Genomic DNA, 117,150 nt, shown 5'->3' on the forward strand with positions numbered 1-117,150 from the left:
TGACACAGGTGCATTCATCTGCAGGTTGGACACTTTTATCCATTTGAAGAAACTTTAGCCATTACGGACACCAGGGACCTGACTGTCATTCCTCACAGTCAAAGGAAACAGCAGAGTCCACATCCCTCCAGATGGCTTTGCCTAAAAACAAATTTGGGTATAAAGTAGACCCTGTCACAAAGAGGGAGCAAAGGAAAGACTTGAAGAAGAAGAGAAAAAGCGACTGACGTTTTTTTTAAAACCACGCTAGAAGCAAATATTTTGTCCTTTGTATGAAATTTGCACAAATACATGGGACCAAACAGGACTCTGTGTAAACACAGTGACAGTTATTCAATTCAAGCAGCAGGAGGGAATTCACAAACCCACTTCTCTGATTTCACCCTGTCCAACTGAAACGATTAAAAATGAGATCTGAGAGAAACACGCCACTCAGCCATATGGAGGTCAAGAGAAATTGGAGCAAGAAATAGTCTACAAATAAAAAACAAAAAAAAAAAATCAGATGCAAAAGAATACTTGGCAGCTAAGTGACACGCACGAAGTAGGCTGGGTTCATCAACAAAGAATCACTGACATTTAAGAAATGCATGACTCTGCAGTGTAAACACCATCTCCAGCAGTGACATGTCTGTAGTTTAAGTTACCTGAAGACTGAGAGTTTTGCTTAGAAGACGGCACAGCTCCCTCTCCACATCCTTTCCAAAAGAAACTGACAGAACGATCTGAGAAACAGCCTTTGTTTTGTGGAAGGGATACAAAAAGTTAGTGAAAGTAACTCACATACTTCTGGTATACAGTAAAATACAGTGTATGGTTACATTATTTTGCATTGTATCATGGTTTTAACAGTACTGGAAATCATTACATGAATAAATAAACCATTGGTGCTTACTGTGTTGAAAGAAAGAGCATGCAAAGCTTCTAAATGTCATTATTCAGTGCAGCTTGCAGTGACTTTTATGTGTACTCTTTATTTCTCTCACCCAATTTTTCCTTTTCATTTGAGTATGTATGAAGTACTTCATTTAGCAGCTCTGCAGCATTCCTCTCAGAAAAGATTGCCTTTCTCCTCTTTGTGATATCTTGAAATTCTGGGGATTGACTTTACTATTCAGATTGTGGAAAGCCTCCCCAAGTTGCTCTGTTTTTGTACACACTGTTAGGAAGTATATTTCCACCTCTTTCGCACTCTCTGTTCTTGCATGTCTGTTTCAAACACCCCTCTCGCAGCTATCCCACTCCTGCAGTTTCTTCATGGATGGCAGAGCACTGTGTCAGCTACTGTCACACGTCTGAACGTTCAGGCGAAGGCTTCAGATGTTTTTACTGTACACTGATGGGAAAAAGAAACGGTTTTCTGGAATAAGGAAAGAACGAGTTGGTTACTTTTCCCAAAGCCTGGCGGTTACGCCTGTGCAATCTACAGCTTGCCTTTCAAATTAGACATTAGAAATCATCTGGGGCCTTAAAAAAGGCCATAAAGTTGGCACCTGACATCTGACCCATGTGACTGATAAGGAGGTAACTGAGAGTCACTGTTCTACTCTGTGAAGCTGTATTTGTGGTACTTTGAGCTAAATGTTAACATGCTCACAACGTCAATGCAAAAACACTGATGCTTAGCAGGTATAAGATTTACCATGCTTAGATTAGCCTGTTAGCATGCTAAATAGCACCAAGTACAGCTAAGGCTGAAATGTCATTATTTTTTTCTTCATAAAAAGACCTAATGATGAAACATTAAGGGATGACCAACGTTACTACAGTTCATCCTGGGGGTGACACATATCTGTGCTCTACAATTTCATGCCAATCAGTTCAATAGTTGTTGAGATATGTCATTCATAACCATAGATAAACCAGCATCAGCCAAAGGTTGTAGGTTAGGTAAGGTTAAGATAATCTGGGTGGGGGAAGTGTAAAAGCAGCAAGTAAAGCCCTTAACCCCAACTGCTCCATTGGAATGCTCAGTGGCCAGCAGCGCAGATTGTGGCTGTACTGGACAGTTCCCAGGTGTGAATGTGTAAAACTGTGTGAGTGGTGTCCCTGCAAAAAAAAAAAAAAAAAAGCTGGGCTTTCAGCGAAACGACCCCTAATAAAGTCAACCTCATGATGGCGCTGGAGGAACGGTGGTATAGGATTAATCGTGTCAGAACTGTGACTGTCTGTACAAAATGTTGCATAAGTTACAATTTGACCTACAGGTGGCACTAGAGGGAAAGTCAGAGGATCACAAAAATCATTAGGATTTGTCCCCTGGGCACCGTGAATGTCACTGACATTTCATGGCAATTCATTCCATAGCTGTTGAGCTATTTCACTCTCGACCAAACTGGTGGACCATCTGGAAATAAAAAACTAAACAGGCTCTTAAACTTATCACAATATCTTCATGAGTTGAGACAGTGCTCACTTTTATTTACTGATGCTGTTTAATATTTGGCTTTTAGGATGTCACATCATCATAACACTCTCCAACCTCCAAGGCTAAAGATGTCTGAAGACTGTCAGGACAAGGACCAGCGGGTGCTTTCAAATTTCTGATTGACTCAAGAACTTTTCGATGTTGCTAAAGAGATGCAAGGCCTTGGGGAGATCTGCTATAAGCCTCTTTTAGATGTAACGTCTGGCTTTAATGAGATCTGCCAAAAGCACTTTATCACAAGAAAGAGATAGAGATGGAGTCAATAAGGTCAATTTAAAAAGAGCAAGAAAGTGAGACTGTTCACAATCTCCCTGCAGACCTGGGAACAGAAACCACAGAGTGCAATTATCTCTTGCACAAAAGGTTGCGGGCATTCGTACATTCTGTACAAATCTGGATTTTCATTATTGTGTTTACACTGACTCCTCAGAAAAGTTCCAAAATCTAGGTTGTAATTTTTGATCTTCAGGACACGGAGGAATACTAAAACAACTGTGTTCTGTTCATTCTGTTATCGCTGAACTGATGCTTTGGCATTATTCCATCCAGGGATCCGCAGATCTGACATCAGGATTTTTAAAACTATGCTGGTTTGCTGCAGCCACAATTCTTTTATGGCTGCTTTAAACATTCACCAGGACAATTCAGGTATATGACGAAGTCTGCCAGATACCCAAAGAGTGTATCAGTGATACACATATCAGTGAGGAGGACCTGACGGAGGTGTTTGGTCAGAGTGTCTGAAGCGGAAGCAGAGGATAACAGTGTTTCTTGTGTAATGTGTGTGTCCTGTCAGCAGGCAGCCTCTGGGGTGCCTAAGTGTACCATCTGTGACCAGGTCTGCCATGCCATCATACCCTGTACCACTGCCACTGATGATGAGAACGTGTTGGAGCACATGACCTCTGCTTTCACTGCCAGAAAGCGGCAGAGAGGAGCCAACAGGAAGCAGGGTTTGTTTTTCTTACCACAGCTCTGTTTGATATAGACAGAAATGATAATTATATGAATATGTGTTATTTAACACAACTAGGACTCGCTTTTGACACCGCTAGGCTTGCATACCCTGCTTGCTAACACTTTTTGTGCAAAAGCAAAGCCAGACAAAGCACATCTTTGTACTGAGATGAGATTGTTATTGAACATCTCGTGTAAATCTGTTTAATACAGCAGACGGGCGTACTTCCCGAAATGTAATTCCTCTAATATCATCAGGTGTGATGTTCCCTCTCATCTTGCCGTGCGAGCATTTACAGATAATCCATGAATTTTCTCTTTTTTTAATGCTGCATAATTACTTATAAATAACTTTACTTAAAGCCCAATGCATTCATCTGTAGTGACATTAGTGGACGTGGCCACACAGAGGACGCTGCAAGCAGATCTGCTAAATAATCTGTGAAACTGCAGGAAGATGTGCTAAAAAAAAGGTAAATTTGTCAAATCACACCTGTTTATCAAAGTCTACATATTTAACATACTTATTCTTTCCTGTTTTATGGGGCTCCAGCTGCAGGTCATTGTGCAATTCTGTATTTTACTGTATAATGACAATAATGTACTTTAGCCTTTGACCTTGAAAGTGATGGCATACAACAGTCTAGTAATTTTCAAAGTTGATCTGATATGTACCACACCATGTGCATATCTCATTTGTTGGTGTTGTCTTTTTTTGAGTCTGCCACCAGGCCGTGATATTGATGAGGCAGTGCCAGGAGGTTCCCTAAGGACAAGAGAGCTAAAGCTCTGCCAAATGTTTTTAGATCTGCAATGCAGTGTGCAAAATGCAAGGCATAAGATGAGAGACATTAACAGTAAAATGACCATTTCCACCGGTATTTGTGCTATTAATGAATAGGTGAATGTAATGTTTTAAAAGCACGAAAAAAGGAGACATCAAGGCACTTAACCTTATAATACGTATAGGTTCATTAGCCAAAGTGGTTGCACTAATGAGGGATTCTCATCGAGCACAGGTGTAGCCAATAACACCAACCAGAGATGCAATACATCATAAACACAGCTATGTGTAGCAACTCTGGGGTGTCCGTTATTGTGTTCCAGTTTTTCTTTCATTTTTTTCCACAAGCTATACTGCAGGTGGGACAAATAAATCTACTGCACACAGGAGCACTGATGAATCCACTTTCTGATGTCTAATCTGCCGCCAGCTGTTGCGATTGGCAGGTCCTTGGGTGGGATGCTCAACATGGTCTTCCTTTCACTATTTTTGGACAACTGACATACGACACACCTTGGCGGACAGTAACTCTGTTGGGAAGGCGTTTTGTTACCTGAAGCTTGTTTGATCTAGGTTTGTACTTTGTGTGAATGCCTCTCCCTCCTCTCAGACAAACACACACGCCACTGCACACACACGTTTATCTGCCACCGAAAGGTCTTCAATGCTGCGAATCCTAAACTGGCTGGAAATTAGGGCAGACAGCTGGACAAGCAGCCACCACTCACCTGATCATGTCAAACCTTATTGCATTCATGCAGTTCTTCCCAGAGTGGAGACAGTGGCAGTGTGACTGTGTGTGTGCAGTTGTGTCTATCTGTGTAACTCGCTGTCAGTTTTGCTTCCCTCTCTTTGCTCTGATAGATGCACTGGGACTGTGGAATTTGAAATACTGCTAAACTATTTGTAATAGGCATCTCTTACAGCAGACATATCGACTTGTCAAACGCGGTGTAACTAATCATCATTGATAACGGCTGTGTTTCGTTTGGCTATGCCAGTTCTTACTGCTTACTGGCACACCTAAATGGAACAGAGCCATCCTTAATGTTATTTGTTGCACCTGTGCTTTTCCTGCTGGTGTGAGAATGTCTGTTACTACTGCATATATTTTTCTGGCCGCTATGATGTTTTCTAGGAAGTCTGGGAAGTTGTACTATGATAGGGAAAAAGATTTTTACAAATTCTTTTAAAAAAATGGACCATATTTATGTTATTTCAGGTGCTCGAGAAAATCCTTTTCAGTCTTTGTAGTCAACCTCTTAAAAAATTCAATAAATGAGTCTAGATATTAACATGTTTTGATGAACAAACATGAAACCATAAGGGATAAAATGCTGCTTGGTTTATTATTGGAAATTATTAATTGCCGGCCTATTGTTGGTCAAATATCTTGCTTAAATTTACACACTCTGCGGGGTATTTAGAATTTAATGAGAGCCAGGAAACATTCGAAATGAATAAAACAAAAAATGTCGCAGCAGTGAAGGGTGTCAGTATGGGCAAATATTCATGATGCTGTCAGAAAGCTCAGAAAATCAGAAAAGCATGTGGACTAAGCTCCCTGCAGCTCTCACATGGATCACGGCTGTCTATCACCACACACTTGATGACACGTTCCATCAGTTAAAAGCAAAGCATGACAAGGAGCTCCGCAGGAATAACTTAGTGTTTCTGCAGTATTCAGAAGGACAAAATTTGAGAAAACTGTGTCTGTTATGTGCATTTACTGGAAAAGTTGTTCCCTGGAAAAGTGTTTCATGAGAACACGGAGAATACTGGTGTGGTCAGAGCACAGCTTCCCTCCCAGGGCTGGATGTCCATCCACAAATCAAGCGACAGGTAATAATGGACCCCGGTTGTGCAGGTGACTAAGGACCAAGGACCTGCCTAACTAAACTACAGCGTTCCTTGGCCGCTACAAGAGAATCTTCTGGAAAGACAACAGTCAGTGCAGCACTTCACAAATCTGGACTGTGTGGGAGAGTGGCCAGATGGCAGAAGACAGCAGCCTGGAGTTTGCAAAAAGGCAACGAAAGATTCGAAGTGCATGATGCAAAAGACTGTAGTTTGATTAAATGAGTACTGACGGCTTGAACCGCAATGCAAGCTGGTATTTTTAGTGTAAAACGGGCACCTGCCTCACTTCAGGAGTGATGCTGTTCAGTTGCGGGGACAGGTGAACCTGCAAGGAAGCTCCCTCAGAGAACCACAAGTAGAGTTCTGCTGTGACAGGAAAAAGACTGCACGCATGTAAACAAATCAGTTAAGGGAATATTAATGTGGAGATTAAAGCAAGAACAAGATGTAAACTGACATACTATCACCCTGCAAAGTTTATATGGCAAACATGCTAGCAAACAGTCGCCTTTTTGCACGTTCATTAGACAGAAATCTACATTATCATTCATTTGGAGTCATGTTTCTGGCCACCTGGCGAATGTAAGACTCTCGTTTTAGCTCTGCTTTTTGTCTCCACCAACTCCTAAGGGAAATGTCAAGCTGCTAAATCTTCCTCTATGTTCACCAGCTAATCGTTCTGTCTGCTGTTTGGTGTTGGACAGGTAGCGTATCGCCACTGACCAGCTCCTTTAAGAGACCAGCAGGAGGTCCTGAGTCAATTCAAAGAAAAGTTTATGACCATTAGTTTCACCAATTTGTTATATTGTCAACAAAGTAAATATTCAACCCATTTTTCACAAGCCTTCTGAATAAGCTGGCATTAAAATGGTATTTTTCAGATCGACCAATCAGGAGAAAACCAGCTTTGTTTGAGACCTGTCTCTCTCTATCATCATCTCTACTACAATCCACAAGGTAAACGGTGAATGGACTGTATTTATATAGTGCTTGTCTAGTCTGACAACCACTCAAAGAGCTATTTACAACACAAGTCTGTACTCACCAATTCACACGATGGCAGTAAGGCCACCTGCTCATTATGAGCATTAACCATTCGCACAAACTCACGGCAGGGAATCGGCAGCAATTTGGGGTTCAGTATCTTGCCCGTGTGGACTACCGAGGCCAGGGATTGAACTACAGACTTTCTGAGCCATATGCTCTGGCCTTTCCAACACGTCCTCATCCACATCGTCAAATACTGACACTGCTTTCTCACGTTCTTCTGCGTCTCATACGGATGCACAACGCAGTGTCTACGTGCCCTCCTGCCAGAAAGCCTTCCTAACAAGTAATTAATGTTGTGAAACGGTTGCAGTTGTGAAAGAGCTGCACTTGGTTGAGTTTAGACAACAAAACTACTTGGTTAGGTTTAGAAAAAGATCACTGACGCTACGTCGGGTGGAGCAGTTGCTGTGAGCATCTAATATTGTTGCAGATACACTGGAGTTAATGGAAAGCTGAGTGTGTCTCATGCAGACTCTAAAGAGAACCATGTCCATCTGTCGGAGATGCACAAAGCGTCTGTATTTTTTAGCCCTGGGAATAAGACCAAGCTTGGCCATCTTGAGCCAACCTCAGCTGGTTTATTGGGCCTTTTAATCATTTTGAATTAACAAAGAAATTCTGAGGGTCACCTGCATAGATAGATGCTTTTACTGCTTCAGGAATCATTCAAATAAAGTGACAAGGGGTCCCGATTATTGCTGTGTCCTAAAGCCTGTCATTTAAACAAAAGCCATTTTACTGCATATCATAATCACTTTTGCATGAACAGAACCTGACAAAGCCAGCACAATCATGAGAAGCTATATAAGAGGAAACACCAACATCACCATGAAGACAGAGCAGAAGTACAAACAGGTGACAACACTCAGGAACATTAAGGAGGATCACAGGCTATTCATTCAGACTGTGAGGATTATGAAGATGAGGGAGTCCCAGGAACACCAGCAGCTCCTGGCTGGGATTCTGAGCCTGATCTCCTGCTGCTACAGGAGTGTTGAGTTCTAGTTGAGAAGAGTTGTTTAGTCAGTAACACAGGAAAACACACACCAAACAGGCACAAATACAGATTTAATTTTTTTTTTTAAAAGGTTGTTACACAAAGTAAAAGGAAAAAAAGACCAAGAGTCTGCAACAATGGGAGCTCGGTGATGGCCCAGTGGTGCTTTGAGATAATCAGCAAGCTTACATGCTCATAATGACTAACTGCTTATGTTTAGCAGGTACAGTGTTCATCAGATTCAACATCTTAGTTTAGCATGCTAATATTAGTTAGTGCTGAATACAAAGTACAGCTGAGGCTGATGGGAATGTTGTGAGTTTTTCAGGTATTTGGTCCATAAACCAAAATACTGAACAAAACTTAACGCTACATTCTACATTTATTCCAGTGGGGGACGTCTGTACCACATCTAATGGCAACACATCCAAATGTTGTGGAGACATTTCCCTAAAAATCAAGAAATGTCAATGTGCCAGCGGCGTTAGACGAAAAGTCAGGGGATCACCGGAGTCATTAGGATTCATCCTCTGGGGAACATAAATGTCTGTGCAAACTCTCACAGCCATCCGTCTCATAGCCGTTGAGATATTTCAGTCTGGACCAAAGTGGTGGACCGACCAGCTGGCTGACTGACAGACGAGCACTGCCATCCCTGCCAAACACCATCTATCTATGTGCATGCATAGTTTGTTTGTGGGAGAGGTTGAGGCAGCTTTGTTCATCAAAAGGGTCTTAAGTCTGTATTTATATTCATTGAGGGATTTAGATTCTTTTGCAGTATGAATGTAATAATTCCACAAATGTGATCCTTGACCTGAGAGGAAATTGATAAAAGATAGCTAGTGTAGGAAATGGGAAGCTGGGTGTTATTATCAGAGCAAGCAAAAGAACAGATAAAAACAAAAAACACAGAGAAACGCTCACTTCTGGGTACAAACTCTACTTTCCTGATCTGCCTTTTAAGGGGGATAATGTAAAATTCTAGTTTAGACTTTTTAACACCTTATTTTTGCACTGCGGCTGCTGTGGTAACCAGGAGGGGGTGCGGGGCAGCAAGCAAAAAGTCTGCTTGTGAAATGGAGAGGCATCAATGGAAAGAGGAGAGAGAAAGCTAAGAGATGGTGAAGAAATAAAAGGCGAGGTGGTGAAGGAAAGTGGCAGCCTGGGGCTACGGGGAGGCATGCGTGTGGTTGAAGAAAACAGCTGAAAAAGAATTGGAAAATGGGGAGAGAACAAGAAGGGACAAAAAAAAAGTGCCTGAGATGGAGGGAGTATCAGAAAAAAGGTTGACAGGACAGGAAGTACAACAGCCAAGCTCAAATTTCAGAGGATAGTTATTCACAAAGCAAATATAAATCACTGTTCACATTATAGCAAAGCAGCCTCTCTTACATTAAAGCTGTGATCCTTAAGACTTTAAAAAGGAATCAGACATCTCTGGTATGCATTTTCTTGCCAAACGCCATTCAACGCATTCTCATTCTGTAATTGCGTTGGTGGAGGGGTCTGCCATTTCTGCACTGGATTCAATATTACAAACTGCTTTTATTTTGGAAAATGACTCGTGCCGCATGCAGCATGGGAGCAGATCAGGTTTGCAGTTATTATTGACTGATTTATCATTAAAACACTGTGGGATTGTTTGGCTGCACTGTAAACACACTTGCAGTCAAAGTGGCCGTTTTATGAGTGTTTTCTGTTTTAAAGCACTCTTGCTGTCATAGTGCCGCCAAACCAAGGATTATGACTTTATCATCAGTGTGATATTTTAATCATGGAGTGGATGTGCAGTTGTGGAAAGCTGAGGCTCTCTTATGGACGTAAATAATTGCTGTATTCATTTGAATCTTAAAAGCATCTGAACCCATGAATACTTAAACCTGCAGTGCGGGACTTTTACATATAAATGAACGTCTGTTACGTTCAAGACTTCGCCGAACAAGTTCACACGATGCTGATTTAGCCTCTCAGGTAAATCCCTGCGTTTCACAGTTTACGAACGTCCATAATCTAAAAAGTTAAATTCAAGTTGTTCCAATGCTTTTATTCAAGTAAAGTCAAGAAATTAGTTAAATCAAACCTGTCAATTTGAGACACTTCAGGATGAAAAATTCTAACAAACATTCATTAGTGAGGAATTTTTTTATTATCTGCTGTATTTGAAATTTTGAAAGAAGGCAGTTAAAACCAAATGATTACATTGTAATAAATATTTTTTAACACTCTATAATGTAGTTTGAAAGTTTTTTAATGTGCAGAATTTGTAAACAATACTAACTTCTCTGATGAAGACATACTCTTAAATTACTTCAACAATGTTTTATTATATTGTCACTGATTATCAGTTTATACACCAGCCTCAGCTTATGGGTGCCCAGCAGTTAAAACTGTTGACAAATACATGAATACCATCTGCTTACAACTACATTACAGTGTGTTATTGTTTATTGTTTTTGCTGCTTATAAATGCCAAAGTCAAGGATACATTTCATAATTAGGCATTCAGCCGCGTCTGATATTCAAATACTGCGATCTGCATCCGTAGCCTCGCAGCTCACTGTGTCACTGAGGGGAAAAAGGGCTGCAAGGCACCAAAGAAATGCCCCCATTGCTGCGATTGTACCGCAGTGCAGGTTTCACCCCCATCTGCAGCGCCAGCGTCCAACTGGTCTTTCTTTGGGATGACATTCTGAGATGTGAAAGTGACTCATAAATTTGAGTACAATTTGTAGCAATTAGATCCACTCTGAAGCTGCGTGAGGCAGCCAGAAAGGGTTTCACAAAAGCAGGTGCACAGAAGCAGATGTTGAGGCTCACGGAAACAATGTTTGGCATAAATAGTGCCAGACCACAGCTTGAGAACTGTTTCAGGGTTGTGTTTGTTTGTTTTACCCTCTGCAATATTAAAATTAGTGCAACATGAGCTCCATATTGCGTAAAAATAGAAATACATGTTCACCAGTTGGCCCAGGATCAGGACTTACTGAAACTGTTCCCTTCATGGTTCTGTCTGTTCCTAAATAAAGACTGAAAGTTTTGGAGGTGAGAAGCCACAACTAAAAAAAAAAAAAACATCTCAGCAATCAAAGCTCTAAATCGTCTTGCAATTTTAGGCAAAGCCTGTCTGCTGTTATCATGACATGCAGTCACTCTTCTGAGGCGATAAGAAAAATTAATGGAGGTATGAGAGCACAAATGTTCTTATTCTAGGACAAAGATGAAAGCAGCCCTTAAAAATGCCCACGATAAGTACATGAATAACGGTTTGTGACATTAACTGGCTGATACTGCACAATAAACACATACAAATAAAAGTGCTATCACAATTTGACCCCTAATCATTTTTGTCCTTCACATAGATGTTTTGCCCTTGAACCAGCCCCTGTTACAAGAGAACTCGTACCTTCTGTGGAGGACTTCAGGTCAGTGTGTGTTGCCCCCAAGTGGAGAGAGAGCGGTAAAACAAAGAGAGACGACTGATGTTCAGGCAACACGAAGTTTTGACATTTACTTGAAATTATATTATAGTTAGAGTGAATAGAATTAATATTTATAAATCATAGATTTATGGTGGTGGAAAGTAACTAAGTACATTTACTAAAGCACTGTACTCACGTGGATTTGTGAGCTACCTGTGCTTTACTTGAGTATTTCCATTTTAAGTTACTTTATACTTCAAATCAACAACATTTTGGAAGGAAATATTGTAGTTTTTACTCTGCTACATTTATCCAGGTGCTTTAGTTCCTTCATTGATTGAAATCTTTCTCTATAATAAGCCTAAAACTTAATTTTCTCAATCCACCAGTGCAGTAAAAAATGTCCCAGCCTGTTTTCAATGCAAATCATTTTGTTTCAAGTATCTTCCGAGGTCGGGTTTCATCAGTTTGAGCTTAATCATCTTGAAATTACAGACAGGTTGAAATAAAGAAGTTAAAATGCCAAGATAAGATGGAATGTTAAGGCATCAGAAACAGTGATTCAGTAACTTAATCTGTATGCTAGTAATGTGATATTGTACAGTTCTTTAATTTTTAATATTATAAAATTAAGTACGTTTTGCTGATAATACTGATGTACTTTTAGTTTAAGTTTTTTACTTGTATCAGATCATTTTTATATTCATTTTAGGATCTGTATACTCAGATCAAATGACAGACTCACTGACATTAAATCTTTATTTGTAATCTGTAAGAATAACAGATTCACCTGCTGTAATAATAATGTTGCCAAACTGAGGCTAAATGTTTATCAGATGTGATATGATTGATGTATTTGATTGTAAAACTGAAAATTCTGAGAGTTGGTCTTAAAAGTGAGACTTTGTGAATATATACAGGTTCAGTTTTGCAGAATAAGGTGATGAATGAATAAACAACTTCTTCATGAACAACAATATTTTGTGAAAGTGAGTGGAAGTGAATATTGAGCTCTGCACTTTGTTGCCTGTCATGGCTGCCCAGCTTATTGAGACTGCTGTTTATTTACTATCAGGGCTTTGTGCCCCCGGTCCCACACATAAAGAAGGAGCTGCAGCCAGGCTAAACAGATCTGCTTGCTCAGGTGAAATGGGCAGAAGATATTTATGATGTTTCTCCTGAGCGTTGATAAAGAACAGGAATACCGTTGACACCTAAAATCTGTGCATTTTCCTGAGGATATAATGTAATTCCATGTTTCATCTCAGCTGATTTGAATTGGAGACAAATTACGTAGAAAGACAGATGTAACTAAAAGTTTATGTTTGCTAAAGAGGATGTGAAGCCTAAACCCAAAATCACTGCAAAGAGTTCAAAAGTTCAGTTTGCCTCTCACACACTTAATTTCTGATAATTATTGTTGTAATTATGTATTACTATTTTTATCTTACTTTTTACTCGTAAGTGACGAGTAAATGAGAGTCTACAACCATGCCAGCAGCACAGTGAGGCTGTGCTTTAAACTAAGTACTAATGTCGGCAGGCTAACATGCGCACAATGCTCACAACACAAAGTACAGCTGAGGGTAATGGGAATGTCAGTAGTTTTGCAGGTGTTTGGTCAAAAACAAAAGTATCGGACAAACTTGAATTTTAACCTGACGATGACACTAAATGAAAAGTTAAGGATCAGCAAAGTTGTTACAATTCATCCTGCGGGGACCAGGTTTTAGGATATTTTACTCAAAATCATGAACACCAACCTCATGGTGGCACTAGAGGAAAAGTCAGAGGATCAGCAAAGTCATCAGGATACATCAGCTGGGAACCATGAACGTCTGAACCATAGACTGTGTGAACTGTGGACGGAGCTTACGCCTCCACTGGTGGCAAAAATTAGTCTGATCGTATGGAAGTCTATGAGAAAATGACCCTACCTCTAACTTAATTTATTACCTCAGCTAACGGTTTCCTAATGAGTTTATGGCCTCAATCTCTAGTTTCAAGTCTTCGTCAACGAAGCATGAGGTTCATTTTGTAAGTTATGGTCCCGTTTAGAGTAAAATAAAAGATAAAGCAGGGTATGCTTTGGGCTTTGCCGGGCGCTACCATGGTGTATCCCCAAGGTTCTCAGCCAGATCTAATCAGGGTAGAGCTGTAGCAATGTGTATCCCCCCATTTCCACCCTCTCATCCAAATACAGTCACTTCAGTCTCCGATAAAAACACCATGGTGGAAACGGCCATAATGCCAAACTGAAGTCTTGAAAACGGTAGTCCACAAACCAGTCTGTGATGTCGTAGTGGGTCAATACATGATTTTTGTACCAAAATGTGAAGTTAAGATATTTCACAGAATAAATGGGAAATCTGACCTGCTGGTGGCGCTAGAGGAAAAGTCACAGGATTCATCCTCTAAGGGCCATGAATGTCTGTACAAACTTTCCCGGCATTAATCCAATAGCTGCTTAGATATTTCAGTCTGGGCTACAGTGGTGGACAGACCAACGCTGTCATCCTTACAGTCATGCTGCTAGCGTGGGGAAAATGCTTGGTTTCATATCATCTGACTGTGTTTTTGTGTCAAACTCAGGTGAGCAGTTTTGTTTTTGTTTGTTCTGCTCTTGTTTTCTGGGCTCCAGACTGCTCATGTTGTTGCCACCTGCAGTTTGTGAATCTGAGTACGGCAGGAATCTACTCGAGTGCAGACACGTTTCTTCAAAAAGTATAATTTACAGTCTGAGCAGGGGTCCATCAGCTGAAAATAAAGACGTCTACTGCCAGGACACCTGATGATTTCACCTTCTCAGCTGCAAACATGCTAATTAAATCAGTCTAGGGATGAAATAAAGAAAAGTGAAACAAAGCGAAGTTTATTTTTCACATCTTCTCAGAGCTCATAAAATTCAGTGAATCAGCAGACGCAGGGAGCTGGTTTCAGATTTTGGATCAGATTAAGACAATCATTTGGCTCGTGAACAACACTCATTTTACTCCCAAGAGATTAAAAATATGTCCACAGAGCCAAAAACAAACAAAGAAAAAAGGAGAAGAAATCAGAGCAGGGAAGGGAACATTTGTTAAAACATGGCCGTAGTTAAATTTAAGATCAGGCAGGTTTGTTTGTGGTATTTTGTGTTCTATCCAAGACACAAAAACAGAAATGTGAGGGCGGCAGTTTGGACGTGCCTTATGCCACCGCTCATGCATTCATTAAAACAATAGTGTTATCTGTACAAACACTTTGCATGTTTCAGTGGAGGAGATGGTGGCTGTTCAGCTGCTAATTATCTCAGACTCTTCAATGTTTCAAGACAAGTTGATATAAAACTCTGATCTTTGTCATTTATCTTTATACTAATTAAAGATCCACTTATTTTACTGTTCGATTCTTTGACGATGATTCTAAATTCATATTGTCCAGTGTAGATTTACCTGTGAACTCAACTAGTGTGTGAGACCCTGACAATACGTCAGTGTAATGATGACAGTGTGTGAAAAGGTGTGCAGTTTGGAGGGGCTGCAGAGCATAAATTTGCTTTATGCAGGAGGATGAAATCAGCACGTAAGATCCACAAACAAAACAAAACTAGAAAGTAGGCGGAAGTGTTCACATTTCATATTAACTATATATATATGTCCTAGATTTTTTTCCTCTCTTTTTTTTTTTTTTTTTTTTTGTATTTTGTTGATTGTGTGGGGAATCTTTTTAACGCCCTTGAGTCAACCTTAATCTTGCTTTTTAATACTGCTCCTAAAATGCAAATCTTACCTGTGGCCACTTCACTTGCCTGACCGAAACCTCATTCATAATAGAACTCTGATTCCAAACAAGTTGGGATGCTGCGTAAAATACAAATAAAAACAGAATGCAGTCATCTGCAAATGAACTGTGTTCGACAATGTGTTCCTAAGCCCATGTAGTAACATCCTTTATCCAATCACGTGTTCACAAAGTGATGAACCTCGCTCCATCCTCGCTTGTGAACGACTGAGCCTTTCCAGGATGCTCCTTTCATACCCAATCATGATACTATCACCTGTTACCAATCAACCTGTTTACCTGTGGAATGATCCAAACAGGTGTTTTTGGAGCGTTCCACAACTTTCCCAGTCTTTTGTTGCTTCTGTCCAAACTATTTTGAAACGTGTTGCTTAATCAAATTCAGAATAAGCAGATATTTACAAAAATCACTGAAGCTGATGAGCTCCACCAAACGGCAGAGGAGACCATAAATACAGCTCACAGAGGCTCACGTGCATGTTTGTGGTATGAGTTTAACATGTGATTAGTTCAAAACAAATCTGCGCTAATCCCATTACAGTCCTGCTGTAGATGTAAGATGGGCGCCATCTAGTGGTACTGGATCAACAGTGGCGCCACTGTGTGTAAAACATACAAACACATATACAGGAAGTACTTTTTGACAATGAGCATCTTTGGGAAAATATCTGAGTTGTTGCAGTCTTAGATTAGGAGTTTAATGGTGGAGATTCTGCAGTTAAAACAGCTACAAGTGAGTGTTTGAAGAGTCAACCATTACTGCAGAACATTTTAAATGTCTACATTCTTAATAAAATCCTCTTGAGGTGATAAGACCACCTTTAAATCTATCAAATTCTTATTTGTTTCACAGCATGACTCTGCACATGCATATACAGTAAAACTGATTTCCAAGCCTTACACAGTAAATTTCCCAACATTGGATTTAAGCAGCCCAAATTTGAACAAGTTCCATTTTCAAAGAGTGAACACACTCAAAGCTGCTGCTGATATCCTGTGAGATTACACTCTGAAACTCCTGCCAGTGTCTGCTGGCAGAAATGTGATTCGCCAGTCGGTAAAATCTGACAAAAATTCCAAATGAGAAATACAACTTCAGCGTTTATTGTAATAACTGAGGCAGTTGTCTTCAAAATAACATTTCAAGGACTCGAATCCAGGATTTGAGGCAGATTTGGCCGAGCTTTACAGGAGCTGAACCAAACCAGGGGAGTCAACAAATACAAATAACGAGTTGTTTGCTTCATTAAATAAATTCCCTCAAGATCTTTTACTTGATATGCATACTTTTCATCCAAAATGCCAGTTAAGCCCCTTTGATTCAAATCCACTGATTCGTGTTCGGATGGCACGAGCAACAGAATAACATGTCGCCATTTGTGGACTGTTTCTGCAACAAGAACGAACAGCTTGAACGAAAATTATCCGAGTATCATTTTTTGCTTGTTTAGGGCTTGTTGTTTCTTGGTTACATCTTAAAGTTAAAGCACAGAACTGTAAGTTACCAGAACACACATTTGTCGTTATCTGTCACTGCAGAACTAATGCAAAGCTAAAATGCTAAAATGCAAAGCTTGCCTGAGAAATAGCCAGCTTGGTCTGTAGCAACAGATTCACCTGGAACAAAGGATGCAAATAGCAAGCGCACTTTGGTGCAGTTACAGTTAGACAGCAGCTTGTTCATCAATCTGGGGGCTCTGTTTGATTAGTGAATTAATTTGTTCCCCAGGGAACATATTAAAGTGAACAACGTTAGACATGAGAACAATGTTCATCTCAAATTTAAAATGGCCTGTTGTTATTCTACAACTATAACCCTAACCAGGAATACTTTGACATCCCAAGCCTGTTTGAGGCTCTCAGCCCCGAGCCCATTGATCCTACTGAGGAAGTAAACCATTACAATTTTCACTTTTTAAAGATATCCACTTAATTTCATGAAACAGCTTGGCACTGTTGTTTTTCACTAACATTTCTCAAAAAAGAATGAAGAAGCGTCTTTGTCGGGGACTGCTGTCAACGGCGGAGTAATACAACACATCACTGAATGGTTTGATGAGAAAGAAAATGGCGTGAATCACGAGCTGCGGTCTTTGACTTCACCTGTAGTAAGCTCAGTTGAACATCTGTGGGAGACTTTGCCACCATCACCATAACAACAAATGTGGGAAAATATCTTGAAGAGAAAAATGGTGCTCAGCCCTCCGGCCGGGTTCCTGAGGCTTCTATACTCTGAATCTGAATAGAAACCTGTTAAAACAGCAATATTGTAACCATATAGATTATATTCAGATACATAATCATCATCAATGATGATGCTCCAGTCATATTTTGAATTAGGTGTTATTTATAAAGAGTTTAACTCTAAAAAACACAGCTAATCTGCAGCATGAGACCGTGTTTGCTGTGGTCTGATCAGACTGACAGTGGCCAAACAACCCACCAACTGTCATCAGACTTAGATTCAAATGTTCCTCGATCCTGATTGGTGCGTGGAGATATGTGACAACACCTTTTCACACCAGAGAGAAGAGCAGACACAAAAAAACACAAATGCAGGAATCTCTAAAGTAATCGAACTGCTCGAACTTTGGCAGAAAGTCATCATCTGATGTCGGGCCGCATTATTCTTAGCGAGAAGGGCGAGAAAATGTGTTTTCAGGGCCTTTAAGTTGGTGCATTTTAATCGTGTAGCAGGTCAAGGTGGTGCTAAACACAATCAACAAGGGTAACAATGAGATGATTTAAACTAATCTGACGGTATGTGGGAGCAAAAGACTGTCTGACAAATGGAGTAAAAGTCAGTCAAAATATACTTGATGCAGCACAAATGGAAACACATAAAAAAATAAAGTATTTACTTTCCTTTGTCTGACTGATTTATTCCTCTGTTCAAATGCAACGTGTCCAATGTTTCCTTACGCGCTTTCATGCTTTAATGTCAACACTTAATGTTTCAGAACATTTAAAAAAATATAATATTTACTTTGCGTCGCTCTACCTAATCAATCGATTCATTTTTGATTAATTTTAAAGGCGCACACGTCACAGCCGATTTAGTGCAGGCTGTGTTTGCTGTATTTGTTCAGTTCAGAGTAATTGTTCACTCACTGCTGTATCATCTCGTACATACATCACAAAACCTCCACCGTCATCTACTGTTCAGGACTTTTATATTTTAATTAGTTTTTCTGATATGTTCCATTTATTTCCACTAGTTACATATTTCACTCCATTAGAAACAAAACATTTTCAGACATTAAACAGTGATGAAGATGCAGACTGATATTGAGTTTTATAGTCAGTCATAGGCAAAATACTCCATCCCTTCTTCTCCTTACTTCTTCATCCCCACATCCCTCTCGGCTCTCCTCCATCCATAATAGTTATTAAACCACCACATCTTATTGGTGTGGTCTTTGTTAGTGAAATTGCAATAACCCGTGTCATCCAGTGGATGTCAGTCCTCCTATGTTTTAAATGTCAGTGGGCTTTGATACTATGGGACAGCTGTTGGAATTGAAGTTTGTATTATGTCCAAGCTGACAAAGGCCTGAACCTTTTATAATTGAGACAGTGTGAGAAGCCAGACTTAAACATCAGTATTGTCAGGCTCAGCTCAGTAAAGACATATCTGTGGGGGGAGGTGAACCATCACTGTGGTTCACATCCAAAAAAAAAGGTTTCTACAGAAGCGCTCAGGGCTCATCCAAACAGTGCGGGTCAGAGAAAATAGCTTCGAGGAACAGAAATAGGTCGAGGTTTTCAACATTTTTATCTAGGCTATGCCCGTTCCCGACGGGTGTTTGGGGATAGCCTGAGGTTAGACCTGAAAAGTGAATCAAAAATGGAATGGGTCGTTTAAATAGGGCAGATGTTTCTTCTGCGCTCGGCAAGTCGGGAGGATGGAAGAATTTTCTCAAGCAGCTCCGAGCAGTCACATCGGGGAATAGAGTGCAGAGAGAGACGTGCACGACGCTGCCTTCACAATACAAGCAGCTTGTTCATTGTTTGAGCTGAACAGAGGGCTATTTTTCATTTGTCACCTACACTAGCCCATATAGTCCCTAAATGCATACTGAAATGCTTCTGTTCCACAAGTGTTTGTCTTTTTGGAGAGAAAAGGACTGTGCATGTTCTGAGTATGACTGTTGCCACCCTCAGATTGTATATGTATCACACTGTGCACAAAGCATTACAAAACATATTATATTTAATGCAGTTTCTAGTAACAAGACAGCCTAAAGTTGCATGTTTTAAGCCATGCTAGCATCATGGCTTTATGGATGGCAATGTCCATCTGTCACTCATTCAGTCAACCCACTGCTTTGGTCCAGAAATAATAGCCTAGTTCCAAAAAAGACAATAAGTTTAATGATTCAGCTTCACTGATTTTTGTAAATATCTGCTTATTCTGAATTTGATGCCAACAACATGTTTCAAACAAGTTGGGACAGGAGCGACTAAAGACTGGGAAAATTGTGCAATGCTCCAAAAACACCTGTTTGGAACATTCCACAGGTAAATGGGTTGATTGGTAACAGGTGATAGTATCATGATTGGGTATGAAAGAAGCATCCTGGAAAGGCTTAGTGGTTCACCACTTTGTGAACACATGATTGGATAAAGGAGATTAATACATGAGCTCAAGAACACTTTGTAAAACCGTTATTATTGAATTCCGCTTTTGTTTTACACATGCATCCTTACTTTTTCGGAATCAGGGTTGCTCTGTTGGATGGATTGCAAAAGATCTGATCCCCGACTTCTATAGCGCTAACAACTTTGACATTTGTGGTTATGAGAGAAATATCTCTATGATGTTTGGATGAATTGTAGTGAAATTTTGTGTAGACACTCGTGCAGGGGGCGGTGTCAGGATGCAACTTAACTGCTCTTTTTACTTTGTCCAAAACTTTGCTTTAAGACCAAAATACCTGTGAAATAAATCACATTCCCATCAGCCTCAGTTTATCTTTGTGTTTAGTGCTGCTTAATGAACGTTAGCATATCGGCACAAAAAACTAAGACAGTGGACATGGTAAACATGTTTAGTGAGTTCACCACACTGATGTATGTTAGCATTGTCACTGTGTGCATATTAGCCTGCTGGTGTTAGCATTTTACTCAAAAAGTGCTTAACAATGTCAGTACAGGCTTGAGTATGATTGTTGGCTATTTCAAGTAGTATCATAATTAATGATGAAGACCTTTGAGTGAGACGTTACCTTAGAATGACATTTTTAACAGAGTGCATGTGTTTTTACTGTGATGTTGGCTTTTGATGTAGCATCTTATGGGATCCAAGACTATTTTATCCTGTAGGAGATAAAAAAGTAACCCAAAGCTAAATGCACAAAGTGTATCCTATGCATCAGTCAGCAGTTCCCAGTGGTACTATAGCATAGCATTTTTCTTAGCTCCGATGGCATCATTACAACATTTCTAAAGGTCTGTGATGTCTGTATAATATCTCTTACTATGTTATCATGGCTGGTGCCCTATGTAAGTCTTTTTATCAGTGCTTCTGTCACTACATTTTTTTTTCCCTCCTCAGTTTTGGAGTCGGTGAGGCATCATGACAAATAAACTGAGGCACTATGGCGGGATAACAGCCCAGCTGCCATCAAACACACTACACTGACTGATGCAGAGAGTAGAAGATTAGCAAATTGGTCCATCAAGTGTCACATTTGCTCAGCAGTGAACAGGCTACAAAGTAAAACGGCATGTTGAATACAAAAAAGACGCCAGTGTATTTCAAAGCATGGTACTTGAACAATCTCTTGTACATAAACACATTTTTATTCAGCCTGATATAGGTTACACATGAAAAAAAAAATCAAAGTCTAAGAGAACTACTTCCCTTTGTGGAGCTAATGATATGACAGTTTTAAATCAGCTTCAGATCCCCACTTGACAGCTATCAACATTAGCTGCCGTGGGCTGTGAGGAATTAAGCATAATCACATGCTACGACTGACCTGAGGCTTCTTTTTTTTTTTCCTCCTTTCTTCAAAAATAATACAAAAAGAAAACATATCCCCTCAGCAGTCATTATGTATGTTTTCTCACTAAATGATATGGAATGTTATCTTGGAAATGCAGGTAAAAAGAAAACTGTCCTCTGCAACAGCAGAAAACGAAATAAGAAGAAACTGAATGATTCCCAGAACTCTGTTCCCAGGCTGCTACTGTGTGTGAGGCATTAAGAAAAAGCCACCTCGGTCCAAAGTGTGTTCAACAACAAAAATAACTGAAACCTGCTGCTGCGATTCTGTCTCATAATCCTCAAATGTGGATATGAACAGGAAACACAGCCCCGATGCTCAATAGTACAGAAGGTACATTGAATTCACACTGCTTGCAGATCAGCTTTGGAGTCTAATATATTAGGACTGACAGTCATAGATACAAAGCAAAGACTGATGAGGGGAAAAAGGGGGGGGGGGTCTTAACATTTAACTAGTGTTAGTCTTTTTTTTTTACTTGTAAATTTCACAAAGTGCAAATTTTCATTTATATTACATCATAACCAATTCTTAGAAATTGTTCATTTTCTATTATATAATAATGAAAAATGGAAAACCTAGCCATAAACCAACCCCCCTCCCCACCCGTTCCCACCAGCTATCCATCAGAATATCTTAAAAAAAGGAATCACTAAATACATGCTGCAATGACACCCACCAATTTGTCTGAAACTTGACCAAAGCCTCCTTTTGGGCTCCTTGAATCTCTTACAGTACACTGTTACTGTCAGCGTGCGTTTATAGTTAAAATATATATATTAATCTATAATTAAATAGTATGCCTCTTGCACAGTCTTGCATGCACTGAAGAGCATTTTGGGCAAGCTGTACAAGAAGGAGAGGCGTGTGGACGGACTTGCTCAGGCTGTAGGCTCCGGGCCAGGTCCAGGCACTCTTTCGCCACCTGTAAACGGTTTTTGCCCTTTACTCCTTGCAACCACGTCAGTCCAGAAGATGGTTCTCCAGTGTGTTTTTGTCAAGTGAGCATTTGTCTATGTGTGTACGTGAGTGTGTGTGTGCTGTGTGTGTTTGCGTCTGTGTGGTCCTAAACTCAGTTTCACAAAAGAACTGTGTGGATCACTGAAGTTTTGTTCCAAGCTTTCGTTGTCTGTTCCTAGGAGAAAAAAAGAAAGAGAATGGAGTCTGGCATCAAATGCAACAGGCTCAACCAAAATGGAGAAAGCTAATGTAGCTTCTTAGCTGTTTTGTACTATTCGCTTTATTTTTTTAAGTATTAACTGCTCTCTAACTGAGGCAGATAGGAGTCAGTGGTGCAAATATTTGAATAAACTGTGTGCATGTCTCATTAGCAAATGAGCTAACATGCTTGCTAACTGACAGGAAGAAGGCTAGCTGGCATGGAGAGCTTTCCTCCACTTTTCGATTAACTAATGAATGAAATTATGTACAATCTTGAGAACAAAACACCACAGGGGAGTAAATCGCACAATCCAGAGAAAGCAGAAAGAAGCTCTGACAGCTATTGTGACTGACTTGTTAGCTTGCAAGCTACAGTAGCTCACCACTAGTCCTGCGAGTACTTAAAATGTGTCCTCTAGCATCGCTGACGTCAACAGGACACTTACGTTAACTTTGGTGTGCCACTTTCTGTTGTGGCCAAACCTTAATAGTAATATATGTGGTGCTGTGGTGATTCTGTAAAAGACAGTGACTTACCTCGCCTCTGATCTGGTCACTGTATACTCAAACCACAAGATGTTTGGGATCAGGCTCGTGTCTCGCACCAGGAAGTACTCTGATATTGGCCTATCATCGTGAAAGAGGAATTTGAGAGAACAAATTATTATAGAAGCCCTAAGAGAACAGTTTTATCCACTTATTCAGGCTAAGGATGAAATGTCTTCCCCTGTGACACAAGAAGGAAGCAGAGAAATGAGAGCACTACTTACCAGGCTGCTATTTTGGGGAATAATGGTGTCAGTACCTCCTGTGTGAAAAAGAACCAGATTATGCCAATCGTACTACCGGCAACTCCGCCATAGAAAACCTGGCTCCAGGAGTGATACAACAGGTAGACCCTGATAATGAGAGAGAAACAAAGTTAAAGAGCACACAAATTGAACATGGAGTCCCAAACTAAACAAAGTCGAGCAACATGCATTTCAAATTAGGGGAACCTTTGGGAATCTCACAAAAATCACTATTTTCAGTCTCTTGCCCCAGTATACTATATACCAAACCACTCACTAGTGTGCTTACTACACTGAAATACAGTATGAACCATAACTGGAAATTATAATAATATACAATAAATGATCCACACAAAGTTAACTAACATTTACAAAATTGATTTTTGATTTGATTCCAACTTGTAAGGTATAAGAATTAATATTCTTGTAAGAACCTTTGACATTTCACCCGCCCTTACACCCTTAGTATCACACATGGTGTGATCTCGCAGCCAAAAATAGTGTTTCACAGGAAGTAGCACAATTTGACTTCCTTTGCAAGTGTGAGCAGACGGGTCAGCCAAACAGTATTCAACAATCGGTCATTCCCTTACCTGCTGTATGAGACTGATAAGGCTATGCCCAACAGGATGATGGACAGAATGTGTCTCCACAGCAGGTCCACGCATCGAGCGTTGTTCGTCTGATGCATTCTGAAAAGAGAGATCGGTATGAGTTCAAACGCTGACAGCATCTAGTGAGTGATAATCAAATCAATCACTGATACATGCATGTATGCATGACACGACTACGCAGCACAGCTGGAGGATGTACAGAAAATGTTTAATCTGCTTTGCTATTTTCATATTCAAACACAGCCGTAAAACTAAACCTTAGCTGGTTGTTGAGCTTCTAAGAACTTCACAGCTGCTTGTTTCCACCCTTAAACCTCCACAAACACCAAGAAGATAGAATCTCACCTTAAATAAAGGAAAAGAAAGAAGTAAACAACAAAGAACCAGATAAACTGGGAATGACTGGAGGGCATCCCATACTCTGTCTGCAGGGTTGTGTGAGCCCCTGCAGAAAGACAACAGAACCTGACATGAAAATACATTTACAACACGAGTACACCTTCATATAAAAACAGAACAAATTACTCTGGTCAGGATAATAACCAAAGTTTACAACTAAAGTGAGCATACCTCATAACTCTTAACTATATATAAATATCTGGCAACACTTGGGTATAACATGATGTAATCCATTTGAAGAATATTTGTATATGTATCCCTCTTGGAATGGTTTTGAATGCCACTTTGATTATTTTCTTAAACGCAGAGCTAATTGCTTTATTGTGTATGTAAATTGTGTGTCTGTCTATGCTTTTATACTGTGTGTTTTCTATTGTTCACTGGCTCCTGTTAAAAAGAAATCATCTCATTGAGACAACCTATTTAAACAAAGGGTTGATAATATGCCTTTTATCTCTCTGTCTTATGGCAGGTTTAATCAAATTTTTGCATCAGTGTGATTATGGACATTGGTTTTTCAGGTGTTTAATTCAGACGATCTTAAGTGATAAGTCAATAATATATATATTAAAAAATAATCACCCATTATTTTGATTTCATTTCAGGCAAAAAAGACTAACATTTCTGGACCCAGCCTCTCAAATGTGAAGATTTTGTATCTTTTCCCTAATTTATATAAATGTAAATTAAATTCTGGACAGCGGATAGGACATCGCCTTACCTTGAGGAATTAGAATTATTATTGACTAAAAGGATGAATCAATAAAATAATTGACAAACTCAACAAAAACAAAAATAATCATTAGTGGCACTAGAGTTGCAACTGAAAACTATTGTCATTATCACAGGTGATTTTAGAGCTTGCTCTTAAATATGGATCTTTTGAGTATTAATGATTAAACGTAGAGTACATTACATAGAGAAAGAGAGAACGTATAATCAAGATGCTGTATTTACTATGCCGGGTCCAGGTGCCGTCTCGTTCCCTGTTCATCTCCTTCGAGATGACATGGTAGAGTAATAAATGCATCCCACAGGAACAACAATCGTGCATGTATTGAGGAGGTGGATCGGACGATTGCATGTGGGATGTTTTGTTTTCTTTTGTGATTTTTCTTAACATTGCTATGGTGGTCAGTTATGGTAAAACATTACTAGCAGAAACACTGTTGCTGGTGTTTCATATGATATGCAATGATGATTTTAACTGGGGGCATATTTGCAAGTCGCACCGGTGCTCCTAGTTATAAAATTTAGTTGCACTGTCTCCAAAAATGGTCACAGTCTGAAGCCTTGTCTTTTTATTTTGTTTGTTTTTACCTGTAGTACTGCATAAGACACTGTGATGAAGATAAATTGACAAAATGACAACTGGGCTAGCAATGATCAGCACCTGAACAGATAATGTGATTAACATCAGAAGATTTCCAGTTTTTGTGATGCTTTTGCAACATTGCCCAACCCTGCCAACTACATAAAAACAAAACAGCTTGTTGCTTCACTCACCTGCACATGGGCGCGGCTCTCTGAGAATGTGCTTCAGCAGCCAGTTCACCCCTTCATTCAGGATGAGCCCACCAAAGAAGGATATCTGTGTGAAAAAACAACACAAGAGCTCTTAAAAAAACTTCTGACCTGCCTGACAACACTGTTCAGGCTCATGTCAGGCAATTAACAGCATAACAGATTGACTTCAAAAGTGATGCTCTTTCTGAAAACACCACTAAAAGTGCATTTGCAGAACTCACCGTGTGCAGTTCCCGTTTAAACACCATGAGTGTAACAAAACCCACGAGGATTGCTATGGGGATGAGACTGATGTAGGCCAGTACCTGTCCCGTCAGATCACCTAAAACACAGCGACACAGTGCTTATGTTAAGGCATATTTTAAACCAGAGTAAAGTCACCTAACTGTGGTGGGAGTGACACTGTGAGGTCCTCGGTGAACCCGGATGGCTGAAATATTTACCCGAGTTCAGGTAGGAAGCTGCTGTGGTAGAGTAGCTAAGAAATCATCGAACTAACAGACCATATTATTTCAATTTGTTCATAAAGACAGCTCGGTGAAATGTGGTTTATGCTAGTTATAGCAATCATTATCAGGCCAAGGAGCTAGCCACTACGTTAGCCATAGCCCTGACTACAATCATATAAGGTTAAATAGCTAGCTATTTCCACCGCAGTCGTGAATCATATTTTGCTGTTCAGAATGAGTGAATTTTGTCGAATAATTTTGACAGCACGCGACACATTCGTTAATTCCTTAGAGAACACATCAAAACCGATATTAAAAAAGCTAACAGGCTAGCTAGCCTTCATTGTGACCATTGTCGCTAACTGCGCATGCGGCGTTGTCTCACAATTTTGCAGTCCGGGTTATATTCCCTGCTGTGCTCGAGGCTTTACAGCGTCTCACAATTTGGCAGTACCACCAACGGCCGTGTCCATTCAGTAGCGAGAAAACATGCACTCTTCGAAAATTACGAAGCGGCTGGTCGTTAGCAGAGCTTCGGCAGTTAGAGGAAGATGTTGAGTTTACGTACCCTCGGGGAACTCTACGTGTGTCAGAGATATGGACCGCCATCGAGGTGGTGCCGAGCACTGCTCTTCCAACGCCATCTTACCCGGACACAACCGGGCAGTCCCAGTGAAACGCCCCAGACACGTGTCTAACCAATGGCGAACGGAGCTCTGTGTTCGAGCGGGCCCCGGCAGCGGAGGAGCCGACCAATCCCAGCCGCGCACTGGAGATGAGATGTTTTACCCATAGAGAAGAATTATTGAATGGACAAAAAACACAAAAGTCCAGCTCTGCACATTAAACAGCGAACTGCATTCATTCAAAAAAGAAGAAAAAATCGATTAAAAATTACGATTCTTAAAGAGTGTAGGTTATTATTGCTTGCCACCTGGGTCTTCTATAATTTCCTAATCAGGTATTTGCCCAAATGTTTGTTTGTATGTGGAAATCTAAAATTCTAAGGTCAAATGATGAAATAGTTGTAATACTATACCACATTCTTCTACTATAATAAAAAATGTTTTAAAATCATTACTAATGCTTTTTAGATCAGTTATGAGCCATTGCCAACAGTAGGACTGCAGCTAACAATTATCTTCATTATTGATCAATCTTCCCATTCATTTTTTAGTCTACAAAATGTGTAAAAAAAATTGCGAAAAATATCCCAGTTAACCCAAAGAAATGTGCTGTCATGTACTTATATAAGACATATCAATGCTTTCATGTATGCAGACTAGTGTTTCTATAATTGTGTCCACCCATTTATATTTTAATGATGATAAGCTAAATAACAAAAATACCTCTTTTCATAATGCAATGCAGTTAAACAGCTCCACAAGCTGCAGCCTACAGTTGAATCAACACCTCTATGAAAATAGCTTCATCCAAAACTGAACATTATAACCTTCATGTTGGAAGGATTTGATGCAGGACTATTAGATTGCAGCAATATTAGCTAGGTGTACCTAAAAAACTGGCAGAGTGTGATTCAACTGCAAAGCAAATAACAAAAGCCACCCTAAGGTAAACATTATGCAACCATCAATATCTCAAAACAAGCAAAGACTCCATGTCTCAGAATTAGAGGAACAGAGCATCGTGACCTATTTGTGAGCTGGTATTGACACTGAATTCATGTTCAATACAGCCTGTTCCATCCACATGAATTACAAAAGATTATTGAGTATGGTGGATGTTTGGGAAGAACCATCAATGCAAATGCAGCAAATGCAACAGTATGAGTATTGATCAGCTGAATAAAACAAACACAAACACAAAGAAGCCGTCAATACAGAAAGTACCCTTAAAGCTGCTTTAAAGATGAAATAAAAGAATAAGTTAGTGGACAAATCAAGTTGCAGGACAGAGATATGTAGTATTTACATCCTCATACACTCAGCAGACAAACTGGCTTTTTTACAGCTCACATAAAGTCAGCCATGAATAACAGGTGCACACAGACTGGCAAAACAGGACACAGAGTAAACAGCAAAAACCTGAACGAGAGCAAACTAACTTTCCTTTCTCCATAATTACCACAGTCTATAAAGAGATGTGCTACCTCCAACTGTAAACTGTAAAGCAAGATGATAGAGAAGACAAAGACAGGACAGGCAGATGTTGGAGATATGTGTGACCTTTATGTCAGTGTGTGTGTAAACTTTTCAAAATGTATTCTAATGACACCACAAACCAGCCACCTATCTGCCATAAACCCATCTGCCAAATCCTGAATGTAATCCTAGTGTGTCTTCAGTTTTTACCTCTAACTTCAGGAGCGGCCATGGGATCAAAAATGTTGCCCAGCTTTGCCTCTTTGCATGTGGGATTCAAACAAAAACTGACCCTCAATCACCAAGCAAATCCAATTATTCATTATGTCTTGGACTGGAAGAGGCATCTAGACCGGACCGGAGACTCTGCTGCAGTCCACAGCTTCATAAACTCTGAAAAACAAATCTGCAACATCTGATGCAAATGAAAAGAACCTTTTAGACACACAGACAACAGTCTAAAAACTGTTGTCACATAAACCTGTGCATAGAAACTCGACCAATCACCCAATGTCTTTCAAAAAAACCTTCCTGTCTTCCAGTTCAACCGAGTCAGGGGGATCTGCAGCTCTAACGAGGACTTCTACACCCAAACTACAGAGCTCGAAACCGCTTCAGGCAAAGAGGATGTGAAGAGACTTGGATCAAAAGAGCCTCATCGTGTTTTCCCAGCCTGTCACAAACTGAATGCCTTGCCACTACTAACCCAGTGCTGTTCAGTATTTATTCCGAGGCCACAGACATGAAATCAAAGACCATATTGTTGATACGGATCCAGTGCTGAAGAGCTTTTTCCATGCCCCCTCTTGTGATTTACAAGAGAACTCCTAACCTACGTTACACGCTGGTGAAAGCAGACCTCCCCTCTCCATCACCTTTAACTTTCCTTAGCTCTGTCCCCTCTGGAAATTACCCATCAGCGCCATTTCACACACAAAACCGATTCATTCAACCACATGGGAAGGACATGCAACATTACAGGGGTCATTTCATGTTCATGTTTCACGATGTGGTGATGCAGTCCTGTGGCTGCACACTTCCACTCTCAGATATGTGGGACCTGAGTTGATAAAACATCATATATGACAGCTATTTAGCCTGAATCCTTTATTATGTACTAGGTATTGGGGGTACATGATTAGTATATAGTTTTTCTTCATGTACCTTATGTCTAAATGCAGTCTATATGTATGAATCTGTGTATATGTTTGATATGAAATTTATTTTTACTACTATTTGATAGTCATTTGCAACAGGGCTGCTATGTCACATGTGTTTGTGATATGGATTATGGGTATTTAAGGTGGCAACTCTGTATTTATCAGGAGTTAATAGCTATAAAAAATCTTTAAACAGAAGCTGCTTTGTGTGCAGATCTATCTGTTTCAACTCTGTTTTCAGATCAGTGCCTCCAGGCCAGATCAGTACTGACTCAATCTGAAACCTGATGCTTCTTATTCAGCAAAATTACAGTAAGTGTTGTGCACCCTCCTCTGGCCTAATGTTGAATTGCTACAGAGCTTTGTCTCATGTATCTCTCCACCTAACTCTACTTTCTCCATGTCTAAGTAGGTTTAAAAAGCCTGAAACAATAATTAATGAGGGTCCTGCTTCAAATTACACACTTTACTTACTGTTGCAGCCAACCTGACACTGCAACAGAGCAAACGCAAATTGACCTTTATGATTCTATGGTTTAAGGACGGTTAAACAGAAGGTGAAGACGCAGGAGAAGAAAGAGACAAAAAAAATTCTGTATGTACGAAGAAGCGAGTCTACAGCCACGCAAGCTGCTGTTAGGCTGTGCTTAACGAGGCTGTCAGCTAAATGTCAAAATTAGCATGCTAACATGCTGATGTTCAGCAGGTAAAATGTTAACCATGCTGTCTCTCTTAATTTAGCTTGTAAGCATGCTAACAATTGCTAATTAGCACTAAACACAAAGTACTGCTGAATCTGATTGGATCGTTTTTACATTTGACATTTTGTCATGATGGTGACAGTAGATGGAAATGACAGGGTCACCTAAATGATTACAATTCATTCTGAGGCAACCATAAAAATTTGTACCAGTTTTGACTGTAATCAATCCAACAGTGGTGGAGACATTTCACCAGTGAAGTGGTGTGTATTTAAAACTAGAAGAGTATAAAGAACTGGGAGTTATGTCTGCAGTGTTTTTGCCACCCTGAGAACAATCTCACATTACTGACTTATACTGTCTGCCCCCATTTCCGGTCAGCTTCTTCACTGGTCACTGTCAAATGAAGGTGACAATGCCCAAAAAAATAATAATTAAAAAAAGAAATAGAAAGGAGCCATCATCAGTTGGGAAAACCCGTAATAAACATACTGTTTAATAACAAAAAATAACATTTAATATGGAGAATCAAAATCAATTTACAGTTTGTGCTGGCGTTGTAATTTAACAATAGAAAAGACAAAAAGGCATGAATAGGACACTTGTACAGCAGTGACTTGCAAAAAAAAAAAAATTATAATAATGATTCTTTCCACATTTTGGCCATCTGAAATAATCTTCTGCATAGACGCTAAGTAGGAGAGTCCATGCCTGAATTTTCACTTTCAAATGATTCAAAGTTCCTAAACATTTTCTTAAGCTTAGCTCTAACTGGGATTTTCAAAACTAACAACAACAGGAGCTGCGCCTGGGTCTAAATGTTGCAGGGATACACTGACTGATGCATTTCACAGATTCTTCACTGCTAACATGCAAAGGCTGTCGGAGGAATTCGTCTCGGATCGTCTACTCTCAGCACACAGCAGAAGCAGGCCCACACGTGAACACAAGACTAAACATCTGCAGTTTTCCATAATTGCATTTATCTGCATGGTGCGTACTGCAAATATACTCGAGACTCTACAAATAGACTAAAACATGGGAGAACATTTCTTTTAAAGCAGCGCAACAGGGATTGGACCACACACGGTCAATAGTGAAAACTGGAGAATTTCTACATTTCAAAGATGGAGACTAAAACAAAAACTTTGGACAGTTACCAGAATATATTTCCATAATATAGTTTTCTGGGAAAGATAGTTTCTCTACTGTACAGCAGCATTTAAGCTCTATCTATAATATGTCAGTTCTATGATGCAATAAATAATTCAATATGTTTCTACAGTCTTAAACTGATTCTTCAGAAAGGGCTGTAGGACATTCCTGGATCTTTCTGCTTTTCTGATAAAGTGCAAAATGCTTCAAAACACAAAGCTGCACATCGGTCAAAACAAAGACCCAAATTGTCTGTGAAAGCTCTATTTACAGTCACGGTTCAGAAACAGAAATAATCCTACAATGCTAAAGACTCTTGACAGTACGGTTTAAGGAGAACACAATGTTATTGTATTGCAACACTGCGACAAACAACATTTCTGAGCTCTGAATCTCAGAGGCGTGTTGCAACAAGAGCAGGATTTGGATTATCAAGACCACAAAACACACACTTATATGATTAGGAATGACAAAAAGCTGACTTAATGTGTATGATTGACAGTCGAAATCCCCAAAGATCTATGAAACCTTAAATGATTTGACAGAAATGTCCCTTTTCTCGATCACACAGACAACCATACGCATACATTCTGTGCTTCATCTGCTGTTAACAATAAATAATCATGTCATCAAAATTCATTCAGATAATTTAGTATTTGACAGGTTCTTAAACAAACAAAAACCACAGTCTTTGTAACACAAATCTGCTTTAACAGTAGTGGAGTTGTCCGTCATTCGATCAGAGGAGAAATCTCAGTTTAACTCAGCATCTGTGTTCCCCTTCCACGTCTCAGTTTTGCACAGTATTGGGAAAACAAAGAGATCTCAGGGGTTTTCATCAATGCACTTGTTATGAAGGTTACAGTCTCACTGTACAATGCCTGGTTCTTCATTTCAGGTCTTCATGAAACCAGAAAAAAAAAACATGAATATCCTTGCTAAGACTAGTAGATGGCACTGTTTCATCTAGAGGTCGTGTCAGTGTGAAAATGTTCCGGGACGAAGCGAGCAGCACGCAGTAGGGTGTAAAGTGAAGGAAAATATCCATGTGTTTCTAATTATAACACTCAGACTGAGAGTTCTTCCACATAGATGTCAGATGGACTTTGTTGCAGTCATGAAGACACCAGTGGACATTTTGATGGGCCACAGTAAGGAAAGCACAGGTCTCAAAAAATAAAATCAACGATGTCTGAATTCCATTCAGCTGCTTCAGTTTCAGCCTCCTGTAACACAAATTCTGGCTAGAGAAATAAAATCTATTGCGTGAAAACAACAGATTTCTCTCAAATCCACTTAACCTACACTCATTTACAGCCAGTAACCTTTAAGATTATTATGAACCATATTCAGGAAGTATCATTGTTCCAAATTTTACATTGAAAACACTGATTTATATCTTTATATAACGTGTGTTTGGATACATTTCCTGAAAAAAAAAAGTCACCATTTCATTTGTATTTTTTATTCTGTGAATTAACTCTTAGCAAGTTGTACAATTTAAGCCTAAATATTTGGAAGCAATTCAAGTGGCTCAACCAATGAATAAATAATACGCATTATTTATTAGCAAGTAACATGTTCTCTAATATTGATTTCAAGTTATAGCGAACTTTTCACTCCCTGAGAGCACTGGCACTCATCCTCAGTGTGATGGTATTCAGACAGATGTTTTCACACCTGGTACTGCGTTATTTTATGCTCACTTTGACTGAGAAGACGACATGAGGAGAAACTGGTCTGGGGTCCAAATATAGCTCTGGGATAATTCAAGTTGTATATGATTAACATGCTAGCACCCTACACTAACTTTACATGATGTCATTTTGCATTTAACCAACTCTCTTGGATACCTGCCTGCTCGATTAAACCAAACTGGAATAAATACTTCTTAAGATTAAAGATGATTTAAGAACAATCAGCGAGGACACAAATCCATCACGTCCTTCAAGTCTTCAGTTGCCGAGCCAGTCAGGAATTATCACGGTTTTAACAAATGCCCCCCCCCCCTTAGTATAAAACATACAAATGCACAGTATCGACAGACTCTCGCACCATTTCTTTTCACATAATAATAATCATTACGGTATCCCACCAGACTCCACAACCCAAATGAATGAAAGGTGACGATGCAACCACTCGTTCTCCAAAGAGATGTGATCCATGTGGAGTACTTGTAAAGAAGGCCCAGTCTTCATGTGTTTGTCTGGTGTGTTTTTTTTTTAAGAAGTATCCATGTCACCCAACAAGGTAGAGACAAATCCATCTGAGATTGCATGACAACATTAGGCATTCTTGATACGCAGCAGGTGATAATATCATCCAACCGCTCTCTCTGACTAGCACAAGGACAGGTGATACTGTAGATCCGCTGAAAATATATCCTCTTAGTGGTTGTGTTTGATGAACACAGATGAATACACCAATAATGCTGGTTCTCAGTGCATCACAGGAGCATGATTCAATCCAGTCCTAATGGAGATACAGATTAAGTGATGAGCAGCGAGTCCTTGCCGCTCTCAGCCCACTGCGTTCGGCCTGTACAAGCCCAATGAAAGCCCTAGTCGTCTTAGTTTGGCCCGGAAGAGCCGTCTGTGTCTCTGGGGAGGGCACCATTGAGCTCCATGAGGCTATCGATTCCTAGATAGCCCAATAAAATCTCACTCCGGCGGTGGGAAAGGTTCAGGATGTCCTCAGCCAAGCTCTGACCAGAGGTGAAGCGGACCTTGTCATGATCAAACATATCCTTAAGGTACTGCACGATTTGTTGCTGCAGAGAAAAGAAGAGAATTTATGACAGAAATGGATGCAGAACATGGTGATTCTAACAGGGTATTTTACACATGAAGGTCTTACTTGTTATGATCAATTCTACTCAGCCTGTGAAAACTCTGGTATCATGTCTTCTCAGTAGGAGCTGTTCATCAAGGCTAAAAAAAAACATTCAAATTTGTAACAGAAAGCCTCTATAACCAACTGGGGGAATGTCTAACAAAAGATGCTCGTTAGTTGCATTGTGGGAAATGTGGGATCCAGCATTTCTGGAGCTTGACCCATACTAGGGATTAAAAGCCAGGATGCCTCAGCCTCTGCAGCTTCAACTGTGACTACTCTTTTTTAAGTGTGTCTGGCAAGCCTCCAAAGTCAAAGTCCAATGCTACATATAAAATTGGAAGGTTGTTAGAAAGTAATTTAAAACAAACAAACAAATGTAAAACACCACAATCATATACAACTTGATAGCATCTTTATTTAGAAACTCTTTGACTGATAAATGCTCACATCTTTCAAACTCAAATCCTAGTTTGTAACACAGACTTTCTGTTATAAATTTGAGGTCTCAGGCCAAAATTTAGTTAACCCTGATGGAAAGCACCTCCAGAATGACATGAGATATTATACAACTGGTTTGCAGGCTGTATAATCCTCCTCATGACACATCAAGTGAGGACCGTGTGTAAAATCACAGGAGTGCCCCATTAATTCTCATTTAAATTACACAACAGTCACTTGCTTTAAAACATTATGAAATAAAATAAAATAATAATTCACAGCCTCTTATTTGTGTTTGCTCTCACCTTGAAGATAGTGCACACCTCACTTAGGTGCTGCCTCGGCCCCAAAAACCCAAAAGCTAAAACTGGGCTCACGTGTTCGGATATGGCATAGAAGTGGGAGATAAAACCATCGGGGACCTACGGACAGTGGTAAGAGAACGAGCCCTCAGAATCAGTGTTATATAAGGCGGAACACTGAGGAACAGAGATGCAATAAAAAGCTAGAACTCACCATAAGAAGGCGCCTTTTTGCTTTAAGGACAGACCAGCAGGCAGTCGCCAGAGCCTAACAGAAAAACACAACTGTTAGAATAACTTGTAACTAATTTATCAGTGGCATAATCAAAGGATGTGTGTGTGTATAATTAACCGTCTCTTTAAAGCTGTCAGAGAGCCAGCGGTTCCTCAACACAGCTACCACTGACGAGGGAGGGCTCTCTAGGTCTTCAAATGCGTCCATGAGGATGAAGTCCAACACTATGTCGAAAAAGTTCATACACACCACCTGCAGGGATCACAACAGGAGAACAACAACACTGTGTTTAATATGACAGTCATTACATTTGCTCAATAAACAAAAACATTAACAAAAACAGACAAACAATTAAAACTAATATTTGTCAGTATCTCAGGTGATGTGATACACAGTCCTGATGATGGTATCATGCTATTCCACTAACTAACAGTAGGTGGTGGTAATAACCCACGAAATGTTGCAATCCACCAACAAAAGGCAAAGAAGATAATTATATTTTAAATGCCTTGATAAACTGACAATGAAATTAATAACTAAATCAAAAATATAATTGATAATATAAATTAAAAAAATAAGCAATTAATGTGTATCTATATAAATCAATATCCACTAAAACGAATAAATATGTTTATTATTATAAGACTCCATTCCAGTTTTATCCTATATGTTTTAATTAGTTGCGAATATTGATTTGAAGGCTGGCTTTTCTTATTTATTTCACTTTTTTTGTTTTTCTCTCGCAGAGGTATGTTTTATGCATTTCATGGTGTATTATTTTACAATGACATGTGTTAATCAACCTCTCTGCATCTCCCATCTTTTGGTCTGTTAAGTATTAAGCCAAGTGGATCATTTACATAGAGATTTATTGTTTTCCCGGTTACACAACCAATTACAGTATGTCCCTAAAAGTGAGCTTCACACTGAGTAAAGCACAGAGTAACCTGACTGTTGGCCAGACTCAAATTAAAGTTTAATTCAGGTTAGCCACAGAGTAGCTCAAGTTCATGTGAATGGCCTAAGTATCCCTGTTTCCATGAATAAACCAATAAACACATATGCTTGCAGTTAGACCAAACTGTAAGCACAAAAAAGTTCAAAGTTATTCAATCAAAGATTTAGTCTTCTCAAAGACTGACTATGTAATACAGCCTGACACACCACAGTAAACAGTATGCACAGGGTGTAACGTTGAGACGCATGCAGAAAAACAACATGGAGAGGAGATAACATGACATGAATGACACCATTACTCACCCCTCGGCCCTCCAGCTCCATCTTGGTGATGGGCCATGTTTCCTCTCTCTGAGTGTAGAGCAGCATGTCCTCATAGCTCTCCAGGAAGGCTTTGGGACTCTGTGATAAAAAAAAAAGTCAAAAAAACAGGACAGGAAGTGATGAGTTACAGCTGTCCAAATATGTTGACAGAAGCAGAAGCTTGTCCTTTTTATTCAAATAAGACAAGTTAATAAGGGAGGATCCAAATGAGTGACCTCTTACCTTGTTTGCCTTCACCATTAACCCTGTAATCATTTGCTTCCCGGTCTCCATGAAAAATGTGCGGTGAGTTTCATCTAACAACAGGATCTAAAACAAAAAAGCATTATCATACATATTTTTTATGGTATTTTTTTAAATAATGAGATCCATTTAAGTGAATCATCTTCTTCATAAGGAACAGGGAGGGACTGATCAGTGCAAAGCAAAGTACAGTGAGTTTAGTTTGGCTTAAACTCACTTAAGAGTTTTACAGGAGCAAAACCTAACCTAGCTCATGATGCTAATTTATAGCCAAAGTGATTTACCATTACAAGCTACCTAGTGGAGCTTCTGACCACTTGTAATGTTGCACTTGCAGTGTTTTCATGAGGATTGCTAGTTTCAAAACATTTTAAAAATGACTTTAAAAATGCAAAACAAACAAACAAAAATAATAATCCAAACAAAGAGAATGATCTATGCAATACGGATAAAGTGTATGAGCTGAAACATACCTGGAACGCTTGTCTCACACAATGGAGCTTGGCAAGGAAGTCTTGGTCACCAAAACATTCAAGTAATTCAGTCCTGGTAAAAAAAAAAAAAAAAAAAAAAAAGGAGAGGTGTGAGGTGCAATGAAGCCTTTTTCTTCTCTGAGCACACTTAAAGCAGTTTAAATTGATTTTTTTCGGCAACTTGGGGAAGCAGAACAAGCTATAAACACAACGCTTTATTGTCTTAGAAATATTGTTCATTTGGAGTTGTGTTTCTGGCCACTTGATGTTAACTCCAATGTTCTTTCCTTTCTAAGTATTTAGAACTTGATAGTTACCTCAGGGACCTATAGGCCACTTTGCTTTCCCGAACTAGAGACAAGGCCTCTTCATAAAGAGCTGCTGGCTTAAGCGGCTGGTAGACCTCTTCTAGAGACATGGCATCGAACAGCTGCACAGACAAAGCACACACGCCTCAGTGTACAGCCCACATACGAGTACGTGTACTCGATACAAATACCAGTGCTTCCTGGGAAATCAGTGACTGCCATCTTGTTGTCTGTCAGCCTTTAGAGAGCAGAGGAAAGGAACTAACCTCTGCAGCCGAGAAGAAGGATTCATCAGAGGTAACAGTAGTTGCATCATCATCTTGGAGTCTATGGAAACTCTCCACTTGAGGCAAGATAAGAGTTCCTTCACTCTCTGCCAAAGGAACAAAACACAGATGTATTTAACAGTAGTACAAAATGTGTGCCCCCTGTGAAAAAAACAGAAATTGATACAGACAAAGACTCTGCATCAATCCCACTCCTACCTTAAGGTCATAGACAAAATGCAACATGACACTTACCAAAGTCTGCCAGAACACTGTCTGTTGGGATACTGCTGCCAAAGTCCTCTTGTAGGTGGTATGCCCTGTGCAGTAGGGTCTCCAGTTTCTCAGCAAATGCTTTATTGTGGGTTTCAACCTGTAATAGATCGGGAAAAAAGCACAAAACAGGCCAAATGTTACTTTTATAGTAAAAAAGATCCTGGAACTATTTAATTCCTTCCAATTGTGCTACTTCAGTACTATGTCACCTAAGAGCAAACCAATGACATCACACACAGTAGGTGAAATTCCAACTGCACCATAAAACACAATAATGAACTCAAGACTGGAAAGTAATCCAACAATGTACAAGAAATTTCAGCAGCCTGTACTGGTAATGACTGATGATTACCAAAGGAAAGTCTCCACACGTTGCCCCCTGCAGAGCGAGGCTGTTGTTGCTGGAAGTTGAGTGGGTGTGATGACGGATATTCAGGGCCTGTTCCCACTTCTGCAGAGCTTCCTCGAACAGCTCCATCCCTAGCAGGAAATGGGCGATTAGACTCAACCAAAGTTTGAGCGAAAGGTGGCTAAAAGGCAGCAGAGTATCTGCTGGGGTAAATCTTACTTAAATCAAAAATATTGCTTAATGCTGGTTTAAGTGACCTGAGCCTGTACAGATCCAAAATGGCAGAGATAGTGCAAAGAATGACACAATTCTAATTGTTCATGCAGGATAACCCGAATGCAAAGAAACTGCACTCTGGGTGCAAGAGTCCCAAATTTACATGGTCATAGCCTAGAATAGTCTAGTAATAGTAACTACCTACCCATTAAATAGAGATTCTCTGCATTTGCATCCTCTACTGCCCCTGATTCTTCCACCACAGGCTCTGCTTCCCAGGGCGTGGATGGATTGGCCGACTGATTTGGAGAGCTTGGGACACGCATCTATTCCAGAAACACACATGCATGCACAAAAAGAGGCACATTGACAAAATGTGGAATAAGGGAAATGGTACGCAAAAATGACACATTAGTTTTAAATTGTAAAAACTAACAGATGCCAGGCTGTGTGAGGAACTTGAGTGTTTACTGGGGGCCAGGGAAGAAATTCCACTCATGGTGTCATTGCTCCGGGTGCTGGGACTCATCATCTGTCGGCCACTAAACGGACCTGTTCAGAGAAGAACATTCTCTTGTCTGCATACTTCTCAGTAGATGTTGATATACCTTTCACCACAAAGCAAAATTATGATTTCAAAATTTCCAAAGTGGAAAGGGTCACATTCCAAGCATTCAGTCATGCACACCTCGCTTTAATGACGAGGGTCTTCCCGTCTTCAACAGCGCTTCCGGTATTCCCACAGTCTTCTGGCCCTCCTTCCCTTGTGTAGCCTGTTTCTTTTTTCTTCCCCGCCTTTTCAGCTGATGAGCGGTGAGAGCCAGAGCTACACTGCCCAGTGCTGTGGCAAACAGCACTTTTTTCAAGCTTGGAGTAAGCTTCAGCTGAGAAAATATGGACTGAAAGCAGTAGAGGCAAATGTAAGCTGTCAGCATAAAAGACTCTGCTAAACATCTATTTAGCCAGTGTTACTTATCCTTTATTGAACGAGTCTACACAGGACAGCAAAGAGTGCTTGTCTATAGAGATGCAAACCCAACTGTATAAGCAAAGTCGTTTACCTGCCCAAATGTGGAATAGAGAAACACTGGGATCTCTGCCACTGTCATGGCCAAAGCCTGGGCGATTGACATCCCGTCTGCTTGTTTGACCGACATCTCTGGAGTCGAAATGCCTTCAGGCCGCAGCTCTCCAAAGCTCCCTCACATTCACCCTCAACAAGGTCTCCTCTCTGCTCTGAGACCAACCAGTTCAGGGCCTGCTGATGGACCGTCAGTCGTCATCCACTTCACATCCACGTCATCCTAGGCTTGTACTCCACACTGGTCCAGTGTCTGACTGCAGATTTATTACCCTACAATACATAAGACATTAGTTTTGGAAACTACCTGAGTGTGCCAGCTTCTGCATTACATTGCACAGGATATGACACCAATAGACATAATTATCACTACAACTACACTCCAGAGCAAAATCCCTCAATGAAAGGTTCGTGGTTTAAGCCAGGAAAAATCAAGCTCGCATTAACTGTTAAGCAGCAGAGCAACTTGGCATTCCTCCAGCTACTCACCAATCTACACTGTCTGGAATGCAGCTGTCTGGACCAGCCTGCCCTACACCGCACATGACAAACAGCAGGTGTAGCTTCAACGTGAGACTGGCCGCGTTTTTCTTTCTCTTTGGAGCTAACTTCAAAAAAGCATCGACTGTTACAAAACAAATCATTTTCCAGACAGACAGGACAAAGTACCGACAATGGAGAGGCTGCTAGCTGACAGAAACTTGACTAAATGGTACATAGCCAGCTAGGCAGTTAGCCCGTTCAGGTTGCTCAGACCAGGAATCAAATTAACAAAGTTTTACGTAAAATACATAGCAAATCTGAACTCTATCTTTGATAAATTTGTTAATGCCAGGCCAAAATCAGCACTAGCAAGCAGGCAACAGCCCTTACAAGCGAGCATGCTAATGTTAGCTAGCACACTTGGCTAGCCTGGTTCAGCTTCATGTGTCAGTTCGCATCACAGCATCATCAGGTCAACCGGACACTGACTGTAGGGCCTTGAACTGACACCTCGGAGGCATCAGCGGCACTGTGTACAGCTCACCAGTAGGACAACTAATAACATAATCCCTCACATACTGTAGGTACATACCGTGAGCATCCAAGGCGGAAGGGAAGGACATTCCTGTGTCACAGTCAGTGAAAGCCGCACACTAGCTTTTTGCTCGGGGGCGAGGGCTTTGGAAACGCAAGGAATACAGACGCAACCGCCAGCCAATAGGACGAGGAGTACAGACGGTTGCTTTTTTCTTGGCCAATCGGATGGGAGGTGAGAGGGGCAAGTGCTTTTACAATCCAATCAGGTCGTAGATCATAGAGCATCGTTCCCGCATGGACAAAAATCAAAAGATAAAAGCTGTCAGAAAGTTTCCTTTGGTGCATATATATGCAAACATGTCGTTAAAATAACATGGAAGACACACAAATGAGTTGTGCTTGCTATAATTTAAATTACTGCGTACTTAAATTATACTTAACAACTAAGTTAAAGCGGACTCTTTTCATGGTACTTCTGCATCTGGACATGAAATGACATTCTGGCCAAAATTTAACTAACAGACCGATCTTTGTCAGGTACAGACAACCGCCTTTGTTAATGTTTTTATCAACAAGCAGCCATTGTAAATTATTGTAAATAACGTTTTTAAACATAGGTGGCTCGCTATTCAAGCACAGCAATTTCTGCGACTTGGTATTATGGATTGGTTAATTTACGAGTGGCACCTAAAGGCGGCATTATAATGCTGCAGGCGTGTTGTTAAGGGTCGCCACAGTAATCCGAAATGACTGATTCCGGTTTTGGCGTCTACCTTTCAGAATAAAAGCGTGATACAGACACCCATGCCTTTAAAACATATCGTATGCAGAAAATCTAAAAACCTGTTGTGCGTGGTGTAGACTAAGATCGTGTAAATATAGATTTATTTGTTTTTTTCTGCCTGAGTATTTTTGAGTTGTATGTGTAGGGACATGTTTTAAGATGGTACCTTTGTTGCAGAAAAGTCGGACCGGAACTCCTTTTCTGGATAAAGGAACAGTGCGGAAAGCGTTTGTAGGCAACTGTGTCAACACACCGGGTAAGAAGACAGTACGGGTAAACAGATTTCAGATAATAGTGAATTCAGATATCCTATCCATTAGACAAGACTATGGAACTGTTGTCTACTAGGCGGTGACAAGCAGAGTTACACCGAAAAGGAAAGGATCCTGGATTTGAGAACACACATCAGAATTGACCGGGAGCAGCCATTAACATCTGTAAATATGAATCCTGTTGATAGTGATACGTCCATGGTTGGGCTTGTCTCCCTCGCTGCTTCTGCTTCAAGTTAAGCGGCTGGAAAATGAGTGCCGCCTGGCTCTCTGGAGCAGGGCTTTGCCAAAGGCCTTGATATGAAATCTCTGGTAAGAACGAGCCGGTTATTAAATGCAATGTGTGTACTCATATTTTAGACAACACATGTCCGTATGTGCATCCTTCAACTCTAAAACGCTCTGTTCCACTTTTCCCGGCCATGACAGACCCTCCGCTGGCTTTGCCCGCTCAGCGTGAGCCTCCCTCTGTTGTTTTGGTTTGGACATGTGATCAGACGGGACCTGCCGGCGCCTGCAGTGCAAAGCACCGGGCTCAGGGGCTATAGGAGGATCGGCCCCGACAAGGTGGACCAGGTGAGGGCAGGGCTGGGCTTTAAACAAAAGACAGCTTCCAGATGTCTGAGTCCAAGTCATTGTTCATTAGTTTCTGGTGACCCTGAAAACTGTTTAGAATCCAGAACAGTGTACATCAGAAATTGCGTCGTTAAAGTTTAATTTCTTGTCCAGAATTAGCATTGAAGTACTGACCCAACATTGGCCCTGTTTGATTCTGATCAGGATCATTGTTGGAAATAACAATTATTGTCTTTGCTGATTGATAAATTAACCAATTAACCATTAGAAAGTAGTGAAAATACCTGTCCCAGTTTATTAACACCTGCCTACAGGAAACCCACAGTGGGCCTACATGTTTGTTGGGCAAAATGAAATGGATAAACAGTTGAAATAGTCCACTTAGCCCACCCACTTTCTGCCATTCAAGTGATTAGCAAACCTAACCAAACAGAAAACAATGAGAAAATATTTTAACATGCACTATTGTATCCACTTTTGCATAATTAATAGAGATGAGCATTGGTTTGAATGCATTTATTGTATTTATGTGCATATATTGAAACCTAAAGCAACTTTCTTCTTCTGTCCTCTTTCTCAGCAAGTCCTGGGCTTGCACTGCAGCCAGTGTGCCTTGGTGTCCAGCTCAGGTCAGATGCTTGGAGCTGGCGCCGGTGAGGAGATAGACAAGATTGGATGCGTGATCCGGATGAACAATGCGCCCACAGAGGGGTATGAGAAAGACGTCGGGAGCCGCACCAGTGTTCGCGTTGTGTCTCACACCAGCGTCCCCCTGTTGGTGAAAAACGAGCTCTACTATTTCCAGCAATCAGCAGACACCACATATGTGTTCTGGGGTCCTGAAAGAAACATGAGGCAAGACGGAAAAGGACGTGTCTTCAACACGCTCCTGAAAATAGCAAAGAATTATCCAAACGTGAGAATCTATGCCGTGACCAGAGAGAAGATTGAGTACTGTGATAGTGTGTTTCAGAATGAAACTGGAAAAAACAGGTATGAGTTAAGCATACATTAATGTGCAATTAATTAATTTGCATTGACACTGAAGCTCAAAATAATTACATTAAAAGTCAGATAACATGCATACATATTATTGTATTATAGTTCTTTATGCATTAATGTGTTCATCGATTTAATGTTGCAGCTTGTACATCTGGTGCTAATTTGAACTATTTTTAATCTATAACAATACATCATAATTTTTTAGTTGATTTATATTTTGTATTAATTATCTGAATCTGTAAAGTAACTAGTAAGTAATGTTATCAGATGAATATAGTGTAGTAAAAGTACAATATTTACCTCTGAGATATGGAGTAGAAGTATAAAGTCGAAGAAAATTGAATTATTTGAGTAAAGAACAAGTACAAAAAAATTATACTTAAGTTTCGTACTTGAGTTAATGTATATTGGGGTCACAATGTGGGTACTGTAACGTAAAGAGTAACAATGTAATGTGAATTTCATGACTGCTCCCAGTTTCAGGCTTTAATTTAGTTTTTTTAATAGCAGATGTTTGGTGTTTCTCATTAAGAATGAAGACAGGGGCGTTTCTCAGTACCGGATTCTTCACAATGATTCTGGCCATAGACATGTGTGACAGCATCCATGTTTACGGAATGATCGATGATAACTACTGCAGGTCAGATCCAGTTTTGTGCTCAAGCTCCATCTTTTTTTGTATCGGCGAATATTATAATTAACCTCTTCCCAACCTCTTGCACCTCCTCCTGACAGTCGAGCCAATCACAGCGCTGTTCCTTACCATTACTATGAGAGGAACCGAATCGACGAGTGCAGGATGTACAAGGTCCACGAGCACACGCAACGCGGGGGTCACCGCTTCATCACTGAGAAGGCCATCTATGCCAAATGGGCAACACGGCACAAGATAGAGTTTAAACACCCCAGTTGGAGCCTCTAAAGAAGGAGAAGATAAAACCAGAAGATGTTCCTTGGCCGTACACTGGTGTTCACTTTTGCTGGCTTCTTCTTTGCTGAACATTTAGTGTCGCCTGAGCACTCTAATTAAGTACGTGGCACTGTTACCGGTGGACTCCAGCTTCCGTTAAACCTTTTTTTCTCCAACTCATCAGTTTTGGAGTTGAACCGGGCCCCATTTGATTCTGGCTCATAGTGGATAAAATGATCTACAGCCATAAAAACATAAGATCATGCATTTTGTTTTTATTCTTAAGATGCTGGTAACAAGTGGTAAAGTACTTCCCACAGTGTTACTGAATACTTCTGTTATGTATAGCCATATATCAGTATAGATAATGACAAAGAATATTAAGCCACTATACTAGACACTAAAACCAGTTTATACCAAAGCTTGCCATTTTTAATTTCTTTATATATGTGCCTCAACTTTTTATTCTGCACAGTGTTTTATTTTGTGCTGCAGTCTTGCATGCAGCTACAAACTGCACCTTTACTCCATGAAACAGGAAGTGTGTGGTTCAGGGCTACAACAAACAGTCCCTTTCATAAGCGTTTAATCTGGCATTTATTGTCTCAATTGGTTCATCTTGTGGTCAACAAATTGTCAAAAATAACTTCATCACAGTTTTCTCAGAACTAATTATTTGTTTTGTTCAACCATTGGTTTGAATTTCCAAAGTAAGTCAATTTACAATCATAGAAGACCAGCAAGTAATCACATTTGAGAACTGGGACCAGAGAAGTTTTGGCATTTTTTGTGTAAAGCATTGCTCAAACGATTAATCAGTTATCAACAAGTTGCTGCTAATGAATTCATTGACTAATCGTTTCAGCTTCAGTATTGTTTTCCCTGCTCTCCTCCCTGTAAGTTGGTCAGTATTTCGCCTCAGAGCACGACGCTCCTCTCGATGGCATGTCTGCCTTGAAGCAGAGCGACGTTCAAAGTAAACCTGCATCTATGAACAACTTGTTTTAATACAAAAAACCTTTCATTTCAGGCAAGTCTTGTTTGTGGCACATTTCATTTGAGGATCCTGTTTTCTTTCCTCCGTCGTGTTTGATGTGGCCTCTCTGTGCTGTGGCTTTGGGCCTCAGCTGTACAGCGAGTGATTCATGCTCATATACCAGAAAACAACAAATGAACTCAGCGGGTCATGCAGCTTCAGGCTTTACTCTTCATAACAGACATGCTGTTACTTCTGCAAAGCGTGATATTGAAACTTTAAGTTGATTACTTGCCCTGACTGCAACCAGTTACAGTGTTTAAAGGCTTGACGTAGAAAGCTTTTCATTTAATCGAAACATTCTTTGTTCATGCGTTTATGTGAACAGTGTGCAGATATTTCCACAGGGAGCTGAGTGCCATTTGATCCAAAGAGTGATCAGTTTGCATTTCTGCCACATCAGTGGTTTAACACGGGCGATGGAGCACAGCGTTGTATGTGTTGTGTACTGTACATGTGATGACGTGTGTCCACCATCCACCGAGCAGACAGTATTAAAATTTATTGCAGAGAGACTTCTTGTTCAACCACATCCAGTTTCCAGCCCACAGCTTCAACAAACAGTATTAAATACGATGAGAATGATAAGAGGATACAAAGAGAGCCTGCAGATCTTTGTGGTTAGCGTGTATCATCTGTGTTATCTGATGGGACATTTTGCACTGATGGCAGTTTCAACACTGTGTGTCATCCTAAGCCTCCAACAGAAATCTGCAGACAATTATGGTCAAAGAATAAGATTACTGGTGTCATGTGTTAACTTTGAATATAGTCCTGTGACCATACAAACAAAATGAGGTAGTTGTCTTCAGGCAGCTCCTTTAAAGTTGTGTACCCTTTGTATTTTGCTGCCTGTTCACAATGAAAAACATAGCGCTGCCTTTTCAGTTGCATAATGCTTATTTTGTGACTAATTCCAAAGACTGTGATAGTATTTGCACTACTGAGCAAACTACTGTGTCAAAGTGTTTTACTGTCTGTTTCAGACAGTTTGTTTGAATTAAAATGTGTTGTTATTGACTTTTTTGGGAACCATGATGTAGTGAGCTGTGCTAAGTGAAAACCTGAATGTAAAGTTTGCCCCCTGTCACCGCAGATGGGTGTCAACATGAATAAATCTGCTGAAAAGCCATCTGCTTGTGTGTGAGATTGACTTCATGTGAGGCTATAAACAAACTGACTTCACCTCTGTCCCTCTTAGACCACTTGACCTTTGTTTACACACGTGAGCTCAGTTAAAGGCTTGGCACAACCTTGATCATGCACATAAATGTGTTTTTACTGATAAGGCTTTGACAGTGTGGGCATGTATACTGCAATTAGCTGATAGTTTCACGTGCTCTAAGGGGGAGAGCACTTGTTTGGTTGTTTTTTCAAATACATTTCTATGTATAATGCATATACTCCAATGATTTTTACCTCAAAATTCCATTAAAACACCCATTAATAATTGTGTAATTAAGGTACTTATAATGGATTGTTTGCACTGGGGGATTTTTAAGGGGTAAAACTGCCTTAAAATGGACTGTCTGTTACCATCTTAAATTGAGCCTTAAATTTAGCCACAGGCTTTCAAGCTATTTGGTCAATTTCACGTTTTTACCCCTCAAAAGTCTTCCATGCAGACAACACGTTAAAAAGTTCTTCATTTATTATCCAATACATATTAATTAATCCCAGATTTAATCTGGGAAAAATGTAGGTCATGGCACAAATTTAGCGGTGCCTGTATTATTATTTGTACATCTCAAGGCTTTTTTCCCCTTAGACCAGCATTAATTCAAGCAAAAAAGCCCATTAATACATATACAAAGAGCCTCAGAATTTGTCTGAGGTTTTGCCAATTATTTAATTCCAGATTTGGCGTGAACCCATTAATTTGCTCATCAAGGCCTTTTTAGAGTACAAATTAATAGATACTTGTTATTTTTTGTGAATTTTAAGACTACTTTTCTCCTTAAAATCCCTTATCCCATGCAGAACATCCCTTAGAAAAGCCCTCATTTTATTATCCATTATTTGATGCATTATTTGAGCCCAGATATGGGGTAAACCTATTAAATTCTGAATAAGCATATCCTAAAATGTCATTGTTGTTGTTCTGTATTGGCTGGTGGAGGGAACTTGGTGGAGTGGGACGGCCCACAGCACCATCACCGTGCTGCAGTGGGAGACGCGCTGATGACGTCAGCCAGTGGTGCAGGAAGATGGGGGACGAAGCGCGAGGAAGGAGACGTCAAACAGCAGGACCGCAAAGGCCATGAAACGGTAAACCGGATCAACACTTTCACCTGTCGCGCTGGTTTTTACCTCAGTCTCAACTGTGCGGGTCTTGGCTTTTAAAAAACATCATCAGAAAGGGAGAAACCGTCGGACGGCGAAGAGCTGCGTAGGATGTTTGTGTGTTTTTTTAAATCAAAATAACAACATTGTATTTCCTTGTGTGTATATGGCGTTCGGTAAATAATTGATAAATGTAACTAGCTAGCAAGGCTTTGACACTGTAATTAGCATATTTCGCTATCTATTCATAGTGTGAATAAGTGTAAATACTTCAGGTATTGTTGAGACGTCGCTGTCATGTTGACATGTATAATACAACAATCTAATATTTTGATAGCAGCCGGGAAGACGCGCCAAAAACCATCAGAGCCGGATTTCAAGCGGCAGTAACTGTGAGCCATGTTTGTTTCTTCCTGTCAGGTATGATGACAGACGGTCGCAGCCGGTGTGTTGGTGCACAGCCTGATCAGAAAGCATGGGGCTCAAGCTCAGTGGCAAGGTAAGACCAGGGTGTGGCACTCAGACCTCTTGCCCTTCATCATCAGCATCATCATTGGTATTACTAGTGTTGAGAATATTGCAGGTGTTATCATTATCATTATTGTTTACAAGCAGTGAGAGAAGGATTCAGATTGTTTACATATGTAAACACACTAAAACCACTATGTAATTATGCAAGTCCTGCATTGAAAATGAATGTGAGCTGTTGCTGTGTGTTCTGTTTTGTGTATATTTAATGTTTGCGTTGCTGCTTGAAAGACTGTGACGCTGCTATCTTCCCTTGAAAAAGAGATTTTGTGATCTCAGTGGGATCCATCTGGTTAAACAAAGGTTTAATAATAACAACAACATGTTCAGTATCATCAGGAAAATGTACTTTAAGCATCAAAAGTAGCACGACTCACTCTGTGGGTGTTATCCTATTACTTGTAACATTGTTAGATTATTATTATGCATAGAGATACGATAGATGAGACAGAACTGTATGCATCCCGAGGGAAATTGTTGGACAGCAGCTGCAGCACAAAGTAGGAAAGACTGCAAATATTAATGATCAATGTCAATAAACTGATGTCCAAAATCCAAATTATACAGCATGCTAAAAAATATAAACAAGGCTAACGGTAAGGATCATGGCTCAAATGGTATATAGCTGTATGTACAACAACAAATCTCAGAATTGTTAGAAATGTATATAATTAATTCAGAATATTTAATGAATATGTCAATGATATTGGACATGTAGATTATACATGTATATTAATTTGATGTGATTTGTATTGCGTGTGCAGCATTTTACTGTTGCAGTTGGTAGAGGTGGAACTATATATTTTATATAGAGATACAACCAATTTTTCATTATTGATTAATCTTCTGATTATGATCTTGATTTTTCGATTGTTTTGTCTGTAAAATGTCAGAAAGTAGTGAGAAATGTCGTCACCATCAGCCAGAGGCCAAAATGACACCTTCAGGTTACTTGTTTTGTCCAACCTCAGAATTATTTCACTGTAATTTAAGACAAAGGAAGGCACAGGGGTGCAAGACGCACCACCCTGCATGCAGGTTTGGTTAATTTGTGACTAAATTGCCTGATGGTGTAAATGTGATAAGTGGTTATAATTAATGAATGAATAGATCATTCAGGACAAGGCATAGAGTGTTCTGACATTTTTGCATGAAAAGCGAGTTAAATGATAAATCAGTTACCAGACTGGTTGCAGATTCATTTTTTGTTGATCTAATGGTTTCAGATCTAATTTTTTATACTGTTGGATAGTTAATCTTTAACAATACATCATATCTTATCGGTCCTCATAGGTTTTTTGTGCACAGTTAAAATGTGCAAAGTAACTAATAACTACAACAGTTAAATAAAGTTTTGTTGTGATGTACAATGTAGTGGAGTACAACAATGCAGTTAAATGCACAGTAAATGTAAAGAGTAAATGCTTAGCTACATTTCACCACTGTCGTTAACACTGCAGGGACAACAGAGCCACAGGATGGTGATCTTGGCGGCCATCTTCGTCCTCATGACACTGCTGATCCTGTATGGCTCCAACAATGTCATCGATGACGTCTATGCTCCCTTCCATGTGGCTTCAACTCATGCACTCAGGAACACAGATCTGAAGAAGTGGGCAGGGAGAGACGGTTATGTGTCAGTTTATGGGAACAAGGTACTTCATACGTTGCACACGAACACAGAAATGGGGAACTGATTTCAGTGGGTCTGACTTTCATACTAGTTTGCATGTAATTTGATTTGTCACTATAAATATCAGTGGAGGGGTGATGAAGGGTGCAACAGAAGTGAAGTATATCCATTACTGCTGCATTGCGCAAATGTGTATGTTTGCAAGAACTGTGAACTTAACTTCAGGAGTCTAATATTAATAATAATAATAATGTTTTTATTTGTCCCCTTGAGGAAATTCTTCTTTTCACTCTGAGTAAATTTTTATACACAAGCAGAAAACTGTACACGTGTGACTAATGTGGAGAGATGTCACAGATGGTTCTGTTACAAAGCACAGCGCACCAAGTTGTTAAGGTTAAGGCTCAAGGGCGCCTCAGCAGTCCCCTGGAGGTGAACTGGCACCTCTCCTTCTCCACCCACTTCTGTGTCAGCTGCTACATGCTGGGCTTAAACCAGCCCCCGCTCTGGTCCCCAAGCCCAGTTCCCACAGACTGAGCCACTGCTGCCCGAAGAAGGAAAAACACACAATGAGAAACAGAACAGGGAGGTGTTGTCCTCAAGAAAGAGTTCACCTGTATTTTCACACTGTATTCTTAATTTTAATTAATGTCTTACATAACCTGAAGCTGCCTGCTGTTATGAGGGGGAGGTACATGCTTATTTAGTATCTAATGGTTTGCCACTTTCTTTTGGTATCTTTTTTTACACAGTGTGCACAATCCAGGATGTAAATGTTATGTGACAGGATGTCAGTAACCTGCACACAGCTCAGTCATGACTGCCAACCTGTTCTGTGAACACTGCATACAGAAAGATACCAAAAGGCAGTAGTAAACCAGTGGGAAGTCAATGTGTCAGGAACAGTGGGCGGCTGCAGCTTATGTAACATGTTATTTAAGATTAAGAATACAGTGTGAAAATGTAGGTGAGCTGTACATGAGGTTTCTCTCCAGATGAGCCAGATAAAAGTAGACTGTTAATGTTCTGTTTCTTTGTGTGCTTTTTTTCTTTCTGGCTGTTGCCACAGAATCCGCTTGTCGAGATCTTAAACTGAAAAGATAAATGATTGCAACTCATGATAAGCTTAACCACTTGTATATAGAATCTGATGCTGAAAGCAGCCGTCAAAAGACTACTCCACTGGTTCCCAACCTGAGGGTCCTGACCCCCACCAGGGGTCGCCAAAGCCTCACAGGGGGTGGGAAAGAGTTCTTGAGTTTAAGGGCTGTAAGAAAACCTTTTTTAAAAATATAAAGTTGGCCTACATCTCAGCATTTCATTCATCTCGGTGAAGAAACCTGAATGAAACTGTTATCTTTAAAGTTTAGATTATTATTAAGGATTTACAGAAATCTCAGAGATCATGACACGGTGGAGACCTGAACACAAGCTGCTATGTATTCATGGCATTCATTCTCTGCTTAATGTCCTCGTCCTGCGTCAGAAAGGTATGCAGTTAAAACAACCAGTGTTCCTAAAAATATCAGGAAAACTCATCTCTGATGCAATATTCACAGGAAATAATCTGCTCAAAATTCATCCAAATTGCTTGCTTTACACAGAATACATGCAGTTTAATTGTATCAATTGTATTCTGTACTGTTATTGTTATGTATTGAATATAATATCGATGAAATAAGTCACACAGTTTACTCAATGATAGACAAAGGGTCCCTGAAGGAAAAAGGTTGGGAACCACTGATTAAAAACTGTCATCCTCATGGTGGCCCTACAAGAAACGTCAAAGGGATCACCAGTTGGATTCATCCACTGGGAACCATGAATATCGGAATAAAATTGTGTGACAATCCATTCAGTTGACTTGGAGGTATTCCAGCAAAAAAGGAAGAATTTGACCTCCGGGTGACTAAATTAAAAGCCACCGAATCCTGAAAGTCATTAGCAGATATCCTCTGGGCACCATGTCTGCTCAAAATATCATGGCAATCCATCCAATAGTTGTCACCAAAAACAAAAATGTCAACTTCAGGGGATCCCTACAGTCGGTAGGATTCATCTTCCAGAAACCATAAATGTCTGTACAAAATGTTAGCTGAATCCACCAAATAGTATTGTTATGATATGATATTTCGGTCTGGAATAAATTGGTGGACAACATTGCCGTCTCTGGAGCCGCACTGCGGGTGTGGCTAAAAATGGATCATTTTAAATAATGATGGACCTACACCCATTTAAATGATGCTGAAAATAGCTATTTAAACATTACTCACTTTTCCCAGTAGTGTTAACTGGTTTCCACCCTCGGTAAACATTACATCAAATTAGAGCTCTTAAAATAAAAGAAAGAAAATAAATACACTGTAAGAATAGGTGAATACTCAGCCCCACTCACTGTATAATGATGGACTTTATTTCTAGCCCACTATTAATGATGGTTTTGCTTTTTAATACACTCACTTAAAAAGTTAAATTTTTCTTTTTATACCTTTGCAGAATATGACCCTACGCTGTCATAAGTGTGCGCTGGTGACGAGCTCCAGCCACGTCCTGGGTACTGGAGCAGGAAAAGAGATCGACCGCACAGAGTGTGTGATTCGGATGAATGACGCCCCCACGCTGGGGTACGAGACTGATGTAGGGAACCAGACCTCTCTGAGGGTCGTAGCCCACTCCAGTGTGTTCAGGGTGGTCCGGAGGCCAAATGAGTTCCTACACCGGGCAGACAGCAACCCTATGATCATCTTCTGGGGACCCCCAAACAAGATTGGAAAGGAAGCCAAAGGAACCTTGTACAGATTGATCCAGAGAGTCGGCATGACCTACAGCAACTTGTCTTGTTTCACTATCACAGCCAGCAAGATGCGCAGGTTTGACAACCTGTTTCAAAGGGAGACGGGACGAGATAGGTGAGTGTTAGCAAATTTAAAGACCTTTCAAGGCTGCCTTGAGTCCCTTCTTTACTTCATTCTAATGTCCTCTTACCATACCTGTGTTGAGGCAGATCTGCCCTGACTGTAAAGCACTTTGGGTCGACTCCTGTTGTCTCTAAATCTGCTATATTCAGAACCTGAGTCTACTTATTTGGGGAGATACTATAATGTGAAGCATATTTGATTTTTTATCAGCCCCATCTGGTCTGAATGTCTCTTTCACAAACTCTGATTCTCATTTGTTTTGCTGTTTTTTCTGCTCAGACAAAAATCTCACTCGTGGTTGAGCACAGGCTGGTTCACCATGGTCATAGCCATTGAGATATGTGATAATATCAAAGTATATGGGATGGTTCCACCGTCCCACTGTGGGTGAGTATAACGATGGTACTAATCAACCTGTGTAGACTCTTTAAAACACACTCAAACCTTCAGCTTATTACTAAAAATCACACATCAATTGGTTGTTAAACTAATTAATAACATTAAAACCTTCTTCCTCTAGAAAAAAAACTGGAGCCAAGAAGATGCCCTACCACTACTACAAGCCCAGGGGGTCTGATGAATGTGTCACGTACATACAGAACGAGGCGGGCCAAAGAGGGAACCACCATCGCTTTATCACAGAGAAACACGTGTTTGCACGCTGGGCAAAACAATACAACATCACCTTCGCTCATCCCGAATGGTGACAAGACTTTCGTGAAAACCGCAGAGAGATCCCACAGAGGCCTGAATGAAAAAAGCGCTTTGAGCTGGATTTTACTGTAATTTCCCCTGAATGATTCTTCAAAAAGCCACAAGCTGAATGACAGCTATGTTCAGGAATGGCCACGAGGGTGAAAAGCTTTGAAAAAGAAACTATTAATGGACCAAATGACTGCCCGGGCATGTTTTCTGTCACAGTAGATGGCCGAGTCTCATACATGTGGCGGCCGTCCGACAAGTGTTTTTGTAATCAGAAAAGATGAATTTTTACATGTTTATAATATTTTTGTTATGTACTGAAAATGCAATTCCATTTCCAGTGTTGCAGGATTACATCAACAAGCGATCTCATTAGATGTGATAAAGCATTATACTCTATTAGCTCTTCATTATACAGAGATTATACTTACAGTAATTAGTATTAATCATAGATCGCTTATTCACACACACATACAATGTATACTGGAGCCTAACAGTGAAGAATGTGAGCAATATGGCTGGGTACCGTTTCGCAATTCCTGAATCGATGTCATAACTGTACTTTTCAGCACTTTAGGATGAATTATATAAATATTTTTACGCATTTGTATACAAAAAAGCCCAAAAGTATCAGTGTTTAACATCTTAGCACAAAGATCCATATAACAACCAAGTAACAGTCTAAAATCAGCAAAATTGTGAATCAAGGGATTTATAAGTAAAGACAACTAATCTGACAAAGGATTCAGTAAAAGATTACAGCACTTGGTGCTACACACATTTTCATCTGTATTAAAAGAAACCTTCAATTTGAGGGATGTCATCAGCATCTGCAAAGTGATTTCAACTGCTCGTCTCACCCTGATGTATCCTCAATTTGAAGACACTTCATTGTAAGATTTTTGCTGCACTAGTTAATTTTAATGTTTTCATGAAAAGTAGACAATGAACTTGTTGAATGAACCGTTGCCTCATGAACGTAAACCTTTTCACCTCTGTGGCATTTCAGCGCATGCAGCTCAAGTTCAAATGGTTCACAGAATGCGTCATGGTCATGTTATGTACCAGTATTTTGCCCTAAGGGCTGCACGACTAAATTAAAACTGAAATTGCAGTTTTTACTGTAGAAGCATGAAGCAGAGGAGGGTGCGATTTCTTAAACTGTATTGCCTTTTGCAAAGAATTTCTCTGTAGACATATTTTGTAAGAATATTCATCCTCAGGAGAGGCCATTCCTCTTTTCTTAATAAGAAGAAAATATATGAACCACACTGACTGTTATGCTACTTCACCAATATTAAACTGCCTGCTAAATTTATTGAGCTATATGAGCCTGCAATAGTAACATTACAAGAGTTTTATGTGATACAAAGTGTAATAACTGTGAACTGAGTACCATAAAGAACAGTCAATATCTGCAATACAGACCGTGGCAGCTGAAACTCAAATTTTATGAATATGATGCAAACGCGCACTGCTGCAGAAATTTTATATCAATGAGGGGAGACTAAGTATTAGAAACAAGTGTGAATAAAACTAAAAACAAGTCAACAGCACCACAAACAGCAGGCTCCAAAAACAGCTCTCTAAAGCAGGTTCAACAGCTAAACAGTATGGCCCTCATAAATTATGGATTTATTGTGGGAATGTTGTATCAGGTTTTGCTCAGTGTAACTGTGTAAGAAGCCCTTCCACAAAAGCACAGTCATCCAGCAAATAATCCACAACAAAACTGCAGGCCACATATAAACCTGCCATTGAAATGAAAACTGTACCAGGCTATCATGTCTTGATGAAGGGAAAATAGTCAGGTCAGAACCACCGTAACACTGTAGGCTATAGAACCTTAAACTAGTTCTATAGACTATATACTACTTCTGTATAGTCCAAGTGTTGCTGGGATTTGACCTCTTTAAACTAGTTTTCCGTCTTCATGCACTTTGGAAGCCGGCGAGGTTCTGCCGGGAACCTCTACTCTGCTTGATGAGGGAAAATTAAATGCTAGATGCATGCAGCATGCGTGACAACTGGAAAGTGATCGCATCCACAACACAGTCTGAGCTGTAAAGGCCTCTCGTCTTGTACTACAAAATCATCCAGTTTTCATTTATTGCAAAGAGCACATGGGTCACTTTCTCTTAATGCAGGCATGCGTTTGACCCGACTCACTCAGAAACCTGAAGCTGACGGTGGTGTTTATCGATGGAAGTTTAACTCAGACGTTCAGTGCCATTTGTTTGTTCATGTTGTGCTGGTCTCAGCGCAGTGTTTCATGAAAAGCTCTGTACTGGTTATTGAAAAACAAATAATAAGCTTTGAAAAATACGAATCAGTTCAGTTCTGTGGATAGTATTTGTATTTAAATATGTACAATTTGTTGAGCATTTAGAAACAAAGACACACAGAGAGATGACTAAATGAAATGTGACAGGTGTCAAGCACTGACTGCACTCCGTGTGTGATGTGATGTTTGAGGAACAAGCTGTTTTAACAGTAAGCAATACTGTAAGGTGCAGTTATGGAAAATGATAACGCCATGGTGAACACCAGTCAGATGAAGTGTCTGCCAGCATGTCTTTGTTTACTTTCTTCCATCACTAACTCTTTAATAAACCATTGGACACATCTGAAAAGGCAGCTGTGATCTTCTGTCTCAGCGCCGCCATGGAAACTAAGATGGCCTCCTGTTGAGAAGAAAATAGAAAAAGCTAGATTAACACACTGTGAGTAGAACACACATGCTGAATCCATATTGCTTACAGAAGGTACAGCATGTGCTTATACAAAGAGTGGAAATACGCTTTGTGGTCAAACAAATGATGTCATAAAGTCATAAGCCGTCACCTCTGTGCGAATGGTCCTGCTGCCCTGACCAGGGCATGTGTTGAGGTAAAGGTCAAATAAAACACTGGGGTCAGTCACATCCAGGTTTTGGTCAGCATCTACGCTGGCCTCCAATCCCTGGAGACCTCCAAAAACTATCAAAAGATGCCTAAAAAGTGGAGAAAGGCAATGGTTAAATTAATAAAACTAAATAACAAAATACGATATACGATATATGATATAACAAGGCTAAGAGTGTACAGCCATGCAAGGAGCTCTAACTGTGCTCAGGTGTCTTGAGCTAAATGCTAACATGCTCACAATGACGATGCTAACATGTTAATGTTTAGAAGGTATTATGTTTACCATATTCACTTAATTTAGCGTGTTAGGATGGTAACATTTGCTAATTAGCACTAAACACAGTACAGCTGAGGCTGATGGGAAGGTTATTATTTTGCAGGTATTCAGCCATAAAACAAGGTATTGGACAATTGAACCTGATGATGGTGGAGATTTTAAGGCATCACCAGAGTTATTACAATTCGTCCGAAAGGCGACATGAATGTTTGTACCAGATTTCATGGCAACGTCACTGAGGCGCTAGAGGAAAAGTCAGAGAATCACCAAAGTCTGCATGATTCATCCGCTAGGCACCACAAATGTCTCTACAAACTTTCATGGCAATCCATCCTACAGTTGTTGAGATATTTCAGCCTGGGCCAAAGTGGACCAACCAGACAGACCAGCATTGCCATTCTGTTAGCGCGGCTTATAAAAAAGTTCTCCAACTTCCCTCCCATCTTATTGGCTCTGAACCTACTTGAATGGCGACAGCGCCGTTTGGTCGATGTTGCTGCCTCTCTCTGATGTGCCAACGGTCACATCGTATCCATTTTCATACGGACTTTCTGTGAAAACTGCACCTGCGTTACAAACAGAAAGCAATAAGGACAAAGCAGTCACAGAGGGACAAAGCCTGGATTCTTGCACAACTTAGTAGATGAAAATAAAAGCACTATTTGGCTCTTAATCATCCAAGATGTTCCTAATTGATTTGGAGCACATGTCTGAGTAATAAGACTGTATCATGAGCACAGGAAACCTACTGAGGCAAGACGCCAGGCGGACAGTGTAACCCCAGTAGAGACCTCCTTCAGTCCTGGGCACGTGAGGAGCCACCACCACACCTTTGTATAGCTTGCTCTCTGAGGATCATGGACAGACAGATGGACACACACACTAAACTAATGTGCAGAATCTGGAGCACTAATAGAACTTTTCATAGAGAAAATGTGTATAAAACATTAAAAGGTCACAGTCGAATGGACAAAATTACCTTGATTCTGTGTCTTATTGAGCTGAACCGTGACTCGAAGTCCAGACTGCAGCTGTTTATCGATCCGAACATCCTGCGGGAGCAGATGGATGTAGTTCAGTCATGTCGACAGAATAATAATCCTCAGATATTCTGATGAGTGATTAATTGTTTGGGTCATTTTTTGAGCGCAAATGGCAAAAACACTGGTTCCAGCCTCTTAATTGTGAATATTTTCTGGCTTTCTTTGTCTTCTATGATAGTAAACTGAATATATTTAGGTTGCACTGGGCTTTACAGACATTTTTCACTATTTTCTGTTATTTTATAATTGATTAAGCTAGAGAATACCTGGTAGATTGATCAGAATGAAAATAATTGTTGGTTGCAGTCCTACAGTCTGTAGTGTCTACACCTTGATGACAGCAACCTACATTAAGACATGCTCACCTTTCTCATCCCACAGTTGACTAATGAGCCTTGTCCTTGTTTGGACGGTCTGTCGAGGACTATCCCTTCCCGGTAATCTGACTCATCATCTATCCTCATGTGGTGAGGACTGTCTAAAGGGTTGAGCAAACCTGGTAGAAAAAAAAGGGACCAATAACTTGTGAAAATGTGTCTCCTTTTGCCTTCATCAAAGGGCCTGTGTTACATTTTAATCTCTACCCAGATATGGTATTCAGATAATAATCAGACGGAGAGACATGAGCCAACAATACAGTGTGAGGGGAGACAGGTGCATGCCAGTGTTTGAAATATAACTGGTTAGTGATTGAAGTTTGGACCGCTTATCAGCAGGACCAACAGCCTAAGGTGCAGCAGTGGCTCTGATATACAGCTCATACAGGCAATTAAGGTACTCCTTTGCTGCATTTTGTGGAGCAGTGAAATCATTCTCAGAGTCATAACTTAATCAAATCTGAGCACACACACAAGATACGCATATTTTTAGATTCAGTGCAACTGACACTTTCTATGGATATATCTTCAATAATCCATCAGTAATAAACAATGATAAATCTGCTTAGAAATTACAAAAAGAATATGCTCCTCATAACTCCGGAACTTGCATAAGAATCATCACGTTTTTAAGTTTGTTTCAGCATCAAAGCGATCCAACGATAGTTATCTGTACATGCATGCGTACACTGCAAACAGGAACTGTTAATAGCTAATTTGGCATACTTTTCATGTGCCAACGTCTCAAATTTTGGGAAGGGTGCAGTTGTCTTTTTCTGATGATGGATTCACACTGTCTGCTTTGGAAATTCCCTGCTGTGAATGAATGAAAGAATAGGAAATTTGGACTTTTACCAGCATACTGCAGATCTTGATGCTTTGGGAAAAACCACTTGCGCAGATACCTGGTGGAGAAGAAGAGATATGATCAAAATATGGGCTGATTACTGGTGATCCTAAAATAATATTACTACTTACTGGGGACATTCCAGGTACTGAAGTATTCTGGCAAGCTGAATACAAGCGTGTCCTTTCTTCCCAACGCCTTTAAATTCTCCTTCAACGCTCCTGTGGGATGAAGGGGAAAAAATCTCTATTAGCTTTCTGATTGGTTAAGGGAGTGCTTACCAGTGAATTGTACCTCCTAAGTAACCTACTTTACATCTTCCCCTTGTTCATCAAACACAACGATCTCATCGACACAGAACACGACACAGGCTCGCGCAATCTGTCCGGCCAGGTACGTCCGCAGTTCAGTGGACTGTGCGTTATCCAGGACAGAGCCTGGCAGGGCCACACTCACTGTGTAAGCCCGACCTAAGACAAACATGTACAGATCACACATTACACCACCTGTCCACAGCTATGTGGGCTAACAGCAATCCATGAAATGATAGTGAGGTTACCGTTCTTGTTTTGGCTCTGTTCAAGTTTTGCTCTCTCTTCAGCCTCTTGCTGTTTCTGCTTTTCCAACTGTTTGATCAGCTTGGCCTGTTTCCTTTGCTTCTGAGCCTCCTTTACTGTTATTGGGGAATAATCAAAGACATTGGTGAGAAAATTGGATATATTGTGTGTAGGCAGACAGGACATACCCAAATTAATGGTCTAAGGCAGCATTTTCTTATTGGTTCATGACCCTTTAAACTGTGGCAATATCTACTTGTGACTTGCGTCCCAGTTTCTTTGTCTTATGTGATAATAAACTGAATATCTTTAGGTTTTGGGCTGTTGGTCAGGCAAAACAAGCAAAACAAGCAAGAGGACGATGTCACCTTGAGCTTTAGGAAACTATGGCTGGCATTTTTCAACATTCACTAACATTTTCTAGACAAAAGCATTAATAAAGAAAATAACTGGCAGATTATTTGACGATGGTGCGATGGCTTTAGTGGGACTTTGGAGGGAGAGGTCTGCATAGATGAAAGTAGCCAGTCGATAAAGGAAAAAAGCAAAAATTTGCTAAAAGCTGTAGAAAAATAAACGTGGTTTTGTGCAACAGAAATGACTATTTTCCTCTCATTCTTTTAATCATCTAATGACACCATGTAATACAAACAAAATCCACACATCAATTCTCGACCAAAGACACTTAAAAGCGCCCTCATCTTAGCGTTATAACGAATAAAAGATCGTACTGTACTTTAAGTGTCAAACTAAACTGATGGACATGCTGCTGAAAGTTGTTAGCTAGCACCATGTTAGCTAAATGTAGCCTCAGCTAGCTGTTTACTCACTTTCTGTTTTCCTTTTCTTCCAGTCCACCCTCTCCTCGGGCTGTAAAAACCAACAAACGTATTGCATATGAGACAGAGAAAAGCACAAAGTCCTTTTTAGGTAAAGTTTTTAGGTAAAACAATACTGTAACAGCACCTGAGGGGACACTATTTTGGCTCTCTTTGCTGTAACGTCGGTAGACATCTTCACACAGACTAACACGTGAATTTTATTTACTTCCGGGTTGTCATCCTCGTTTCAAAATAAGAGTCTGTCGGTATTGGCAAATAAAAACCTATGGTTTTATTAATTGAACAACTGTAACTTTTTTTAACACACAACTTCACAAAATATCGGCCTATAAATAATTTGTTAAATTAAAACGTCAGCGTAAACCAGTACGTTTACTTTAAGTAAGTTTAAGTTTGAAACTCTTGACTTCTTCAACAAGCAAAGGGCAATTCTGCTTGTTTCTGAATCAAACATCAACACTATAGACTTGGCTCACCTTGACTTTCTATCTGGGTGGTAAAGTGCAATTTATTAATTTATGATCAGTTATTGCCAGAAAATCTTTTTTTTCTTTTAATCCTTTTTGCCCTGAAATCAATCAAGGAATTAATCATTTCTTGAATGTAAATTGAAATGTACTAGCAAAAAGGGGCTAAATAATAAGGCTATTGGGCATAGAAAGGGAATAATAACCAAGAGAAGAAGAGTATTTATTCAAAGCTTTATTAAAGTCCTTGGGTACATGACAAATATCTGAGAGAGAGAATATTGAAATTATATTTCATGTACAGCTTTCTGCTCAAAACAAAAATCATGGCACAATAACATTTACAGAGATTTTTCTTTCTTCAAAGCCTGAGTGTTTCGACTCGCACAGTGTGAGGTATAACCAGCATCTTGAAATCTCACTGGACAGACATGGATGTCTGTGTGCTCACGAAATTTTCTCAAGATGTCTTCTGCTGCATCCAGGGTGGAGTCTTCCTTTTAGACAAAGAGAGTGAGTCTGAGTGAGAAGGTCTGTCAGAGAGCAACGCAGTAACAGAGGGAGCTTGAATCAAATTAGGATTCAGCTCAATTTAATAAGACAGAGTTTTGTTTACTTTGACAAAACAGAATCGGATGTATTTGTCAAACTCCTTGCTGTGCTCTGGACTGTAGAACGCAGAGACGGGAATTGTTGCCAGACCCTGCAGGGCAAAAAAGGATCATCTACACACAATCACACATCATACAGCACTTATGTTGTTGCTTCCACCTTTCCTTTTTTGTAATTTCTTTCCATCATCAATAGAGTTTTCACTACATTTTCCATTTTACCTTCTCTTTAATTAGCCATTTGACAAATCTGAAATCATGGGGTTCATCCTCAGAGCTCTGGTCATTGAAATCCACCTCTGTCGCAAAAGGAATTTGAAGTTAGTCATACATACAGATACGCTAATAACACTGCACTAGATACACTAGTATAATCATAAGTGTTCAAACTGCAACTGTGTTGGGTGATTTAGTTGCCACAGTATATGAGTGACACTCACTGACAGAGGAGACGTCTGCGATCATAAAATAGCCTCCCTCCGGCATGATGGGCTGCAAACCCACTCCCTCCAGACACGAGGCCAGCCTCTTCCTCTTGTGCTGCAGCATCGCAGGCAGCTGCTGGAAGTAGCTCTCCGGAGTCCCAAACAGCTCGTATTCTCTCTCAAATCCCTGAGCCACTGCCTCCTGTTGAAGGCAGGAACAGATGAGGAGAAGCAGGACTGAAGCAGGACATTATATGCACAAATTCTATTATATATTCTATAAGGTGGACTATCAGTAGTATCAACAATATCATGTTTATACTGTGTTAAATTATTCAAACACTAGAAGCCATGGTTTAATTAGTGCTAAACCAATACATTATTACACCCATGCAATGATTTTTCTATTTTGTATTTTTTATTCCCTTCTAGCTACTATTGCTTGCTGTCTATAACATCCTAATTTCAGCAAGGGGATCAATGAGGTTTTGTCTGATCTTCTGTTTTCTTATCAAATTAGCTTATTATACATATATTAGCATCACAGTGTCTTTGTTCGTCTTCGTCGCGTCTACCTGTCTACAAGCACAGGACCAGTTTTCACAAGCTAAACAGAGCCAACCTGTCACGCGGCATCAGAGAGGCCAAGAAGGTGTACTCCAGGAGGATAGCTCATCGCTTCAGCGACAGCAGGGATACGCAGAGCCTGTGGTGAGGGATACAGACCATCACAGACTACAAACCCCCACCGCGGACCTGTGACAGCTCCACCTCCCTGCTAAATGAGCTAAATGACTTCTTTGCTCGCTTCGAAGCACACAACAGCACACCTGCACAAAAATCCCCATCCCCTCCCGGTGAACAGGTGCTGTCGCTGTCCCCTGACAGTGTGAGGAGGACACTCAGCAGGATCAACGCTCGCAAAGCTTCTGGTCCTGACAACATTCCTGGTCGCGTGCTGAGGGACTGTGCCGGAGAGCTCACGGATGTTTTCACAGACATCTTCAACATCTCGCTGAGCCAAGCTGTTGTCCCCACATGCTTCAAAACCACCACCATCATCCCTGTCCCGAAGAAGTCGTCACCCTCCTGTTTCCATGACTGCTGTCCGGTAGCACTCACCCCCATCCTCATGAAGTGCTTCGAACGGCTAGTGTTGAAACACATCAAGACTGTCCTCCCACCCTCCCTGGACCCCTTCCAGTTTGCTTATCGGCCCAACCGCTCAACCGATGACGCCATCTCCACTGCCCTCCACTCAGCCCTCACACATCTGGACAAAAAAGACTCTTACGTCAGAATGCTGTTCATAGACTTCAGCTCAGCATTCAACACAATCATCCCACAACAGCTCATCGCAAAACTGGACCAGCTGGGATTAAACACCTCACTGTACAACTGGCTGCTGGACTTCCTGACTGGGAGACCTCAGGCAGTTCGGGTCGGCAGGAACACATCCAGCACCACCACACTGAACACGGGGGCCCCCCAAGGATGTGTGCTGAGCCCCCTCCTCTTCACTCTGCTGACCCACGACTGGTGGGTCTCATCAGCAACGACGACGAGGCGGACTACAGGAGTGAGGTGAGCCGCCTGGCCTTGTGGTGTGAACACAACAATCTCTCTCTGAATGTGGAGAAGACGAAGGAGATTGTTGTGGACTTCAGGAGAAGACGCCCCCAGTATGCCCCCCTTACCATCAATGGTGCTACGGTGGAGAGGGTAAGCAGCACCAAATTCCTGGGTGTGCACGTCACTGAGGACTTCTCCTGGACCACCAACACCACATCGCTGGCCAAGAAAGCGAACCAGCGCCTCTACTTCCTCCGCAAACTGAGGAAAGCTAGAGCCCCGGCCCCCATCATGCACACCTTCTACAGAGGCACCATCGAGAGCACCATGACCAGCAGCATCACCGTGTGGTATGGCGCCTGCTCCACGTCCTGCAGGAAGAACCTCCAGCGCATCGTGAGAGCAGCCGAGAAGATCGTCGGTGCTTCTCTCCCCTCCCTCCACGACCTCTACACCTCATGCCTCACTCGCAAAGCCCTCTGCATTGCGAGAGACCCCACCCACCCGTCACACAGCCTCTTCAGCCTGCTGCCATCAGGGAGGAGACTGCAGAGTCTGCGGGCCAAGACCAGCAGACTGAGGGACAGCTTCGTCCACCAGGCTGTCAGGATGCTGAACTCTCTCCCTGCCCTCCCCCTCCTCCACACAAACACACACCCTGGACTCTGAAATGCCCCCACCACACACACGTATACACCCTGGACTCTACAAACCCTCACTGACGTGAACTCCTCCCCTCAGGAAAACAACACACTGTCACTTTATTCACCACCAGTTGTTAAGCTAATTTTTTTTTTGCACTACTGTTTACATTTGCACTATTACATTCTCAATGTTTCATTGTTTAGATTGTACAGTTTTTACTTAGTTTGTACAGTTTTTATTTAGATTGTACAGTTTTTACTTACTTAGTTTGTACAGTTTTTATTTAGATTGTACAGTTTTTATTTATCTCTTTTTTAATATATGTCCTGTCACAAAGGGTTGAAGAGTAACGCAATTTCGATTCTCTGTTTGTCCTGTACATACTGCAGAATTGACAATAAAGCTGACTTTGACTTTGACTTTGATGTACGGTAGATGTTGGCCAATAAGTAGTTAGTCCAAACCAGGTTGGAGGCCATTTAGAAATAGGATCAGTGTCACATAGTTTGTCCACCAGAGAGAACTGACAGGTTGACATTTCACCTGTAAAATGTCCAGTTCAGGATGTATCTTGGTCACAATTCTTTAAAAAGAATCAGAATCTCTATTTCTATTCTATTTCAGAATCAGAATGTGGAAATACTGTTGAGGATTTGTGCAAGATATCTGTTTCCAAACAGTTGAGATTTAGTATCTTTGTAAAAACAAAATTGTATATTGGCTGGAAGCTATTAAAAAAAATATCTTATGAACTTTGTTTGTCTGTACAATGTGCATTGATAACGTTGGACCCATCAGTGTGGTCAGGCAGGCTTTGAAAGACTGACATAACTCATATTTAAGCACATTTTTAATCCCTTTTTTAGAATCACAGGAAGAGGAATTTATGAAAATATTAACTTTATAACACAAACAGAAGGAGGACAATTTGATTTCCAGCCTGACTAAAAGCTTGAGGCAGCGGAACCAGATTTGTAATATCAGGCCTGGTCAGATAAAATCTTATGAAGTCATGTTGTATAGCAACAACATCTGCAGTGTTTCAGGAATGATGTGTTTACCTGAGCAGCAGTTGCACAATCAAACACAGACATCTGATGCATGGCTTTCAGAAGTTTGATAATTGGCCCGGAGCTGATGGCCCAGCCAACCTGGAGAGATAAAACAGGGCATCATAACAATGTGCAGTGAAGAAGAACACAGTACCTGAAGACAATCTGTGCATTACCTTCCAGCCAGTAGCACTAAAGGTCTTTCCAGCGCTGCCAATGGTGATGGTTCGCTCCCACATCCCAGGAAGGCTGGCTGTCAATATATTCATCTGATTAACAGATCAATAATGCAGCTTTATCTTTAGTGTGCATTCTGTTGAGCTCTGGCTGCATCTCACCTATCTTTACATGCTCGGCCCCATCATAAGTCAGCCACTCGTACACCTCGTCACTGATGCACAGCACGTCATGTTTGATGCACAGATCAGCGATCATTTGGAGCTCTTCACGCTTGTAAACCTGTCAAGGACATGGATGTGTGACGTGTTTATGTGCAGGAACACATTTCATTCTGTAAAACAACAAAATGACTTCACAGGCTTGTTGCATCGACCAGCTGGATGTAAAAGCGACACTGCACTGGTTAATGTCTTACTTTGCCTAATGGGTTGTTGGGAGTGTTGATGACGATGGCTTTGGTGCGTGGAGTGAATTTACTGGCCAGCTCCTCAGCAGACAGAACCCAGTCTCCACTTGACAGGACAGCTCCTCCCTCAGCTTTCTGAAATTTAACAATCGAAAACAAACATTTTTACAAGTTGATGTACAAATTTAAACAAGGACAAAGGTGACAGTCGTGAGTAAACCACTCACCGGCCTCAGAGGTACATACACTGCCTTTCCTCCAGCCATCTTCACCATGGGCTGGTAGCAGTCAAAGAACGGTTCGATAATTATGACCTGAAAGATACATTTTCATTTAGGATTTCTTAGAATTTACATCCCTGATTCCAAAAAGTTGGGATGTTGTGCAAATAAAACCAGAATGCAATCATTTATAAACAAACTGTGTTGACTGTCAAAAGTTTTACAAAGTGTTCCTGTGCTCATGTATTAATCTCCTTTATTAAATCATGTGTTTACAAAACGGTGAACCTCGCTCCATCCTCGCTTGAGAACCACTGAGCCTTTCCAGGATGCTCCTTTCATACCCAACCATGATACTATCACCTGTTACCAATCAACCTGTTTACCTGTGGAATGTTCCAAACAGGTGTTTTTGGAGCGTTCCACGACTTTCCCAGTCTTTAGTTGCTCCTGTCCCAACTTGTTTGAGGCGTGTTGCTGGTATCAAATTTATATATTTCAAAAAATCAATGAAGCTGATGAGGTCAAACATTAAATATAGTCTTTGTACTGTTTTCAATTGAGTGTTTGTCAGAAAGGATTAGCAAATGATCACATGCTGTTTTACATAACATCCACACGCTTGGGTTGATTTTCCTACCTCATCCCCTTCATCAACCACAGCTTGAAAAGCAGAGAAGAGAGCCTGATAAGCTCCGACTGTGACCAGGACGTCTTCAAAGGGATCAATCTCATATCCCACGATCCTACTGAAGAATTTAGCCAGACTTTTTACAAGAGGGGGGTGGCCCTGAGGAGAAACGTGACATGAAATCACAAAGTGTCTCACTGGTTGTTCTGCATCCATGTATCCTGCTAAAAATAAACTATTATTATCCTAACATGAACTAAAAATAAGCATGCTTCTTTGGCATTCATAGAAAGACAAAGGAGTGTTTTTCCACATACAAAAGCTCGGGTATACTGGTGCATTAGGGGTCCTCCATTCAGAGCATTGCAGAAAGCCTCCTGGACAAACTTGGGAGGGGAGAAGTCAGGAAATCCCTGTCCAAGGTTCACTGCTTTGTAGTCTGCTGCCAGTTGGGTGAATTCAACCCTGTTGATGGAAAAACTGCTTGTCAAGCACTGTCGTGACATTATCACAATTATCTGGATAGTAGAACAAGTATAAGCACATATATTGTAAACAATAACAACCACATATGATAAATATCATGTCCCAGTTAATTTAAATAATGATAAGATTCATATAAGTAAATCAATACTGTAAATGACAATAAGAAATGCTTTAGAAAAGAGAAACACAATCAACTGAAATACTCAACTATGAATGATGGCTACTGTGATGGAATTTTTACTGTACATGTTTCTATACTCTTCTATTTTGTTTTCCTAGTTTATATAGTTGATCTGTAGTCTCAGCTGTTTTACTGTTATATTGACTCGAGGATGTCTTGGTGGATTTGTTGTTGTAACCACACTGCAATTAACCCCCAGGGTGCCAAAGTAAATGACCTGATGTTATCACACTTAACTGTAAATTCTGGAGAACAGGACATCATCAAGTTTTATTGCAGACAACTGTTTTTCCGTTGCCATCTGTTAAACCAGTTCTGCTAAGACCAAAGGCATGTCAGACTATAAGAATGGGGTGAAAACATCTGATCAGTGAGCACTGAACTGCTTACTGCCGTGTGATTCTGTGGCTGTGTCTCCTCTCTATAGAGATTAAACACTTCGTGCACGTTACTTGCTTTCCAGAGTGGCTTGTTTGGCTCTCTATAGGCAGACCGGGAAAATTTTCCACAACAGCTACATAGTAAAGAGATTAAAAGACATTGTTTTTGCAAAGCTTAAAAGTAAACCCACTGATTTCCATGGTTTCATCTGAGAGTAACAGATGTGATTCTTTTGGGTGCACAGTCATTTTAGAATAAAATTTTAGAATTTTAGAATTAGAATGTGCAAATGATCTCCAGAACAACTTTCTTGAATCTGCAAATGTTTAATAATTTAGAAGAGAAAACCTAAAACAATAAAATACAGCTAGAAGAGTATCAATAAGAAACATACCCAACTATCAGTTATGCAAATAAGTCTGACTAGCTGGTATTACATGAGACCTGGTATCTCATTATTTGCATGAAAGTTGAATGAATAAATAAATACATACATAAATGCAATGATAGAAATGCAGGTTGCTTAGAGGATATAGTTTTGGATGTATGAGCAGGAAGATGTTTGGATTTAAACTCTGCAAATTTGAGTTGAGGAAATATCCAGCAGGAGAGGAAGTGCACAGCTTCCTAACAGGCTCAGCTCAGGGTACCAAAATCCCAAAGTTTTAACAAGCTCCAACCCCAGAGTTGTTCCCCTGGGAGAGACCTCCTTTTTTCAATCTGAATGATTCAAAGCATTAAACAGTTTATACTCCACTGTAGGGAACCGTCTGCTGCCCTGTTGTCTTCACTGTTATCTTCGTAGTGTATAGACCATAAACTCACGCCTAGCTCAGGTGTCAAAAGTCCACCTGTGTCATTTATCACTTACCAAATGTTTTTATCGACGGCGTCTGTTCCGCGCGCACGAAGTCGTCCTGACATGATTACCTGAAATAAAAGCACGGTTCAACTTCACCGAAAAGCTGCAGTTATATTATCAGTGCCTCTTCAGTTCAGCACAGCTGCTCCACCCACCTGTTGATGCTTTCTAATTGAACTTTGACAGTCAAAACCTTCAGTCGCCTCCACCCCTCCTTCTACTGACTGTTCAACCTTTTGTACCTTTATATGGAAGTTTTAGGGCATTCAATCGTTCGCAATCGTCAGTTTGTCTTAGAAGACGTTTCGCCTCTCATCCGAGCAGGCCAAACCCCCAAAACCAAGGATGGTATCACTCTATCGTGAGGCAAACGATCCCCCATTAAGGCGGGGTAGGGTGCAATTCTCCCTAATTAGTGTCCCATTGTTGTCATTGGGAGGCTCCTTGAGCCATGTGTGAATGGCTTTGTTGTTTATCCTCAGAGGCTAAATCTTTGAATCTCTTTGGGAGAGATGAAAGGACAGCATTGTATGTGGGAGACAGGTGGTGTCTCAGACCTCCCCCTCTGTTCAGAGATGGTTTATCTCACTCCTCTTTAAAACCATCTGTCTTCTCTGTCCAGAATATGCACAACTTTTTCCTCAAAGGAGTCTGCTTCCTCCTTGAGGTGCAGGTAAACAGCTGAGTCCAGACCTGAGGAGTTAGCCCTTCTGTGTTGTGCCATGCGTCTGCTCAGTGGCTGTTCGGTTTCCCGAACAGCCACAAGTCTGTGCATTCCTCACTGCACTGGACTGCATACACCAGATTGTTCTTCTGAGTGTGAAGTGTCCGGTTTTTGGGGTGCACCAGCCTTTGTCTGAGAGTGTTCCCAGGTTTGAAATGTACCGGGATGTTGTGTTTGTTAAAGATTTGCATGAGTTTCTCTGATAAACCAGTAACATATGGAATGACGATGTTATGCCGTCTGTCCCTCTTTTCCTTCTCTGTCACCCTGTTTTTTCTGGAAGCAGGTGAACTTTTCACAAAAGACCAGCTGGGATAACCACAGGTTTTGAGGGCCCCCCTCAGGTGTTTGTGTTCCTTGTCTCTGGCCTGTTGGCTGGTTGGAACATTATCAGCTCTGTGTTGGAGAGTTCTGATAACACCTAGTCTGTGTTCCAGTGGGTGATGTGAGTCAAAAAGGAGGTACTGGTCTGTGCGAGTGGGTTTTCTGTAAGAAAACTCCTGCAGTCTTTGCAGCTTTCTTACATATGCAAGATTCGATGGTGTTACTGCTCAGGTTGTTCATTGGCCAATAGAAAAAAAGAGGCTTTTTGTTGGTGATAAACGTCTCCTTAAACACTGTTTCCATTTCAACTTCAACAAGATAACATCACTGTCAGTCCACTGCTGATGTCATGAAAGAGAGGCACATACTCCCAGTTCAGGTTGGCCACCAGAGATGGAAGAAGTACTCAGATCTTGTACTTAGGTAAAAGTTGCAATACCACAGTAAAGAAACACTCAGTTACAATTAAATGTCATGCATTTAAATATTTACTTAAGTACAAAACGTTGGCATCAAAATGTGTTCAAAAAGTACCAAAGTAAAAGTACTCATTATGACTATTGGATTTCACATACTTTATCTACTGGGCAACTTGTTTATTTCCCTCTCAGTATCAATACAGTTTTATAGTTTTTTTTTACAGTTTTTTATAATATTACACCATAATTTACTTGTTGATTATATTTTGTATTATTAATTTGAATATGAAAAGTCACTTAAGTCATCAAATAAATGTAGTGTATGTATGTAATAAATGTAAAGTACAATATTTCCCTCTGAAACGTAGTTTTAGTCTATGGAGTATTTAGTCTCAAGTAGCAGAAAATGGAAAAACTGAACTAAAATGCAAACAACTCTGAATTGTACTATTGTACACAGGACTTGAGAAAATGTGATTTCTTGCTTTCCACCACTGTCGGCCACTAATTCACATACAGTATTAAATGTGTAAGAAGAAAATTGTAAATGCATGTCAACGTGGACACACCTGGAATCAAGCACCTTTACAAGCACTGTTATTGACCCTGTTGGTCAGATTTCATTAATTATGATTAAAACTCAGTTCAGGCTGTAATTCTCTGAAATAGCTTTCTTTAAATTTGTATGTATCTGGATATAAGATACCTCTTGTACATTTTCATGCTGTTTATGTGGCCACCCACAGACTGTAATATACACCTTCCTGTAGGCATGAGCCCAACACTGAGCTAATGAAGCTACAGAACAGAGATGCTGAAAAAGAGAACATGTAAATTTAAGAGCTTTATTCAAATATTTCTGAGTTTGAATCAAAATAATATCTCTACTGATAAATAGAATATTGAGAAATATTTATTTCACAGTTTTCTGTTTGAATGCATTGAACAGAAGCATTCAACATAATTTTTTCTCAAAGTCAGAGTGTTTTTACAATTGCAGTGTAAGGATAAGCTGGAAGTGGACGCTAGGGAAAAGTACCCCATTGTGATGCAATCACACACAGAAACACTCAACATGGCTTGATTGAACTGAGGAAACAAGTCTGTTTCTGCTGCCTGCTGAAATCTGTACGGACGGTAACACTGCTTATCATGGACGGATTTACTGTCCCTGACTCCACTTTCTCAAGATGTCCTCTGCTGCATCCAGGGTGGAGTCCTCCTGTGAGACAAATGGAGTGAGTGTGAGTGAGAAGACGAGGCAGAGTGAGACACCACAGGGCTCTGATCAAATGAATTCCAGTTGATTAGGCTGAATGTACCTTGACGAAACAGAATCGGATGTATTTGTCAAACTCCTTGCTGTGCTCCGGACTGTAGAATGCAGAGACGGGAATTGTTGCCAAACCCTGCAGAAAAAAGGCAAATTATACAGCAACAAGTGCAAATTCACAATGGCTGTGACCAAGACTTGAAAACTTGACCTCCATGACAAAGTTTAGCCTCACAGAAAGTTGTGGTTGCTATAGGTACCAATGAATGGATAGATTTTTGTGGAACTGCTGAGTCCAGTAATGGAAAACGTCTTGTGAGTTATGAAAGGGGAAGTGTCTATCTATGTGTGTGTTTTTCTACTAAATCTAGAAATGTTATCTGAAGCTGTTTAGAGGTTGTGTTATAGGCCACATCCCTTTTTTTCCAGTTGGCATGAACTGTTAATCAGCTGTCCTTTGACTCGTGACCAACATTTCAACAAACTGGGATGAACACAAACACACACCTTAAGACACACACTCTTGACCTCCATTCCAAATTTCAGCCTCCTAAGGTAAAAACTGTGGCCTCCAAAGGGTGGGGAACATTTTGTGGACCGACTGACCGACAGAGAGAGCTACAAACTCAGACGACATCCTAAACACAAACACACTGAAATGAAATGCTGCACAAAAAGACACAGCAGTATGACCTGAATGCTTAGTATTTACCTTCTCCTTAGTTAGCCATTTAACAAATCTGAAGTCATTGGGTTCACCCTCAGAGCTCCGGTCTGTGTAGTCCACCTCTGCCAAAAAAGAAAGCCGAGGTAAATGTTAATCAGGCGACACCAATCAGAGAACAAACAGCAGTGATGGATGCAGATGTTCGTCCTTTACTCACTGACAGAGGAGATGTCTGTGATCATAAAATAGCCTCCCTCCGGCATGATGGGCTGCAAACCCACACTCTCCAGACACGAGGCCAGCCTCTTCCTCTTGTGCTGCAGCATCGCAGGCAGCTGCTGGAAGTAGCTCTCCGGAGTCCCAAACAGCTCGTATTCTCTCTCAAATCCCTGAGCCACTGCCTCCTGTTGAAGGCAGGAACAGATGAGAAGGCCAAAGTGAGAAACACAAAAGTTTTAGAGGTGCAGCTTAGGGTGAAGATATATTTATGTAGATTTGTTCAAGCAAAAGAAAATATATCCTCAACATTTCTTGCCCATTTACTTGTGGTAGAAAAGGTGTTGGTAAAGCTGTCTGAGTCCAAAATAACTTTCAGTTAAAATCAAAGAGTAAAGATCATATTTATTTTTCTGATTAGTCTCTTAAACCTAGATTTACTATTATTTTTAAATGCACTTGAGTAGCATTAAAAAGATGGCAAAAGTCATGTCTTCCTTTTTAACAATTTCAGTTACGATGGCCACACCATCAATTTAAATTGAAATGTTCTCGATCATTCACACGGTATTTGGTATTTTGGTAAGTGTTGGTATTGAGGCTGGAGTTTGAAATAAAAGTTCCTAGACTACAGTCGTAATTGCCCAACACTGCTAAAAATTTCTCCCAGGTCCTGTGTTACAGAAGTTAAGGAAACCACATTTAAAATAATGAAGGGGGGATGTGTTTACCTGAGCAGCTGTGGGACAGTGGTAAATAGCGTTCTGGTGGATGATTTTCATGTGTTTAATGATATGCCTGGAGCTGATGGCCCAGCCAAGCTGGAGAGATAAAACAGGGCATCATAATGTCCAATGTGGAGTAAAGAGGAACACAGTATCTGAAGACTTTGACAAACTGTGCATTACCTTCCAGCCAGTAGCACTAAAGGTCTTTCCAGCGCTGCCAATGGTGATGGTTCGCTCCCACATCCCAGGAAGGCTGGCTGTCAATATATTCATCTGATTAACAGATCAATAATGCAGCTTTATCTTTAGTGTGCATTCTGTTGAGCTCTGGCTGCATCTCACCTATCTTTACATGCTCGGCCCCATCATAAGTCAGCCACTCGTACACCTCGTCACTGATGCATAGCACGTCATGTTTGATGCACAAATCAGCGATCATTTGGAGCTCTTCACGCTTGTAAACCTGTCAAGGACATGGATGTGTGACGTGTTTATGTGCAGAAACACATTTCATTCTGTAAAACAACAAAATGACTTCAAAGTTAAAGGTGCAGTGTGTAAGATTTAGGCGGATCTACTGGCAGAATAAGGCAGATATGGAATGTAATATCTAGGAATGCTTTCATTGGTGTATAATTGTGTGAAAATAAGAATCATTGCATTTTTATTATCTAAAACTGAGCTCTTTATAGCCACCTCTTTATATGGCCCAGAATGGACAAACAAAACACTGACTGAGAGCACCTTTCACATTTTTTGCCATCGAAGGGGAGGGTGAAGCGAGGGGTATTCAGTTACTTGCAATCTGTAACCTCAACACTAGATGTCACTAAATCCTACACACTGGACCTTGAAATATCTGAAATGCAGCCTTGTTGCATCGACCAGCTGGATGTAAAAGCGACACTGCACTGGTTAATGTCTTACTTTGCCTAATGGGTTGTTGGGAGTGTTGATGACGATGGCTTTGGTGCGTGGAGTGAATTTACTGGCCAGCTCCTCAGCAGACAGAACCCAGTCTCCACTTGACAGGACGGCTCCTCCCTCAGCTTTCTGAAATTCAATAAAGGAAGATACAGGTTGAAATAGGCATATTTTTAAGTACATGTACACAAGGACAGAGATGGAATTAAAGAGAGATTCTCTAGAACTGTAACATTGAACACAAACAATGTGCAAACCGCTCACCGGCCTCAGAGGTACATACACTCCCTTTCCTCCAGCCATCTTCACCATGGGCTGGTAGCAGTCAAAGAACGGTTCAACAATTATGACCTGAAAGATACATTTCTGTAAGCTTTTTTTCTTAAGTTATTAGCCACAAAGCAGGCTAACTGAAAACTACAGCATGTAGCACTTTTACTGCACCGAAGTTAAAAAGCAAAACCTGTGCCATTAGTCTTCCTCAATTCTTAGTCTTTTTTAACCTGTGCAAAGCTCAGTGTGGAGGAGTTTTACCATAGAGTTAACAACACATAGACTATTATTCAAACATTTTTGCTGTGTTTGCATTTTTTTTGCTTTTATGTGGTCTTAATTACTGCTGCACTGTCGAACATTTTGACATGACCTGATTTTCCTACCTCATCCCCTTCTTCAACCACAGCTTGAAATGCAGAGAAGAGAGCCTGATAAGCTCCAACTGTGACCAGGACGTCTTCAAAGGGATCAATCTCATATCCCACGATCCTACTGAAGAATTTAGCCAGACTTTTTACAAGAGGGGGGTGGCCCTGAGGAGAAACGTGACATGAAAGCATGAGATGTCTTTCACTGTTTGTTCTACATCAATTTGTCTTTGTAATACCTGATAAAAAAAATTACTATTATCCTAACATGAACTAAAAATAAGCATGCTTCTTTGGCGTTCATAGAAAGACAAAGGAGTGTTTTTCCACATACAAAAGCTCGGGTATACTGGTGCATTAGGGGTCCTCCATTCAGAGCATTGCAGAAAGCCTCCTGGACAAACTTGGGAGGGGAGAAGTCAGGAAATCCCTGTCCAAGGTTCACTGCTTTATAGTCTGCTGCCAGTTGGGTGAATTCAACCCTGTTGATGCAAAACAGGTCAGGCGTTGCAGTGCTATCTGTGAGAATAGTCACATATTATCTTATCTTGTCACACATTATCTTCCTTCAATTTTGAGCTACCACTGGTCCTGTGACTATCTCCTGAAATCTACATGCTTTGTTTTGTTTTAAGAAAACTGCTTAAGACTGTATTTGAGTGCAAAACTTTTAGAACAGTGAAGGAGTGTTAAAATTAAGGGTCAGTTCAGCCAAACTAACAAAATGTCTCTGTAAGTATCGATCGATAGATCGATAGATAGATAGATAGATAGATCGTGTGTAGAAAATAAAGTGTACCGTGACTGTAAGCATACACACAGTGAAAAAAGTGAAAACACGCAGGTAGTTTTTAATTCATTTACTCAGGATTTGTGATGTCTATCTCCATTTTTTGCCATAGCCCAAGTGAGAGAATACTATATGTTTTTTTTAATGCTCAAATATTACTAATTCTTTTGCAAAGCGTCAAAGAAAAATAACTGTTCTTGCATTTCATATTGAAAAGAATGGAGTATTTAATTGTGAAGACTTTGTTTTGATTTTTTCTTTTTTATCTTACATCTACCATATGTTACTGAAACTAGAGATATGTGTATATATATTAGATTTTTCTTGTTGCACAGTCTGTGGTGGCATTGATGCTGCACTGAAATATAAATGAGGTATTTTGACAATTCAGTAAGTATAATAGACGGACTTAGTGCCATGTCCGTGCTCTAGCAATCAGATAGTTATACAACGGCAACAAAAATGGGAACAGAAAACGGTGGGGATTACCCTGTTAGTCGAAGTGCAGACTTATATAACACTAGATCTGTCCTGGCTTGACTCAGGGTACTGAAGCTCACTAAAGGTCTCTCTGGAAAATGAAAGCTTTTCTTTATGAACAGCATATGAAGTGGCTTCTCTTCCGCTGGGGAACCCTTTGTTTTCGCAATGATTTAATCTTGCAGCCTATAAATAAACTCTTGGATAGTTTTGGTGTCACGACCAGTGTCCTCTTGTGTCAATAATGTCACTCACCAAACGTTTTTATCGACACCGTCTGTTCTGCTTGCATGAAGTCGTCTTGACATGATTTTCTGTAATAAAAGCACATTTTCAAACACATTTCTCGCAATCCGGACGCGTCTCTCCCGTTTCGTAACGCTGTACCCACCTTGTGAAGGTTTGAACTCCGATGAATTACTGTCAAGTTTGTGGCAAGAGTCCTGATTATTCCCATCAACGGATGATCATCGCTTCAGAAAGAAGCACAGTCTTATATTAGCAGAAGAGATGACGGTACACTACGGATGTTTGTTTTATATAAAGATCCGCGGAACCTGGGGATATGTTATTTTAATTAAAATGAAATGATCCTGGGAAGTCAAGTACTTGTAACTCCCCTTTGACTTCCTTTTGTTTTCCTTTCTACTTCCTGCCTGGGCGGGGCGAGAAATTGCTTCATCATCACCAGGACGAAACTCCAGCTCGCAGAACAAGTGCACGACGTTAGCTTAGAACTAGCTTTAGCATATGCTGCATTAGTCTGGAGTAGCCTGAACAGAAATCGAAGCAGCGACAGTTAACACCGCCATATCACATGAATAAGTGTCACACACAACCAGCTGTTCATTATGTTAGATGGAGTGAGCAAAATTAATATTTGTTTTTGAAAAATATTTTGGGAAGAAGTTAATAAAATAATAAGATTACTCACATGAGAGGATTAATATCGCTCTCTAGAGTCCTCTGGTTGCCGGGCAACCTCAAGACTAGACTCATTGCACCTAGCAAAGATATCCAGCACATAATCCCCCACATATAAACAGAAATTGTTGTTTTTACACTCTCGAGTTTCTGTATGGATTACACAAATCAAGACTTGTTGTAAGTGAGCTTTAAAGCTGCTGGTCGATGGATTTTGTTGCCTTTGGACAGAGCCATGCTAGCTGTTTCCCCATTTCCATACTTGCCGCTAAGATAATTAAGCTAACCAGCTGCTTGTTGTAACAATGGATTAGCTTCAAATTTGGAGTAGAGACACGAGCTTGCTAGCAAGTTCCCCAAAATGTCAAACTGTTCCTATAACAGCTTTATTATTTGGTAAAAAAAATAAGTAAATTCTTCAAGAGGAGTTGCTACTCATGTTCATCGTAATGAACGATCACATTTTATTAACCAACCAACACACACTTATTACTCCTTTCCAGGAGCGGAGGTACACAATATGTGCAGCAGCACTAGCGCTTTCACATCTTGTAAAAAAAATCATGCTGCCATAAAAGAGACTGGTTTATTTATTTGGACATTGCCTATATTGTCTTGCCATAAGCTCCTTCCTCTAAACTGCGGCTTTTTTCAAGTCCTCAGGCAGCACTCTGCCTTTCTTTCGTGCCCTGTCCTTCTTCTTCTCTGTCCTGACTTGCTTGCGTTTCAGGATGTTCTTTCGTCTCTTGTCCTGACGTTGCTGCATCTTCTCCACGACGTTCTCGCTCCGCTTGTTCCAATTCTTCTTTCTCTGAGCGGTCTTCTTCTCCTTCCTCTTCAGCGAGGCGCGCAGCATGTCCTCATCGTCTTTGATTTTAATGCCCTCTGCCTTGTAAAGCATGTTGGTCCACTTGATCTTCTTCTCCATCTCGCGGGCCTTCCCCTCGTCTTTCTCCCTCAGCTCATCCAGCTTTGCTTTGCGAGCCTCCACGTGACTGAGCAGCTGCTTGTAGTTCTTCCCTGTCAGAGGTGTTATCTTGCCCTTGATACTCTGTTTTCTATTCTTCCTTTCCTGTATTTTGTCTACATATCTCTCTTCCACTGTCTCCACCTTGTTGAAGATGATGGCAGTTTCGTTTCTTTTACTTACAGCAGGGGCATGCTTTATTTCCTGTTTTATCTCCGGCTGCTGTTCTTGGCTACTTTTTTCAGCCAGTTTCTTAATCCGGAACTCTTTCCTCTTCCTCTTCTTGCGCTCCCGCTCCAGCTTTCGTTTTGCTCGCTTTGCCTGGACGGCCTCTGATGATGCATCCTTTGGGGCTCCCTGATAAAAAAGGGAATATACAGCATGTGTTTTACAATGGCCCAGGTCAGTCCTGCACATGCTGAACAGAACAGCATCATCTATCAGAAACAGAGTGAGTACTAGAACAATGTGTGACAATAGTACATGTTTTCAGAAAAGTCAATACTGAACTGGTTTTAAGTTAATAAAACAGCTAAAGAAACAGTTGAGGAGTCAGTGGGTGGAGTTCACTGTCTCAGTACTATTCATTACTATTTACAGACTGTAACTAAGAAGTATTAATAATTAATAAGTATGAATAAACCTCCAGGTGGTTTTATTCCTTTGTGCACACTATCTTTAATTCCTGCATACCTGCCCTCTGGACTCTTCGATCTTTTCATGCAGTCTCTTGCGCAGTACATCCACTGTGGAGAAGCTGGACTCCACATTTCCTCCTTTAAGAAAAAACAAAGAAAGAAAATGACTGTATGAAACATTAATGATTTTTAAAAACAGGGTTGGTGTAAAGGTGTGTCACTCCACTAAGAAAACACGAAAATTGAAATCCTCTCTCTGGCAGGCAAACGTGCATACACTTACTGTACCTTTAGGCTGCTGTGTTGTAGATCCATTTATGCTCTTGGTTTTGGACCCATTCACTTTTGCTGGGCTTTTCTGTGCTGCAGTAGAGGGTGGAGGCTGCTGATGGGATTTAGGAGGAGCTGTCTTCTCACCAGCACCCTTTTCTTTAAAATGCTTCTTTTTACACTTTTTCTTCTTCTTTAGAGGACCAGTGTCACTTTTACCCTTGAACTGAGCTACACAGAGACAAACACATATATTCATGATTAGATACACAATAGTGCCAACTGGACTGACATGGTGCTGCAATTTTCAATACAGTTAGCAGTTTAGGAAGTTAAACAAGAAAAGGTTGGTGCAGAATCAGATCTGATGATTTTCTGTGATGACAGGGGAAAAAGCCCAAAGTAGTCTTATTTTCTAAGATACAAAAACCAATAAGAGCTAATAATGTGGGGGACACTTCCCCTAGGAAAGTGACGAATTAGTTACCAGCTTCTCAGTCTTGCAGTGATTTTCCCCTCTGAGATTGTTCAATTTAAGTGCTTTTTTAGAAGCCTGAAAGGACATACAGCTTCTCAAAACCCACAATATTAATTTTGCAGTTCCTTGTGGGGGTCTTGAACCCTGTCTGGGAAGCACTGGATTAACTAATTAATGTTTTTATACGAAATATGTTAAAAAAAAAAAAAAAAAAGCCAGTTCCTACAGTACAATGTCTTCATGATTGAAATACTTTTCTACAAACACGAACACAAATTAACCACAGAAGTAATGTTTGCAGTACAGCACAGACAGGAGTACGCATCCAGAACATGGTGTAAATTAGCCAACACAGTTAGCTAACATTACCAAACGGTCTCTTCTTCGGCTCCTGCTCTCGTTGAGAAAACACTTTGCTTGCGAGTTGCTGAATGTACGAGTCCTTTGAGGCGAGATCCATGTCGACAAATTAACCATTTAATCTAGCTAAAACACACACATCAAGGCAGGAGTTCAGTGACACAAAATATCAACACATTTCTGTACACACGTGGGCAAAAAACGGGCCGAACGTCACTAAACCGGAAGGAGTAACAGCAGAAGCGGTCCCCCTTCTGATCAGTTATGTAGCTGTTATGCAGTCGGTCGTCACATCCATGTTCTAATCTAACCTCTCTTCGTGTATATATACATTCAGCATGGCTTCCCTGAAATCAGCGCTGGCTTATTCCAGCAGGGTGCTGACGACGCTTAAAAAACAGGTACGTTCCTCTTCGTCTTTATAACGCAAAGAAACTTCCTGTGTGTGAGTCGTGTGAAAGTCAATTCACAGCTGATTTTCTGTTACTGCAGACACATGTCGTTTACATGAAGAGGACTCTCCTTCTGTCCAGACTGCCACTCTCCAAACGTGCAGACGGTAAAACATAAAGGAAAATTCTCATCGTAATCAACAGAATGATGACACCGGACTCCACTTTGTATTTTCTTTTCACAACTCAAAAATGCAGCGAAAAATATTTTGAAAAAAATGACAAGCAAATATTCAATGGTAGTTAATTATACTGATGTTTACAACAACCAGGGGAATTGCTGATTTACACGCACACATACAAAACAGTTTTACTTACGTTTACAAGCTTTTAACTGTTAACAGCATATTCAGCAGTTCCTTTAGGAAAGCAGAACTGAACAGAAGGTTTGCCATCCAAGAATGATCATCTATGTATATGGTATTTAACAATATACTAATAATAACAACAAAAAAGTAAAATTGTCTTTAGATTTCTGAAAATTATGCAGATGCAAATAGCTTAAACCCATGAAAACATGTATATACAGTGTGTTTTACGAATATGTGTTGCATAAGCCTTGCTAAATTAACAGTTCAGCTTGAAACTGTGTCCTATGATGCTTAACTGGATAAGATTTATATTGTGTGTACTGTGAATTTCCAGGCAGGCTGGTTCCCCTCGGGCGGCTGTCCAGCTCCACAGCAGCCAGAGCAGAAAAAGGAGAAGACTCTTTCCTCAAATGGTTCCTGCTGCTCATCCCTGCCACCACCTTTGGCCTCGGCACATGGCAGGTACAGCCTGTCTCCTCTGTGCTATCACATCTCTTAATGCTGATGTTTGTTTGGCTTGTTGTTGTCGGATGGACTCGGACGCTTTCCTTTCTGTGAAGGTGAAACGGCGTCAGTGGAAAATACAGCTGATCAATGAGCTGACAAGACTCACTACTGCAGAGCCCATTCCTCTTCCTCTTGAGTAAGTGCATGTTAGATCCATTTACTGAATTGAAGAGCAGGTCACACAAAGACTAAATGCAGCTGTATCCTCTCCTGGCTTATGAAGCAGATGATGCATTTTAGAAACTGAAGTATCCACTGAGAGAAGCTACCACACTGCAAATAACACCAAATCCTCCTCTTACGACTAAGGGTCCTCCAAATATACCTATGTAACCTATTAGTGTGCAGACTTGCATTTTGCCATGTTTCTCTCTGGATCCTAGTCCGCATGAGCTGAAGAGCCTAGAGTACAGGAGGGTGAGAGTTCGTGGAAGGTACGACCACTCGCAGGAGCTGTATATTCTGCCCCGCTCACCGGTTGACCCTCAGAAAGAGGCCCGAGAGGCAGGCAGCCTGTCTTCAAGCGGAGAGACCGGCGCAAATGTCATCACTCCATTCCACTGTACCGACCTCGGGTAAGATGACAGACAGAAAAGTGTTGCACTGGGTTGACCCTGGTGTCAGAAAACTAACTGCATCTGGCATCCTGCAGCATCACAATCCTGGTGAACAGAGGATACGTCCCAAGACAGAAGATAAGACCGGAGACCAGGATGAAGGGACAGGTTAGTATTTCAGAAGATGTGACACATTTGTACTTAACTTAGCATTGCACTCCTATCGCAAGATGTTGTCCTTTTTTATTCCATGCATTAATCAATCGCATTCAGTATATACATTTTAGTGTATTTCAGCTGTTGTTGGTATATTTTATTGTTTTAGTATATTTTTATTGTCTTATTATATTTTTGTTTCTGGTATATTTTTATTGTATTTATGCATATTTTTACTGCATGTTAGTTTATTTTATTTTATTATCTTGTTTCTAACACGGGGGTTGCAATGCAAATTTCGTTGACATGTCCATGCTCAATGACAATAAAGGCAATCTTGAATCTGGTGCCTACATTACCCACAGTGCAACTTGATTGCTGACAGGTCAGGTGTTATGCTACCAGTGGCTAATGTAACCTTTCTATGTGATGTCTCAGCTATTAACCAACCTCACAAAACCATCAGCACAACTTATTTTGAAAGAAACATCGCTTCCCTCAGTTATACTTATGTTTGTATTCATTTGCGGGCTATTTGGACTTATTTAACACACTGTGGTAATGCTTGTGCACAGGTGGAAGATGAGGTGGAGGTGGTCGGGGTAGTTCGGCTGACAGAGACCCGTAAACCCTTTGTACCAAACAATGATGTGGAGAGAAACCACTGGCATTACCGGGACCTGGAGGCCATGTCCAGTCTCACTGGAGCTGAGCCAGTCTTCATTGATGCTGACTTTGGTAAGGTGTCATGAACAACAGAGTCCATGATGCTCTGTGACTTAACTTCATAGTGAATATCAGCTCAAACAAATGACTCAGACTTAATTATTATTCTTAGAGAAACGATAACTGTTAAGCCTGCATGCTTAAGTAAAGACAATGTTAATTCTGGTGCACACATAAATGAAAGTGTCTTGTGTCCTGCAGCCAGCACCATTCCTGGTGGACCAATAGGTGGGCAGACCAGGGTCACACTGAGGAATGAACACATGCAGTACATAATGACATGGTAGGTGACAGCTGCCTTCACGAATGAACCACATTTCTAAGACAAAACCCTGTCTCAGAAGCTGTCAGGATGCTTTTATACTGTAAATAACTTAACTCTGTCCTGTTATTTATGTTGATATAGTCATTGACTTGACTTTGTCTTCTTTCTTAGGTATGGTTTATGTGCAGCTACCTCCTACATGTGGTTTGCAAAGTTCATCAAGAAGATTTAAGTGTGATTTAAATGCAATGAAAATGTTCAACTACACAAAACTTTGAACTTCTGCAAAACTCTGATGCACTTGATTTGTATTGTATCAGCTCCAGCCTGCTGCATACTTTCAAATATGTAAATAACTGGATTATTCTCCTGAGACATGTATTTGAGAATAAAATTCAATTAAACTTTTGCGTTCAAGTCTTCCAGTGACCGATGAGAACACTCAAGGTGAAATACCTTCTAAAATAGATTTAATGCTCTGCAGAATTGTGCACTTCAGTTACATTTCTAAAATGACTGTCTTAAAAGTGAACAGAGGACAAGCTGCCGTGACATCTTGTGCTGGATCAACTTAAACAGTAACAGTGATTGTTGGGAAATGGTTGCACGGCTGAGGCTCAGTCAATAAAACTAAAATCTGGATACCACCTCAATTCAAATAAATAAGATTAAGTGATCATCATGCTACTTAAACCTCATAGATCACAAATCTGAGTACTGCAATAGAATATTATCGCTACTTGCAATGAATAAATGCAGTATTTGAGCAGTTGAATTTTAACATCTTCCCGACATTGCTGTATTGAAAAGGAATACTCATCAGTTGAAAACTGGTTCCAAAATACTTTAGTTGTAACAATAACAACAGTCTCGCTCGATTAGGACATACATTTTTTTTATTTCAAACAATTTAACCAAGCTTGGTCGCCAGTTCCTTGGCCTTTGCCTTCTCCAGCTTGTTGATGCGGGCTGTGGATTTAGGGCCCATGATGCCTCCTCCCCAGTGACGACGGATCTGGAAATGAATTTGGGGGGAAAAAAGGGTTACAATGAGGCAATTAGTTCTTTGACATCAATATCCTATTTTACTTAAAGTGGAGTTTAAGTTAGCTCCTTTGAGTGCTCACCTCCTCATATCTGTCATTGTAGTTGGTCTTGATGGCTTCCACAAGCTTTGCAAGTGCACCTTTGTCCTCACTAGGAGAGAACAAAGCTAGTTAATACAGTGCTCATACAATTTAGAAAGGGAGCTAATAAAGCTTTACTGATTCACAATGATCATGTCAGTTTAGTATGGATAATGTTGATCAATGTATTTGTATAAATATGTTTCTAAAGATCAGAACTTCACCCCTATCCACGCAAATCTGGTATCACGACCAGTTTGATCACATAAGGCATCTTAAAACATAATTACAGGATCATGATAAACACTGCCAATATTGCATTCTGTCATGAAAATTAAGTAAAATTTCTATAAGGTCCAGTAAGTAAATCAATAACTGTCTGGTCATTATTGGAAACCACCACTGCAGAAAAATGCAGAAATGCCCTGTAAACATTTGAGACAAGAGAATTTCCAGATATGACCTATAAAGACAAGTTTCCAAAAATACATTTACTTAGTAATGCAGCTGTGTTTACTAGTCAACTTGGAAAAATCTCATACTGTGTCACATCACAGCTCAATTTATGCACAAACTTACGGGTTTGTCTGTGTGAAGGCAACTGAAGTGCACGTCTTCCTGTGCACCAGTCGGCCCAGTCTAGCCTTGCCCTTGACGATGCAGTATGGGACACCCATCTTGCGGCACAGAGCTGGCAGGAAGACGACAAGCTAGAAATGCAGGGAAACCACAGAAAATATTTGTATTTTAGGAAAACACTTTCAACTTCAGGTGGTCCCAGAGAAAAAAAATAACTTGAAGCCCAAAAACTTATGTCCACAAGAAATTATGTGGTTTTAACATGTATTATTGGTTTTGTGGTCTCTGCTCAGGGTTAAAAAGCTCGTATGTTTTGATCTACATAGAGAATTCAGGTGAAGAAATTCAGACATCATTGCCAGTGACCACTTTTCTACAATGAACTGTACGCAACATGGCAAGTTCCACTGCAGCCAAAATAATGTATGACAAACTTACCTCAATTGGATCCACATCGTGGGCAATGATGACCAGCTGGGCCTTCTTGCTCTCTACCAGAGAGGTGACAGTGTTCACACCTATAGGGAAGTCACAAAATGTTATCAGATTCAACTGATCAGCAAACACACTGCCCTATAAAGAGTTATCTTGGCCAATGCTCAGGGTTAAAAAGCTCAAAAAACATCAAGGCAAGTTTCAGGTGAAGAAATTCAAGTCATCACTGCATTCAGGCCATGTTAGATAGAACTACATTAATAACTTCTCAAAGTGGTTCTTAATGTAACTAATAAATTAAGTATAAGTTGTTCCACATTATTCTTAGTACTGTAAACTTCTCTAGTACGAATCTGTTATCCATCAGATCATTTAGATCTTTACTGCTCACCTGCACGGAGAACAGGGGGCCTCTTGGTTGGGGTATCTCCCTTTCCAGCTGCCTTCTGCTCAGCGCGGGCCAGCAGCCTCTGCTTCTTCTCCTGCTTGGTCTCTGGCCTGTACTTGTGGGCCAGCTTGAACAGCTGTGTGGCTGAGAAGGAACAGTATAATACAAATTAACTCCAAAGCACCCAACAGTGGATCCATGCTTGATTTGTTTACAGCATGACAAGTGAACAATATTTCAGATAACTGCATCAGTGATCTTGGTGGATTGTCTGCACGGTTGTTCAGATAGCAAATATTCTTTCACATCATTTGCAAAGCCATAATGGTACTATCAGAGACCCTTTAACCATCATTGAAATACATCTTTGTTCTTTAGGCAGCCATGCCAAAGAGCACTCGCTTAGGTGAAAACCTTGTTGTCAAAAACTGTTGAAACTCACCAGTCTGGCGGTCCAGAGCCTGGGTGAACTGGTTAATTGCAGGAGGAACCTTCAGACGCTTGTAGAGGATGGAGCGCTGCCTCTGCAGGCGGATATAACGAGGCCATTTCACAAAGCGTGTCAAATCACGCTTGGGCTGAATATCCTGGCCTATGGGAAGGGACCAAACATTTATTTAACATCCAAAATCAAACTGAGTCAAAGCCTTTCGCCTTATAAACTGAAGTGCATCAGCGATCTTGGTGGGAAATTGTCATCAGTGTTGTTAAGATAGCAAATATTCATAACATCATCTGCACCATTACAATCCCAAGTACTTACAAAAAGCCACAGAGGCATACTTACCGATGGCAAAATTCTTTGGCCTCTTCTCAAACAGGGGGTTGACTACTTTTTTGGCCTCATGTTTCTTGGCCACAGAAGGGGCAGGTGCCACCTTCTTCCCCTTAGCCTTCTTTCCCTTAGGCTGTCAAGAAGAAAACCGTGTTAGGGTACATCAATGAAGGTACACAACACTGACACAAAACTTAGATTCATGTTTGAGCTTCACAGCTGAGCCTCAAATTAACCTAAGCTAATTGCATCACCATTGTGAAGGCCAAATCATTCAAGGTTTCAGCTTTTAAACTAAATGTAACTAAATACGATTGCTAATTTACCAGTTAACCAGCATGCCTGGGCTTTAGCATCCATTGCTCAGCATGCAGGTTATCCTTGTCCAATATCTATTCTGGGTTCCGAAACCAGTTTCTAAAGTACATACACTAGCACTAGAGTGTGAATACCAGTTGGTGGTTAATGACATAATATGAAACATATCAGAAAAAAAACTCAAAGCATGATTGTGAGTGAAGCTAGCCAAATCCCCGTGTTGCTCAGTCTACATCGCTGCTAGCAATGCCCTACAATCCGAGCTATCTTAGCTGCTACCACTGAAGCTTCATTAGTACACAACACATTCTCACATTAGATAAGTACAGAAGATAAAAACGTGGACTGAATCAAATGAAGATAGTTGATAATTTTGACGTTAGCATGACCATTTGTACAATTAGCAATGCTTGGGCCCGCTAATCTAACACTACCGGATAACTCACTCGTAAAGACGCTTGTATCATACTACCTAATGCTTTAACTCACGTTGTACTTCAATTAATCACAATACTAAATTAAGTTAAAATTATAGTACTGACAGTCCACATCCACACGGAAAATACAGAATACTACAACAACAGCGCTGTTTAAACCAAGCGTGTTCACCCACGTTAGCTTTAGCTCCTGACAGGCAGTCACAGTGCTTCTTGTACCGGCAACACTTGCTTCAGTTTGACCAAGTTTTAGCCAAAAATACAACAACATCGACGCACAATATCGACATTATGTACACGGACAGTCTTCACAGAAATAATAGGTACAATTTACAATGTAACACTAAGCATGTAGGCAGGGATGCAAACAGATACAACAGTTAGAATAATTCCTCAGAAGAAACGGCTATGCACCCACCATGTCGGTTCAGGCAGAAAGGAAGACCGAGGCATTCTGGGTAACGTAAATACCGCGAGGCTTGCACCGTGGTTACGTGGCCTCTTACGGGCCGATCTGGAGTCAGATATCACAGATGCTCGCCCGCGCTTGCCGTACGCTTTCAAAAATTTGCATGCTGACTCAGGAACAGTGTTACAATGTTTTTTTTTTTTTTTTTTTTTGTCACACATGACACTCAACACAACACAACACAACACACAGCAAACCCTATTTACATGTATACATACATATACAGAAAAATATATCCAGGGGTATCTCACTCTTCTTCAGTTCATAACTAAATCATGTAATTCCCAAGGCTTCTCATATTTGCACAGTTTTGATTGCCTTTTGGTTCTTAAGTCCTGTCAATGTCCCAATATAATGTCTGACTTCCATTTTAAATTGCTGGATTCGTGTTTTTTTCCCGTCCATTTGGATTTGTGTATGTGGAATTTTCCAAATAACATCAAAAGGTTTAACACAAAGATTTCTTTGCTTTCAAAGTTTCTTTCAACATACAAAATAATGTCTTTCATATTTAGACAGATGCTGAGTCTCATTCGGTCTTGAACAAATCTTTCCACATCGATCTAAAACAGTTTAACAAAGGGAAAATTAGAAAACAAATGAAGCACAGTTTCTGCTTCAGTGTTACAGAAAACACACATTTCATCTATTTCTCTGAATCTAGCAAGTGTTTTTTTTTTTGACTGGATAAATCATATGAACAATTTTAAAAGAAACTTCTCTTACCTTATTGGTGACACAATATTTTTTATTAATATTCCATACCAACGTCCACTTAATGTTTTGAATTTTTGCCTCCCAAAAAGATTTAATAGCAGGAATTGAGGTTTCCTGACAGCACCTCCTGATATAATAGTTGTTACATCTCTTGTCAGTGAGGGTTAGATCTCACAACATAGGGGCTGATATCACCTGCACATTTCTATCTAAGAGTCACATCCCTGGACCAGTCTCAGAAGACCTGATGGTATCGCATCAAACACAACTGCGTATTCATTTGGAGTGACAGGTTCCATATTTTCTTAAAAATTCAGTGTAAGTTAATAGATTTCTATTGTTGTTTAACAATTGTGTCACCATTAAGATACCACTCCTCACCCAATTATCAAAATAAATGGATTTATTCTTGATCTTGATATATCGGTTATTCCAAATTAAATATTTGTGAGGAGAAAAGTTGTGTTTGTAAGTTAACATCCATGCTAAAAATACTTGCCTGTGAAAACTAGATAACTGAGTGGGAATTTTGTTTAAGTCAAAATCACACTTCACCAGAAAATCAATACCTCCAACATTTTTACAAATCAGATTTGGAATTATATACCACATTTTTTCCTTACCCAGCATATAATTTTTTAACCATTTAATCTTTAAAGTAGTGTTTGAGGTGTTAAAGTCAAGAACATTGAGTCCACCTTGAGAGCACGGGTTACACAGGACACCCTTTTTATGGTAGTGAGGTTTGTTTCTCCAAATAAAATTCAACAACTTAGAGTCAATTTGTTTAATTAAGGCTTGAGGAACATCCAAAGCCATGGCACCATATATAAGACGTGATAAGCCTTTGCTTTTTGACAGCATAACTTGCCCATATAGTGACAGATCTTGTCCAAGCCAGCTATCAAATGTTTTACCCATCTTTTCCATTAGTGGAACAAAGTTTAATTTGGCTCTTTCTTCTTGATTTTTGCAAATTTTAATGCCTATGTATGATACAACATCTTTCAATGGGATCTCACATTTCAGTTAAGTCAACAGGTTTGTCCTTTAAAGGGAAGAGGTCACATTTCTTAATGTAAATTCTCAAACCTGATACCTGAGAGAAGACATTCAGACAGTCTAAAGCTTTTTTCACTTCACCTTCATTTTGTAAAAAGATTGTAGTGTCGTCTGCCAGTTGACAGCATTTCAATTCCTCTCCATCCAATTCTATTCCTCTAAACTGATACTTCTTAATATATAAGGCCATGTTTTGCACAATTAATAAAAATAAAAAAGGAGCAATTGGATCCGTGTTTAATCCCTCTTTCAATATTAAATCTGGGTGTGGTCCCATATGGTAATTTAACTGAACTATTACAACCCTCATATAAAGTCTGAACTGCTTGTTTGAAATAATCACCAAGAAATCCAGTGTATCGAAGAGGAAAGTATGCTCAACCGTATCAAAGGCTTTATAATAATCCACAAATAAAATGAAGCTGTTATCAGAAAGTAAATCATTATAATCAATTAAATCCAAAATTAGACAGATGTTATTAGAGATGTGTCTTCCCTTCATAAAGCCTGACTGACAGTCATCAATTGAGGCAAGGCTTCAATCTCTGAGAAAATATTAAAGCCAATAATTTAGCATTGTTATTTGGGTTATTGGTCTCCAATTTTCAATTTTTAAAGCATCTTTTTCTGGCTTTGGTATTAAAGAAATAAGACCTTGAGACATAGTTGCATGCATCCTTCCCAGATCAATTGCCTCTTAAAAGCCCCTTAAAAGAAATTCTGAAATGTCTTCTTGAAATACTTTATAGAATTCACTAGTTAAGCCATCGTTGCCTGGTGATTTATTATCTTTTAATTTGGAGATACATGATTTAATTTCATGTAATGTGATATTTCCATCACACATAGTTTTTGATTCCTCACTTATGAATTTTGCATTTGTCTTAATGAATAAAAAGAAGTCTAGATCATCAACATAATTATTTTTTTTATACAGTAACTCATAGAAATTTGTAACAAAATGCTTAATCTCATTGGGCTCTTCTGTAATCTGGCCGTTAATGTTCAATTTAATCAAAGAGGACATTTCAACATTTCTTTTTTCCAGATTAAAAAAGTATTTTGTGTTCTTCTCCCCCTCCTCTAACCATTTTCTCCTCGATCTGTCAAAGGCACCTCTCACCTTTTCTTCATACATCAGGTCCAGTTGTAGGTGCAGCTAGTTCAAATTATCCTTGTCTTGATTACACAAATTCCCCTTACCATGTATTGCAATAATTTCTTTAATTATATTATCTTCTTTTTTTCTTTTATTTTTTGCAATTTCTTTGCTTCTCTGAATAGCCATTTTCCTTATGTCATATTTCATATATTCCCATTGCCCACCATAGGAGTTCAGATTTTTAGCTTTATTCCAGCATTCCTTGATAATCAATTTGACATGATTCAAAAATTGTTCATCTTTGAGGAGCATATTATTTAATTTCCAATAACAAAATTTGAGTTTTCTTCCTTCCATTGTGCCACTCAGATTTATTGATATATAAATTAGGTTGTGGTCTGTAAGGACTGATGGTTCTATTTTTACATCAAGGACTTGGTTTTCTAAATCTCTAGATACATGCCAGAAATCAGTCCTAGACTGTTTGGACCTGTCTTTAGTGCACCACGTAAATTGCTTTTTATCTCGATTCCTGTGTCTCCATATATCAAAACAGTTTAAATTTAGGCAGAGGTTGTCCACTTCAGCAGTATAATTGGCTCTTATGGGTCTTGGTGGAATGCAGTCTAATGAAGGGTCTCTTATAGAGTTCCAATCTCCTCCTAAAATTAGTTTTGCATTAGGAAATGTATTTATTAAACTGGATATCTCCTCTTCAAACTCCTGAAACAGTGTTCTGTTCTGTAGACTGTTATTTGTAGCATAAATATTACCCAAAATGAAAACTAAATCCTTTTTTCCAGCAATAAAATTTACCGTCTTCCGTATTCATGTGCTTTACTTTTCAGAAAACTGTCCTCTCAAAATTGCAACACCTGCAGATGTATTAGATCCATATGACATCCAGACATAATCACCCCACTGACTCTTCCCAAAGTTGTAATCCGATTTTAATGCATGCGTTTCTTGTATACAGTAAAAATCCGCCTTAAATCTCTCTCCGTCTCTCCGTCCGATCCTTTGAGTAATGTCAATGTGAAGCTGCAGGTGGTCGCCCAGGTCTGGAGCGATGGCTCGGCAGATTTCCATCACACGTTGTTTGAGGGTTTCTCCTTCGTGTTCTTTCAGGCCGTACAGCCTCAGGATCCATCTCCTCTGGTTCCTCTCTGACTCATTTATTTTGTCCACCAGCATTCTCACAATGTTGTCTTGCAGCTGAGTCAGGATTAACTCCGTTTTCTCCCGTTCAGCAGCCGGAGTTTGTTTAGTCTCAGGTGAGAGAGCCCCCTCGCCTCCATGCGAGCGGGCGTAGCTGTGCATGTCGGCGGCAGTAATCACCTCCAAGTCTTCCCCAGCGCCGAAGAAAATCCCGCTGGTCATTCCAGCAGGAGAGAGTTCCCCAGAAGTAAGTTGTTTGTTCGTCGTCTTTCTATCTCTCTTTTTGTTACCACTTACACCTGACATTTCAGTTGTCCCGGCTGCAGGTGTATTTCATTAACACTGGTAAGACTTCCTTATTGAGTTGATTTGTGTTTAAATCACGGAAAAACTCGTAATCTAACGCTGCCAGCTCTTCTTTAATTTATAATTCGCCTACGTTGTTTAATCGAAGTTGATTAATTGCTGTTTTCAGGCGTACATTAGTCAGTTCAGTGGCGTCTGTAGCACATGTCGCCGTCACTCACGCCCACAAAAGTAGTAGTTTGAGTGTAGTTAGATTTTTGTTCTGAAAATTCACATGTTAAATTAATTTTTCTCCTGCATAGTGCTTTTTTGTTACAGTGGTGGGCATTGCAGGGGGTTTAGCAAAAAGACGAGTGACCAACTGCGTAAGGGGGGAAAGTTGCTCAACTTTTTTGAGAAGTAAAGAAAGTATTGCATCAGTATGTGCTTTCACTGTTACAGGGCACTGTGCACTGATCACTGTTACAGGTGGTCCAGATTCTGGTGACAGAACCCCCTTCAGTAAGGAAAAACAGCTAACCACAGAAACCCAGTGTCGCGAGGCCATCGCACTGATGAAGCATACAACTGATGAAGCAATCATCAAGGGGAAGATGAAAGGGACCTTCACCCATGGCCAAGCAATGGTTCATGACCCAGTGAAGTCCTCTGAAATATTCACCACCTTTCCAGGATTTCTTGACGCCACAGGAATGGTATGTGGCTCTTTAACTGTCTTGCATTAAAATGGCGCTGAAATGAAAAATGACAGATCACATTCCTGCTCATCCCTGGTGCACCTAGTAACAATGTATGCCGTGTTGTTTTCTGTATTCCATCTTGTCTGCAGATAAAGCAGGATTTCAGTCTGATGTTTGGTGATGACACCTCTGCAAAGTTCCTGGAGAAGTGACCTACTCCCTACAGGCAGAAAGACCTTGAACAAAGCCGTGGCCTCACCCAGACAAGCCACCTTGAAGATCTCCTTCATAACGCTGATTCCACAATAGAAGAACTGGAACATGGTCCACTCGAATTAAAGAAATAATAATAATGGACGAGGGAAATGGTTTTGCATTTTAGTTTTTCATGTGTTATACAATGCTGTCATATTACAAAGGCCTAACAGTATTGACATGTATATTATGGGTGCTCAGTGCATGTGTGATGCATTTAAGAAAAATACAAGTGCATTGTTGAATTTTCATTTCTGGTCTTTTTTATTTCAAACATTTTAATCCAGAGTTATCATTATTAAAATCAATATTGAATGAAATACAACTCTTTATTGAGTGAAATAGAACTCTATTCATAGTAGAATTGGACCTCTACTTTGAAGCATTTATTACTCTGTACAGAGTAGAATACAACTCTGTATTGAGTGAAATGGTGCTGGAGGTGTCCTCACTTTATGCTGAATTGAGTAAATTTCCATCTAGTGGAGTAAAAGATGAACTCTTGATAGAGTAGAAATAGCTTAAAATATAACTCTATGACGAGAGTACACTTTTGCTCTTTTTGGACTGGGACCAAATACTATATTTTTGGGAGTAAAACTTTACTCAATCTGAGTAAAATTTACTCTTCAAAATTTTCTGTGCACCAATACCTGGAATCAGTGTCACTTTATCAACCACATCTACCTCCCCTGTGATTGTAAACATCTATAATCCACTCCTCTTGCGCTAGAAGGTATTTTTTCCACTCTTTGCCACTTATATTATTGCTGAGCAAAACACTTTTTCTATTTTTTCCTAGATTCATTGTACATAGCCTTTTTTTAGTTTTGAAATTCTTTTTTATTTTGACCTATTTGCACAATTTCCAATACTATTTGCTTCTCTATCACATACAGCCTGTAGGGGGCAGCAAGCGTTTAAACCCAACAGGAAGAAGGCGCAGCGCACTTCCGCCCAAGCAGTTTCCTGACAAACCGACACGGAAAGGTACATATTCTTGAACAAAAGACAACATTCAGACACAAAAGTAGAATTGTACGTTGAAGTATTTACCTTTGTGACGGTTCATAGTGAACCGTGTGACAGACAGAGCTGGAAAGAAGGTTCGGCTATGAGGGCGGAACCTAACGTTAGCATCCTTTAGCCAAGGTTAGCTCACAATTCAGGCAGCATCCTGTATGTAATATAACGTTACCGCCACACGGGGGTTAAAGCCCCAGAAAGCCACCAGAGAATCCTGTCAGAGGTTTATTCTTGTCAGGCAAGGTTCATTAAAGCCGCTAAAACTTTACAGTAGCAGCCGGCAGTGGTGGATCATAACTGAGTACATGTATGCAAGTAAAATATGCGGTCGAAAAGTGTAAAACGGAAAAAAAATACTTTAACGTGAAAATACGCATTTGAACTATGTAACGTGTCCAATAAGTGATGGATTCCATATTTATATTACATATATATTTTAATGTATAGTTAATATATATAAAGAAGACCTCAGTCGTAAATCCTCGATTGTGATTGGTAAATAGCTCAAATGGAGCGGTGTTTATTTGTGGATAGAAGAGCGGCTGCTCAGGAATTCCTACCAGTCAGAGACTAAAGGGGCAATCCCTTAATGTACCAAGCTCAATAACAAATAGGCAGCTGATTTGAGAGGCAAAAATATGGAGCATTTTGCAGACATTGCTTTTCAATTGTTTGGAGAGGACAAAACACTTGACGTGTGGCTGGAGAATGACATGTCCCCAGCAAAAAAGGCAAGAAAGGTAAAGAACAGCGCTGGACTGTCTGATCACATTATTATTATTATTATTATTATTGTTGTTGTTGTTGTTATTGAGCAGCTGAGCAGCTCTTTCAGTGGCCGACTGAGGCACTCAGTGCTGACAGATACATGATTTTGAGTGTAGTTAGATTTCTGTTCTGAAAATTCACATGTTAAATTAATTTTTCTCCTGCATAGTGCTTTTTTGTTACAGTGGTAAGTTGGGGCTAGAGAAAAGAAGGTAGGCGCGTGAGTGGCGGCGTCTCGAGAGGCGACATGTGCTACGGACGCCACTGAACTGACTAATGTACACCTGAAAACAGCAATTAATCAACTTCGATTTAACAACGTAGGCGAATTATAAGTTAAAGAAGAGCTGGCAGCGTTAGATTACGAGTTTTTCCGTGTTTTTAAACACAAATCTACTCAATAAGGAAGTCTTACCAGTGTTAATTTAAATACTTAATTACGGTGGGCTGTATTCGTTAGGTTGACGTCTCCGTGTCTCCTCCTCCCTCAGCTCTACGTCGCGCCGTGCCGGGCCGTGCTGTAGTTGGGAGGGGGGAGATGTTTGGGGATGGTTGGCCGGGGTATCGCGTCTCTCGACTCGGCTCCTCGAAATCTTGCTAGCATACTGTCGCCTGCCCGCATCCAGTATGGATTATTTACAGGAAGAATAAAAAAACATAGCGATTATCACCGTGGCGGCTGCTTGTGTTGGTAAATACGAGTCATTCATAACTGCTGTTATCATCGAGATGATGTCTGAGCTTTGGTTTGTAGGCCTTTCACTTTGCAGATCTGTGAGATTCTGGGGGTAAATATGGGTTTTCATTGAGAAATACTATAGATATTTAATTTAGCATGTCTCAGCTATCAGCCAGGGAGAAGATGCGTGTGATATCTCTGGCTGCACATCGTGCCTTTGTGTTGAGGTGATCCAGCTAGCTATAGCTAAGACATCTGAATTACCACAGTTTTATTATTACTGCCCTGTCAACAGACAGCATTAACAGACGTGCCCCTGAAGAGAGCGAGTAGCTATGGCCGAACAAGACATTTGTCCTCACCTGGACTCCATAGGAGAGGTCACCAAGGAGGACCTCCTCCAGAAATCCAAGGTGGGTTTTCAGTCATTCACTGGAAATGTTATACACAGTGTCAAAGATGTCCAGCCAGGTCACTGGCTGTGTTGATGTAGCTGCCTTGTCTCCATCAGTTCACACTGTAATAGTAACCACATGATCTGAAATATATGCTGGAAGCTCTGTGGTGCTGCTCTCGTTCCTTCTAAATGAACCAAAATGTTTGTGCACAACATTGTCCAATATTGGACAATGTTGTGTGTCCAATATTTCATTCTGTTCCTTTCTGTTCAAATCTGTTCATGTTCTCTTCATCTGTCTGCAGGGAACTTGCCAGTCTTGCGGGGCAGGGGGTCCAAACCTGTGGGCCTGTCTGCAGGTAGGGGCTCAAATCCTTTGTAAGATGTTTTGAATTTTATGTCTTTTCAAGGGTAATTGCTGGTGATGCTTGTGCACCTTCTCACATAAATGATGACTGCTGCAAACACAACTAGCACTGCATTTATTGTAAACCATTTGAGATAAGGTCAGGTGAGTGCTTAATAATTAATGATGTAGGGCATAAATGTAATTATAAATTCATCATCTCTCAAGGCAGGCAAGCAAATACACAACATGTGCAGTTGCAGCTGATTCACATTCTAGCATGAACTTAATTTATAGATAATTTATAGATTGATCCAGTTAACACAGATAGACGGAATGGTATTGTGACATAATGTCTTTGCAAGGTATAAGAGAGGATTCAGAAGTTTTAAGTTCCTGTCTGGTTCTGTGTTTCTGCTCTGTAGAATGACTGCCCGTATGTTGGTTGTGGAGAGTCGTACTCTGATCACAGCACCCTGCACGCACAGGTAAAACCCTCTCACACTAAACAGACCTACCAGCTTCTGTGCTTCTTGTCAGCAGTTTACCTTGTTGGTGGATGGTTATGAGTGGGAAATGTAAAGTTATTTTAAAGCAGAGTCCCTTGAATGATCGTGAGTATGCTTCCTTTAGGCTAAGAAGCACAACCTCACTGTGAACCTGACAACGTTCAGGATCTGGTGTTATGTGTGTGAGCGGGAGGTGTTTTTGGAGCACAGGCCTGCGCTGGTGCCTGTACCCGCTGCTCCTCACCACTGTAAAGCCACAGAGCAGGTACGACTTTGCTGCAACAAGGTCACGCCTTTCATTGGTCTTGTTTCCTTCATGCTTGATGGATTTAAATAGGGGGAAAAACTATAAGTGCTCCTGATCTAATCAAGTTCATATTTATAGTAGCTATTAATTACCTCCCCAGGAAGCAGCTCCTCAGCCAGTAGGTCACCCACTGAAAGCTGTACCAATTGCTGTGGCTGAAGAAGAAGGTTCAGAGTCAGAGGAAGATGAGCTCAAACCCAGAGGTACACAAGTCTGCTGTCAGCATTATTTCTCCTAAACAACAGTTTCTCAGCTCCATAAATCTTTGATTATTAATTGGATTATTGCTTGGATTTTTCCGGGTACTTGTAGTATTAGGTCAGAGCTGCCATATTTAATATGTATAATTGCTTTGAGTTCTGAGAATAGTTACTAGGGCTGTTTCTTTTAATGCACACTTGCATTGATAATTAACCCTTGGTGGTGTCCTTTCCATTTGTTTTATTCTAGTTTGGACCTAAATTGCTTGGTTTTTATACAATTTGGCACAAAAAAACAGTACAGCTCTTTTTTTGTCCGGACATTTGTAGGCTTGACAGGAATGAAAAACATTGGAAACTCCTGCTACATGAATGCAGCTCTTCAAGCCCTGTCCAACTGGTGAGGTCACGTCCTCACATTACATTTGGTCCATTACTGGGCATGTGCCTCTTTTTTTCTGTGTTTATTCATTCAATTTCCTTTAGTTAAACAGCTGTGTTGATGTGTTTTTCCCCTCTCTTTCCTCACCAGCCCTCCTCTCACTCAGTTCTTCCTGGACTGCAGTGGTTTGGTCCGGACTGATAAGAAGCCTGCTCTCTGTAAGAGCTACCAGAAACTCATCTCAGAACTCTGGCATAAAAAACGGTAACGAACACAGTCGTAGTTCCATAAAACTACTTGAGACAAGTGACAGAATGCAGCTGTACATTGTATATGAGTCATTTACTTTATATTAAACTAACTGTCATGGCGGCTACCCTCCCAGGCCCAGCTATGTTGTCCCTACCAGTCTGTCTCATGGCATCAAACTAGTAAACCCCATGTTTCGGGGTTACGCTCAGCAGGTAGGGGCAAGCACCCAGCAGGTAACTACACCTGGCATCACTCAACAGCTTGACACTGTCTTGTGAACCCCTGTGTGTTTTTCCTTAATTTCTTAAACATGACTTTTATTGTTCCTGCTAACAGCTACATTTGTTATCAATTTGACTCAAGTTCTTTTTACTTGTTTGTGTGTTGCTCAGTTTTTGGAGGATTTTTTGTATTTTTCTTCCATCCCTAGAACCAGACAAAGTCATAGATTCTTTTATGTCTCTCTGTGGAAAACGGTGGGAGGAACTGTAGGAGAGGACAGACATCATCTAATTTCTTTGGTGATCATGAGATTAATGAGTCATAATCACTTAAACTACAATGCACACTTTTGTTAGTCCAGCCAACCCTCTTAGAGAGGTTTAAAGGTCCAGTGTGTAAGATTTAGGGGAATGGCTGAATATGGCAGAAATGGAATCTAATATTCATATTTATATTTTCATGAGTGTAATCACCTGAAAATAAGAATAGCTGTGTTTCATTACCTTAGAATCAGTTCTTTATATCTGCTGAGGGAGCAGGTCTTCTGCCATGTTTCTATGGTAGCTCAGAATGGACAAACCAAACACTGGGCCTTTAGTTTTTCTTGCAAGTTTCACGCCCACCGCTAGATGCCACTAGCTCCTACACACTGGACCTTTAAGTGTATTTCTTAAAAGAATAGTCATTTTACTCACTATGCTCTTATGCTGTCCTGTAGAGAAGTAGTTAGCTTAGCATAAATACTGGAAGCAGGGGAAAACTGCTAACCACAACTAGCAATTTTTATACTTCACTGTTTGTGTAAATTGAAAGAAACAAGATATAATGTGTTAATTAGTGAGTGTTAGGGGGACTGATCTGTGGATATTGTTAGCTTTGGACAGAGCCAGGCTAGCTGTTTCCAGTCTTTGTGCTAAGCTAAGATAACCATCTCCAGGCTGAACACAGGCATGAGAGTAGTATCGATCCTCTCATCTACCTCTCGACAAGAGAGCAAATAAGTGTTTTTCCTAAAATTAAAACTTTAGAGAGGCTACATGTTCTGGTAGGCCTGAGGTAAAGTAGGCTGAACTCATATTGCAACATACCTTCAGATTGCATGCAGAAACATTAAAAAGCGCATCTGGGACTTTGTCTGACTCTGGGGAAGTCAGAGACACTGACTCATCCCTTGAAATACACAGCCAATTAACAGCTCAAATCAAACCACTGAGTTCCATTTGAGTTGGGTTGGTCTGATTCTGATTCCTTGGAAGACATTGAATTATCCTCAGACACTGAATTATCTGTGTAATCCAGTTTAAAAACGTGGGCATGTTTGATTCAGGCTCAGTGCATGGTTAATTGGAAGTGTTGGGATTTGTTTGATTGCGATTGCTATAGAAGTGTTGAGACTTTTTAAATAATAATGAGTTTTGCCTCATACCCGCTGTCTGTAGTGGGTTTGATTACACATACATGACTTACCAATATACAAAATGATTTCTTGTTGCAAATGAGACCTACACCATTACTCATACATTTTTTCCTCATTTCTATGTTTACAGACATTTATTTGCCATCCATCAACACATATCCAACTCTGCAAAACTCCTGACTCTGTGTATGTAGTCATACTCAAGCATCCTCCTTTTGACTGAATGTAATGTGCATTTCTTGCTGCAGGACACTCAGGAGTTCCTGCGCTGCCTAATGGACCAGTTGCACGAAGAGCTGAAGGAGCCTCTGACAGAGTGTAGCATGAGCGGCGAGGGAAGTGACGGCGAGGAGATAAGAGATGGAGACCGCTCCCCATCTGAGGATGAATTCCTATCCTGCGACTCTGGCTCCAGCAGCGACCGGGGGGAGGGAGGAGGAGCGGGTGACGCGGAGCTGCTCCTGCAGGATGAGTGTGACGGCGTCAGGTCACCGGCAGGAGGGATGGTGGGCGTCACTACCGGCGGGGTGATCTCAGAGAAAGAGAGGCTGAAGGAAAGGAGGGTGTCTGGCTCACCCCTCCGTGGAGGCTCCCAAGAGATGGATGAGGACGCTGATGTGGATACAGCAGCTGAGGACGGGGCTCCTGAGCGGGGAGAGGAGGAGGAGTCGACGACAACCACAAACACTGAGGTCCAAAGCCAAGAGAACAATCAGTTATCTGATACTGGGCAAGGGCAAACCCAGAGCAACACGACCTCAGGTATAAGACCGGCAGGAGTATGAAAGTGGACCTTTCTTTACATGGGGCTCATTTGTCTCTAAAATTCTGTGCATCCAACATGCTGTTTTCTAGAGCCAGACAATGAAGCATCAATGACACAGCCCCAGTCCACTCCCTGCAGTCCTGTGCGAACCCTTCAGGAGCTGCATCCCAAACTGTCCTCCAGTCCACCTCGCTCCAGCCCCCTCCGCTCTGCAGGACCTGCGTACTCCTTCAAAAAAGGTAAGGATGGGCAGGGTTCCATACATTCTCGCTGCTCATTCAAAACGCTTCATCATTTCTATTGACTCCTGGGGAGTTCCAGGTATTTAATCCTCTGCCTTGGGTATGTACAATGTCAAATGAGATTTTTTAAGGTTGTATTGGCAGCCAGGAGAGGCCTGTTAGAGTCACACGAATTAAAAAGTCAAGGAACCTAAATGGTCTCCGTCTGAAAAAATTGGGGTTTTGCACAAGTCCTAGAAGATTCAATGTCCTGGATAAATGAGGGAAATTCCTGTCAAATATTATATGTATTTATGGACCCATGTTTTTGTCCAAGTTACTAATGGAGACAATTCTTGAAATTGGTCCAGTATTGAAGAGAGTGCTGCAGCTGTCAGCTGCGAAACGGCTGCTGTGTAATCCCTCCGGGCGTTCATGCACCATCAATATTGGTCCGTTAAAAGTGTTTGTTTTATTATAATATCGCTATTCTAAGTGGCTGACTACATTATGGAAAAAATCCCTGCAGCGATAGACCTTTTTGTTAAAAGTAAGATCCTTTTTTGGTTAACCAGAAAAGGCCACTATTGTGTTCGCCCGACCCACCAGACTCCATTTATAGAAACAGCAATTTTACAGAAACAAAATAAAACTCACCACAACCTTGGTTTGTCTTTCACTGTTTCAACCATCACCACTAACTAACTAAGGCATTATGGAGAGATTTAAATATATTGGAACTCAGCACATTTTCCTAGTAAAAACATGTGTGAATTACCAGAGACCCTGGAAAATATGAGGGGCGTTTTGATTTCATGTGACTTTGATAAGTGCAGTCAGTTTATATGGTAACGTTTGATTGATAAAGGTGCTCTGTTAGTCCACGTCAAACAGCATTAGCAGACTTCAGTTTGTCCTCTAATATGCTGCCATGAATCTTCCAGCTCAGCTGATGCTCAGTGCCAGGAAGAAGAAACAGTCTCACTATCGCAGCGTGATCTCCGACATCTTTGACGGCTCCATCCTCAGTCTGGTCCAGTGTTTAACCTGCGACAGGGTGAGATGTGCTTCATATGTTTAAACACCAGAGGGAGCTACATATTGACTCAGAAACCACAATTTATTTACCAAATAATATTGTATTATTTTGTTTTAAGTGAAATGTGAGTTAAAGTATGGCCTGTGCAATTGTGTCATTTCATGATTAGATTGAATAATTAATTGAACAATTCACATTTAAACTTTCATTAGTAGAGATGATTTGTTTTGTATTTCATTTGTAACGTTCATATCTGCTACTTTAGCACAGGTGTGAATGATTTATTTCAATCCAGAATCATTCATCCATCACTCACTGATTTATTGAAACAAGCATTTATTTCCCAACTTTGAGAAAACATATTGTTTACGGCTCTGCTCTGACTGATAGAGGTGTGCTGAATAACCAATTCTCTGAATGTGTGACAGGTCTCAACTACAGTGGAAACCTTCCAGGACTTGTCCCTCCCTATTCCCGGTAAAGAGGACTTGGCAAAGCTCCACTCCTCCATACATCAAAACCTTCCAGTCAAGACAGGCGTGTGCCCCGACACGTACAGTTCGCAGGGCTGGATCTCCTACATCATGGACTCCATACGCCGGTTAGTGAGCCACATTCAACTGTCAGAGGAGAGGAAGAATGCAAATTCAGTAGAATCTAATTGTGCACTAATATGCTGATGTCACTGAAGTGATTTCATGAGAAATTAGCTGTTTCGTTTTGACTGTTTAGATGTGACTTGAGATTGGCTTATTGAGGAAGCTCACTACAGATGTAAGCAAGTTGTTTTTTAAATAGTCAAGCTCACTTTATTCCATAACGTGAGTCAACATTGTTGCACTTCTGCTTCCCTCATCTCGAAGTCAAAGGGTTTTTTAATTGGTTTTTGGTTAGATGCTTGAAATAAGATCTGCGGTTAACACAAGCTGAAGAGATTTTCACATTTTGTTCTACAACATAAAACACCTAGTTATGAATTTTGAAGCCTTTACGTGTCTTAAAAAAGGCGGTTGCTAACATGTGGCTAAATGAGAGGTTGTTGGGGACATTTAACATTATCAAGCCGAACACAGAATTTCTGCAGAGACGACAGAGGATGTAGGTGAGGGCATGTAGGTATTAGAAGGCTTTGCCAGATCTTTTACCATATATTTTTTTGTGTGCTGTGCTTCACCTGGAGTCAGCAAATGGAAAAGATGACCTTCTGTGATTTTTCATTAACCTGTCCTGGAAGAATTTCTTCTTGACTTGTGTTGTGAGGTGAATCAGCTTGGTGCGTGCAAGCATGTCCTTGATCACAGGAAGTAGACTGATACCACAGCTGATCATATTTCACAATTAATCACCATGTTTTAAATGTACCGCAACTTATTTCAGTCGTTCTGTGCCATGAAATGATGAAGCCTCCTGGTTCGACTTTTGCCCTGACAGAATTCAGAAAGTCAAAAGCAGAAAAGTTATTTTTCATGCCTCAAAGCCGATAAAAACTGTGTGTGGTTCATGCAGTGACAGGGCCTTGAGGATGGCTGGGAGTCAGTCCAGAACTGATGGGTTGGAGAGATTATGTGGACTGAGCATGGCTCTGAAATGTTTGACCCAGTGCTCCAAGACAAGATTTGAGTGCTGAGCCACCAAATCACCCAACAGTAGTGACGTTGCATTTTGGAGACTGTAGAAGGGTTTTAACAGTGTAGTAGAAAGTGCAGTTCTTGTCAGTGTCAGCAAAGCTGTGGGTTTCCTGAGATTTTCTGGGATACCTCTAATTTTTAATGCTTTCTACTGATAGAGAGCTGCTTTTCTGACATGAAAGTAGAATCACTTCCTTTGCCAAGTACATTTGCACATATGTGGACTAAGTTGTTAAGTGTTTCTCATCTTAGATAATAGGACAGAGATGTAAAGACAGGCCATGGCATGCTTTTTGCTTATCCTCCAGCAATTCCTTGATTTCGAAAGCATTGTCATTGACACAGTGGTGGCGGCTTCATTTGAAGAATGGAGTGGTTTCCAAGGAAGCACAGGTGGAGTTTTCTAGAACTCGGGGCCATTCATCCTCCGTACCACACCTTGATGAAGAAGCATAATTCGGTTCAGCCTTCAACCCGTGCCAAGCTCTGCAAGTCTGCATAAAAATCTAGTGTCACTCGACTCAAGCTGGCAGTGTTGCTGCTACTGTAAGCAAACAAGTTTGCCACATAATCTTTACAAAATTATAACCTGCATCAAGCACAATATTCCAAATGAACAATGACCATCAGGTCCATCCTGTGGCCTCTGTGTAAGACAGCAACACAGATCTTCTCTTTGTCACGCTGTCCTGTCAGAGAGCCTGGCTGCAGAGTGGGGACTGTGAGATCAGGTGCATTTAGGTTGAAAGCTGCCCTTCCAGCTTACTGCCATCAAAGACCCTGTCAGGAGCTAATATCGCCCCAGGTGCCACTGCTTTTGGTGCTGCTTCATCTAATCAGTTTCTGACCCACTCAAAGGTCATTTTTGTCAATGTGATCAATGTCGGGATACACACTAAACAGGCCCTGCGGCTGTATGTGGTTGCAATGATTGCATGTCTTTGTATTATGCCTCTGACCAGGTTCGTAGTCTCATGTATCCCCAGTTGGTTTTGGGGGCCCATGGTAACCCTAGAGGACTGCCTCGCCGCCTTCTTTGCTGCAGATGAACTCAAAGGTAATCAGTATTACGCCTCTACTGTAATACTTGAGTGTAGGTGAGAAGATTCTGTCAGAATTCACATTTACTTTCATTCTTTTCACAGGGGACAACATGTACAGCTGTGAGAGATGTAAAAAGTGAGTATGTAAAGGAAATTCAGCTGCAGACATGTAGTAGAACGGGAGAAATTCTCCTCTTTAACGATAATTTTGTAAGTCACATGCTTAGAAATGGTCAATTTAAAGAGGATCATTTTCATTTAGATTTCTTTAACGCAGTGTTTTGTGTTCTACAGGTTGAGAAATGGTGTCAAATATTGCAAAGTACTTAGACTTCCGGAGGTATACTTTTTCTTTTCTTAATCTGATCTCCTTCTTGCTGCTGGTAACAAGTTTCGCTTGTGGTTGAGTGTTTGTTCCAAAATGTTCTGTGCAGATTCTGTGCATTCACCTGAAACGCTTCCGGCACGAGGTCATGTATTCATTCAAGATTAGCAGCCACGTATCCTTCCCATTGGAGGGCCTCGACATGCGACCTTTCCTCGCCAAAGAGAGTTCAAGCCAAGTCACCACGTACGACCTGCTGTCAGTCATTTGTCACCATGGCACGGCAGGAAGTATGAGATAACTTCATTTCCTACAGATAAGGGGATTTCAAATGTTATAGAATGAGCAAACATACGTGCTTTTAGCTATGCCGGGTAATCACCTTTCTGTCTTACACTTTTCATGCTTCTGCAGGTGGGCACTACATAGCTTACTGTCAGAATGTGATCAATGGTCAGTGGTATGAGTTTGATGACCAGTATGTCACAGAGGTCCATGAGACGGTGGTACAGAATGCAGAGGCCTATGTTTTGTTCTATAGGTAAGCATTTAAAGACCCCGTAATACTGACTCTATGCAGATTTAGTCAAAATGTTGTTACTGATTGCATTTTTCTTGGCCTCATGCAGGAAAAGTAGTGAGGAATCCGTGAGAGAGAGGCAGAAGGTGGTGGCTCTGGCCAATATGAAGGAGCCAAGCCTGCTGCAGTTTTACATCTCCAGAGAGTGGCTGAACAAGTTCAACACCTTCGCAGAACCGGGTCCCATCAGTAACCACACGTTTCTTTGTCAGCACGGGGGTGAGTGTCTGAAAAAGTTGCAAGGTCAAATTCTTGCCTTATCACACTAAGGCAAGATGTACATGCTTCAGCTTCATGCTTAAAGGGGAACTCAACTGATTTCACACAAAAAGGTCTGTTTAATAGTCATGAGAAGTACTACTCGGCAGATGAAAACAGCTGTATATCTGCAGCTCTCTTACAAATTTCCAGCAGAAAGCCAGTGCTACAAGCAAGTTGTTTGAAAAATGTGACCAATTATGTATTACCAGTTGAAACAGTAATGACATTAACTGGATTAATTACTCAACAGCATCAGTAACATTACTTGTTGAATTACCTTCTTTGGTCAAAAACAAGCATTTATTTCCCAACTTTGAGAAAACATATTGTTTACAGCTCTGCTCTGACTGATAGAGGTGTGCTTTATAAACCAATTCTCTGAATGTGTGACGGGTCTTAACTACAGTGGAAACCTTCCAAGATTTGTCCCCGGAATAGGGACCAGCTCCAAAGCTTTTTGGAGTTTCTCCCTATTCAACCCCAAACAACTCCAAAGCCTCCACATCATATATTCTGTATTTAACATGTAGGAATAGAAAACAAAGCATGTTTTAACATACAGACAGGCTATGATAAGGAAGCTTACCTTAGCTTATCTTATCTTAGTTGCGTGACTGAGTCCTCAGCTGAAGGCTTTGCCATTGAATGTAAGCAGAGTACCTGTGTCTGGGCTACTTTTGAGACAGTCATAAAATTTTTCAATATAAAATAGATTGAAGGATCTCATTCGACTGTCTGCTCCACACTAAACACTATAAAATAATCTGTGGTTCCTCAAGAAGCAATATTAAGGCCACTGCTTTTTAATCTATCTGTGTTACCCCTTGGTCTTGTTATCATCATGGCATCTCTTTTTATGCTGATGACACACAGCTTTATGTTTCTCCTGGTGACACAGGATTGATGCTCTTTTTAAAATGTATTTTAGGTACTGATGCCTTGATACCTTTTCACCATTTTATTTTCAATTTCTTGAGCATCCCTTAACATTTTGGATAATAGTCACTCGAGTGCCTCTTTAAAAACACAAAATAACACTGGGAAAATTACCCCGTAGCAAAATTAATTGGCATTCTATCTGCAGGAAGTTTATTATGTTGTTGGTCAGTATCAGTTACGTAATGTCTCCCCCCGCCCCATGCATTCCATTTCAGGCTTTTAAAACACTTTTAGGACAAAACACATTACACATTACGTCTTATCTGGGTGTTTCTTTTGTATTAGTATGATCGCTGGCTGGTTTCCATGTCTGTTAGAAAAACATGGCTTTGTTGCTTTTGTGCTTTACAGGCCATCATTATTCAAGTGGATGTCGGGAATGAGGGTGGGGATTTTGTGTAGGAGGAGAAAAACTGTGCCGTAGTCGTTGGAATTCTTACTGGTCTCCAGTTCAGGCAATAGAAAGTCAGAAAGATTTCTCCTGAAATATAACCTATTTTATCTCCATCCAGGGATCCCTCCTAATAAATATCACTATATTGATGACCTGGTTGTGATTGTTCCCCAGAATGTATGGGAGTACCTTTACAACAGGTAAATATGCACCACACTACCATTTCACTTTTATTTTGAGTTCAGCGCATCCTTATGTTCACTGTACTGTTTGTACTGCATACTCCATCTGATTCTACAATTTTCCATTGTCTGAAACTAGACTGTTCTGTATTAGATGTGTCATTTAAGAGTTTACTTATGGCTTTATTGCCTTTTTTGATCATTTAAAATAGAGCAATATGGAAGGATGGATAGTACATAATATAGACACTGGGACCCCCAAACCAAAAACCACCTGTAACAGTGTGATGGCATGTTTAAAGGATGCATTTTTACCATGAGGTTTGAGTTCCTTCTTCTGGCCGGCAGACTGTTTTTATAAGCTGAACATGTTGCTCTATAATAATGAAGTGCATCTGAATTGATCAGCTGAAACTGTGAAGGCCTCAGTTGAATGTTGATTGAATGATTTGCATTTGGATGCATACTTTCACATTCATTTGTGTCCATCTGTCACTGTGTCTTTTTAAGTGCCTTTCTGTTAAATATTGGTGTTTCAGTTTTGGAGGCGGCCCAGCAGTGAACCACCTCTATATGTGCGCCATCTGCCAGGTGGAGATTGAAGCTCTGGCTAAACGCAGAAAAATGGAAATTGACACCTTCATCAAGGTAAAAGCCTGTACTCTGCAATGGTTTAGTTGCCTGTAATTATTTCTTCATGCTTTGTGTTGGATGTTGAATGAGCAGTTTTCTCCTGTCTCTAGCTGAATAAAGAGTTTCAGGCTGAGGAGGCTCCCACTGTGATCCTGTGCATCAGCATGCAGTGGTTCAGAGAGTGGGAGAGCTTTGTGAAGGGCAAAGATAATGGTACAACCCCACAGTTAGACAAATACACTCGTGCATTAATGCCATCTTTGTGTCCTTACAAAATATTTCTTATCATTTGTTTTCTCAGAGCCACCTGGTCCCATCGACAACAGTAAAATTGGTGTTATGAAAGGAGGACACATACAACTCAAGCAAGGTAAACCTCAGCGCTCATTGAAAAGGGTATAAAGGTGGAAATGAGAAAAACAACATGTTTCTCACTGGATATTATTCGTTGGAATCCTACATGTCAATATAGTGATAACTTCCATTTCTGCAAAAATGCACTTAATATCTTTTTAAATTCTTTCAAAGTCTTCACGACATATATCATATGAGTCTGGACAGACATGGTTGTAAACTACAACTTGACTGGTTGGCGACTGCAAGTCGCAACTACAACTGCAAGGCAATAATTCTAGTTTTATGTGTGTTTCTCGCCTCAAGGTGCAGACTATGGTCAGATCTCAGAGGAGACATGGCAGTACTTGTTGGGCATTTATGGCGGAGGCCCTGAGATCGCAGTGAGACAAACGGTGGCCCCGGCTGACCCTGACAGCCTTCATGGAGAGAGGAAGATCGAGGCAGAGACCAGAGCGCTTTGAGATAAAAAGAGGTTGGAATGTTTGTTTATTGGGAATCACTGTAAAACCACTGTAATCCCTCAGAAGAACACACATTCCCCCTGCATATACACAGACTTGCATACAATCACGTGTTCGAATGTACTTTGGGTAATGTGTAGCAATTTACTGGAAGCTGTGGTTGTGTAGCTTGTAGCCTGGAACAGGCTAGCTTCTCCCAACCACACGGGCTAATGAATTACATCTGGCCAGCAGGGATTAAGATATCGACACATGCATCTTAAACAGCCAAAACAGCTGTAAATTCAATCTCAACTGTTTGAATTGAGGGCCAGTTAAGGGTCCATTTGAACTCAACTTTTTTTTTTCAACTTTTCCTTATCTTCAGGTCTTCTGACCTTTCTACTCCTGCCCTCACAGGAAGCTGAGGAATTTGCACCTGGCTGAAGACGCCTCGCTGTGAGCACTTTGTAAATGTAGCAACGCATTATTCTGAAGCCGTGTCACAAGAGGCTGAAACGGTACTTAGATATTACGTAGTTTATTTATTGGATAAGTCTGATCCGCAGTGTTAAGGTGTAAAAATAAGACGTCATGCCACATCTCTGGAGCTGTTTTTGGTAGCTATGGTGTGTCAGTGGCTGCTGTAGTGACTAGGTGTCATGTACTGCTAAACAGGCGTCATGAGCCAGTTTGCTGAGGAGCAAAACAGAACTACAGTGTGATGTTTGGTCCGAGGACTCTACTTTTCTTCCTCAGTGGAAGCAGCAACCAAGAGACATTAAGAAGCTATCTGTTGTTTGCCTATTTACTAGTTACATAGCAACAAGTTCAGACGTCAAGTGAGAGATATTGCATCAATCTTCTTCGTGCACCTCCAACCTTAAACACACAGTATAACTGAGCCCTCAGGAATGGGAGTCTTTTGTTTGTTTAAGCCAGTTAAATGATCAGTTTAGGGACCATATGAAAAAAAACACAGCAGGTTTGTTGCAAACCATAAAATGTGCATGTGTTTCAAAAATACCATTTTCAGGGTCATTTTTATTTGAAATGCTTCAAAATGCATGTAGCTGCAGCTTCTTTATTTGGACCTGCAGGGACATTTCACCGAGAGGATGAGGTGTCGAGTCTGTTTGCTCATGCACACAACAACACCTATATGTGCTCAAAATGATCCAGCACTATCCATAAATAGGCATACGGACATGTAGATGTATAGCTATTATTTTAAACAGAATAGAGAAATAGTGAATTTCTGAAAAATGAACTACCGGTAATTTAAATCACATATGGCAAAGATGCAGGAGTTAACTAAAAGGAGGGTTACATATGTGGTGCAATAATGGTAAATTGCAGAGGGGTAATAAGAGAGTCATAGAAAATAAATTGACTGACTTTTCTGCTGATATCGTACTAAGTCTGTAATTCTTCTGAAACATCACGGTGTGAATTACCTTATATCAGTTCTTAGGGATTATTCCCAATGATGCAGTACCTGTTTATACCAAGAGAGGGCAGTATTAAATGAATGTAGAAGGAAAGAAATAATCTGACATCACAAATAATTAGCACAACATGCACAAATCCTGACAAAGTATATTTTCTGTGATCTCTTAATTGTTTCGTCATCAGGTCAGAAAATTGAAGCTGTACGCTGTGGCAGGGATGTTGCACTTTGAGGTGTTTGTAAAAGCATTTGTGCATCTGCTTATTGCATTTTTGTCCGAGACACATTTTAACATTTTGAGTACAAATATTAAGTCTTCACTTAATTGGACACCAGGGCTTGTCTTCTCAAATCACTTTCGGGTGTGAGGTTTGGATAGCTCCACCCTCACGGGAAGCGATGACTCAAAACAGTCCGAAAACCACAGCGCTTTGCAAAAAAAACTGCATTCAGATCTTGAGCTTCTTCCGTTGTTGTATATCTTTTGATCACTGATGAGGCTGGTAAACAAGCATGTGCTGTGCAATTTAACAGCAACGTTTGAGACGGTCCAAACAGCTCCTAATATTCCTAATATTGACCCCTGACTTCTGTTTGAAAACAATTAATTAGCACAATTAATAAATAGTTTTTAAATATTTTTGTTTCTCAATAATCATAAATTTAGTAACTGTACATATTATATTTGAACAGGAAACCCTCCAGAAGTAGGAGGTCCACATGGATAAATACAGCTACTCAGCTATTACCAGTCTAAATTGCCACAAGATGATACAAACGAGTGACAGCACAGCATCTTGTAGCCTATTTACAGGTGATTTTCAGTGCCAAATAATTGAAAATAAGAAAAAACACTAATATTTAATCTTTAATGGCCATTCACTATTTACATTAGGAAACAGTAGTTCTCACTTCTTGCTTTCCTTTTTATTTCGCACCTGTTTTTGTAGCAGCAGAGAGCAGTCATCCTACCTTGGAATACAGTGCCTTCAAACCCCTACACATCCATAATGCACCTGCGTAGGTGTTTTTACATATTTTTCCTGATTACGAATGCATGGGCATGTACAGATGGTACTTGATTGACAGCTCACTCACACTACTGTTTCTTTAGGGTGGGGAAATGTTTAACTTCATCATTTGAAGTTTAGTTAATGATGTTTGGTGACCCCATATATATTCCCCGCCTATCTCCCCTCACCTTTAACCTGAGCAGATGACAGGTGAAAACACCTGTGTAGGTGTTCAGGGACTTTTTAAGTTTTCAATCCATCTTGACTTCAGAAAGGTCTACTTACATTAAATCAGCTGTGTTTCATTGGAAGATCAATCAGAAAAGGTGACACTGATCACAAAAATTCATTTAGACTACATGATGTGTAATACAAGTTAAGAGGAGAGGAGATGTAAAAATGCACATGAACTGATGAAGTTATTCAGAGTGCACATTAATATAAGTTGTTGTTGAAAGAATAGTTTGACATTTATCACAGTAATCACCAGCAGCCAGTTAGCCTAGCTTAGCAAAAAGAGTTGAAACAGGGAAACAGCTAGCCTGGCACTAAGGTGACAAAAAAATCGACTTACTAACATTTTTAAACTTTATTTATTTATTTATTTATTTAAATTATAATTTTACTTTATATCTTGTTTGTTTGATCTGTGCAAAAACTGAACTTTAAAAACAAAAGATATTTTTTCCCCCTGCTTCCATTCTGTATGGTAGGCTAAGCTAACTGGTTCCTGTAGCTTCATATTTTGCTTACATGAGAGTGTTATCAATTTTCTCATCTGACTCCCAAAATGTGAAACTATTACTTTAAAAATATAAAACGAGGCGCTGACATCTATAAAAGGCTGAGGCTCAAATTGAAGAATTAGGTGTTAGCCTTCTCTGGTAGCTAAAATGAGCAATGCTTCTTTTAGTCACTTTGGTCATGTGGCTATAGGACAAGCAAGGAAGGCTTCGTGTACATACTGATAAAATCCGACAGCAGATATTCAGACGTCCTTCAGGTCCTTCATTCTGATATCCAACAAAGCTCGGAGACCATAATCCCCAAGATGTTTGAATATACTTTTTTCACCACAGATACTTTAACTTGTAGTCGAGGGAAAAGCACAGGTGTAACTAATACCAATAAACAATCACTGTATTCAATGTAATTGTGATAACCTTGACAGTGAGGAAGCATGAATGGATGGAAGGCAGCCAGGTGGTTTCCAAGATGGCAGATTGTACTGTCAGTTGCAGGTGTTTTTGACCTTTAAAACGGCAGAAGCCAAATTGACTTTTATGTTATGTACATTTCTTATTCTCACAGTTTTTGGTGTTTGTTTTTTATTTTTTATTTTGTTTCAAAGTTGAAACTGCAATAACGAATTTTTTTTTTTTTTTTTTTTTGGCCACTTCCGGGCACTGAAACCAGTTGTGAACACAACACTGACAAATCATCACCTTGCAGGTTGACGAACTTGTTAGAAAACCATGCCTTATTAACGCATCCAGCACTCACAGAGCAACATTATCATTCATTCGAAGTCGCATTTGTTGCCACCTGATGAATGCGTCCACTCTTTTAGCTCTGTTTTTGATCTCCACCAACTCCTTTAGCTGCTAAATGCTCCACTATGTCCACCACCTAGCCTCTACCCGTGTCTGGCTGCTGTTGAGTGCTGAACAGGTAGTGTACATTTTAGAGCTTTTTCACTGAAAAAAGCTGCCTTCTGTGGCCAAAAACTTCACTATGAGACAGGTGAGAGTGAACCAAAACAGTAAAGCTGCGGGTCAGTGAGCTAAAAAAAGAGCTGAAACTCACTATAAAGCTCCGTAAAGCCAAGGGGGGCTGCAGATTCAAGTGATAATTCTCATTTGATTCATTGTTGTAAAAAAAAAAATCAATTATAGGCGCTTTCAGTTAAAAGCTAAAAGTTGCATTGCAACCTAGCTAACATCACCGCATCTTGGAGGCTGAAATACATGGAGGTCACTGAAAGAGAGACGCCATAATCCTCTGAATAAGCCTGCGTCCAAAATAATTAAATACTAAATGGAAGGCAGCCATCATTAATGTTACTCATTTCACTTGAAATTTTCTGCCATGTTTAACTTTTATTCTGGACCACGGCCTATAGTAATCCATGTTTTATTTGGTGATATGTCCAAAGAGCAATTTGTGTGTTTTAATAAGAGAGGACACTGATTTGTCCATTTGTCTCAAGAAAACTGTTTTCAGTGTTAGTAGTTGGAGACCACCAATCTTCAAGAGATAATATTAATACTCCGGGGATGTGCGTGCTATGTTTAGATACCTTTTTGGGGGAGTAAGTGCAATGAAAAAAGACTTTCTTTGTGCAATCTCAGCTCTATCGTCTAAGAGACAGTGAGCAGCTTTCAAACACAGAGCAGTTTGAGCAGCTGACAGTAAAGACCAGGGAAGTGCAGCTTAATTTGCGGTGTTGAGAAACGTCGAGTGGTAATTACATAATTATCCCCACCTGTGAGTTTGTTTGCTTGCGTCGCAGCACGTAGCTATGCGTGTGAGATTTCAATTTCTCATTTCACGGGAAAATACAAGCATTGCTGTGGTCGACAGAGTTCATCAGTAATATCACGACACCCTGCAGACACATCAGGATTTCGCCGACTCGTGTTTTCCCAACATCTCACGGTGTGTGACTGTTGTGGTCGTGATAATGTTGATGTTTTGATAGCGGAGCTTAAGTGGTTGACTTCAGTTCAATGGGATGTCATAATGTCTGTAGAGCTGATGTAATTACTCATGACTGGTTAAATGATTAAAATTGCCTGGTCTTTGATTTGTGTTTTCCTTGCTATGATTTCTAATTAGAACCCACCATCACTGAAAATGGAAGAAAACAGAAACTGACAGCTGTTTGTGGGTATGATTGAGAAAGCAACCCTCATGATGTCATAGTGATGTCATCAGGGTTGTCTCGGTTTAGTGCACATGATATATCTGAAAGCCTGCATTACAGCCCAGGGCCATGGAGTTTAAATGAATAGTTTATGTAGTGATAAAATCAACACCACACTCATGTTTGTTTGTTAAATAGCAACAGTTTGCTTAGCATAAAGAGTGTAAACAGGATGAAACAGCTAGCCTGGTTCTCTCCAAAGGGAATAAAATTTGGTTACCGGTACCTAACACATCATCAAGCTCGCTAACACATCATCTCTCACTGTGAAAACATACTTATCGACAGAGCCAGCCTACCAGTTTTCCCTCTGTTTCCTCTCTTTATGACAAGCTAAGTCAACAGACTGATGACTCCAGCTCCATTATTTAGCGTGCAGGCATAGGATCTATCACATTTAACTCTCTACAAGAAAGTGAAGCAAACTTTATCACAATGTGTAAATGTCTGCATTTACCACACAAGCAGGGTTGATCTAAAAGATGCTATTGGTTGCAATATAGGAAAACTCCAAATTTTGGCCAATTTACTTTAAAATCTGTCTCGTCTGAATCTTCCAAGTTGATGGGACTCTTGATGGATGCAATGCTGAATTGTTGGAGTGCCTCTTTGTCCAGACAAACCAGCAGATGCATCTTTAAATGATTTACTACTTTCCTCGACACACTGACTTGGATTATGTCCATTTCAGCATCGTCACTGCTAATTCAGTGTACACCTGTGATCACTTTTAGTGTCCACTGAAACACTACAGTTAAGTATAAGAGACAGAGAGAGAGAGAGTTTACCTGTTTGAATTTAAGAAAAAGGGAGCTGCTCTCAAGTGAGCAGCTGTGATGTCATCTCAAGTCCCAGTCGTGTGCTGAGCTGTATCCAGCCCAGACAGAGGCAGACCTGGAGGAAAACACACCGGGCTGGTGGGAGGATATGATGCACATGCTGAGCATTCTTGAAGACGGGAGAGCCGAGGCTCTGCGATTCAGGTAAGAGACAACAACAACGACTGGCTTGAGGGAGACTCTTTTATATACACACACCCAGATGCAGCTGCAGCATCCGTCCACATCACATCACATCGGCATGTTTCCTGCACTGCGTGTGTCATTGGAGCTGGGATACTTATGCTGAGAGGGATGCGGTTCATGTGACACCAGATATACTGATGGGTAATTAAATTTCCCATTGCGGCGGTGGTGCAGGTCATTGAATGTTACATCAGCGGATCATGAAAGAGGCAGAATCCAGGACAGCAGGCGGGGAGGCTGGCTTTAAGAGGCTTGCCCCTGCTGTGTCCATTCACTAGGACGGGATGGGTGTGGCAAGGAGCAGCAGACCACTTGTCCTTTCCCTCTTCATCATGAATGTCATTCTCAGTCTCGCTCACGGCTCTCTGTGCGGCAGCCAGCTTTGCCCGATGAAGGTCAGATGATAGATTTAGGAGGACAGGTTGAGATCTGTGCTAATGAACTGGAATAATTAACCAGTCATGCAGGAAATATTTGTGCCAGTGTGAAAGGGGAAACGTAGTTGCACAGGTTCCCTTGCAGCTCTGTAATTACTTTGAATATATTGACTAATTGTACCCACAGTTGTTCATCACATGGATGCATCAACGTAATGTTAGTAGCTAAAATAACTCAGAAGAGCTCTTTGTTGCCAGTTGTCACAACAAACTGGATACTGCCAGGGTTGCATATACATTTTTAATATGACAGATCATGAACAGTTGAGCGGTTCCCCCCATCTTACCTCGGAGTACACACTGGTTACCCCTCCAGCAGCACTCTCGTACGTAGTTATTTTGGCAAAACGTTAAAATGTATGTTAGCTACAAGAGCGGTGAGTCAGTAACAACAGTGCAGACTGGTGAACACAATGCAGACCACCTATTTTAAAGTATGTACATTAGTTATCTGTCATTTTTTGTTTTGATTTTGATATGTTTTATAGCCATTATTTATGTTATTTAATCATTTTCTTGTATCCATGTTGCTTATCTATTCTGTTACTCTCATACATCTACTTTATTATTTCTTATTTAAGTGTTTTTATTATTACATTTGTACTGTCTTATAAGCTTGGGGCAACATATTGGTTTTAAGTGACTGTGCAATGTCTATATTAATCTGCCGCTAACCAACCTCCATCCATTTCTTTCCACAGGTGTACAGTACATCTTATTTGACAACCATTCTTCGTCAGGCTGAGTGGAGGATGACTAACATGCCATAGGAAGCAGGTCATTCATCAGAGCTCCGGTGCGAGCTGACTCAGTGGTGATCCTGCAGCCAGCCGAAGCAGAAATCAGTGCTGCAGTATCGTCAGCCAGCAGATGAGTCGTGTGCTCGGCTCTCCTCCCTGTGAATCCTCTCTCAACGGGTCTTTGCACAAGCGGCTGCTGTAAATATTTACATGCCATGTCTGGCAGCTTTTAGACACGAGACAGAGAACACCTTGAAGCAGACTGGTTATGACCTTTTAACTCGTGGCAACCCTGCAGGCCCTGCAGGCAGGGCTGACTTTGAGACTGTTGTGGTTTTTTGGTTGCTGAGAACAGGAGAGAACTCGATCAGTAGCTGCACTCTTTGTTGGTACTTTGTGCTGCAGTTCACTTTCCCTGCTTCTTTTAAAGATAAACATTTTCCAGGGAAACACTTACTCACCATTATTCACATTTTCCAAGTCCAGCGTCAGACTGGAAAACTCTTTCCCTTTCAGAACAAACATAAAAAACATAATCCCATCAGTTAAATATACGATAAAATACATTTAATCACTCCACATATATTATATAGCCAAACCTAAATGTTTGCAAAATATAATGATCATACTTTATATCTCTTGTTCTTATATTTAGTTTGCAAAAAATAATGTGGTCATGTTTTTACCATGTATGAAACAGGAATAATTTACATTTATTGCAATAAATTGCAATTATTCAATATATTCTACATATATACTAGATTGTTAAATGTAGGTCAAAATACTAAATCTCAGTGTATGTAAATATATTTAATATTTGTTGCATGAGTCATAGGTGTGGTATTGCAAAATGCAAAATATATCAGTGTAGCTGAAGAATTAGTGTTTATAGTGGTGCCTGTATGAGTGTGCAGAGCAACTGTTTACACCGGTAGAATCTGTTTACACACACACACACACACACACACACACACCATGGGCTGTGCCATGTGCTCCCAGCTTGTTGACATGTGGACTGTGAGGGTGCGCAGGACCGGCCGCAGGGCCATGGAGCTCACTGCCTACCCGCAGATGCTCCAGGGAGGCTACCACAGAGTGACCGGCCTCCACTACATGTCGTCCTTCTCTGATGCTGAGGACTGCTGTGACGACACCAGCTCGGGCAGCTCCCTCACCTTGGACTGGCAGACGCAGGGCGCTGACGGCTGAGAGGCGTCATGATGCCAACATGTAAATAAACACGATGAAATACACAGGAAATGTGGGGGATTTGCAATAAATGCTGCAAGTGATGTTTGTTGTTTTTCAACAAATAATGTCCTTTGTATTATCCTGTCATTCAGTGGTGGAAGAAGTAGAGATAAAAGTAACAATACAACAGTGTACAAATACACTATTAGGAGTAAAATTCAAAATCTTAAGCACTGGTGTAAAAGTAACTAAATACTGTGCTTTCATACAATTCTGAGGGTACTTAACTTGAGTACTACTACTTTGTTCTACAATTCAGAGACAAACATTGTACTTTTAAGAGTAAACAGTATATAAAATAATAGATATTTAGGATCATGAGTAGTTTGATTTCTAATGCTTAAGTACATTACCTCATAATACTTTTGTACCCTTACTTGAGTGTAGGTCTTTTACTTGTAATGAAGCATTCTTTATGAAACTAAGTACTTTTACTCAAGTGCTGTACACAATTCTGAGGTATTATGTACTTTTCTTGAGTATTCCCATTTTATGAAGTATTTTTACACAGCACTTCTTCCCCCACTGTATTCCAGTAAAGTAGGCTTCGTGTAGCCTGCCTCACTATTCCACATAATTAAATCGACATAATCACTTTCCACCACTGCTGTCATCATTGAAATGTTTTCATAATACTGTGCTGCATAATATGATGACAGATTATGGTGTTGAGCAACCTACCGGATCACAGTGCCAGCACAGTCTAAATGGTGGTGGAAACTTTCCCTGTTTTGCAACCAAACCACCTACCCATATTTTGCCAGCAGTCCTCAGTGTGACACTGCAATACGCAAATGTAAAGGCATGCTGGCTCCAGGAGTCAACTCTGAGTCAGATCATGTGTGTCCAAGGCGAGTTAGCCGACTGTCTGCCAGCTGCATTACACAGACCTCTTAAACATGATCTAAGGTGTAGCAAAGAGCATCAGACTGATCTCCAGCAAGATGAAGTTTGCTATAAGATGGATCCTGTTACAGATTTACATTTTCCTTCATTGAAAGACAGGATGTAACTTTAGAAATGCAACACTTTAGAAATGGTGACAATTATAGATACTTTTACTGAAGTGCTGTACTAATTCTGAGGTACTTGTACTTTTA

General features: G+C 40.4%; 11 protein-coding genes and 4 non-coding genes across 22 annotated transcripts; 4 read left to right on the forward strand and 11 right to left on the reverse strand.

Moving 5' to 3' along the window:
• Positions 1-21,065: 21,065 nt before the first annotated feature.
• dolpp1 (dolichyldiphosphatase 1) lies at positions 21,066-26,892 on the reverse strand. The gene is made up of 8 exons (XM_041960416.1): positions 26,802-26,892; positions 26,006-26,106; positions 25,764-25,848; positions 24,204-24,303; positions 23,838-23,936; positions 23,224-23,352; positions 22,991-23,080; positions 21,066-22,427 (listed from the first exon to the last, which is right to left on the reverse strand). The coding sequence occupies exons 1-8, from the start codon at positions 26,875-26,877 to the stop codon at positions 22,391-22,393; spliced, it is 717 nt and encodes a 238-aa protein (XP_041816350.1). The 5' UTR covers positions 26,878-26,892; the 3' UTR covers positions 21,066-22,390.
• Positions 26,893-30,668: 3,776 nt separating this feature from the next.
• miga2 (mitoguardin 2) lies at positions 30,669-40,819 on the reverse strand. 2 transcript variants are annotated; one of them, XM_041959941.1, is made up of 16 exons: positions 40,730-40,819; positions 39,635-39,927; positions 39,262-39,472; positions 39,010-39,125; positions 38,779-38,899; positions 38,361-38,488; positions 37,988-38,105; positions 37,733-37,839; positions 37,476-37,588; positions 37,159-37,231; positions 36,665-36,751; positions 36,422-36,520; positions 35,279-35,413; positions 35,141-35,194; positions 34,930-35,046; positions 30,669-34,121 (listed from the first exon to the last, which is right to left on the reverse strand). In XM_041959941.1, the coding sequence occupies exons 2-16, from the start codon at positions 39,728-39,730 to the stop codon at positions 33,921-33,923; spliced, it is 1,776 nt and encodes a 591-aa protein (XP_041815875.1). In that variant the 5' UTR covers positions 39,731-39,927; positions 40,730-40,819; the 3' UTR covers positions 30,669-33,920. The 2 variants fall into 2 exon arrangements, with proteins under 2 accessions (XP_041815875.1, XP_041815876.1); XM_041959942.1 differs by lacking the exon at positions 40,730-40,819 and adding an exon at positions 40,144-40,411.
• An 844-nt stretch (positions 40,820-41,663) lies between these two features.
• On the forward strand, positions 41,664-46,380 carry st6galnac4 (ST6 (alpha-N-acetyl-neuraminyl-2,3-beta-galactosyl-1,3)-N-acetylgalactosaminide alpha-2,6-sialyltransferase 4). Its single transcript, XM_041959943.1, has 5 exons — positions 41,664-42,042; positions 42,160-42,306; positions 42,887-43,299; positions 43,841-43,948; positions 44,044-46,380. The coding sequence occupies exons 1-5, from the start codon at positions 42,031-42,033 to the stop codon at positions 44,228-44,230; spliced, it is 867 nt and encodes a 288-aa protein (XP_041815877.1). The 5' UTR covers positions 41,664-42,030; the 3' UTR covers positions 44,231-46,380.
• A 1,065-nt stretch (positions 46,381-47,445) lies between these two features.
• On the forward strand, positions 47,446-54,454 carry st6galnac6 (ST6 (alpha-N-acetyl-neuraminyl-2,3-beta-galactosyl-1,3)-N-acetylgalactosaminide alpha-2,6-sialyltransferase 6). Of its 4 annotated transcripts, none has more exons than XM_041960077.1 (6): positions 47,446-47,522; positions 47,958-48,036; positions 49,526-49,720; positions 52,195-52,607; positions 52,896-53,003; positions 53,137-54,454. In XM_041960077.1, exons 2-6 carry the CDS (start codon positions 48,013-48,015, stop codon positions 53,321-53,323), a joined length of 927 nt encoding a protein of 308 aa, XP_041816011.1. In that variant the 5' UTR covers positions 47,446-47,522; positions 47,958-48,012; the 3' UTR covers positions 53,324-54,454. The 4 variants fall into 4 exon arrangements, with proteins under 4 accessions (XP_041816011.1, XP_041816013.1, XP_041816012.1 ...); XM_041960079.1 differs by having other exon boundaries at positions 47,516-47,643; XM_041960078.1 differs by having other exon boundaries at positions 47,517-47,650.
• Positions 54,057-60,349, reverse strand: spout1 (SPOUT domain containing methyltransferase 1). Its single transcript, XM_041960076.1, has 12 exons — positions 60,292-60,349; positions 60,156-60,195; positions 59,328-59,441; positions 59,079-59,238; positions 58,900-58,989; positions 58,777-58,826; positions 57,910-58,040; positions 57,481-57,553; positions 57,251-57,349; positions 56,965-57,067; positions 56,163-56,310; positions 54,057-56,002 (listed from the first exon to the last, which is right to left on the reverse strand). Exons 1-12 carry the CDS (start codon positions 60,337-60,339, stop codon positions 55,916-55,918), a joined length of 1,143 nt encoding a protein of 380 aa, XP_041816010.1. The 5' UTR covers positions 60,340-60,349; the 3' UTR covers positions 54,057-55,915.
• A 626-nt stretch (positions 60,350-60,975) lies between these two features.
• Positions 60,976-68,349, reverse strand: LOC121623432 (kynurenine--oxoglutarate transaminase 1-like). Its single transcript, XM_041960705.1, has 12 exons — positions 68,297-68,349; positions 66,695-66,842; positions 66,387-66,536; positions 65,753-65,839; positions 65,535-65,660; positions 65,278-65,398; positions 65,116-65,192; positions 64,949-65,038; positions 61,686-61,872; positions 61,468-61,544; positions 61,251-61,337; positions 60,976-61,131 (listed from the first exon to the last, which is right to left on the reverse strand). Exons 1-12 carry the CDS (start codon positions 68,347-68,349, stop codon positions 60,976-60,978), a joined length of 1,359 nt encoding a protein of 452 aa, XP_041816639.1.
• A 1,578-nt stretch (positions 68,350-69,927) lies between these two features.
• Positions 69,928-76,101, reverse strand: LOC121622902 (kynurenine--oxoglutarate transaminase 1-like). The gene is made up of 13 exons (XM_041959969.1): positions 75,868-76,101; positions 75,732-75,790; positions 74,541-74,688; positions 74,222-74,371; positions 73,827-73,913; positions 73,566-73,691; positions 72,981-73,101; positions 72,819-72,895; positions 72,642-72,731; positions 71,912-72,098; positions 71,740-71,816; positions 71,077-71,163; positions 69,928-70,976 (listed from the first exon to the last, which is right to left on the reverse strand). The coding sequence occupies exons 1-13, from the start codon at positions 75,931-75,933 to the stop codon at positions 70,917-70,919; spliced, it is 1,335 nt and encodes a 444-aa protein (XP_041815903.1). The 5' UTR covers positions 75,934-76,101; the 3' UTR covers positions 69,928-70,916.
• A 744-nt stretch (positions 76,102-76,845) lies between these two features.
• surf6 (surfeit 6) lies at positions 76,846-79,300 on the reverse strand. The gene is made up of 4 exons (XM_041960710.1): positions 79,123-79,300; positions 78,294-78,506; positions 78,061-78,143; positions 76,846-77,724 (listed from the first exon to the last, which is right to left on the reverse strand). Exons 1-4 carry the CDS (start codon positions 79,211-79,213, stop codon positions 77,035-77,037), a joined length of 1,077 nt encoding a protein of 358 aa, XP_041816644.1. The 5' UTR covers positions 79,214-79,300; the 3' UTR covers positions 76,846-77,034.
• A 69-nt stretch (positions 79,301-79,369) lies between these two features.
• Positions 79,370-82,499, forward strand: LOC121622755 (surfeit locus protein 1). The gene is made up of 9 exons (XM_041959736.1): positions 79,370-79,514; positions 79,606-79,672; positions 80,211-80,338; positions 80,437-80,519; positions 80,767-80,958; positions 81,036-81,108; positions 81,672-81,834; positions 82,024-82,105; positions 82,259-82,499. Exons 1-9 carry the CDS (start codon positions 79,452-79,454, stop codon positions 82,317-82,319), a joined length of 912 nt encoding a protein of 303 aa, XP_041815670.1. The 5' UTR covers positions 79,370-79,451; the 3' UTR covers positions 82,320-82,499.
• A 419-nt stretch (positions 82,500-82,918) lies between these two features.
• Positions 82,919-90,876, reverse strand: rpl7a (ribosomal protein L7a). Its single transcript, XM_041960706.1, has 8 exons — positions 90,484-90,876; positions 85,404-85,524; positions 85,059-85,208; positions 84,620-84,760; positions 84,232-84,311; positions 83,794-83,924; positions 83,215-83,284; positions 82,919-83,102 (listed from the first exon to the last, which is right to left on the reverse strand). The coding sequence occupies exons 1-8, from the start codon at positions 90,874-90,876 to the stop codon at positions 82,998-83,000; spliced, it is 1,191 nt and encodes a 396-aa protein (XP_041816640.1). The 3' UTR covers positions 82,919-82,997.
• On the reverse strand, positions 84,078-84,154 carry LOC121623596. Its single transcript, XR_006007838.1, has one exon. It is a non-coding gene; the product is annotated as a small nucleolar RNA SNORD36 (small nucleolar RNA).
• LOC121623598 lies at positions 84,388-84,460 on the reverse strand. Its single transcript, XR_006007839.1, has one exon. It is a non-coding gene; the product is annotated as a small nucleolar RNA SNORD36 (small nucleolar RNA).
• Positions 84,863-84,932, reverse strand: LOC121623600. The gene has a single exon (XR_006007841.1). It is a non-coding gene; the product is annotated as a small nucleolar RNA SNORD24 (small nucleolar RNA).
• LOC121623599 lies at positions 85,285-85,356 on the reverse strand. Its single transcript, XR_006007840.1, has one exon. It is a non-coding gene; the product is annotated as a small nucleolar RNA SNORD24 (small nucleolar RNA).
• A 1,980-nt stretch (positions 90,877-92,856) lies between the features above and the next one.
• On the forward strand, positions 92,857-110,244 carry usp20 (ubiquitin specific peptidase 20). 4 transcript variants are annotated; one of them, XM_041959652.1, is made up of 25 exons: positions 92,857-92,885; positions 94,664-94,781; positions 95,071-95,124; positions 95,537-95,599; positions 95,745-95,885; positions 96,028-96,130; positions 96,458-96,527; positions 96,660-96,773; positions 96,895-96,994; positions 98,649-99,162; positions 99,256-99,405; positions 100,332-100,444; positions 100,855-101,027; positions 103,017-103,111; positions 103,200-103,233; positions 103,392-103,437; positions 103,532-103,712; positions 103,837-103,963; positions 104,052-104,221; positions 105,715-105,796; positions 106,318-106,426; positions 106,522-106,624; positions 106,713-106,781; positions 107,072-107,240; positions 107,597-110,244. In XM_041959652.1, exons 2-24 carry the CDS (start codon positions 94,704-94,706, stop codon positions 107,227-107,229), a joined length of 2,847 nt encoding a protein of 948 aa, XP_041815586.1. In that variant the 5' UTR covers positions 92,857-92,885; positions 94,664-94,703; the 3' UTR covers positions 107,230-107,240; positions 107,597-110,244. The 4 variants fall into 4 exon arrangements, with proteins under 4 accessions (XP_041815586.1, XP_041815588.1, XP_041815589.1 ...); XM_041959654.1 differs by having other exon boundaries at positions 107,629-110,244; XM_041959655.1 differs by having other exon boundaries at positions 96,895-96,973.
• Positions 110,245-117,150: the final 6,906 nt, after the last annotated feature.

The sequence above is a fragment of the Chelmon rostratus genome, chromosome 19, assembly GCF_017976325.1.
Source record: "Chelmon rostratus isolate fCheRos1 chromosome 19, fCheRos1.pri, whole genome shotgun sequence".
Taxonomy (NCBI): domain Eukaryota; kingdom Metazoa; phylum Chordata; class Actinopteri; order Chaetodontiformes; family Chaetodontidae; genus Chelmon; species Chelmon rostratus.

Bases quoted from the DNA above. Each gene is read 5' to 3' on its own strand.
- dolpp1 (XM_041960416.1), bottom strand. From the start codon at position 26,877: ATGGCGTTGGAAGAGCAGTGCTCGGCACCACCTCGATGGCGGTCCATA. The intron at 23,081-23,223 runs GTAAGTAGTGCT...TCACGATGATAG, and splicing joins TTCCCCAAAATAGCAGCCTG to GCCAATATCAGAGTACTTCC. The intron at 22,428-22,990 runs GTAAGTCACTGT...TTTTTCTCCTAG, and splicing joins GTGACCAGATCAGAGGCGAG to GAACAGACAACGAAAGCTTG.
- miga2 (XM_041959941.1), bottom strand. From the start codon at position 39,730: ATGTCGGTCAAACAAGCAGACGGGATGTCAATCGCCCAGGCTTTGGCC. The intron at 39,473-39,634 runs GTAAACGACTTT...TACTGCTTTCAG, and splicing joins TCTATTCCACATTTGGGCAG to TCCATATTTTCTCAGCTGAA. The intron at 37,232-37,475 runs GTAACTATCAAG...TTTTTTTACCAG, and splicing joins GTGGCCTATAGGTCCCTGAG to GACTGAATTACTTGAATGTT.
- st6galnac4 (XM_041959943.1), top strand. The intron at 42,307-42,886 runs GTGAGGGCAGGG...CCTCTTTCTCAG, and splicing joins GCCCCGACAAGGTGGACCAG to CAAGTCCTGGGCTTGCACTG. The intron at 43,949-44,043 runs GTCAGATCCAGT...TCCTCCTGACAG, and splicing joins ATCGATGATAACTACTGCAG to TCGAGCCAATCACAGCGCTG.
- st6galnac6 (XM_041960077.1), top strand. From the start codon at position 48,013: ATGGGGCTCAAGCTCAGTGGCAAG. The intron at 49,721-52,194 runs GTACTTCATACG...ATACCTTTGCAG, and splicing joins TGTCAGTTTATGGGAACAAG to AATATGACCCTACGCTGTCA. The intron at 53,004-53,136 runs GTGAGTATAACG...TTCTTCCTCTAG, and splicing joins GTTCCACCGTCCCACTGTGG to AAAAAAAACTGGAGCCAAGA.
- spout1 (XM_041960076.1), bottom strand. From the start codon at position 60,339: ATGTCTACCGACGTTACAGCAAAGAGAGCCAAAATAGTGTCCCCTCAG. The intron at 59,442-60,155 runs GTGAGTAAACAG...CCCCAATAACAG, and splicing joins GAAGAAAAGGAAAACAGAAA to TAAAGGAGGCTCAGAAGCAA. The intron at 58,827-58,899 runs GTAAGTAGTAAT...CTTCTCCACCAG, and splicing joins CAGTACCTGGAATGTCCCCA to GTATCTGCGCAAGTGGTTTT.
- LOC121623432 (XM_041960705.1), bottom strand. From the start codon at position 68,349: ATGTCAGGACGACTTCGTGCGCGCGGAACAGACGCCGTCGATAAAAAC. The intron at 66,843-68,296 runs GTAAGTGATAAA...TTCCATCAACAG, and splicing joins GCCGTCGATAAAAACATTTG to GGTTGAATTCACCCAACTGG. The intron at 65,193-65,277 runs GTGAGATGCAGC...ATATATTGACAG, and splicing joins GGCCGAGCATGTAAAGATAG to CCAGCCTTCCTGGGATGTGG.
- LOC121622902 (XM_041959969.1), bottom strand. From the start codon at position 75,933: ATGGGAATAATCAGGACTCTTGCCACAAACTTGACAGTAATTCATCGG. The intron at 74,689-75,731 runs GTGAGTGACATT...TTGCATCAACAG, and splicing joins GGTGTCGATAAAAACGTTTG to GGTTGAATTCACCCAACTGG. The intron at 70,977-71,076 runs GTACATTCAGCC...TTTGTCTCACAG, and splicing joins TCCGATTCTGTTTCGTCAAG to GAGGACTCCACCCTGGATGC.
- surf6 (XM_041960710.1), bottom strand. From the start codon at position 79,213: ATGGATCTCGCCTCAAAGGACTCGTACATTCAGCAACTCGCAAGCAAA. The intron at 78,507-79,122 runs GTAATGTTAGCT...GTCTCTGTGTAG, and splicing joins GCCGAAGAAGAGACCGTTTG to CTCAGTTCAAGGGTAAAAGT. The intron at 77,725-78,060 runs GTATGCAGGAAT...CTTTTTTATCAG, and splicing joins TCGAAGAGTCCAGAGGGCAG to GGAGCCCCAAAGGATGCATC.
- LOC121622755 (XM_041959736.1), top strand. From the start codon at position 79,452: ATGGCTTCCCTGAAATCAGCGCTGGCTTATTCCAGCAGGGTGCTGACG. The intron at 79,673-80,210 runs GTAAAACATAAA...GTGAATTTCCAG, and splicing joins ACTCTCCAAACGTGCAGACG to GCAGGCTGGTTCCCCTCGGG. The intron at 81,109-81,671 runs GTTAGTATTTCA...GCTTGTGCACAG, and splicing joins AGACCAGGATGAAGGGACAG to GTGGAAGATGAGGTGGAGGT.
- rpl7a (XM_041960706.1), bottom strand. From the start codon at position 90,876: ATGACCAGCGGGATTTTCTTCGGCGCTGGGGAAGACTTGGAGGTGATT. The intron at 85,209-85,403 runs GTAAGTATGCCT...CCCTTCCCATAG, and splicing joins GCCAAAGAATTTTGCCATCG to GCCAGGATATTCAGCCCAAG. The intron at 84,761-85,058 runs GTGAGTTTCAAC...GTTCCTTCTCAG, and splicing joins GGCTCTGGACCGCCAGACTG to CCACACAGCTGTTCAAGCTG.
- usp20 (XM_041959652.1), top strand. From the start codon at position 94,704: ATGGCCGAACAAGACATTTGTCCTCACCTGGACTCCATAGGAGAGGTC. The intron at 99,406-100,331 runs GTAAGGATGGGC...TGAATCTTCCAG, and splicing joins TGCGTACTCCTTCAAAAAAG to CTCAGCTGATGCTCAGTGCC. The intron at 106,427-106,521 runs GTAAAAGCCTGT...TCCTGTCTCTAG, and splicing joins AAATTGACACCTTCATCAAG to CTGAATAAAGAGTTTCAGGC.